This window comes from Candoia aspera, chromosome 4 (genome assembly GCF_035149785.1).
Source record: "Candoia aspera isolate rCanAsp1 chromosome 4, rCanAsp1.hap2, whole genome shotgun sequence".
NCBI classification, from domain to species: domain Eukaryota; kingdom Metazoa; phylum Chordata; class Lepidosauria; order Squamata; family Boidae; genus Candoia; species Candoia aspera.
Window position 1 is genome coordinate 71838649 of NC_086156.1, and position 115110 is coordinate 71953758.

The 115110-nt window shown below is 41.0% G+C and overlaps 2 protein-coding genes across 2 annotated transcripts; one reads left to right on the forward strand and one right to left on the reverse strand.

Moving 5' to 3' along the window:
• The first annotated feature begins 2454 nt into the window (after nt 1–2454).
• RND2 (Rho family GTPase 2) lies at nt 2455–34225 on the forward strand. The gene is made up of 5 exons (XM_063300477.1): nt 2455–2694; nt 3786–3873; nt 29451–29560; nt 31553–31687; nt 33482–34225. Exons 1-5 carry the CDS (start codon nt 2593–2595, stop codon nt 33728–33730), a joined length of 684 nt encoding a protein of 227 aa, XP_063156547.1. The 5' UTR covers nt 2455–2592; the 3' UTR covers nt 33731–34225.
• A 192-nt stretch (nt 34226–34417) lies between these two features.
• On the reverse strand, nt 34418–108585 carry BRCA1 (BRCA1 DNA repair associated). The gene is made up of 16 exons (XM_063300476.1): nt 108535–108585; nt 107445–107493; nt 104346–104473; nt 99415–102588; nt 96526–96614; nt 74059–74218; nt 69538–69683; nt 64326–64413; nt 62548–62625; nt 61287–61327; nt 59652–59735; nt 57907–57961; nt 56083–56156; nt 55404–55464; nt 54707–54810; nt 34418–34726 (listed from the first exon to the last, which is right to left on the reverse strand). Exons 3-16 carry the CDS (start codon nt 104470–104472, stop codon nt 34658–34660), a joined length of 4350 nt encoding a protein of 1449 aa, XP_063156546.1. The 5' UTR covers nt 104473; nt 107445–107493; nt 108535–108585; the 3' UTR covers nt 34418–34657.
• Between the last annotated feature and the right edge of the window lie 6525 nt (nt 108586–115110).

Below are 115110 nucleotides of genomic sequence, written 5' to 3' on the forward strand. Positions count from 1 at the left end.
CAACATGAAAAAAAGACAAATACTGTAAAATAAAAGTGCCTTTCTGTTTTGAGTATCGTCTTTGCAGCATCCCCTGAGTGTCAGTACCTTGAGAATAACATCTGTCATCTTGTAACAAATGCCCACACCAAGTCTGGAGCTAGAATAGAGAAATGAGTTATTTATAAAAATAATAAAGGCTGGATAGAAAATAAATAAAATTTAATAAACAAATAAAATAAATAAATAAACAGGGGGGAGGAAAACGCCAAGTCCTGGATCTGTGCTGGGGTATTAATTTCTCATTGATGGAAGTCTCTGCCACAGTAAGTTTGCCTTTAAGGTGTTAGAGGACTCTGCTGCAATGATCTAAAAGGTGGCTACCTCTCTGGGAACGGATGAGAAAAATTATTTTAAACCTTGTTAATGTTTAAGAGTGAGATGGGAAGTAATAAGCAATTTTTGGCTTCTGGGGGAGGAATGGCAGACTGAAGATGGCTCTGTGAAAGCAGAGCCAATCACCGCAGCAAAGACCAAGGAACCGGTGAGTAGACAGTCCCTGCAAGGAGACCACAGGACAGCAATCTCCCACGGGTGAGAGCACCAGGAGATGACAGGATTGGCCATCTTGCTCGCAACCGCAGTTGGCGACTTTTAAATGACACTAAGTTTGCTAACCTCACTTTTTAATCACTTTTGGAAATTGCTTATTAACTACTTTTAAGCTTTTAGAGACCTTCAGAACGACAAGTTTGAAAACTTTGCCTTCGATCCTGAATGAAAGAAAATTTTAATCATAAACAAAAAGATAAATAAGATTTTGATCTTAGAAAGTTATAAATGGAGCAACGGTCCAGATAAATTTGGAATATAGAAACACTTATACTAAGATTTTGGGATTAATTATAAAGAACAAATAGCTTCTCATGGGAAATAGATCTGTTCTGGTTTTTGCAAGATATAACAAAGATAAGTAATTTTATGATTTTAAAAACTGGATACTAGAGAGGACTAAAGATTCTAGGCAGAGGGGAAAAAACTCAGGCCTACCTTTTGTGATAATTAACTGGGACCTACAAAAAGATGCAAAATGTTGTAATACTGAAAATATTAAAGGAGACTTTTGAAGAATGGAGGCAGAAATTAATAGCCACAATATCGACAGTGTCAGTCATGATGTCTACCTCTATGGATAGACTACGTCCAAAAGATGTTATTGAAGAAATGGCAGATGAGGAACAGGTTTTATCTGACAAGATAGAGATGGCACCAAAAGTGGATTTACAAATGACAGGCCAAAAGAACAACCTGGAAAAGGATGTCTCACTGGATATACAAAAGAAACTGGCTGATGTTTTAAAAATCAAAAGGGAAATACAAGTGATATATCAAGAAAGTAATAATTTTTTCTTATTGAATTTACAAAGAGGCTTGTTAAAGACCTGAAGACCCGTGTGTGATGGGGCAAAGAAGAAATGAAGAGAAATCAAATCCTCCGACAATATTTGAATGAGCTAAAGATTTAAACTGTTAGAAGTTAAAGGAAGGACTAGAAAGTTGGTTTACTTCATCATGGTTAATACAAAATATGTTGTTACTACTGGCAACTCTCTTTGAATTTTCTGCTGCCACCAGGACTGAAAAAATGATGTTTGATGGATTTGCCTGTAGATAAGGGATGGGATGTGGGATGAAGAGATAATTGTTTGTAACCTTAGAGGGAGTGAACAGTCCTTAAATTTGTTTATTCTTGTTGTGATGAAGGTTGGAAGTCCATTCTTTACATATTTTTTCTCTTTATTATATTCTCATATTTCTCTTCTTTTTTCCCTTTTCCCTTGCACTTTTTACGTTCTTTCTCTTCTCTTTAAGTTTAGTTTGTATTAGATTTTACTATTATAATCAAAATTCATATATGCTATTTTTAGCAGGAAATTATTTCGAGTGTCCAATTCATTCCTGTAATATTTTGCCTCTTTGTTTGGATTTTTTTTTCCACGTGGGGTATTTTTAATGTGGAAAAGCTTGCAGGAATAAAATAGGGGAGATGCAAAAATACAGAACAGGCGAAACATAAAGAAAATAGTTATCCTTTCCGCCCTGGTCAAAAAAGTAGAGTATCCTTTCACTGCTCGTTGTGAAACGAGGAAAAAGACGGAAAAAATTCCCCCACTCAAATTATAAAACAATTTAAATGTAGATAAAAACAGCATCCAGAATCCTCATTAATCCTTCCGACGCGAAAATTACTCCTGAAGTTTGGGAGCGACGCTGGAACTCGCCCGGATTAACTGCGCAAACCTTGAAGCGACCCCTGCGGTCCGCGGAGCCTTTTTCTCCCAGCAGGTGGCAGAGCCGAAGAACGCCCCCTGGCGGCGGAGCCGATGAACGAACCGCTAGCCGCACCAGGACCGCGAGCGAGGGGGCCCGGGAGGGCGGAGCCGGGGGTGCGGCATAAGGAGCCGGAAAGCAGCGGCGGGGCGCTGGGAAGGCAGGACAGCGAGCGAGGGAGCGTCGAGCTGCGATGCTTTGGGGCCGGCCGGGCTAGCAGGCAGCGCGTTTTGTGCGGGTCGGTCGTCGGTCACTCACTCACCAGCGAGGGCGCCGGCCGTCATGGAGAACCAGCTGGCGCGCTGCAAGATCGTGGTGGTGGGCGACAGCCAGTGCGGCAAGACGGCGCTGCTGCACGTTTTCGCCAAGGACGCCTACCCCGAGGTAGGGCAGCCGGGGCAAGGCGGGAGGAGTGCAGGCGGCCCGGGGTGGGGGAACCGGAGGAGAGCTCGAGGGAGAGCGAGAGGAGCGGATGGGGGGACGCCCGAAAGGATGGGGCGGGGAGGGCTCGGTCCAAAGACACCGCGCTGCGGAGGTCACACTGTGGACCGGAGAAGTGGATTCGGAGGGAAGCGATGGAAGTGGGTGAGTGCGGCTGTCTGGGTGTGCGGCGGCGCGTGGAAAGTGCTATTGGCGCGCGGCTGCGGTGGGCACGGACCCTGGGTCCCGGCCGGGAGGTCCAGCGGTGGGGCTGAGCATAAGCGAGCCCAATGAGCGTGGACTACATTAGCGGGGACTGGCAAGCTGCGGGGTTGGAGCTCAGGAAGGAGGCAGAGGTTGAAGACCCGGTTTCAAGGTAGACTGTGGGATTGGGGAGCCAGGGCAAAAGGGAGAAGGGAAGTGGTGGGAGAAGTGTATGGACCCTGGGGCAGGAGGGAAGGTAGGGTCTGGGTGAGCTGCTTGGTGAAGGGGAGAGGTTCAAAAGGTGCTTTCTGGTGGAGGCAGGTGAAAGACAGGAACTAGGTCTGCTCAAGGAAAATCAGAAGGAAACTCTAGGGGTGGAAAGGGAGCATTAGATCATGCAGCAATGGAGATAATGTGAGGACTGGGGAAAAAAAACACCTTGGTCTCTTCAGGAAGCTCTGGAATCTGGTATCAGTTCCCAGCCCTTCTAGAGCACTGCCTGTAAGCAGTCGCTTTCATCCTTGGGTAACTCATGAGTAAGCAAACTGCTGCCTCCGGGTAGTTTGGATTACCGCTCCCATCAGCTTCATATTGCAAAGGAGTTAGCCCCGCACATCTGGAGGGCATGGTGTTGCTTACACCTGCATTTAGTCCTCCCAGCCAGGCCGGTTTGTGTCACGTCAAGAGTAGAGTAAGGGCTCCAGCATGGCTGCTTTTGAGAGGTGTTCCTGCCGAGGGGTCTCAAAAACAGGGTGAGGGAGTCTGATGGAAATACGCTCCCATTTCTGCCAGGGCTGCCTCTGATGCTCAATCATGCATTCTCTTCCCTCCTTCCTGTCCCTTCCCTGCAGAATTATGTCCCCACTGTATTTGAGAACTACACTGCCAGTTTTGAGATTGAGAAGCAGCGCATTGAACTTAACATGTGGGACACTTCAGGTAAGTGAGGAGTAAGGAGGGAGTTGCCTTTGGAAAGGCTAGGGTTTAAACTCCAGCTGTGGTGGCCATTAAAAGTTGGGGACCTGGAAAACAAGCGGGTTCTACCTGCCCAAATCTTTCTACCTTCCTTCCTTCCTTCCGGCCTTTCATTCAGAAGGTCAACATTCCCCACCACAACAACCCCGTGAGGTGGATTGGGTAGAGAGAGGGTGACTGGCTAAGGGTGGACTTGAATCTGGGTGCCCCCCCCCAGTGGCAGTCTCTGCACTATACTTCTTTACTATTATCTGTTTCTGATTATTTAAATATACGCATCGTCAGTTATAGGGCAGGAAGTAGGAGTGCAGAATGTTTCTGATTCATATATTACACCAAGCCTTATTTAACTGTAGCTTGTTGAAATAAACCAAAGTGGCTGGGCACACTAAGCCAAAACCAAACAAACTAGATTACGGCTTGGTGTGAATCTGGGCAAGGAATCTCAACATCCCCCCCAGCAGTAATATTGTTAAATAGATAATCACCACACTTGGAAACCATAAATAAAGCCTTGCTCCCTAGTTAAGGTTATTTGGTGAAGAAGACAGGTGCTTTGCATGTGTTACTCTCCTTCCTTATAGTTACAAACAAAGCACCAGTTCAACTTTGCCAGATGGTTTAATCTCTCCTTCTTAACTTCCAGTGCCACAACTGATTCACAGAGCTGCTTTTTCCCTCAGTCCCAGGCATTTTAATTGGCACTTTCACTGCTTTTTCCAGTCTTTTTCTTTTTTTGCATCAATAGTTCAGTTTTTCTCCACTTCAGGCATGTCTAGAAATCATGTTCTTGCTTCAGGAACTGCCCCCCCTATGCTCAGATGCATGAAAGGAAAGGCTTTTTGCATGGATGTTGAAAACACACTTTCTTATGACTTCACTTGTTTAAAGATTGGATTCTGGAGTTTAACTATGGTACACCATTCAGACCTTGTTCTGGTGGCTGGTTGGCAAGGGGAACACAGTGTATGTTTACACAGAGCTTACTTTTTCCACAACTGAGTCTTGATGTTAAAGAGAAGTTCCTACTTTGAATATGGCTTGTATATGAAATTGTTGTAATGTTTTTTTAAAGTTCTGCTTTAAAAGGGAGTTGTCAAAAAAAGTCAATGTGGCACCCACCATCTTTTTTCACACACACACACCCAAAAAACAGGATTTGAAATACACACCTGCACTTTCTACCAATTTTTGCTGGTTCTCCTTTTTCTCAATTTTACAAGGCTATTAGGAACAAGATTTGATTGAAGGATAGGGGGAGGGGGAGAATTTGCCAGTATGATTGTGTGCTTTTCCCTCACACCAGTGTTTCTCAACCTGGGCAACTTTAGTATGTGTGGGCTTCAACTCTGAATTCCCCAGCCAGCTATGCTCAGGAAGCTATGCTGGCTAGGGAATTCTGGAAGTTGAAGTCCACACATACTAAAGTTGCCAAGGTTGAGAAACACTGCCCCAGACAGAGTAATTTAAAAGCTGCCATAATAGTCCCAACCTCTCTTGGTGCCACTTTCTGCCAGCCTCTGATGATCAGGGCGATTGGAGAGAGGTTCAGGGTGAGGTCACAAAAGAAGACAGGGGAAAAGCCTCTCTGGATCCATGGGAGTCCTCACTCCTGTGGGGAGGCCCCGCATTTCTTGCCTGCAGAAAGGGAAGGCTTCCTTTTGCCACTGTTTCCGGAGCAGCTCCCTCAAGGCTGTTCTTAGGCTCCTTCTGGCTGCCTTTTCAGATACTGCTTTTTATTTTAAACACCCTTCCCTGCCAGGCTTTCTGCATGATTCCTCGTACGTCAGGAAAACCTTCCCTCCTTTGGCTCATGTTGCAAACAGCAGGTGTGGTGCTCTGATCACAATGAGGTGTGGGATAAATATTGCTGGGGGGCAGGTTAGCAGGGAGAAGGATAATCTGACTAGTCCGGGCTCCCTTGTTCTGTCTTGGCTCCGCTTTGCATTGATTAACTTTACAGCCTCATGATTGGCACGGCCAGGCCCTTCCCTTGGCACAGGGTCTCTCGCCAGCTTTGTTGGCTTGTGTGAAGGGCTCTGTTGTGTGTGGTGCAGCTGTGGCAAAATTGCTGGTGGCTTCTTGGGAGGCTGTAGAAAGCCTTTTCTGTCTGAGGAGTGAAAAGGATGTCTCTTCCTTTAGCTGTGGGCAAAGGAAGCAAGCAAACAATTCCCCTCCTGTGGGAGGCCAGAGCGGTACACAAAACGATAACAATGCTTCAGCATCTCCTAATGAACAGAAATGCAAGCATTGTCCAAAGCTGAGAAGCATTCAAGGCTAACAACGGGGCTCAGCTAGTGAGCTGCAGCCTCAGTTTTGGCAGCCTGGCAAAGTAAAAAGAGCCATCAGAGTGCTTAGTAATGATAGTGGATCCAGCTAGACTCGTCAGAGATTTGTGGAGGGTGGATCAGATGCATTTATTATCCAGGAAAGCTGACCATGGAAAGCTGTGCCTAGCAATAAGAGCTGGTTACCAGATGTTACAGATGAGTAAGAAGCAGGATGGTATCAGCCCTGTGTGCAAGAGTTACTGGAGCATCTGGCTGGCACGAAAAGCTGCTTGACCTCCTACAAAGGGCTTGTGCTGGTCCTGTGGTACTGGCAACTTGAACGCTGAGGTGCCCATGTGTAGGCACACCACCTATTCCTGTCACAAAGTGCTTTTGAATTGATCCTCCATTTAAGACACAGTTTGTCAACAGCCCAGAAGGGTCTGCTGAAAACAAAAGCAATGCTAAAATCATCCAGTGTCCCAGTCCTGCCTGGAGTTTTAAGCTGGAGGGTCTTCAGCTCTGGCCAAGCAGGATTGTTCTAATGTTCTTAATTTGTTTGGAGTAGATGGAAAGCCCCTGTGTTGTTCCTCCTTCCCTTTTGATAATCCTTTTGCAATAATTGACCAGGTACAGTTCTGACTTCAGAAACTACTGAGAACAGTACTGTAGAGGTTACTGCTGCTACTGGCTAACTCAGCCTTCCTGAACTTGGTGCTCTCCAGATGTGTTGGACATGATTTCCAACATGAGAATGATTGTCCAGTACTTCAGCAATGTTAAGAAATCCAGTGTTTGGATTTGTATTAGCCATTCCAATTCTTTACTGTTTTAGAAGGGTCTTGGATACATAACTGACTTCAAGGTCAAAAGAAATGTGACAGTAAATCCAGTATGATTTGCAGTCAGTTTTAAAGCTCTCCATACAAGTGGCCTTTTCCAGGAATGTTCTACATTTTCATTTCTAAATGAAATGTGCTGAGTCTATTGTCTACCTTACACTACAACTTTTTGTCTTGAATCTATCACCCCAGCTAATGGTGGAATTGGCTTCTCTTACTTGGCAAGGGAAAAATCAGAAGAAATCTGGTAGCACCTTTTCCAGCTAACACGTTTATTAAGAGGTATACGCTTTCATGAGCTGCAGCTCACTTCATCAGATGCATGGAGTGACTTGACTGATGTAGGATTTAAATTGGGGGGAGGTGATGATATTGATGATAAGGTATTTGTAATCTGTCTCACATGTAACCTGCATAAGCAACCTGTCTTCCCCTTCCCTGCATCATCCCAATTTAAATCCTACATGAGTCTAGCCACTCCTTGCATCTGATGAAGTGAGCTGCAGCTCATCATGCCTCTTAATAAAATGTGTTAGTCAGAAAAGGTGCTACCAGGCTCCTCCTGACTTCTGGCTGCCATTAACTAACATGGGTCTCCTCCCACAATGCAAGGCTTTCTGTTTGTACTCAATCTTTCACACAACGTTCCACATCTTCCTGATAATTGTAGTCAATCGTCTCAAGCTCACCTCCCTTCGTATGCTTAAGGAGATGGCATGGAAAAGCAGCTTCAGAGCAAAGCCTTGCATCACGGTTGGAGCTCTTCTTCTATAAAAACTTTGCTGTTCTGGTAAAGAAGTTTGAATAACCTCTGCCCTTCCTGGAAACGTGCTGCCCTGGCCCATGGCTTTTACATGACTATATTACAAGCTGAACTAGGAAACAATAACTTTTAGTAACTTCCTCCAGCTGCTTGTAGCTTTTAACCTCTAGGCTGGCTCTTTGGTGAAAGCATGTACTGTAGTTGTTTTTTCTTCCCTCTCACATCCCGATTCCATTAGATGAATCTTCCCAACTTAGTGTCCTCCAGAAGTGTTGGTCTTCCAGATGTGTTGGGCTGCCACACTCGTAACCTCCAGTCTGTGGAGCATGTTCTTTTTCCTGGAGCTTCTTCTCCATGAGGAATGTCCAGGTGCACTGCTGTTGGTTTTCTGTCAGTGCTTTCACAGCCATCTTTCTCTAGAAACATTGGTAAGCTGAAATTGTGGTACAACAAGGCATTTCACGATGGCTGCTGACTATACTGAATGTTGCTGCATAGATTTGCCACATCCAAATGCCTTTTGTACGCCACTCTAATTCTGCACTCCCACTAGCTTCTCTCTGTATCTCCAGCTATGTTTTTCTGACTCTGCAGGCTGGTCAGCTTAGATTTTAACTGCTGTGCAGTGAGGCTCAAGTGGGCTGCCTGTTTCTTATTTATGACCATGACCATCCCATATAATAACCTTTAGAATCTCATGTATCATACAGCTGTATGACTAAGAATCTGTCATGTATATGTACAGACAGTGAATACATAAAGATGCTTTGGCCTAAGGTGCTGCTTTAATATGTGGTGCTCTTGATCTGGAGGTTTTGCACCTTGAAATAAGCCTTGCCCACTCAACATACCCCCCCACACACACACACCTTCAGGCATTGCATCTTGCAAGATTCTCTAGCGTTCTCTCCAGATGAATGCTTTGGTTTTGTAAAATCACATTCAAGCACAAGGAAAGTCACATATGAACTAACAGAAAATTGCTGGGTGTGCAGGTCTTTGGATGGTGTGATTGGGATGCCAGGCATTTTCTTTCCATGCAAATGCACCATTCCAGGACTGATGCCTTCCTCCAGCTGCACCACTGCTACAGGCAACAGCTTCATCCACGAGGAAAAAGTTGCTGCTATCACAACATGCAATGCCTTTTACAGTATGTTGGAGTGGGGAGAAGCTGTCTAGGTAAATTTCCCACCTCTTCCTTCAAAACTGTCTGATCTACCATCCTGAAATGGCTGTGGCCCCCCATCCCCTACCTATGAGTGGAGTAACCAAGCAGAGGTGTAAGCATGTTACTCAAGGCCATGGAATATAAAGCTCATTTCATTTAGTTTTAAAAGGGACTCGCCTACCCACAGAATGTAAATGGATTATCCCAATGAAATGCTCTGGCCAGTGGGCAGCCAATGCCTGTGTAGGCTGGAGATTTGGGTGGGTGGAGGGTCCCAAATTGGAGCCAGCTGACCTGCATCTATTTCCTTCCCAAGTCAGTCAGTGTACTTCAGAGAGGTTCTCATCTGCCAGCCAACACAGATGACTATAAATGACAGCATTTTCAGAGGTGGAGCCTCAACTTGCAGAATCCTTCCCCTGCCCATCATTTTTCTCTCTACTCTCATCTTACAGAAACACAAGTTCATTTTATTATAAGTGGTCTTAGGTTGATTCAGTTGTACTATTATTATCTTTTCATTAACCTCTATTTTTAATAATTCATTCATTGAGCATTCCAAAGATTTTTAGGGCTTTAAACGCAGCCGAGGCATCCATTCAGGGATGAGGAGAAAAGGAAGTTGAGATAGCTGCAATGACTATGTGCTGGAAACCCTGCCAACTTTTTTATGTGTTTGTACATAAAGAAAAGGGTGGGGCTTCGTCTGCACAGCCACAGCCACCATCTTGACTTTTTTGACACCCCACCCCCTGAAGGGCACTCCTGATTGCAGCTCTGTTATTTCATATGCAAGCTGCTTTGGGGAATATTTGGGCTGAAAGTTGAAAGAAAGCATGATGAATGATGTTAGGTATGTTTCTCTTGGCCTCTGCAGAAATATATTGAGGATCTATATGCCCTTGAGTGTTGGTTGATTCCTGTGGGCCAGAGTGTTGAGCAACATCCATGGTTTACCTTTAACAAATGAATATTGATTCACCTTTTATCCTGTTGTGCTTTCTCATACTTGCTCCATGCATTAAAAAACTGGAGCTTGGGTGTCATAATAATTATATCCCCGATCATGTCCTTTAAATATTAATCTAGCTGCTGAAAGGGTACAGAGTTTAATACTTTTTTTGGCTTGAGCTAGGGTTATAGTGCCATCCATCTCATCTCCTGAAATATTCTCAAGCTGACTGTGGCTTAGAAAATGTGCACAACAGCCTCAGCAAATGGAAATGGTTCTTGACTGAGCTTAGTGCATGTTTCAATTGCTAATCTGATTTTGAAATAAAAAAGGAAAGTATAATATGATATGGTAGAAGTCTCTGGCCTGTTTGAGTGGTGGACCCATTTGGAATTTTGAGAATATGTTGTAAGTCCTCTAGCAAAAAGCTGGTGGGAGAATTTGACTCTGATTGCCATGTGGGACATAACTGGTTGCAAAGTACCGATTTAACCAATTCTATCTGCTGTTCCCTCTCCTGCTCCCCAATCAGTTGCTCCCTATTAATCCTGCTTTCTTTTGCCAGTTTTCTGGGCTATAGCACTCTATTGTTTTGATTTCCTAAGAGTTTTGGGGCCCAGAGTTATCCTTGGAAATAAAGGTAATGCTGTTAGCTGGCAGTCTGCTTTGCAGAATGCCAGCTTCCTATTTTTATAAATTAGGGGGCTTCTTATTTTTAAAAAGTATGCTTTCAAAAGAAGGGTGATCAGCACAGGGGGTGTCTTCAGGCACATTAAGCCACCTCCCAGTGCCATGTTGGGGACCCCAGTACCACAGGAAATAGTATTTGGTGATCTCCGGGGGTGGGGTATTATTTATGTTGACCCCAATGTTTTCTTCAGCATCCAAAACTGTTGGTTCCTTATCATTGATTTTTACCAGGAGCATTAAGAGTTTAAATGCATTGCATGAAATACGTCCTTTACCCAGGGTGAGTGCTGGTGAATATCAGAAAACTGTCTTCTGATCATGGAATAATATGATAACAAATAATTCAACATCTGTTTGGGGTTCAATTCATGCTAGAGGATCACCTCAGGAAATAAGAACCAACATCAGGTTAATCTACATTGAAAATATAAATGGGGCTACAAACAGAATGGTCCTGATAGAAACCCAGAGGGGCGGTTTGGATGGGAATCAAAACTAAATTGATTCTTCCCTCTACATCTCGACTGTGTGGACTTCAACTCCCAGAATTCTTCAGCTGGCATGTTAAGATATAAAGTGGTTTATTCTGTTGGTCTAAATGTAATATATGCATGAAGTTCGTGAATAATTTAAGTTTGAGCACTAAACCATTGTATGAAGCTTGGTTTCTTGTTGGCTGTTCCTGTGGCACATGTGATGAACAAATGAGGAAGCATAGTTTGTATGTGGTTTCATTGTTTATTCCTATCTTTAAGAAGGATGGGGCTCTAACAAGGAATTTTCCATTTAGGAGCGATTTTGCTCATATGCAAGAATAACTCTGGCTTGTTCAATAAACCATGGTTAAAACAAGTTGTGGTTTAGAGTGCAGGAAGCAAGCTTTTTCAGTCTGGGGGCCACAACTAAGGAATAGAATGGAAAGGGCAATGATGTGACATGGCCGGGGACATACCCTGTGAACAGGAGGGTCAGGATTTTCCAAAGTTTCTGGATTCCTTGAGGGGAGGGGGGAAAGAGGGCAGTGTTAAGTTTCATAATAGATTTACAAAATGTAATAAATGTACCTGTGCCAATTTTGATCTGTTCCCTACCTTAACACAATGGAGAACTCTGCCATCAAATTTTGGTGATGCAAAAATAGGAGCTTTGGAGGGCACCAAAAAAAAAAAATCCACCCAAAAACCAGCTGATGTATGCAGATCATCATGTGCGTATTCTGATTTACCGTGATGTGCAAACTCAACCAATGTAAAATAAACTAAAATTTAGCTACTACCCCAAGGAACTTACACAAATCTGGCAGCCAGATAGACTGGGAACAGGAAAGGCAGAGACTTAGAAGTGAGAAAATACAGTGGGACTTTGTTTCAAGCAAGGTTGGATTGGGAACAAATAGTTTAAGATAAAGATATAACAGAAATGAATTTTCAAGAAGGTTTTGTATGCTGGGGGTGGTAGGGACGAACTAGATTAGATACAAGGTTAAATGGATAGTTTCTATCTTCCTACGTCTTTTTAAACCAAATACATTATTTTTCATCCACCTGACTCCACTTACTTTGGTGTGGGTGGTGTTTCTAATGAGCAGCCACTAGGCACTCAGGGAATTGGTGTACCAGGAAAGGTTTTTTAATCTTTCCCTAAGGAAAATTGTCTCACTGCTTATTATTAGCCCTGGAAGGGGACTTAGCGGTGGTGATGGGAGCAGAGAATAACTTTTCCTGCAGAGTGGAAGTGATCCTGTTTCCTCATCCCCTTTCTGTGGGTCTTCTTAGAAGGGGAAAAAACAGGCACATTAAATGTGGTCAGGCCTGGAAAGTCTTAGTTTGGCCTAGAGAGGTGCACATCTGAGCTACTGGAGGTGGTTTTCTTTCTCTCAGGGGATAAAGAAGGTAAATGCTGTCTTTTATTTGAACCATTTGGTATAGGATTATGCAGACTTTCAAGTACCGTGGAACGTTTCCTCTGGCATGAATTGATAATGCTATTTCCTCTGCTCTCAGGTTTGTCTGTTTTTATCACTCTGGGGAGAGCACAGAGGAAAAGTGAGCTGATATTTGCATCTTTTCACAGGCTAATAGTTTGCATTCTGTTTGCAAAGAGGGCTGTGATGGTCACATTGGCCATATATCAGTACCATATCACTGGGCTGATACTGTGTGCCTGCCTGATCTATCTTCGGCTGTATTTGAAGCACTCAGCAAGCTGCTGACCGGGCAGGAGATTTAAAAGAAGCTGGACTCTGTTTTTCTTTGTGCCCTTCAGAGGTTGGTGAAAAATCCTAGGCAGAGGAAACAATTTATCAACCCCCCCCCCATTTTTTTTTCCTCTCCAGAGAATGTACAGTATGTGGCTGCTGAAGTTGTTTGGATAAGTTCGGTACTGATGGAAGGATACAAATTGAGGGGATGTGAAAGCAGAGGGGAAGAATGCTGCTTCTCTCAAAAGGAGCAGTGATTCCGAAAAAGATTTTGTTGGGATCTGGCCAAGAAAGGGAATATCCCAAAAACAAAGCAAATGTTCCAATGCCATTTTTCAGCCCGAACTCTAAACTGAGCACTTACTCTGAGTTAGTGAGTAAGTGAAGCAGGGCTAGAGGAGACTTATCTGGAGGTGTAGAATGTTATTTATTTATTGCAATGATTTATAGCCCACTTTTCAGGATAAGAATCCTCCCATCAGCTTACAGTCAATATAAAACTGTAAATAAAAATACAATAAATGTGTTACTCTCTCATTTCTCAAGACCAAAGCTATGTTTTAGAGATACTTGGCTTGAAGCTTGTCAGGTTGTAAAACCTTACTTTCAAGTATACAGTTTTATACTTCATATTTTAGAAATTAAGGGCTGCTCAGTAGAAAAACTAAAAGAAGTGCAGATTTTAAATGGTGGAATAAAATTGTTGGGAAATATTACAACAGTCTAATCTGTTTTGGGGGGTTGTGCGTGCAGCAGTGTGAAGGAGCCTAGTGGTGCATAGTGGTTTGTTTGACTGGATTTAGGGCCCCCCTGACTCCCAGATGGCTCTGAACAGTTTACATTTTAAAAGTAAGAAACAATACTATAAAGTGAAGAAAAAGAATATGTACGACCAGAGAAAACAAACCTAATGCATCAAACGAACCATAACAGAGGCTCGACCACCACCTTAGCTCCAGGCCTGGGAGCAAAGCCGGGTTTTCAAAGACCTTCTGAACAACTGCAGGGCGGGAACGGGAGCCGTACAGATCTTTGGGGGGAATGCTTTTCCAGAGGGCAGGCGCCATGACAGCGAACGTGTGCTTCTTAACTCCCAAAGATGACGTTGTTTGACTGAAGCATGTCCATATCTGCCACATCTTATTGGATGAGCAGACACCATGGGAGATAGGTGATATCTCAAATTACCAGGCCCTTTGCCATGAAAAGTTTTATAGATGGATTGCACCTGCAGTCTAAATGGTAACTTGTGCAGCTCACAAAGCAATGAAGTTACTTCGGCATTTTGTGGCTCGACCATCACTGTCAGCACTGCTGCATTCTGGACCAACCATAGATTCTGAGTGATCTTCAAGGGTAGCCCCATGTACAGCACATTGCAGTAGTCCATTCTGAGTTGACTAGGACATGAGTGATTGTCTGAAGGGCCTCTCACTCTAGGAATGGGCACAACTGGGACACTTGATGGACCTGTGCAAAGGCCCTCCTGGCTGTAGTTTCCACCTGTTCTTTGAGCAGGAGCTGTGAGTCCTGGATGATTCCCAGATTGCTTACCAGCTCAAATGAGGAACTGCAACCCCATTTAAGACTAAAGATGAAAAATTCCTAGATCCAGGGGGGCCAAATAACTGCAGCCACTCAGTCTTGCCAGGATTGAGCCTGAGTCTGTTCTTTCCCATCCAGACCTGAACAGCCTCCAGACACTGGATCAGGACATTGACAACATCACCTGGTGGCCTGGGGTTGAGATATACAATTGGGTATCATCTGCATACTGATGATTCTGGACCCCAAACCAATGGATGACCTCATTCAGCAGTTTCATGTAGGTATTAACGGAAAGGGGGAGAGCATCAAGCCCCACGGCATCCCACAAATGAGGGACTGTGGACACGACCTATCTCCTCATCAACATTGAATGGAATAGCCACAGAGGAAGGAGAATCACCACAATACAATGCCTGCCACCTTCACAGCTGGTACAGAAGGATACCATGGTTGATGGTATTGAAAGTCATTGAGAGATCAAGGAGCATAAGGAAGGATACACTACCCCCACCCACCCCCCGGCTCCACCAAAGATCATCAACAAGTGTAAACAGTGCTCAAAAAGGCCACCAGACAGCTATCAATGGATGTGATAAGGGTGGAGAAATAGCATTTTGCCGCCCTTATTGTCACAATGCAATAAGTGGGCTCTTATTCGTGTTGGATTGGATTTGCATGGGCCAGAAGCCTGCTTTCTGTGTTATTGGAACAGCACATCATGATGTCAGTCATTATTACTAAGTCTTTATGGTATCTTTTCTCCAGTGACTTGGGGCTACGTGCATAGGATCAGCTGAGACAGAGCTTCAGTGGTGAGGAATGATGTATATCTGTTTTTCCACTGCACCATGCAACTTCCTATGATTAAGGCCTTGAAAACTGGTTGGAGTTGAGCTCTTGACTTGGGGTGAAGAGGCTAAAGTGCTGCTTTTTCCTGAGAACCAGTAAAATGAGGAAGCACAAAGGAGTAGTGAGACCCTCCCTAGATACAGATCAATAGCTGTCTTTCCATTTTAAAAATTATTGGGCAAAGATGGTTTAATCTGAGTCTGTCTGCTTTAGATCCTATTTGTGGGGTGGGGGTTAATGCAATGCTTCAAACTCGGACTGTGTGAAATAGTAATAGAAGACTTCCTTAGAGAAGGTGCAGTGTTTTTTCTTCCTTGCCATCAAATAATCACACTCAACTATTACATGAGAAAGTGGAATTTTAGTTAGAATCATAGTTCCCAGGCAAGATCTGTCTCAGAAGAAATTAGGCACCAGCTAAAGCATCTTTATTTAGAAAGGCATCTTGGTTCCTTTAAAAAAACCTCCAAACATGGAGAAAAGCTTTGACACTGGAATTCTTCCTCACTGTACTGCCCTCTCTTGGGCCACAAGCATTTAGCTTACAGCATGGGAACCTGCAGCGTCTGATAAAAGATCCACCGAATTTAGGATGGGGAGGGCATCAAGAATGTTGAAGAATGCTGTGGAGATTAAGGAGCCACATAGGCATTTCTCGGGGAGGGAGAAGCCTGATCTTGCTTATTCTTCAGAGTGATGGCCTAGAGGCTGGCATTCTGAGAAGGAGAAATAGGAAAAAGCTGTACTGTTAACCAAAAAAAGTACAGAGTGCATGCCATTTGCTTGAATAAAAAAGGTGAAGGAAAAGAGTTGGACACCAGGCATGCACGTCCCACCTATTTCTTGATGCTTGTTCTATCTTTGACTTTGTCTCCTGCAGCTACAAGCTGATATGACGAATCAACTCTCAGTTCACTCCGTGGGAGCTAATCTTGCTAGCAGCAACCCTGTCTTGAGACAGGCTATAAAAACAAAGTGCAAGTGAACAGTGACAACATTTTGCAGCCAGATATGTTTCTGGGAGGATGACATTGACTTGGGGACCCACTTCTGGAAAATCTGCAGCCTAAAGCACTGTTGGCCTTGCAGAGCGTGCCCATACATTAGCAGGGGCTCTTCTTGGGTGTTTTGCTTTGGATATAAATGGGAGTCCTCTTGCATGTGAGGTTGCCATGACATCACTAGGGGAACCTCGGAAAGTTTCTGAAGCCCAACCAGCTGGCTGTGATTGATCCTGCTACAATGCATCTTCTGTGGAGTCTGTAGGCCTAGGTACTTACTCTGTTTCTTTTGTGATCTTTTTAGAGGGGAGGGAGGAAGTCTGCTAAAGTTGCCACCTCTGAACCAAGCTGGGCTTTATCCTGTCCTCAGCTGCCTTACTAGTAGATTCTGACAGGTGAAGTTTTCCATGGTTACATATCTATGCAGGGAAAAACTTGTCTGTTGATTTCTGTCTGTTGAACACCCTGGGCATTCAAAGAACTGCTTGGACTCCACCTTGTCTTGGAGACTTCACTTTTTTAAAGTAGAGGATTTTGGAGTGGGGAGGTAGGACCCTTAAAAAGAGCTTGATGTCTATGGCTCTCTGGAAGGCAGGCAGGCAGGCAGACAGGCAGGACACTTCTAAACACACATCTTCCTCACCTGCCTGCCAAGACACCTAGTGATAAAATTCTTGTTGAAATACGGGTAGAGAAGTAAAATTTTCTCCTCCCAGTCCTTAGCCTCCCCTTGGGTGCTCCTTTGCTAGTTGAAGGTTCCTTTCTGTAACTGTTCAGTCACTGCCTGATTCCTTGCAAATTTCTCTTTTTTTCACCATAATGCTAACAGGCAGTTTTCCAAGCGCTGCCTATTAACACTATGTAATCCTTTGCTTCCACAACTAGACTTAATGAAGCAGCAGATGTGAAATTTAGCCTCCTGGAAACTAGCTGTTTGAGAAATTAAATTTCTATTCTTTGGGCTACAAAGAAGATTTTGGAAAGTGGCTGGTGACAAGAGGGGCAGGGGACAGTGAGAAAGGTTAAACAGCCCAGGAGGAAGTGGAGGATACCACTCATTAAACTAGCAGATTAAATTATACCAAATATTTTCTTAATTCAAATTTTGCAATAAGGCTAGGGAGTGGGTTTTCGTGGTTCAGAACTTACTTGGTTTTGTTAGCATTAAATATATTGCAGCCTGCTTGAGAAACTAGAGAACCTTCTTTCCTGGTAAGTGCAACTTCTACCTGATGTTGAAGTGAAATTCTTCTGAACATGATACCTTAAAAGGATGAGATATGCCCTGCAAAGCCGCCTCTTAAGGGTACATCTATATTTAGTACATGTGCAAGGGCAACTGTAGGAGAGCATAAAAGAAGTCAGGATGGCCCATGCAACTGAAGCCCTGCCTTTTTTATGTGGGTGCCTTTGCATCCATGTAAAAAGGGGGTGGGCCTTCAGTCTTGGCTTTTTTATATCCCCCCCCAGTCCACCGTGGAAGCCCCTGTATGGGTACATGCCCAACATCCAGTAGGCCTATTTGGCAATTAAGGCCATGTTAAGATGGGTGCCATGATGGGTGTGGCCCATTCTATACCAGAAGGCAAACGAAGCACAAGCCACCCACACTTTTGTTTCCCACAAATCTTCTACAGGGGCCTAAATACACTGTTGGAAGTATAGGTTATATCTGAGACTGAGATTTTGTTTTTCAGTTGGCTGGCTTCTTATGCATGTTTTAAATGAAAATGATCTCCAAAAATAAATTAGTAGGTCAGAGCATGGCAGGTACCAAGGACTGTGTTGGCAGGCACATTATTGTCTTCTGTAACCATACTGGAGACCCAGGATATATGATTTAAACTGTCTGAAACTGAATGGGAGATGCACAGCCCTATTCCTTGTTTAATTGTAATGCTCAAGCATGTAAAAGAGGAATACATTTGGCCCTGAGTTTTCCAAAAACCAAGCATTGGTCCAGTTTTTTTAGATGAAAAGTTCTGTTTCTTATTTGCAGTTGCAGCTTGGCCAAATAAATGTTTCTCTTGAAGGGAACAATGTTCTGTTTATGAAGGGGTGTGATATAGCCTTGATCAAAACATGTATGTTGGAGAGCAGAGTATAAATACCAGTTGTTTTTATTTTCAGGACTGCTTATGCAGATTTGTGATTACTAACGAACTATGTTTAATATCGTGGAAATAACTGGGAATTAATCATTCAGATTTGATGAACTGTTAATATCCTATTTTTGGAGGACATTTTGACTGGTTCATTCTTCATACCACTTGATCAAACACATAACATTCTGGCTGGGATCTTGGTCAGAACAAAAGGTACAAGTGCCTTAGTGGGAAAAGGCTGAATAAAAATTATGGAGACGTTCAGAGTTCTTTGGTTCTTTAGAAATGTTGTAGTCTAGAAAATTTAATAAAGTTTGATTTTAAAAAGAAATGTTGCAGTCTCACTCAGAAAATCTAAGGATCCAATCGAAAGGAATATTTGTAGCTCAGGGTTGAACTGTGGAGTCCTTGGTGCCCTCTGAGCCTTGTTGTTTTCTTGCAGACGTTTCATTGCCAGACTAGGCAGCATCTTCAGTGCAAAGAGGGAGTGGGCCTTGCTCTCAGTTTATATGCTGTGCTTGCCCTGCTTGTGTTGGTAGGGGTGTTGTTCTCCCCTTGAGAGGTCTTTGGGCTGTTGTTTGCTGCTTGGTTGAAATCAATCAAAGAACTCCCAAGGAGAGAACAACACCCCTACCAACACAAGCTGGACAAGCCACAGTATATAAACAGAGAGCCAGGCCCACTCCCTCCTTGCACTGAAGATGTTGCCTAGTCTGGCAATGAAACCTCTGCAAGAAAACAACAAGGCTCAGAGGGCACCAAGGACTCCACAATCTAAGGATCCATTTCAAGACAGAACAACTTCCAAGCTTCCAGTGTCTTGGGGCGTTGTGATGGGCTTATTTATTTATTTATTTATTTATTCAGTCATTCAAATTTCTATCACTGCCCATCTCCCCCCAAAAAGGGGGACTCTGGGCGGTTTACAATAAAATTATCCTTTTAAAAGCATCAACATATAAAATTACAAAGTAAACAACCAAAATAATAAAATAATGAATATGAATATGAATATGAATATGAAATCCAAGTGGGAGAGATTACATTTGGTAGGGAGGACTCTACACCACCAGCCACCCCCATGAAGAGTTATTGCCCTTCCCACCCCAGGCGAGGCAACAGAACCAGGTCTTCAAACCCTTCCAGAAGGCCAGGAGCGAAGGAGCCTGCCTCACCTCCAGGGGCAGAATGTTCCAAAGGGCGGGCGCCACTGCAGAGAAGGCTCGCCTCCTGGACCCCACCAAGTGGAACTCCCTTACTGATGGGGTCCGTAGCATGCCCTCTCTGCGTGACCAGGTGGGACGGGTTGATGTTATGGGGATGAGACGGTCCCTCAGGTAGCCTGGCCCCATGCCGTGTAGGGCTTTAAAGGTCATAACCAACACCTTGAATTGGACCCGGAAGCAAACAGGCACCCAGTGTAGCAGCAGTGGTGTCACATTTGCTGATCTTGGGGCACTTATAACTGCCCACGCGGCTGCATTCTGGACCAGCTGAAGCTGGTCTTATTAGCTTTTCTGTTTCACAGTTGGTAAAAACTAGACCTGGTAGGAGGGAGGACTGATACTGTTTTTATTTTTGAATGGATTAATGGGGCTGCGTGGAGCAAAAACCAATATTAGATCATTCTAATTCTAACTCTCCACCCCTGCCAAATTTGTATTTTGTATGAAATTCCATTTTTAACACCCTCATCTTCAAAAGCGTTGCTATGGACCATTCGATGTAATTTGTGTATTCTCTTTTCTTGCTATTGCAGTGTGAAAAGAAGGGTCTTAAAAACAGTTTGTTTCTTGTAATCTGTTTTATGCAGCAGCATCCTTGTTCCTGTGGATGGTATATAGCAAAAACAGCAGTTGTTTCAGAAAGGTGCAAATTTTAAGAAATCCATTGTAGCTATGAAAGAATAAATTGGAGCAAATGATTATACAAATAACACAACTTTTATTGGATATCAGGAGAAACAGTAAGTCTTGGCATGGAAAAGATTATAATCTCAGCACCACCTACCATTAAAATAATGTTATTTTAAAACATTTATTATTATCTTTTAACTGAACATTCTGAGGGGGATGACCTCAGTTCTTACCCTATCCCATATTATTATTTTTTAAGATTATAATTCTTTGGGGGGAAAAATAGCCTCAGTTTGCTTTTTGGTGCAATTGGTTGCTATTGGAGAAAATACAAATAGGCTGAAAATACTGCTTTTAGCTTTATCCTGGTCACCTCCATGATCTCTGTACAATGAGGATTATAGGTCAAGCATAAAAAAAGTACCTCTGGGGTTGTATAGGTCAAGGGTATCACCCCAACTCTCATTTGCACTCCAGATTTTGAAACTGTTCCATCTGTCATGATTCCTGGCTTTGCCAAATATTTGGCTCCATCTGTTATGACATCTGGTTCCACCTGCCACTAGCTGCTGTCCCCACCAGTGCTGTTGGACACCTGCCATCACTGACTGGCCTCATCTGCAGCCAGTAGAGACCCATTTGAATAAAGCTTTATGGCTGTCTCTAAATACTGATCTTGGTGCAGGGCAGTGATTACATCTGAGTCTGAATACACAGGGCCTGCAAACTTTTGTGGAACTTTCTCTTTTTCTCTGAAGTCACTTGTTCCCTACTGTGCCCCAGTCTTCCTAACCATATCCTCACGAGCAGATTGCATTGGTGGAATTACACATGGTGAATTTACTAGACCTTTTAATTAGATTTTTCAGCCCTCCTTCACCTGATTGCTTCAGGGAGATCCAGACTGGCTGTATTTCTTAGATAATGGAGGATGCTTTCTCAGGCTTGTGGTGGGGATCAGGCCAAACTCTACTGACCACAGTTCTTTGGGAAAGCAGCCATGTCCATCCTTTTCATTCACTAATGGCTTTTCAGGGAGTTAAAAAAAAAACTTTAAAAACTTTAAAAGCCTCATGCATTTGCTTTGGCAGGATAATTGGTTCTTCCTTGTGTAGTTTTTTTTTCCCCCTGGGGGTGGGTTGAGTAGAAGATAGGCTGGTGTCCCTTCATTTGGGAATTGGGATTAAAGGTTTAGAGGGGCTGAAGAAGGACCTAGGTGACAGTAACCAAGTGGTGCAGTATAACAGAGTGGTTAAATTGCAGATGTTCATAAAGAAAGGGACTCAACTCCTTAAATTTGTTTTGGGGAGTATGTTTCTTCTCCTAAAAATTCAAAACAGTAAGAGTGCAACTGAATGTGTGCAGTGGACTTTGCTTTCAGGCTGAAGAGAAAAAAAACTTCAGAGGAGAGACTGTCCTCTTGCTGGGAAGCCAAAACCTGCATAGGCTCACATTAAGTTCTCACTCATGTTCATCTCAGCAATTGACATCACCTGCCCAACTTTATCTGACTTCAGAAGCTATGAAAGTTGGTCCTGGTTAATACCTGGATGGGAGATTAACAGGGAAGACCAGAGCTTTGGGCTTATCAAAAAACATTCTGGAAGAAGGCAGGGACAAAGCCCTTCCATGATGTCAGGAAAATTACACATCCATGTCCGTGAAATCACCCGGAATTGAGCTCAGCTTATACCGAGCTCATATGAAGTGGCTTAAAAAGAGGGGGGCATTCTCTGGATACTTGTCATCCAATCCCTTTTACCTCATTGACAGTACTTTGGTTCCATTTGGAACTGATCCATCCCCATCCCCAAAATCCATCAGGGCAGGACAGATAGAGTAGATCTCTTAATTGGCAGCTCCAGGGACTCTTCTGAAAGCCATACTCTGTTGGCAAATTACCATGTTACACTGAAAGGAGAACCCTTGGTGCTTTTAAGCAGCAGAACTGGAGGTAAGGTGTGGAACAAGCCCTGCTCTTTAAAACCCTTTAGGTGCTCAGAGACCTGAGGGTCAATCAGTATGTTGTCCTGATTTAGACCAGAGGTAGATACGTTTCTAGTAGCTGAAGATTCATTTAACAATTTTGGGGTTATCAAGGGCCATAGTGGGGAGAATGATGCTGCAAAATGGACAAGGCCATATAAAACATGTCTGTGAGATTGGGATTCTGTTGGGTTTTAGATTCCACTAAGCTTTTGTGTGTTTCTTGCTTCAAAATGCCAAAACCTTGTGCCATAAATGTTTAGCAGTTATAGCTAGCGAGGCCTCCTGGGGCCACAGGAAAGGGATTTGAGGCCCATCCATCTTTTAGGCCAGTGTTTCTCAATCTTGGCAACTTTAAGATGTGTGGACTTCAAATCCTAGGTTTCCCAGCCAGCAGGATTCTGGGAGTTGAAGTCCACACTTCTTAAAGTTGCCAAGGTTGAGAAACACTGTTTCTGATGAAGTTTTATATGGCTTTTGTCTTGAAGGGATCAAATCATGCTACAGCAGCTTAGTTTTCAGTCAGATCCAGCTTCTCAGTTTTGCTTTAATGGCTTCCCACTGCTATCAGGAGTTTTCCTTCATTTTCCATATTCTTTTGTTTAAAATTTCAGTTGAAGTCAATTTTGAAACTGCTGTAGGAAGAAAGTATGTGTGGCTGTTCTGGGTTAAGTTACCCTGTGGAAGACTGTTGGAGGCAGGGGACACAGTACTTTCCGAGTCCAACGGTCAGGTTTTCACACCAACATTTTCTGCATCTTGCAAAGGGTGTCTTAAGCTCACCCTTCCACAAAGAGGCTGCAGGACCAGCCCGCAGGCTTTTGGATCCCAACTTGTTTGTAACATTCCACAGGGATAAGGGAGACAAAAGAGGCCATGAAACAGGTATTGCTTTGCTGGTCCTATTTGTCTTGCTGTATTCTGCAAGAAGCAATTGGGACTGTCTTTTGGTAGCTGTTTTTATACTAAGTATCTAGCTGTGATTATTGGACCTGTTCTCAACAAGTTTGCATCAGCTACTTGTCCCTGTTACAGAATCTTGTATCCTTTCCCCATCCACACATTTCCAGAATTTAGGGATTAAAAATCAAACCATAGGCCTGGCTGTTTCTTGGGAGGCACTTCTGTGGTGATCCCATCTCTCTCGCCAGTGACCTCCTGAGATCAGGATTTATCTCTGTGGGCCTAATACTGCCAAGTAGCAGGTGAGTCTGAACAAATGGCTTTTTTTACTCTTTTTTTTATAACTTCAGTAAAATTTTAAAAAGAAAGATAAAAACTAACAAGAACTAATATTTAGAATGAAGAGAGAAGAAAAAGGAAGGAAATAAGAAAAGAACAAAGCTAAAAGTGCAGAAAAGAAAGAAAAAGAAATTATAATTACTTCCAATTTTCTTTTACAACAGTTATAAGTATAAATGTAAATTAACCTCTTACTCTATGGTTACAGCATTGCTTACATTTTTTCCATAATCTATTTTTTTTCTAATCATCAAAACCATCATAATTTCATTTTTTTCTGTTTCACGCAAAAAGTCAATAAGGGGTTTCCAATCAGCATTAAACTTAGACAATGTCTTTTCAACCCTTACTCTCTCTTCTCATTCCTTGCTCATCAGAGCTTGCATGGTGGGATGCAGGATGTGTTTTGGATTTTCTGGCACTATGGCTGCTTCAGGCTTTGGCATAGCTTGTTGCTGTGAAAGACCAAGAGGGCTGGTGGCATCCAGCTCTTCTGCCTGAGGAATGAGCTCAGAGTGTTGGGCTTCCTTTGCACACCTGCCATAAAGCACTGCTATACGTATTAGCTGAGGGAGGACAAACCCGTGTCAGCGTTGCAGATTTGCAACTTCGCACACAGAGAGACTACTTCATAACATTCCTTCACAAACTGTTAGAGCCAAGGATGAGCTGATAAGACACCTGGACTGGAAGGGGGAGATCAGGAGTGAGAAAGAGGTTGTTTGTCAGACAGGGAGGAGGGATGATGTCAGAGAGGAGGAATTTGAATGCTTTGGCGCCAAAACGTTATTCACAGCTTTGCAACTGTCCTGTGTGTAATCGGATTTTAATAAATGGATTCTTTAAGCTTCTAATGAACCTTCTGGAGAATTCCTTAAGTTAAGATCCTGGTACTGGGACCATCACAGAAAGCTCTGAATCACGAAAAAATGGCAACCTGCCCTGAGGACACTGTCTACCTGAGGAAGCAGTACCTTCTGCAAATACAGGGTCGTTGACCAATCTTGGGAAACTAACTGTACTGGATGAGTGGTAAGACGAAGAACTCATCTCGGTGGCTGGAGGTGTCTCCTCAGCAGGAGTGAGACTTTCCCAGTCACATATGACAGAGCACCCACTGATTACTCCAGAGATGGAGAAGACAGCCGGAGAGAGTAATGCTGGAGGTGTCCCTTTAGGAGGAAGGAGACTTTCCCAGAGGTACTCCAACGGAAACGAGGGCTTACAAAAACCGAGGGTGAGCAACACCACCCTGATGGATTTACTGGTAGATGAGCTGACATCCAAGGCAAGAGGATTGCCCACTGAGGGGCCCCACAACATCCGAGGCAAGAAACAACCGATGAGAAGAGACCTCCTAGAGAGACCTGAGCCTAGGGAGGACTTCAGTCATCCCATGGCAGAGCTGAGGAGTTTGGGAGCGTGACCCAAAACCCAATTCTCGGAAGTGGAGTATTGTCCAAACCCCTTGATGCAAGATTCGAGAGACAAATGGTCGTGTGAAATCAGGCATAGTGCAGACCCAGAGCCCAGCCAACATGTAACCATAGGCAGAGGATCTCTGGCCAAATCCAGTGAGAGAATCAGAAGAGTGGAGCGTGAGGTGTCAGCGATCAGGGATCGCATGTCTAGATTGCAAAATGCAGTCGAGGTGAGTCGACAGATGAGGCATATCGCAAGGGGGACTACCAGATGGGGCATCTCAAGGAGCCCGCAGGAAGAATATTTCTCTGATCGCCAGAGCACCACCTTGCTTGGACCCCAGCCCACATGTTACTTACCAGAGCTGGGACAGTGAGCTGGTGGTGGAGGCTTAGGAATATGGGATTTAAAAGTGAAGTTCGGGGGCAACCCAAGGGAGCTGGCTTGGTTCATGAACCAGGTTCGTGGATTCATGGATGAATGGGGAAGAGATTTCCCAAATGATGAGGCTAAGATCAGGTACATGACAGCCCATTTAGAAGAGAAAGAAGCTGACTGGGTGGTGGACCTATTTGAAGCAGAAGCTCCTGAGCTGGAGGACTTCGATGAATTTATGTTTGCACTGCGAAATCAATTTGAGGACCCTCTAATTGCAATTCAAGCCAGAACTCTCCGACAAGGGAACCGATCGCTATCAGAATATGCATCTGAGTTCAAGAAGTTAGTGAGCAAAATGACTGGCCAGAGTTGCTGAAAATTGAGTATTTTAGAGCTGGCTTGAAATCTGAAATTTTGGAGTGGTGTTTGGCACGCAACAAGCCAAACACACTGTGAGGATGGATTTGCCTGGCTGGTGAAGTGGAAGAAACCCGAACACAAATCAAGCTGCAGCAATGCAATTGAGAAGCACACCTCCACTGCTACAGCAAGCGCCAAGCGAAAAGAGACATGCCGAGCATGGGAAAGAGAAATGGAACGGTGTGCCCAAATTGGAACTTGTTTCAGATGCGGCAAAGAAGGTCATCACGTTGCTGGGTGTCCCTTATCCAACGCAGCCCTGCAATGGAAACCTTCCAGCAAAAAGCCCAAGTTATCAGCTAAAAAAGTACCTGGTGGCAGCTCCCTTGGTGCTGAGCTCATGCTGACAGAATTACCCGGGGTTGAAGAAAACTCGGCAGATGAAGAATTCCAGATGCAGGGAAACTGGAATTGCCTGTCCTGAATGGCGCCCAGGGACAGGCAGCGATAACTCAACGCAATGGGCGCCCCAATTTAATGGTGAGTGGACCATGCCCAAGCGTATTTGTGGGGACTAAAATCAAATCCTTTTGAACTGGCAGGGGTGCAGACCTAGTGGGACTTTTAGACTCTGGCTGTACTCGATGTTTAATGCACCCTGCAGTAGTAATGGGACTAAGACTGAGGGTTGGCAGGCTGAAAAACCTTGTAACTTTTACTCAGCTTGATGGGTCGGACATGCAGGGGGGTCCTGTGTAGTTCTACACTGAAACGGTGGAGATGAGGATTGGGACTCATAAAGAGTCTTTGAGATTCCCTGTGACCCCTATAGCACATCAGTCTATAATACTGGGGTTAGTGCAGCTGAAGCAAAGAAATCCCAAGATGGACTGGGCCACAGGGCAGTTGCAGTTCACAGATGAGGCGTACGGAGGTTGGCTGGAACCTAAGCCGTCCCCGGACTTAGAAACAATGGCTGGTGTGGCAGAAGTCCCGGAGCCCAACCTAGCCCCAGGGGAACCCCAGATCCCACTACAGTATAGAGACCTAGGGGCGGTATTTGGAGAAGCCAAATCTGATCAGCTTCCACCCCATTGAAAATCAGACTGTGCTATTGAATTGGAACCTTCCCAAACCAAAGATTTATTCTATGACTCTTAAAGAGAGAGCAGCCTCATGAGAGTTCGTTGACAAACATTTGAAGTGAGGTTTCATCCGACTCAATTCTCCTCTAGGCGCCCCTGTGTTCTTCCGCACCAAGAAAGATGGATCTTTGCAGCTATGTATGGACTATAGGGGTCTCAATGCTATTAGTACCTGTCATAAATACCCTCCCCCACTGATGAAAGACATGGTGCACTTGTCAAAAGGGAAGATTTTCACCAAGCTGGATTTACGGGAAGCCTACTTTTGGGTGCGCATAAGAGAGGGGGATGAATGGAAAACTGCTTTCAATTGCCCCTTAGGCGCTTTTGAGTACCTCGTGATGCCGTTCGGATTGGTGGGGGGGTGGTTCCGGGATGCTTCATGCAATTAATAAATGAAGTTCTCCATGATTTCCTATACAAAGGGGTGCTCGTGTATCTCAATGATATCTTAATCTATAGCGAAAACATGAAACAGAAACAATAGCCAGCTCCGAAACAATAAAAGATTGGATTGAGTCAGGGAGTAAATGGAAGCGGGCAGTTGAAATCCTTGGCTTAACGTTCATGACAGATTCTGTGATGAGAGCAAAACTAGCTCTACTATGAGCAACTCGTGACTGTTCCCCCAAACAGGAGATGACTTGGGATCTCCCTCTGTCCAACTTGTAATATCCAGTACGACTGACCTATATTCTCTTGGTGCTAACGGCAGTCAGGGATGCAGAGGGGGGTGGGATGGAGAAAAGTGAAATATGATTGTAACCCCAGAATATTCAGTAATATCAGGCATTACAAACGGTATTTTTGTTGATGTTCTGGTGTTGTTTTGTAAATCTTATTTAACCCTTGAGTCAACCTTCTGATTGGAAAGCAGGATGTAAACCATTAAAAAAAAAAAAACCTTGTGTTTAGTCCCAGGCTCAGTTCTGCAATATAATGCACGGTAAGGCGATTGAGAATATGACACAGACATTTCTTCACCACCCTGAGCGAAACTCAGTTGGTCCCTGTGTAGCTGAGACTGTACTGTACAGCAGAGTGTATATTTGTTTAGCAAGCTTAGGCCTCAGATTTCTTTCTTTAGAAGGAAGGGCTGATCACTGTTCATAGTGGAGGGGCCAGGAGACTCGACATGGGAAGCTAAGGAGCTGAATGGAAGAAGGCACTTCATGCCAAGGGAGGGGGCATCCGGTCTGCTCCACAAGAGGTTGCCTGCCAGCCTGCCTTCACTTGCATGCAAGTATCTTTCCCTTCGTCCCTTCTGGAATCACAACTCTGTTCATTTGGCCCAGATGAGAGCTGCAACAGTGCCGGATCATGACTCCATTGCTGTTTTCTGAGGCATTTTTTATTTACCTCAATTAAAAATGTTTACAGGTCAAAGCACTTAATGCTCCAGGCTGCATCTGAGAGGAATGTACACTGCATATTGTTGCTGGGTCCCATCTCAGTGGAATACATAATTGCAGTCAGTTAATTTATGGCCCCTGCCGTATGTGTTAGCACTCTGCTGTATGCTGAAGAGAAAGTGGTGAATCCGCTTTGGGCTATCTGCCCTCTGTTCTGAACAGACAGGCTGCTTTTTGCCTGTCATCCAGTCTATAGACAGTATAAATTACTTACATGGTACTTGGTATTTGCAGAGCATTTAAGAATGTTTGCTATCATTACCCTCACAACCCCATCAAACTGACTGTTCCCATTTTACAGAGACAAAATTGCTCTTATCTAAGCCCCTAGTAAGTTGATTGTAGAAAGGGAAATGAGAAGCTAAGCAGAAGTACAAAATAGTCTTGCAAAAATTAGGATTTGAGAGGCTTCCCCAGCTTCATTCCCAGCCGTAAGCCTGGTGGTTCTCAATGACAAGAAAAGCCAATCTGTGTAGTTTCCTTTGGTTCCTTCATATGCTCCTTAAGAATGTAGGCAGGAAGTGAAAAGGGCTACCTTTCATTCTGGTGGGTATGTAAAAATCTGACTTTTGCCTTATTTCTGGGGTGCTCTGGCAATCATGTGCTACCAACTAGACTGCTAATATTTTAAAGGGCTGGTGCTGCTAAGTGCTGCTGGAGCCAGTGTGGTGTGGTGGTTAAGGCACCAGGCTAGAAACTGGGAGACCATGAGTTCTAGTCCAGCCTTAGGCACAAAGCCAGCTGGGTGGCCCTGGGCCAGTCACTCTCTCTCAGCCCTAGGAAGGGGGCAATGGCAAACCACTTCTGAAAAACCTTGCCAAGAAAACTGCAAGCGCAGGCAAACTGGTCCAGGCAGTTCTCAGGAGTCAAAAACTGACTTGAAAGTGCACACGCACAAACTCATATACAGTGGTGCTAAGATTGCCAAGCGTTCATATTCCTGAATATGGAATTCTCAACTGCAAACTCCTGTGTTGATGCCTGGGACTCCGTGATGCCCATGAAGGTGATTTGTAGTTTTTTTTAAACCTGACTGAGGGAGCAGCCTGGAAGAAGAGAGAAACAGGCAAAGCTGAAGGTAAAATAAAATGAAAATTGGAAACAAGGGGAGAGAAGGGGGTGGGGAGGAAGGAAGGCAAGGGGGACCAGAATATGAATGAGTGTGAACAGGGATGGTGAGAGGGAGGGTGTGATACTTCTAATCCTGCCCTTGCATGTGACTCATGGAATTTTTAAGATGGGAATGTGATGCGCAGGCTGAAAAAACCTACCACCCTGTCCTCTGTACAATATACAAAGGCCACGTTGAGGCATATAATTAAGTTAAAATTTGTGTCTTTCTCATGCAGGCTCAACATACTATGACAATGTCCGCCCCCTTGCCTATCCAGATTCAGATGCTGTTCTCATCTGTTTTGACATTAGCCGTCCTGAAACTCTGGACAGTGTCCTTAAAAAGGTGAGCTTGCTGAAAGGTGCCACTGAAGTGGAATGGGATGATGTGATGGTAAAGCTAAGGAGGGCTTCTTTCACTTTTGGAAAATGGATTGGAAAATAGGTCTTCCTATTGCCTTGCAGAGCAGATGGGAACTCTGCTTCAAGATCACAATCGTATTGCTGAAGGCTTTGGTTTCTGGTAGAGCGTCCTTACAGAATTTGTGTTTTTGGCAGTGCTTAGGCTTTTTAAAGGCAACTCACAATCCATATGCTTTTTTGGTACGTGCTTGACCATTTGTAGCAAGTGTGATTCTTCAGAAGATGCGGATCCCAGGATGAAACAGGCCACTGCCTACAGAGCATTAATGTGCTCATGTCTGCTGCATGGCAGGGATCACAGGTCTGATTCTTGCTCTTGTCCTTTGCCTATTTGCTTGTGGGATATTCAGTGCCAGGATTGTCAAAGACCCCAACATGCTTAGCAAGACAGGAGATTTAGCCGCCTATTTTTTTCCCCATCTGCCACAATCCTGTTACTTAACTTTAGAAGTACTTACTTCGTTTAAAAAGGGAAAGAAAAATAATATGATGCTGGATTGTGAGCTTGCCTGGAAGTGATGCCTTTGGGCCTGGAACCCTCACCTGTAAATATATAGCTAGAATACATTCAGCAACTGGCATAGATTTCTAGAAATCTAAAGTGTGTTTTAAAATCTGTATGCTTTCTCAGTTTATTTCAGCAAATGATTTTTTTCATCATCTTTGGTGCCTACCTTGTTTGTCTGTGCTGCAGCCCTCCCAGAGGTTTTTATAGAAATGGTGGGGTTTTGATGCAGTGCTTGAAACAGATGGGAGTCTCTGTGGATTTCTCCACTGAATAAGCTCCTGTTTCCCCAATGCACATTTTGGATAGGAGAGATCTTCTGGCTCTGGGATGCCAAAAGCAGAGTTTAGCTTTTTTTATATATATATACTGAAACAAGATGGGAGATCTCCCGCAGCCTGAGATGCAAATTGGGATGTACAATTCCCGTAACTGTTGCCTACTGAATGCAAAATAGGAAGCAGCTTTCAATTTTCACAGAATTCTGGCTTCATACAGCTTGTAAGGCCAGAGGAGACAATAAGTTATTTGGAATTTTGAGTAAACAGTTTTATATAAACTTGATTTCTGTTGAGCTAGGGCTGACTGGAATTTCTAAAGTGACATAGATTTGAGACCAAGAAAGTGAATTCTGAAATCTGTAGAAATAATATAGCTAATAAGCTTTGTCTGTATTGGCTTATTTTCATGCTTTTTTCCTGTTTCTGTAAGTCAAGGGTAAACCTTTGAAGTTGCCACCTGGATCAGCTGAATTCTGCTTGACTCTGACTTCGATTCTGGAAGTTTTCTACACACTGAAGTGTTTGTTGCCTTAAAGGCATGAAGATAAAGCTGAAGCAGAGATTCTTAGGGTACTGAGTTATGTTGATCAGTACCAGAAGTTCTCTTCTTAAGTGATGGTTGTGTTGTGCATTACATGTAGTAAAAATAAGAAATTAACGTTTCTCAGAATATATGGAAATTGAGCTATCATCAGTGAGAAACCAACCATCATCAATTTATTTAACTCCATAAACTAATATTGCTATATACATTTTCCTCTTAAAACAAGGAAAAGGGAACGTGTCTTTACCTCAGACCTTGTAATCTGATTTTGGAAAGTATAGTCCTCCCTTTTGCACATATTGGCAACTTTTGTGTTCCCTGTGTCTGGAATGCTGGTTTCGTATACCAAATATACAGAATCTGGCATCATAGAAGTTGTTGCCATTTATCAGTTGCATTTTGTTGCGCCTTGTATCTTTAGGCTCAGGTTTCTAATCATTAGGGTCTCAGTTTTTTGAAAAATGGGTGTGGGATTAAAAAAAAAGTGTGATATGGTCATGGGGTGGGATAATTGAGTCAATGGTCTGGCCCAATTATATTAACCCATTTTTAATTTAATTCTCCTTTATATTCTTTCTTTTACAGTGGCAGGGAGAGACACAAGAATTCTGCCCTGGTGCCAAAGTGGTTTTGGTGGGCTGCAAACTGGACATGCGCACAGACTTGAACACTTTACGGGAACTCTCCAAACAGCGCCTTATCCCTGTTACACATGAGCAGGTGTTTATTTTGCCTTTAATCAAAGCCTGGATTAGCCTGGGTTAAGCTTCAACTTGCTGCCATGGGGGGAAGGAAGTGGGGTTCTCACAGTTGCAGAGAACTGACACACATCCCCCACCCGCCCACACATGGCAGCAACTTTGGGGCTTAACCTGGGCCAGTTGTGGCAGTAGCCATGGAAGTCTTCTGATGTGGTTGATCAGACTGGCCCAAGAAACAAGATCATTTTCTGGTGGTGACTCTGTCCTTATGGAACACCTTTCCATGAGAGGATGTATTGCTCAGCATTAATGTAATTTTCCCCTAGCTAAACAGTAATAATAATTTGGGCAGCCTAACCTTGCCTTCAAGACATGGATGATTATCTGATTTTAATTGATGCTGGGTTTTAGTCCATATTTTACATTTTACAGTTCTAACTTGCCATTTTATTTTGGCTTTTGATTTTTACTGCAGGGGTATTTTAATGCTTCCATTTTAATTGTGTGTCCCCACTTTTGCTTTGTTTTTTCTTTTCTTTTTAGTAAACTGTCTTGAGGGTCTCTTCTTCTAGAAGCACTATTAAATATATTAAGCCATAGTAAATAAGCCTTAGAATGAGGGGAAGTCCCTCAGCATGGAAACATGCAGGGTTGGGCCCCAGCACTGTCTTTCGAAGGGACCCGAGGTGCTGCACCTGATCCTCTCACATGCTTATTTTGCTAGAATTGATTGCAGTGGCCAAGATGCATCAGCCACAGGTATATGTAGAGAAAAAGAATGTGTCCTATTCTATCTTACTGATTTACATACATGTGTGCAGTGCAACAGCATCTGGAACAAACCATGCTAATGTCAACATGGGTGATTACATCGTTATGCAAATGCCACAATTATGTATTAGCATCATGACATCTGACACGGGCCACCTGACATTAGTTGTGACGTTTGCATGACATCATGCTCTCCTTGGGCCTCCCCGCAGATGGCCATGCATGTGTATGTTCTGTCTATTCTCTCCCTCTGCCTTTTATACATACGTGCAGAAGTGCTTCTCAGCAGAAAATAACTGCAGGGTAACCTAAAGGACTGAACCATTCTGTGACTGAAGCAAATGAGAGTGTGCAGGCTCAGAACTGCTAAGAGAAAGCACCCCTCCCAGCTGAGACAGCTTTAATTTTACATGAATTTCTTATTTGCCTGAGCTGGTATGTTCCCTGAGTTTCTCTTGATGCCTTTTAAAACTGTACTCCAATCTCCCTTGTCCTATGTGTGCAGAAGTTAAACCTAGATGAGCAAAGCCCTGTAACCAATGCAGAGGGGAAAGAGGACCACTACTACCACCCACCACCCTGATATGAGCTCAAACAGATGAAGTTCTTGGGCTGGAGGCTCCTTTGCTGCTAATTCCACCAGCGGAATCTTCTGCTCCGCATCCCAGTTGCGTTCCCAACCTTTCCACCAGGGAAAGCTGTGCTAGCTTGTTTTTACCTTCTTTCCCACCTTGGCATCCACAGATGCTAGTGTTTTTCACACCCCTCCCTCTTTTAGACACACTGCCTCTTGCTCCATTTTTAAGAAGACTCTCTTGTAGCCCCTCCTTCTAGGAAAAGTACTAAAATTAACTAATAGCTGCGATGTAAAAGAAACACATGGAGTAACAGTGTCTGGGGAGGTGATAGGTGCTTGTCAGAATGTGGGGGAGGAGATGGGAGGTGATTGCAATGTAATAAGCAATTACCAGACTGGGGGGAAGATAGCAAAAAGCTGTTGGTAAATTCTAGCATAATGCAACAATACGCTTTCCCCATCCAGGGCAGCATGCTGGCCCGGCAGTTGGGTGCTGTGGCGTATGTAGAATGCTCTTCCAAGGTGTCGGAGAACAGCGTGCGGGACGTTTTCCATGTGACCACACTGGCCTCAGTCAATCGAATTCACAAGCACCTCAAGCGCAGCAACTCAAAGCGAGGGCTGAAGCAGGTCACGCAGATGCCTGGACGGACAGACTTGTTGACTGACTCTGAGATCCGCAAAGACCGGGCCAAGAGCTGCTCGGTGATGTGAGAGTAGACACAACTGCAGAGGGGCTGAAGTATAGCACTGCCTGTCCATATCGCTTTGTGTAGTAACTGGGGATGTAAGGTCTCTGCACCGAGGGCCACATTCCCCAGGATGTAGGTCAGAGCAAACTAAGGCCTCTCTAGAAGCTGCTGAGTTGGGCAGGGAGGGATCTGCCTGAACCTGCAAATGCTCAGCATTATGTGAAAGCACCTAGATGGCCCAGTGTTGCACAAGACACAAAAATGCTCAGGTAGCAGACATCCTCCAAAGAAAGGAACACATCCCTGTGAGCAGCACTGGAGGCAACAATACTTCAAACCCTCTTAAGAGTTATTATTTTGGAGCTAGTTTCAAATGTGTAGGTGTCCAGGCAACCCAAGTGTCTGGCATTTTTGCAGCTGTGGTGTGTGGCAGTCAGACCATGCCTACAGCATATGTGCACGTGTATGTTTGTGCTCATGCTCGAGGACAGTCATGGAATAAAAGAGTTACAGAAGGGTCAGAAGAAACGGTGGTCATTTGAGATGAAAAAATGGATCAGTTGGGAAGGGGGGGCTGATAGTTTTGGGCAACTGAGTAGCTCCCAGGGCACTAGACGCTCTGAAGTAATTGACCAGGTCATTCCAGTACTTGGGGGATGCTGTGGAAGAGAGACCACCATCAGAGATGATTGCCATGAAAGTGGCTTGATTCTCTTTTGGAAAGTGATGGTTTTTATTATCTCTACCAAGGGTGAAAGCTGGAAAGCTCAAAAGTTGTGCCCACTGGAGCTTTTTTTTCAATAATAGCTGCTGTTTTCTTCACTTGTCTCATATGACACCTACAAGTCTTTTTTTGTCTCCTGAAAGCATGGGAGACCAAGTAGCCAGCCATGACCATGTCTGCATCATAAGCAAGGACCAGTTCTTCCTGATCCCCATTTCTGTTTCTTCATCTCCTTTCATGCAGAGATAGTACAGAAGGGTAGAGCTGAAGAAATGCTTTTTGCTCTTTTTCACCCTGAAAAGGAGAAGAAAAGGATAGTTGACAGATAGTATATTGCCTCTAACATTGTAAATCAAATATTGGGAATGCATTGCTGTTCCACCTTTTGATTTGGACTGCATTTCTTTGGGGAAGGGGTTGTAACTGCACAGGGATAACTTTACCTCAAGTTGTTGGCAGTGGAAGTCTCCTTATGTTGCTTTGGAACATCAAGAAACAAAACACAAGTATTAGGAGGTTTGGGAGTGGAGCCATAGGAGTTCCTTGGGGAAATGGGTTTGGGTGTGGCAGGTGGTGTCTGAGAGAGAGAACAAAATAAAGTATGCTAGTCTTCATTAAGGAGCCTGGCTGATCAGTTGGGCCAAACCAGTGAACAAAATAAGAGCTGCTGATTGTCATCCCAGAAGGAAAGAAATGGAGGGAGCTCAACACACCCCATAAGGTTGTAGTTGTGGGGGAAAACGGAACAGCCATGTATGCCACCTTGAGCTCCTTTACTATAAGGCAGGATAGAAATTTAATAAACGTTGCATGAAATAAATTGTCATGCAATTAGAGAGATTTATTATAGGGAGCTTGATCCTGTATCCTAATGTATCTACAGAGGCAGAGTTGGGGGTGAGGATGACCACTCTCTAGACTAATTGTCCTCTTGCTCAGTCAGAGACTGATAGCTTTCTGTACTACAGCTATCTTTGTTATTCTCTAGCTGGTCCTAAGGACTCTGGTAAAGCATGTGCATCTGAGGGCCTGATGCACCTGGAGCAGCAATTTTTAGACTGCTTTTGATTCCATGGGAGTGGGGAAAATTCAAGCTGCAGGCTTCCATAATTACTTCAATACTTTAATGCCGCCTAGGGTCCCAGGGTGATCCTAGTATGCCTGCAGATACCTTTCTGGATGCTCTGTGAACTCTTGGTTCCCCTTGAATCTAATTTTTAAAAGATTCTTGAATTAAAAATAAATGGCATGGAGCAAAATGGTAGCAGCTAGCATCATCTTTATTACCAAGAATGCTTTTGGGTCCCAAAGACATTCTTAAAAGATAAAATAATGATGGTGTATTATCTATTAAATTTAGATGCCACCAGATCATTCTAACTCATGGCAGCTTACAATAAAATAAAATACAATTAAAAACATCCAAAGGGAAAAACCCAAATATAATATCTATGCTAACAAAATAATAATTTAAAATTTTAATCCACAGCCCTCATAACAGCGGGGTCCCATACAACTAAAAAAATAAAACCAAGCACGCCAACAACAACAACAAAAACAAAAAAAGACAAAATGGATTCATGGGTGTCCGCAGGAATTTGCTGCTTTCATCAGTTCTGCTTTAGTCATTCTGCCCCACGTGCAGATGCCATTGGATAGATGGCTGCAACTTCGGTCTTTTTGGAGATGTAAATTGGAGTAGTAGATAGCATCCACTAGAACTGTAGGAGGTGGCAGCAAGCAAGACTGCCAGTTTACCTTCTAATATTTGGTATTTTGCAACTAGCCATGCCAACCATGGTAGCCATTTTGCAAAAGCACCAATAACATGCTCTCAAAATTTTAATAGTCCCATTAGCCGAAAAAAGGGCCCTCCCATCAAATATTATAAAACACTGGACTTCTTTTGAGCAAGTGAAGGACCATAAAGCTTTAGTGATACAGGTTCTTAAGGTGGACAAATGGGACATACATTTTGTATGAGTGCTGCTGCAAACAAACTGCCTATGGACTGGTTTCCAGATATGTTGGGGCCATGACCACCAGAATTTCCATGAATGGAATGGAATGGGATAGAATAGAGGCTGTGAATTCGGAATTACAATCGTAACCCAATCAGGTGAGGTGTTTCCTGTAGATCAGTGTTTTTCAAACATGGCAAACTTGGCAACATTAAGGTGTGTTGACTTCAACTCCCAGAATTCCCCATCCAGCATGGGGAATTCTGGGAGTTGAAATCCATACAGCATACAAGTTTGAAAAATACTGCTGTAGATCATCATTTGCACCTAGTCTCTTGTATTGCCTAGAACATGATTAAAAAAAGAAGGGCTTTTGAACCTTTCTCCTGATCTCCCATGAAATGAAAGGCTGCCCCACACATCTGGACTGAAGGCTCTAAAAATAAAAATAATAAAAATAATCAGAATTCTTGCATCTTCCTTGTGCTATGAACTGCTATGGATGACTTCCTCCATCTGGAATGGCAGGCTTGCTGCCACTGTTCCTCTGGCTAGGGGAATGATTCACATGCAGGGTTAACAGGGGCTGTCTGTGCTTCCTGTCTGCCAAAAAAAAAAAAAAGACCCAATTGTTTATATGCTGGGCTTGAATACAGCAGCTCCATTGTCCTGGCCTTATATGCCAAAGCTGAGCAGCAGCTGGTGTTCTGGCATTCCTCTTTTTTAAGGCTCTGTGTGGTTTGGGATTTTGACATAGGTTATCTCAGGTCACGGTGAACCACAGTACAAATGGGCAAAAATCTGCCCCCCCAGCAAGGTCTTTAACTGCCCGGATGAGTAGAGTCTGGGCGTGATGTCCTCTGACATGGAAACACTTCTCACTCAGTGAAGAAAAGGCTTTTGAGGGAAGAAACTGCAACATTCACATAAGGGACCTAACTACTGTGATGGGAAGGAAGGAGGGGTGAGATTTCCCCTCATGTAGCAGCAATGCCAGTTTTAATCCTAATTTAATAGGATAAAATCAGTTACCAAGTGTTGTAGTATGTGAGGAAGGAACAGGTAGAATAATTCTGTTGAGTTTAGCTATCCAGTCATTGTAATTTACCCTTTTAATATACAGACTGCCTTCCCTAACCCCCCGAAAAAGTCTTATTAAAGGTCAGTTCTTCACAGGATTGTTTTCCTCCTCTGACTGTAACTGTAACATAGTGTCCACTCTGAAGGGATTACAAGTTCGCCCGACCATGTTTGCTTCTCCGTTATTTGCTCCCTCCTTGTTTCCTAAGAAAAGCAAGATTCCCACCATTTTGGGAGAGCAGATTTTCAACAGCATCGGCTAACATTAGAGTTTAGGAACCTTTTTTTTCTTTTCTGCCACAGACTTCATTTTCCGAAGGAGGCAATGGTGGGTACGGTGAAGCCAAAGGCAAAGGTTGGCAGCCTCCCTTCCTGACCTGTAGCCTGGTGGAAAAGAAACCATCCTGCTCTTGCTGGAAGACTGAACTAATTGCTTACAAAGCACTGAAGGGAAGGACAAGGCCCACAGATGGCTCATGCCAGTCCTAAACAGTAACAGATGCCTCTGCGTATGGACGAGTGTCTGCAGGACTGAGTGATGGATGGGGGGGTGTGGAAATAGGGACCTCTCTTCCTTTCACCTGCCAGATCTTGAGTTGGGGTTGCATTTAGGACCCTGTGTCAATGGCAGCTGCCTGAGCTGTATAACAGGCCAGTTGTGAGATAAGAGTAAGCTGCTGTGATTTTTTCCCTGTGGTGATGACAGCCATCGTTATTTATTAACCCCATTCTTAACATAATACTGCAAATTTTACAATGTCTTCATCAGTCATTAATGGTATCCTCCTGGATGCAATACAACTTCATAAATCTGAAAATTAACTACTAATAGACCCCTGGTAGGAAAAAATGTATTGGAGGTTCTTTTTGATCTCATTTACCCCAAATCACCTTGCCTCTGCGTTTACAAAGGCTTCTTCAGGCAGGGCATGTGCAGCCTGTGAGACTGGACATCTTTGATCCTTCTCAGGATTGTGGGTGGTACACGACAGTCTCCAGAGGTTACCCTTAAGTATTTGACACTTCACATCAGAAAGCCGCCCTCTGTTTGGGATGCTACTACATCCTTGCCAGATGGTTTTCTGGCCTTAGTGGCAATAGGGAAGAAATGCTCAGGAGGTGGTAGGCTGTCTACTGCACTGCCAAACGGCTTTTGCCTTCATGAGGTTTCTTCTATCATTTAACTGAAATCTACTTCCTACAGTTCCTACCACTTGTTTCTAGTCCTACATTCCAGAAATTGTCTCCTTCTTTGTGGCAGCAGCCCTTCCAATGGTTGATTACCTCGTTTCCCCTTAACCAGTGCGTAGTGGTTCAGGTGCAGGGCTAGGAACAGGGTGGCCCAGGTTCTAGCCCACCCTCAGCCTTGGAAGCTCAATGGGTGACCTTGGGCCAGTTGCTCCTTCTCAGCCCAACCTACCTCACAGGGTGGTTGTTATGGGGAAAACAAGGAGAAGGCAGCAGTGTGTATGCTACCTTGGGCTCTTATAAAAAAGGAACAATATAAATCTAATAAAACAAAAGAATAAGTAGGCATGCTATCTCTTTCAGGCATTTCTCATATACTGTAAGCTTCCAGATCCCTCACCATCCCAAGTCGTTTCAGAACATTCCAGTTTGTCAGCATCTGCTTTAAAATCTAATGCCTTGAACTAGGCATAGATGTAGCCTGACTTAACCAATGCAGGCTAGTGGGGAACTGTAGCCTTATTTAGGAATGTCAGTATAAGGGAAAAGATGTGCAGCTTTGCTCCCAATCTATCTTCCATTCCCCCATTGAATAAAAGGATTTGGAATGAGCTGGAAATGGGTCTTTTCAGGATGCTCAATCAAAATTATTTTCACATTCATGCATACGTGAAGCTGTATAGGTTTCCCCTTCAACATGCAGAGGAGGTGCAGTTCTGGAGGTCAGCACCCGCCTTTGTGCAGCCTGTCCTTGTGTGGGGCCTTCTGCCCTGGGGAATGCATCCTGTCAAACACCTTCTAAGGGCACTTTCCACTCCCTCAAAACCATTTGATAATGATCTGCAAACATCTTCACAATTTCCTGTTCAGAAATACTAGCAAGGAGTGAAAAATCACATCCCAAGTTGCTGCAAGTGTGGCAACATAAAAATCCCTACTCCACACAAGAGAGAAATATTAAAAACCAAGGTAGCCTGGAGCTTTCTGAGCAGCTGGCCTACTGGAGAAGAAGGAAACTGAGAACTTGTCAGTTTCACTACAGAGTTACTTGCCTGGACTACTGATGAGGAAGCTGTCAAGCCAGCATTCCCCTTTCAGGACCTGCTAAAGTACTGAAGCTCAGGAGTTGGGAGGCTGGGGTAAGGCAAGAACCCCTCAGTGGGGAAATGGCCTACTCACAAACTTCACAACGCTCTAGTGTTTCCAGTTAAGAACGAGCTTCAGAGCAATTCCTCTTGTGCTGCAGCTGAGCAGGAAGTAAATTGACTCATCTGATGAAGGGGGGCACAGCCAATCCCAGGGCAGCCCAAACACCTCATCTGGCAATGCCTTAAGATTAAATTATCTTTTTTTAGTACAACTCATATTCAAGTATGTGATCAACCCCTACACTCTTCATAGATGTACCATTTCCAAAGCTGGCATCGCCCATTACATAGGCTTTTAATCTTTCAGTTTGAACCTAAGACTTTGCATTTATCTCTTGATTACCATCATGTTGAGGGGTTGCCTCAATATTTCAGCCTGTTGAGAATATTTTGAATATTTCCACTGCTTCTATGGAATTAGTTCCCCACTCCCCAGACAATAAGGTGCACTTTACTTTCCCATATAAGTAATTTATAAATGTCAGTGTTACTAAGTTTTAAAGATATTGTACCTGGATCACAGGGACTTAGGTTTAAATCTCAACATCACCACAGAACTCAGTGTGTAACTTCAAGCCAACTAATCTTTATCAGAACAACCTACCTCACAGGATTGATGTGGGGATAAAATTAAGAGAGACCCTCATATGTAGCACCTTGAATTCTCTGAACAGACAGGACATAAATTTTATAGCCAACTAAACCCCACAGGGCTTAGGACAGCTCCACGAGCCTCAAAACATCCTTCTAGGATGACATTAACAGCCATTAACAAACAGACTGAGCATTGGGCTTAGCTCTCCTTTTTAACATCTTGTTGATAAGGATATTATGGGAGATTTTGTTAGAACTGTTGGTGCTATAGCTCAGGACTCCATTTCTCCATTTTTAATATGGAGAAAAGAGTGAAAAGCTCTGAGCCAGAAAAACCTGCTTCCACTTCGGAAGCCAATAAACTTGTGTTCTAAAGAAAAGAAGAAGAGCTTAACATTCTTGTGAAAATGTATCTGCTACTCTACAGCCCTGCCCTTTCATGTCTGCTGTGGAAGGGTAGTTCCTTCAAGTGACATCAGAAGCTCCTGGGTTGAACCTGTTCAAGGAATAGAAAGCCTTGCATAGCACAAAGTATCAGAGTTGAAAGTTACTTCTCCTTGGTTGCCACCTGATACATTCCAGACCGTTCATCAGCCTGTTGTTGCTAGTCATTGTTGTGAGTTGTAAGAAGGAAATGATGTGGTTTAGTTCAGTTCTACAGCATACAATAGAGAAGTGCTTGAGGGTTAAGTTTGCAGCTTGGAAGCTGGAAGGTCCTGAAGGGCTGAGTAATTGGCTCCTTCGTTATGAGACAAGAATGTCCTTGATACCTATGATAGGTACATGGCAGCCTGTCCACTAAGTGCTACAAACAGAAAAATGGAACCCTCTCAAAATGCAGATAGAGCTGTCTTAGGATACTGTTTGTCTGTATTTATTTGATTTCTATCCCGCCTTTTGCTCAGGAGCTTGAGCATTTCTTCCTCCCATTTTTCCCCATAACAATGACCCTGTGAAGTAGGTTGGGCTGAAACTGACCAGCCCAAAGTCTCCCAGTGAAGTTCCAAAGCTTAGGGTGGGCTAGAATCTCCCTAGTGACAGTCCTACACTTTAACATTGGCTCTCATTCTTTTTTCATTGGTTTTTTTTTTGTGGTAGTAATTTCCTTTCTAGGTTTTACAGGAACACAGTTCCAATAATGCAAACACTTCAAAAGGTTTATATGAAGCACAATTTACAGTTATGGCAGAGATTGCTTATCTCTAAAAAATATTGCCTGTGAAATGTGCAGTCTGAGATTTTAACTAGTTAATTTAAACCAGCCTTGGAAAAATTAAAGATATCACCAGGAAAGGAAAAAATCCCTGTATTTTGATATTGCTGGGCCTCTCAGAAAGTATTGAATAAGTCTTCCCCAACCCGGCACCCTCTGGATGGAGTTGAAGTGTTAACTCCCAGAATCCTCAGCCAACAAGCTTATTCTAGAAAGTTCAAGACATTCATAAAGATGCTGAACAGAGATTTCTCATGCTGTCCCAGATCAGACCGAAGACCAAATGGAAACCCTTAACCTTAACCCTACTAATAAATATGACTTCTGAAAAGGTTAAAACTACAATTAACTAGACAGGTCAGCCCATAAATCCTTGCCTATATGTTTGACAAGCTATAGGTCCGATGAATATAAATCCAAGTCTTCTGGAATACACAAAACTGGGCGCAAGGACGTTTTGGAGACACAAAAAACACATATTTCTTTGGCATATGACCATAAATCAATAAGATAATACAAGGAAAGATCTCATGCTTCTCCCTGGGGCTAGAACATTTGGGTTGGATAAAAATAACACTTGAAGGTTGGCCTCTAATCAGACAAAATTAGGAAATGTAAATTCTCTTTACAAGTGATAAGAACACATCACTTTGATAAGAGTCAGTGAATGTTGGGAAGAGAATGTTGCTGAATCAAACATTTGTTCAATGAATGTACTCTCTGAAAGCACCCCAGAATGTGAGTGTTTCAGTAATGCCCAAACCAGGTACCTTACAGAAATACGTATTCTGCTATTGTGAAATTGTATCTCCCTCCCCTTACAATTACTACCATGCTAGGAATCGAGGCTTCAAACTTCCTGAATCTTAACTGAAGCTGTCCTATCTAAATAAAATATAGGTCAAGCTTCTATCAACATCTCTTTGCAGATGTCCCAAGTTTGAAGAGAACGATGGGTGCTTTCTTATGAAAGCTTGTATTCACTTTGGGAATAAAAGCCAGGTCAGTATAAAATATCATTTAATCCTGGGGAAGACACACAACTGTGAATCAGACTACTACTTCTTGCTGAGCAGTACATCTGGCTGGAATAACCAAAAATAGTTTCAGGAACGTAAAGAATTTGATTTAAGCCCCAGATAATCTATCCCCATCCGTGCTAGGCCAAATGATGCCAGTAGGCAAAGCTTGGGAAAGGAAACTGATCCAACCCGTCTTTCTTACTGCCCTTCTCTGCTAGATACTGAGGGGAGCAACTGCCTTCTATTTTGTCCTGCACATAAACAACAAGTTTGCAGTTGGGGACAGGATTTGGGAAGAGGCAAACCATCCCACAGGTTTGATACAGAGACTTGGAGGCTGTATTGTGGTGGGGAAGAATATGTTTGTGCTTCCCATCCTGTTAAAATGTAAGGACACGTGACTCCCAACTTGAATAGCGTATCCATATGAGCTTCCAACAACATGATTTAAGTTCCATGAGGGAAATCTCTATGCACAATGGAAGGATTATCGACACCTAAAACTTGAGACTATACTGTACATATTCCTGGTTGATAATTCACACTTTTACACTACAGGATTTAGTATTAGGATGAAAAACTTCCTGGATCAAGTGCCAGGCACACTTTGCTTCCGAGAAGCAAAGATACTGAGCAAGGTAACCAGGCATTCTTGCTGGCATAATTTCAAAACAGGGGAAGGGGAGGGGTAACAGCTGAACCTGACAGCTGTAGAAACCATCTGTATATTTTATAAACTGCCTCTGGAACCTGCCCAGTCAATCCTTCAATAGCATTTCTCTTGGCTTGTTTTGAGCTGAGCAGCCTAGCTTTTACTTATGTAAAGGTATTCACTGTGGAAGCCTGGTGTAATTTTGCATAGCTTGTTATTTTATGTAATATATCCTCCAGACTAGCTTCTTCTATTTCTCATTTTGATCTCTACATTCTGTTTCCTGGATGATCTGAGGCCAAAGTTGTGGTTCAATTTTTCTTTATTAACATAGTTTAGAAAAAAGAATGAGTGAAGTTAGGACTTTGCATGACCACCTAAGACTAGAAATATAGATTGCCAGTTTTTGTGTCAAGTGCACAATCCTCCTGAGCAGATTAATGAAAAAACAACCTGAACCATTTCCTTGTAAGGATATGCTGTCTACCTTTCTCTTATTTGTAGGCTTTTTCAGTCTCAAGACACTTTTATCTGACAAATTCAGAAATCATATCACCATGTCAGATGGGCTGAAATGAACCTCACCCTCCTTTGGCCTCCCTGCCAAAATGGTAGCAATGGGGATCATTTATCCCTGTCAGGGTTTCAGGGCTTAAGCCCCCAGAGCAAAACATAGGTATGAGTCAGGGCAATGGATGTTGGCTGAGAGTAAAAGGAAAAAGTTGCTGCAAACAATGTCTTGACAGCACAAAATGTTCTCATTTCCCCACTTATGCATATACAAACACAAATGAACACTCAGATGCTAAATTACCACACATAAAAATGCATTCAAATCTTACTGTATGAAAATACTGCAGATTATTTTTAAAATTTAGTGTAACAATTGCAGGCTGCTGTACAGGTAATCTGCAAATGAACAAATGCAGGCAAGCTTAATGGCAGCTTGGAAGTCATTTTCTAAAGACTTAAGTTCTGATCCTGCTTGCAGGTTATCTGGTTAATGGAAAGTGATGCTGCATATATTTGATCACTCTTGTTATACTTCACATGCACCAAAGTGGAAACCTTCAGTGCATGTGTGACCAGACGGCCAACCACAAAGGTGTCTGAGGAACTTCCCAGTGGGCTTGGGGGCAAATTAAATTTCTTACTGCCCTTCTCTGCTAGATACTGTGGGGAGCAACTGCCTTCCATTTTGTCCTGAGCATAAACAACAAGTTTGCAGTTGGGGACAGGATTTGGGAAGAGGCAAACCATCTCACAGGTTTGATGGGTCCCTGCAGTGTCTGCATAATACACACACCTATGATCAATGGAGCTATGATTAAATTAAACCATTTGTGTTTAATCTGCACAACACCCTGAATAATAAACTGATCACTGGGCTGGGTTATAAAATAAAATGTGACTGGCCAGTTTGTCATCAGTGGGCTGTACAAACATAACCAGTAGCAGGGAGCAGCAGCTGAGCTGGATTTTAGTCAGGGTCGCCTCTCAGCAGTAGCTGAAGATAGGGACCGAAATTAAGAGCATTTATATATGCTCAGTTTTGTTTTATTTTGAAATGATCATTTAAAAATGGCAGATAAGAGGATAAGGAAGATTCATGCGACTCTGGAAGCTCCGGTTGCTAATCCCTGATCTAAAGGAGGGTTGTTTCCCAGTGGAAGTCTACCTTAGTCGGCAGCAGGAATGGCCAGGTTTAAACCTCTTCCCACTCCACACACCCCAATTTTGTGCTGGAGTCTCAGTCCAGATCAGACCCTGCAGTTGTAACAAAGTGCAAACTCAGAGACTGGGTCTCCCTCTGCAGGCAACACAGAACCCAAGAAGAGCTTGGGTGGGGATGGGCAGTGAGGGTAGCGGGGTGGGAAGGAAGAAAAGACATTGGAGTCCTGCAAGGGCTATATCTATCTTCCCAAGATTTCCATACCAAATTTATAGATTTCTGAGTTTGCATGAATGGCAAAAAAGTTACAAAGAGGTCCTCTCTGTCCTGAACAGGATGGATCAGACCATCAGGCCATTGATTTGAATATAAAGCAGCTGTTCACCTACCAGATTTAGAGGCACTTTGACCAACCTTAGCTGCTTCTAAGCCTCCCTTCCACACATACAAGCTAACCATAAGAAAGTGAACATTTCCTTTTGCTTTGTGCTGGCAAAGTTGTAAGGGACTGGATAGAAGCTATCACTCTTCTCCTTCAGAGATACAAAAACGCACCTCTCGCACTGCCCTGTATTTCTGTGCTTTGAATGGGGGCATGATAGATAAAGCCAACAGACCTACCCCCAAAGCATCATTGTGGCTGTGCCACAGATTAAAAAAAATGGTGAGGTTACAGAAAGACTGACTCACCACCTCTCCCAGAACAGGAGTTAGAGGATTTAACTGCTGCAACTTTTTGAGTGGATGTGATTCAGTCAAGCTCAGCCCAGCCCTTCTGCAGTTGTTGGGACTAAGCTCACATGCATGCAGCCCCTCCCACCCCAGCATTGAGCAGACTTCTGTTGCTGAGCAAACGGTGACGTAATGTGGAACAAGCACAGCCAAGCGGGCCTTGCCTACAACGGCTGCCTGCATTGCGCTGTTTCCCAGCCCTCTCTGCTGCAAGCCAAAGGTTCTCCCAGGGAGGGGGCACACCAGCACATTTATTTAGTGTGCCAAGTTCATGAGCAGCTGTGGCTGAGAGCACAGGAAGACCCAAGCAGCACCTGCTTATAGGCACCTGGTGATTTCACTGTGATCTGCTTGGGTCTCCCCAGCATCCCACAGAACATTTTGCCTCATCATTTTGGAGCACAATATGCTTCAAGGGGCCTGGGCTACAGAATTTAATCTGGACTAGAGGCTTCCTGGGTAAGATGACTGCACTGGTACCCTTCTTCCCTATTCCAGTGACTGCAGGGCAGGATGGCTTACACATAAATACTGAAAGGAGGAGGCACAAAATACGCATTGATCCCCTTTCAGGTGCAAAAAAGGCAGACTTTAAAATGCTCAAGCTGGATCCCCACTACTGGGCTAACACAGTCTCCAGGACTGTGAGAAATAAAAAAATAAACTGTAGATAATTCCAACTGGCCAAGGATATGGCCTTATGATAGCTTTTGTATCATTCTTGACAGAGGTGAGATGGTATGAGAGAGACTTTCTCTGCATTTTCTGCTATTGACAGAAAATCTTTGAACATGGGATAAAAGTGTCTGTGTTTTTTATTTATTTATTTAAGTGGAAATGTCATTCTGACCTTGGCCCAGAAAAGCTTTCTGAGGGGTTTGCATCTAGGAATAATGTATGTTTTTATTTGTTCATTTATTTATTATTCAGATTCAATTACCGCCCATCTCCCCCAAAAGAGGGACTCCGAGCGGACTGTTTAATTTACATTAAACAAAAATGTTTAAATATTACACCCACAAAGCAAGCCTTATTCACTAGAGAGCAGGTTAATGCATCACCAGAATATGGGGAGAAACAGAGCAAAAGGATGGTTATTGTGAATACCTAACAACCATAGTCATGGATGGCCTCATTCTGTGGTTTTATATGAGACTAAGTAGTATTGGGGGGTGGGGGTGGGCAAACAGAGTCCTGCAGCACATCACATTGCATCTCCCATGCAAATTCCCTAGCATTACATTACAAGAATACAAATCTTTCAAGAGACCATCATTAATGGGACCAAGCACTATTGAGATCTCCAAGAGAATTAAGAGGATCATTCTCCCACATAGATTCTCCATCAAGCTGACCAGGGCTGTTCTAGGCTGAGCTCCAGCTTGAAATATATCCCAATATCCAAGACTGTCTAGACACAACAAGAACCATGCACACAGCACATGGCCAAGATAGGTATTTTCTGTATGATACATGTGCTGTCTATGAAGAATCTTAGAACTCGAATCTCTGGTATCTGATGAAAAAGGACCACAGACAACAAAGCTAGAAATATATTGGAAGCTCTGGAGAGCTACTCTCATTTGGGCTGCATCAAGGGCAAAACATCTTTTCAGGCCAAGGCTATACTTAGCTCCTGAGTGGGGCTAGGAAAAAAAACAGAGAGGCAAAAAAACTGGCAAGGGCAAGGACAAAACCTAAATTTAACATGAATGTACCTTTCAACAAAATTAAATACTGTGAACATGTGTGAGAGAGTATGTGTATCATAATATGTATATGTAATAATTCTTCCATTTAGTCACAATAATAATCATCACTGAATTGTCTCTAAAACAATTTCAAATATTAAATTAGGTACTTGTTAATGGAATTCAGAAGTAACATTGGTCTTCCCCTGTCCAGAACAAACATACCTTGTCCTGATGCTGGCCAACACCCAACTTTCAGATGAGCTGGCCTCAGCTAATGTTTTTGCAGGGCTAGATTTCCCCCTCCAGAAAAACACTATCTTGTCATCTTCAATGGATGGTTAAAAAACCCTTTCCCTCCTAGCATGATCCAGCCCATTGCAATTGTTTTTGTTTCAGGCCCTTCTGGCAGTTGGCAAAGAAATATATCACTGTGTTTTACATTCAGCAAGCAAAGGAGGAGGTGTCACAGGGTGGGGAAGTGAGCAATTGGTACACAAGGGAAGTTAAAGAAGCTCACTGGTATGCTATCAACCTTTTGCAAAATATAAAAGGAATTTCTCCCTAGCAACTCAGGTCTTCAAGAGTTTTTCAAAGGAACAGCCTCTTAACAGGCAGAAACCACAAGATGAAGCCTTACCACTGCTATACCTCCACGCCTGGTGGTGGTAGTGGTGTGGTCTGACTACTTGGTCCTGCTTATGGTGTAAGCTATTCAAGACCCAGACGCTACCTCTCCCACCCATCAAGAGCTATTCTAGGCTGCATCTCATAGAATTTGCATAAAGGGCCCAAAAATCTTTCACTGCTTTTGCACAAGAAGGGGGTGAGGAGGCAAAACTGTCCAAGTCCCAATTTGCAATCAGAATAGCAAGAGACCAAGTTAAAGCCAGAGGGTTTGGTGGCTCTCCTCAAAGCAGGAAATGGGCAACCTTTCAGTCAGAAGGGGCTGTATTTAGTAGTGTTAGCAGGAATTACAATTGCCAAGGGTACAGTAGATGTCGCTAAATAGATGGAGCCATATCATACACATGGGCAGGGCAAGGATTCTATTTTTCCTTTTGGCAGAGGGGCTTTAAAACAATTATTTTAAACTTTCAATGTGTATGCATTTCCACTTCAAAATGGCAAGAAACCAGAATTCAGCAGGACAGCTGCAAGAAGAAAATGAGAAGGATTCTAGGGTTGCATACGGCCACAGATTGCGGTTTATCCTGCAGTCATAGAAAATGGTTACTTCCATCAAATTCTAAAAAAAAAAAAAAACCCACCAGAAGGGCAACTGTAACCTAAATTCAAAAGTGGTATCATGCCACAGAACAAATCTGCATATATCAGGGAAAGGAAATCTTCAGCATGATAAAATCCCACGTTCTGCTTACTCTAAAAATTCTCTATGATCCATACCCTTATATTTTTTTTAGTTTACCATTGGACCTTACACTGATAGCCAAACTGACATTTGTAAGGTTTTTTTTCCCTCTTAAACTGTATGGATTCCCTACCCTCTTCTTCCAATTAAAATAAACTTTTTACGTTTGAACAAATTGTATCTTTTTCCATGTTAAATATGCAACATGGATTGGTATGCTATAACCTTGGAATCTCAATTTAAGAGCCAAAATCTCAGATGCAGGAATAGGCAACTTGGTGCTCCCAGGTTTTGGGTTTTTTTAAAATCAACTCTCCTGAGCCCTTGTCAGCATGACTGATAACAAGGAATTACAAGAATGGTCTTAACTGTGGATTATGCTGCCTATCTCTGCTCTAGTGATTCACCTGGCCATCATAAACTGTCTTTAATCTCCGTTTAAAGTTTTTGCTTGCCAATAAAAATGACAACAAAGATGAAGCTACACTGGTTTTCTTATGAATCTCTTGAAAGCACATAATCAATCCTCGCATTTACGATCGTCGCAGAGTCCTGCGGTCAGCATTCACGTGCTTTGCAACTGGCGTATGACAAGCAGATTCAATACAGAAGGCGGAAGTAACATTGTATGTTGTGGTGACATGATTTTTCTGCTTTGTGACCATGATTGAGTTGCCTGTTCCAGTTGTAGTTGCTATGCGAGGACTACCTGTAACACTATATCCAAGAGTAGCTTTGACCCCACTGCCATTTGAAAAGGTGGTTCAAATAGTTCTGATTGCCATTTGTCCTAAGAAAAAGTAAACACAATTGTTGGTGTTATGTAATAGGCTAATTTATGAGGGCTCAGGAATGTGTGTTCAGGTTTTACAGGATTCTGCATGATGAAGAGTTCTTTGTAAGTTGAACCTGAAGAACTTTCACACTTTCAAACATGCAAAGCAGGCCATAAGAACAAACATCCATCTGGGACGAGGTAGCAGAACACAGCTAAATAATATGATGTCAATAAAGCTATGAAGTTGAACTATTCAAAAGCAGCCACACCTTCCCAAATACTTGACTAAACTTGCTCCACCTGTGCTGAATAGAATATTGGTATAGCTGTAACCCTTTGGACACTTTAGCTCACTCTACTTCTCACTTATGCTGCCAAGGTAGGCTTGCTCAGGTAGTTGTCACGCATAAGCAGGATGCAGCTATTCCATTAACTGTTGCCAGTATTAATTGTATATGAACCATTCACTGGTGGTGGCTGGGCCCAAAAGAGACTTAATCCAAGTTGCATACCTGTGTAGTACAAAACAGACAATAGGAAACATAGATGTTCCCAATATCCAAAACAAATGTTTATATTATATTCTAGTCCCTTATCAGAAAAAAAAAGACTAGCCTTGTATTGAAACTGAATTGTATTTTCGTATGTTCCACAATATTTTGGGTAAAAATCTGCACAGCAAATTATGCCATCATTACTTAGCAGTTTTGTGGCTGATTTCAGGGGCTCCAGAGGTAAATAACAGGGATAAGAGTCATATATAGGTCCACAGGTTTCCAACTTCTGTTCCACTTTTATTCCCAGAAGCAGCCCGACAGATTTTTCTCATTATTTGTTCATATCAGTGAACAATCAGAGGTATGCTGACCCTCTGGACTCATCTATACCCAATCCAAATAGTTCTTAACTTCAAAATGTACATCCAATACTTTCAAAGGAGTTAATGTGCAAGTTAGGTTCTACTATGGGGATAGTCCTGGCTAGTAAGATAATTCAGACACTCAGTAGTGACCATTCCTGCATTCTACTGCTGAATTTCTCAGAAGACATAAGCTAGGATTCAAGTGTATTTGCAAGGTATATTCCTAAGGCTAAAATCTTTGCTTTCCCATTTGACATTTGTGAAATCAGTCTATGGTTTCTAAACTGCAAGAGAAAGAGGAGAGAAACTACACTGTACATTCTTAATGGCCAAATTCTATTTCAGAAATGTTTGGTGGCACTACTGCCATACCATACCAAGGTTGAGGACCAAACCGCAATTCACTGTAAGTCTTTTCAATAAGAGGTACATGAAAAATTGTTTTTTTGTAGCTTTTGTCTTTCTCTTTAAACTTAATAAAATTCATAATAAAAAAGATTCTTCCTGAGAATTCCAGATTTTCCAACTTGCCCTTCTCCAAGCTAATTTAACAGTCTCTGAAAAATGTGCCTACTATCAAGCAATGGAGAGAGACACTGGCTGGGCTACTCATAGGAGGTACTGTAATAGTCTCAGTAGAAAAGAAAATTGGTAAAAGAATAGGTTTAAGGCTAATAGGATGGTTTGATTGGCAGAGATTTTTTTTTTTTTGCAGGGGATCATAAACTATAAAGTATTAGCCCAGAGGGAAAATAAGCAATATAGTAGAGGAAAGGATGAAAATGGCAGCTATGAAGTTATCTTATGAGTCATCAGCAAGATAAAATATACCTCAAAACTCAGAGCTTTTGGCAGACCCTACAGAACAGAAGATACTTTCTCCACTTTCGAAGATTATTGGTTATTCCGTTGCTTATGGCCTGCAGGACTTTAAGTTGGAATTTAGCCTATTCAACAATTTGCAATAAAAGAGAAAAAAACAAGATCAAAGTACCAGAAGTCACCAAATACACAGCAGAAAAAAGGACCTGCACCAGGAATTCCATGCATCAAAGAACACGGATGGGTAGACAACTGGGGAGAAATTCTCACTTTGAAGAGCAGAAGAAAAAGTTGCATTTTTCTTTTCAAGCTGGTAAAAAGAGATATGACTGCATAGTAGAAAAGACAAACCCTAAATTACAAATGCCGTGCAAGAATCTTACAAGCTTTTGTTCTCCTTCACCATCTTGACTGCAGCTCTCTTTCCAATAGCTCTGCATCTATGTTCACCTTCCAAATGGAAAGATAATTCAGGGCAGTGCTTATGGGGGCATGTTGGCACTTCCCTCGTATTACCTGGTGTTTTGCAAGATAGCTATAATCTCCTGGAAGGCAGATAACAGAAGCCAAGGTGGACTTTGAAGATAAGAAACCTGTCAGTCAGAAGGCGAAGCTGAATTGATAGTAAAAAATGTGGCATAAACTCTTGGCAATAGATGGGGCAATTTTGATACAATCAGGCTATGGATTCCGCTGCTTGCTAATGAACACTCATTAGGCAGTCACTCATTATGTAGGCATGTAACATGCAGTGATGCATCTAGTTCTCATTCCCATAGAACAAGTACACAAACCCATCAATGAAAGTGCAATTTCACATTTATGAAATGGCCACTTTACCATCTCTCTGCCTTAATAGAAGACTTTGTGAACAATTTTATTTGCATTCTATAGTCTACTACAGAATACAGTCTAGGAATGGTGGTACAGTGAATAAGAGCTATTAATGTCCTTTAAATACAAGGATTCAAACTGAAGGAGCCTGTGGGGAAAGGTGAATTGAAAGAAACATTTAAGACATTTAAATCAGGTTTTTCACAGTACTAGCTTACAAATTCCCAGTCAGATGCTCAAACTCCACATACATACAGTACATCCAATCTTGTTGAATCCTACATTTGTTAAGGCTTTTACCTGATTAATTCATTTCACTGGACTTACTTCCAGGAAATTATACTTCAGTTGATCAGTTAATTTAGAATTTGCATATAGAAAAGCATGATAGTTTTAAAACATTGTTTTAAACTATGCTTTCATGTGCAATAACCTGTAAGAAGCACTCCTTGTGTGTGATATAGGTACAACTGCCTCAGGATGGTTTCAACCTCCTCTTAAGCAGCAGCCAACGTTTGGATATGGAGGCGAGAGGCGTCTGTTCAGTCAACACCACCTGCATCTCAGCAGAGAAGCAAAACCTCAACCCTGAGCTTGGGACTGGCACTATGGAAACAAAAAGCACAGAACAGCCCTTTGAGGGAAGCTTCCCACTAAAGATAAAATTCACACAAACCTAATTGTGAAAACATTTTTATTTACTTTGATACATTTCATGGTGGTAGTCTTCTGCCATGTATTGCCAGTCTTTTATTAGGTTTACATATATATGTTAATTATTATTTTTTAACTGCATTGTACAAAAACTATGTTCATTTTGTACACCACCTGCAGATGCATGGCATGACAAGCAATAGATAAATACCTTAAAGAGAATAAATACATAAATTAGAGATTGCTCCTGGGCTTGAAACTCCACTGAAGAAACCACAATCCACCAGGATGGACACTTCTCCACTTCCAAAAGCCTACTTATTAGTGCAGGTGGGCGACCAGTGAAAGCTGTAATCTCATTCAAGCTAAAAGATCATTACTGTTCAATCATGGAAGATGGTGTCTGGGAACAGTGGGATATAAAACGGTAACATTTGTTGCTGGGACTCTTGGTAATCAGTACTCTGATGCACAGCGCTGACTCTCTTGCTTCTCCTGAACGTCAGACCTATATTGGCTGGCTGCGCCTGCCTACAGATAACATACTTGACTGCCTTTCTCACTGACTCTGGTTCTCATCATTACCCTCTGCCTCCTGTGCTACTCACAGTGTTTGCAGCCTCAGGGCAAGACAAGGCATATTACCTGCTGTTATAAGCCCTTGCATTGAACACTGTATTCGCTTTTAAAAATTGGTTGCTAAATTAATCGCTGATACCTTTTAGTAAAAAAAAAATAGTCTTAACTCATGTCTTAAGCATTGCAGCCTTACTATATATATATATATATATATATATATATATATGAAATACATACTATACTTATAATAAAATGGTTTGACTTCCCTCCCTAAGTAATAGAAATATCACACTGGAATAGCTAATCGAGTAGAAAGAAGCCAAAAAGAGCAGGTTAAAAGCATCAGTGGCTCCCTGGGTTTAAAGTTAGGATCTCAGGTAAGCATCTCTGCTTGCAGAAAACAAATTACATTAATTAACAGAAAACTTGCCACATCCAGAGAATCTGAGAGACACAGAGAAAGAGAGTGTGCAATCTTATATAAACAGAATGTCAATAAGAAGTGAACATCAAAAGTAAAACATGTGCACACATGCACATGGAGTAAAATATGCTTGTGGAAAACCCAAGTTTACTATTGGAACAAACGAGAAACCAGTGAGGGAGTCCTTGCTGAGGACACTGATGCTATCTGCTTCCTCTGTGCCTACCCAGTTATTTTCCTGTAATGGGAGGACATGAGGACAAAGGAATGAAAGAGGACAACCTTCTCCCCTTTCAGCCTTTACCATCTGCTGTCATGCAAGCTGGAGAAGTGGGATTGTTACCATACTTTTTTCTTGAAGTTTCATTATTGTATAGAAAAACTATAGCATTTCAAGGACAACCATGCTCACTACAATTATATTGGTAATGATCAAGTTTGCTAGAAAGATAATGAATTTCTAATAGATTCCATTTCTGACTGGTTCATTGTCAAACACAAACATTTAATTTGGCACATGCCTCTTTATGACCCTAGGGTCCTTTGCAATGGTCTCCTGGGCCATCCCCAGTCTGGTTGTGCTTCTACATAGGATGCTACACCAATGATCCAGCATAACTGCCTCTTTGAACACTCTCCCATGAAACAAGCAGACAAACTGCTGCTATCCAGCTGAGTTAACTGGAACTCTTTGTTCTGTCTAACCCTTGCAGATGGTTACAAGACATCATGAAGAAAGAAAAAACTTTCCAAACAAGGCAGCAATGGGTTGGTAAATAATCTGCATCAACATAGAAGAACACATTATTTCTTGGCTCACTGCAATAAGTATGTTGAAAATTGACATTTAGTAGTTTAATTCTGCCTTTGGTGAGAAGCAGGGCTTTTTTAGGCCAACTGAAATATTTATTTTGCAAGTGATGTCATATTCTTTGTAAAAACAAATTCACTCCAAAGAGTGTTCAAGTATAATTCCAAGAACTAATCCCATCACACCTGTTGAATGATGTATTCATCGAATGGCTGGCACTGATAGCAAGCAACACTGTCCAGCACCCACTCACGTGAAACTACAGCAATGCTGCACTGCAGTGGGAGCTCTGCAAAACACCAGATAAGCAATGAGACATTTAATGCCTGTACTTTCTTCTTGAGAGTTCTTTCTTTAAACCATATTTGATGAATATCATTTCAAAATGCCTAAACGCAAAAATGGGAAATCATAAAGTTTTCCACTGTTGTAACAATCCTTTACAAGATAATGTGCATAGGTAAGAGGGAAGCTTTTTATTCATACACCTCAACTGTATTCTCTGATTTTCTTAATTGCCTCAGGAAAGCAGATATGGAAAACAGAAAGATGACAAACTCCCATTTGTATTACAGTCTGGGGAAACTAAGAAACCACAGGCATTTCCTCTAAGCAGTGCAGGGTAGAGGCAAACATTTCAAAGTTCCTCACTCAGTATCTTTCTCCAAGTAAGAGGCAGTAACATCTTTTACCAACTTCTTAGGGAAGAGGGGTTGATGGTAATGACTAGTCATGTCTAATGATTAAAGCCAACCAGCATTACTTCTTATTCCCCCAGATGTTTATCTGCTGCAATACTTTATTATACGAAGCCACAAGTCAATCAGATACTTTGTAAGGCCCCTTACGTCTTGGAAGTCACAGGCAGCATTATTATCTCACCTTGGCAGGTGCTCCCTTCCTTCCATGCATCAGGCTGAACAACTATCACAGCAGTGGAGTTCTAAATGATTAGAGGATAAAAGGCAGGAATGAAAAGGGAAGTGGCATATAGGATCAATGTATCTTTCCTGTATGCATTCATCTGTACTGTTAAGACATACTGTTCTTCAGCTTTGCTGCAGCACTCCAGCCAGATGGGGAGTCACTGAGGAAATAAAGATCTCATAGGCAAACAATTACTCTATGTGACAAAGGAACGGGGAGAAGGAACATATGACACTCGCGGGAAAGCCATGACAGAATATAAAGGTTACACACTGTGGTTTAAGAGAGGCCATACACTGATACATCATCACTCATTCACAAACATATTTTCTCTCAAAAACAAATGAGTATACAAGTCTTCTCAGATAGTGGGTGATATGTTGCAATCCCAGAGAGCTGCAGGCATCAGCAGAAGAGGGTGTTCTGCCCCCTAGCTCTATGTATATTTGCAATGCCTTGGGTAAGAAGATTTCTAGGAAATAACGCAGGGCAAGATAAGCCATTGATTTGATTCTATATCTAAGCAGATCCCATACAAGCTAAATTTACCAGCATTTTGAAAGAATAAGGGTGGAAAATGCTTATTATTGGTATCTTTCTTTCTCAATCTGGCCCATATAGTTAACAGACTTACTGTTGCATGTGCAAATAAGTGAGGTTGCTTCACAAGGGAGGCGCCACAAAGTTCTACAATCCACTCCAGTTGTTCTGAGAAATTCCCAAAGGATAAACAAACAAAACACATTATAATGGCAAAGCATTTTATCCCTCCTCCCCACCAAAAAGATGCTAAGCCCAAATTGATGACTACTGGCATCCCCTTACAAGAGAATCTGTTTGGGGAATTCTCCAGTTGAATATTCTGTATTTCTGAATTATGGAAAGTCAGAACTTAGCACTGGTCACAAATTAACCACCAAATGCAAACTTCTACCCATATGATTGTAAAGATAACTGTGGAAAGGTGTAGAAAGTGACAGCTCAGAAACAGAGGAAGTTAAGGAATAGTCCCAGAATGCTGGCATGAAGCTCAGAGATAGGCAAACTACAGGCCATGTGGGGTTCCCAATTCCTTTGGTGGTCTCATAAATCCAAAAATTTTGACAGAGAACTAACAAATAATACCAACATGACTCATGTTGGGGTTTGAAGAACAAATGACAAGAAAGTTTGTCATATAGTAAGCCTTAAGTACAGGCTTAAAACTTTTAGAAACATTTGGGAGTTGGGGGGCCAGAACCAAAAAAAGAGGAAAGAACACTAAGAATCCTGCTTCTCTCCACTGATACAGTTACGTCTTTATGTTTTCACCTTTGGCTGCCAATAATGCTAATAATACATAGATCATAGAATCATCAACTTGAAAGCTGCCATTTAGGAGATCTAGTCCAACCCCCTGTTCAGTGTAAGAATCCAAATTGAAGCCTCCCAAACAAATGGCTGTCAGCCTCCACTTTAATAGATCCAGTGAAGGAGAGCTCGCTACCTGTCTGGATAATTAATTCTAATATGGAGCTGCTTTCACTGTTAGGAAGCCGTTTCCTACTGATTAATCAGAATCCTCATTCTTATCACTTAAATCCATTATTCCATATCTTCCATTCTGGGGTGTTAGCACAAATCTTGACCTTCTATGTGACTTCACTCAGATACTTGAAAAATGCTATCATATCTTCCTTTAGTCATCTCTACTCAAACTAAACATTTCCAGTTCATTCCATCTATCTCCAGATAATTTAGTTTCTAGACCCCTTGATCTATCTTATCTTCTTTGAATCTTTTCCTGTTTCAATCCTACTTGAAGTGTGATGCCCAGAATGAGAAATAATATTGAGATGATATATTGAATTTTATTTCAATCTTTCGAGGTATTAGCTATCCTATATTTTGTGCCATTTGCAGATTTTCTAAGCATTCCCTCTACTTCTCATCCAAGTCATTAGTTATAAAAAAAAACTGAAGAGATAGCACTTAACCATGACAACATACAATCCTTGCAACTTGCATTTTAAGAAATCTTCATCAAGCAAGATGAAGGGTTCATCAAGCATGATAAGGGAAGGAGACAGATATTCAAACCACATCACAATTTGAGAAGGAATATGGGTATAGCTATCAACACAGCCAGAGTGATCATCTCTTTAATGATAATCAGGAACAGAATAAATTATGCAGAAATGGGCAAACATATGTACATTAATCTGCCTAAAACATTCAAGGTTCAGAAATGTTTCTGCAGCAGGACATAAATCTTGACCTTACTGAGGGGTAAATATCACTGAGTGAGCAAAGAATATTAGGCTATTAAAACCAGCTAGCTTTTTCTCAAAAGACTGGCTCATTTTATTGGTGACAGAGCAAACTCAGCTGTTTACACAACCAAAAAAGGGGAGCAAAGACCCCCTGAGACCAGTTAGATTCATTCTCTCAACTTACTTTAAGGATCCCGATTCCTTACCTGGAAGTATGTCAGTGAATGGCCCATAACAGCAAATCTCCAATCCTTGGAAAAGCTGGAAAGGAAAGCAAAGCAAATGTGTAAGCATGGTGTAGAATTAAACCTTGAAATAGGAACTCTGAAAATTCAATCTGTGTGAATTAAGTTACTGACCAGGCCAGAATGTGTCCAGCTAATTGGATTTGAGCAGAATAAAAACTACATTCAGGAACATCATCAATTGGCGATGGAATAAGTCAGCTGCAGAAGACTGACAATGAGACATTTAGGTAAGACTGGAGACAGATCTGATGTGAGGCTTTTGAGTCTGAACATTTTAGATTGCTAACTAGAAGAAAATTCAGTTAATCTGCCTCACCTTTAAAAAAATAATTATGTATTGAGTACATAAATGGCTGAGAAACAGGAACGTTGGGAAGTAAAAATCTTAAAGGCAGAGAAATTCATAGCTGAGAAAAGATAATCAAGCACAATACACATCTATATCCTCCAACTGATAGAAAACAATTAAGGCAATGGCACCGAAAAGAAGCTGAAGCAACTGCTGGTTAGTTTTAACCACTTTTAGCCAATGGAAGCTACTACTGTATATCTGATGTCTGTTGCAACGGCTTCATCAGTTTCACCTTTCCAGCTTTCTACCAAGCATGTAGCTTGGAATAGACTTTCCTACTGAGAATGAAGGTGAGAGGGAGTCAGGAAATATCTTTCTGGGCTATTAAATGGTTGGGGAAAACAAAGGAGCGGCTTAAACTGGTCGGTCTCCTCCTTCCTACCCACACACTATTCAGCATCCACCCCTGTGCAGGACCAAATGCAAGCCTCTGAATCCTTGGATTCTAAGAACAGCGGAGGCCGGTTCAACCATGAGAACAAAACAGCAGGACCCAAGCACTGCTGCCTCTGGAACACTCCTTGCACTAACTCCCAGTTATGATTCCCAATTATAATCTCCCTCCCTCCTTTCCTTTTTTGGGGAAAAGCTAGTTACGTTATTTTTGAATAAATTACCTTAATGCTCAGAATATAAATCACTTTTCAGAAAATGGAAATCATATCATATCCACCTCCATACTAATTTGTGGCAACAGCATTTTGCTTAAAGAAATCTGAATAACTCCATGGTATATGCTGAGAAATGCCAGTAGCATTAAGCGTTGCTGCAAAAATTATTCCAGTAGGCTGTGCTCTCTATCTGTACAATTTTATATCCAATGTTATTGCATTCTACATTTCTCCCCCTAAGCATCATCATGGTCAGAGGAATAATGAAAGTCCTTCTTAGGATGCTACTTTGTGAAAGCAGCCTTTTCTTCCAAGCAGGGAATGTTCATTTCCTGCGATGGCAAAGAAGAGGGGCACACTTTGGGGATAACTTTTGTTTTGTGGGGGTTATGGTTAAGACTGAGGGACGCGGTGGCGCTGCGGGTTAAACCGCTGAGCTGTCGATCGGAAGGTCGGCGGTTCGAAACCGCGCGGCGGGGTGAGCTCCCGTTGTTAATCCCAGCTCCTGCTCACCTAGCAGTTCGAAAACATGCAAATGTGAGTAGATCAATAGGTACCGCTTCGGCGGGAAGGTAACGGCGTTCCGAGTCGTCATGCTGGCCACATGACCCGGAAGTGTCTATGACAACGACGGCTCCAAGGCTTAGAAACGGAGATGAGCACCGCCCCCTAGAGTCGGACACGACTGGACTTTACGTCAAGGGAAACCTTTACCTTTACTATGGTTAAGACAGCCATACCTTTCCAACAGGTGATTCCCTTGCTCTTTTGGGCCCTTGATGGTTTCTCCCATTGATTACATCTCCTCTCACTTCAAAATCCTCCTGGAAAACAACACAAATGGAATCAGATGCCAGTGAATTTCTGGTTCTCAGCCATATCTTATATGGCTGAAACAGGAAAAGAATTACTGGAATGTAGAAGTCAAATATCCAGACGGAAGCAGCAGAAAGAATGGAGGACTGCAGCAACACAAGCTCTTATCCCATTTCTTATGTCATGAAATTTTATTGTAAAAAAGGATAATTAAATTATATTTAACTAGAAACCATTACCTAATTACAGTAAGTAAATACCCTTTAGTCATTTGAATATTCATGCATCTTCAGTGATAATGCAGCAATTTGATCAATGGCAGGATAGGATGGTGCTTGAACACACACAATTTTACCTACGACATGTTAAGTTATACTGAGCAGCCAAAAATTATAGCATAAAAAGCTCCGGTCAATTTGGGGAAAATCTATCAATTGTCTAATTTCTGTATCTTAATGAGAAAGGCTTCTCCTCTAGAGCTGGGAAGTCACAATATATTCTTCAACTTCTTTCTTCAACATAGCCCCAGGAGGACTCTGAACTGTTCTGAAGCTTGGTCAATCTACTCAAGTACAGAGATATGAAGGTTTGAGGAAAAAATGAAAAAAAAGTTGGGTGGAGGAGATAATGATATACACTTTTTAATTTTTCCTACTGCTTTCTCCTGTTTACAATGAGATCCAGAAAGGGACTGTAAGATGATTCAAAGTTATCCTAGCTGTCATTCAGAAAAACAGAGGCAAGACCGGATGTCAACACAGATATCATGTCATACTTCCTTTCTCTGCTAACATTGGTGAATCCAACTCAGCAGATCATGAATCTCTGCCACCAATCTAGATCACCTTCAAGTTAGTTGCCAAACCAGGAACCTCAGACAACAATGCCTAACTCTCAATATTTCTCCCTAATTCTGCAAAGGAGGACAAGAAATTCCCTCAGCAGTCTTAATCCCTTTGGTTCCTTGAGAGGATTAAGGGTCCTACTTGAAGTCCAGGAAGACACAGGCCCCAGCCAGCAATTCTGTGTAGCACCCCAGCAGTAAACCCAGCTAAGTGTCCATATCTTCTTCCATCCAACGAATCTGGTAATCCACCCAAACTGACCAAAAGTTTCTTTGTCACTTTGGGAAACAAGAACATTCATTCTGTGGTATATTTGTAAATTTCTGAATATGTTATTCCCATTGTATGCTGCCCCTTTCAGAAGCTTAGTTCCATTTTAGCATACCACAGGCAAAATGTCCTTAGCTGCAGTGCCTGAAGAAAAAGGGAAGAAGCCCCAGCTGAAGTTAGGATGTTGTCTTTCCAATCCTTAAAGAGTGGCCTTCCCCATTGTTAGTTGCTCTCCTCCCTTTGAGAGGCAATTCAGTTTTTCATTGTCTATTCTCTTCTTAGTCATCAGAATCCACTAAGCATTTAAAGGAACAGCAAATAAAGATGTAGTAGTCCTGATTCAATCTCCAACATCTTCCACCTTCCTCATTTAAGGATTCTGCAAGTATCACATTGGTTAACAAAACAAAAGTACCCATTCCCTCCCACAAACGTCAGACATACCTCTTTAAGAACTCTTCCTGCTTTGAGTGACTGTATAATCCCTAGGTCAATTGAGACAGAAATTATTATTATTATTATTATTATTATTATTATTATTATTATTATTTAAAGTAGCTCTTTTTACCATCTGTAACATTTATTTTTAAAGATGCAACAGAAAACTGCATCAAGTGTTGCAAAAGAATAAGTCCATATTTACATAATACTGCCTGCTGGCAGTATTACTATGCACTGCTAGAAACCTCAACTCCCTACTCCTTACAGATTTAAAATTCATTCTGTTCAAGAATTCCAGTGCTGAAGTAGTTTATGGTTAACTTCCAGAGATAATGCCAGTCCCTCTAAGAGCAACTGTAGGTAGAGTAATATATTAAAAGGTCACAGGAAAGAAGAAATGCCTATCTAGTGACCAGAAACAATCAAATAAAATAAAATAAACAGCACACCTATATGCTTGGTTTCCTTTTCTTATCACCCTTCTCTTGTCCCCATATTTCTAATAAAAACTGCCCACATTTTTAATCATATTCTAGGAAATTCTAAGAGGAAAACAGTATAACAGACATGAAAATGAAATAAATCTCCTTAATTTTTTTTAGTTTAGCTAAAAAGATCTGAAAGACTGGATGTATGCAAATTGGATTCGACCACAAAATTAGTTTGCTCTAAAATTTCCCATGGATTCCTGTTTGCCCACAATTTATACATGATCTAAAAAGCTCATGCAAGATTCTGTATAGTTTTGTATGTTTCACTCTGCCATGCAAAGAACAGTACATTAGTGGCATATACTTGGAATATCTACCAGCATCTTATCTAGTCTTGTTCATAGCAGCAAACACAGTCCTGAACTATCGTTGGTATCAATCAAGCTGTGAAACTCCCTGTCCTGGAAAATGTGAATGTCTCTCTTTGTATTCAGTGTTTGACATTTATTAAATATAAACTTTTCCTTTTGACTAGTTGACAGTCCATGGATTACACAACTGTCCAATATGGTATTTTTCCGCTGCTGCCTCTATCTTCCTATGAGGTTTCATATTGTTTTATTGGATGTATCTTGATGAAATGTTTGTTTCTTGTTTGGCTTAAGGCAAAATGCCAGGATATAAATGCATAGCTAACTTAAAATAATTTATAATGATATGAACTTTTACAAATAAGGCCTATGCCTGAACACTGAACTAAAATATGCAGTGCACCGGAAGGTGAGTGTGCAGGGAGACAGGGAGGAGGTTTTTCACCGAATGCTCACACTTACATTGGTAGCTCAACACCCATTTCTGTGCAGCGATACCTATAAAGTACTTCAGGGTTCTTTCACAGACCAGATCCTCATCTGAAGATTAAGGAGAAAAAAATCACTTAGTGTTCAATATTAAAAGGATAAAGACCATTGACTGTTTTTTAAATGTTATTTCCTTTAAAGCAGGTCTTCACACAATATCAGAAACTTCTTTCAAAAATTTCCCCACTTTCAAAAGCAGCTTGTTGAGTTACAGGGACTGCAGCATTACTGATTTATTTTAACAATTACTTACCTCCCTTTAAAATGATATTTTTCATAGCAACTGCCAATATAACAGTTTAAGACAATATTTAAAAGAAAACAGAGATTGCAAACTGTATCTTAAAGCACACACTACAAAAAAGCTCAGCCTCCGTATGCAAGTGGGTACAGTACAGTCTTTTTAATGACAGGTAAAAGAACGACAGTTCTGACAGTGCCAGAACTTCAGTTCTGACTGAACTGACAGTGCAAAGACAGGTAAACAGTCCTTCAAACAAAGGTCAGTGGCTCTTTTGGTGCCCCTGAGCCTGCAAAACTACAAAATAGATTTTACAGATTACAGACTCTCCAAATCAAGTAAGAGAAATAACAGCTGACACCTTACAAGATTTCTGTGTTATAGTGTATGCGCTCTTATTAGATCTTGGAGTAACATTACAAAAATCATGTGTGATTTGGTGAACCCATCACTCTTTTTAAAGGTTTTTCTTTTCCTTTTTGACACCTGCATCTTTCATATAATAGCTTTGCAGCCTGAAAAAAATAGATACTATTTACAATCACATTAAATCGGTTCAAGTCCCATTTCCATTCTGACACTTAAAAGTGGGAAAGAAATAGACTCTTCCAGGAATTCTGGTTGATCCATTACCACACTTTTCCTCACTTCAATATTTATTGGATTGTAAATCTCAGATTTCCCAACCTATATAGGAGCTATAGTCCAATACTTCTGGAAAACATCAGGTTGGCCAAAGCTGCATTATCTCTCAGTTGTGATACAACCAATCTAAATACTGTATTGGCTCATAAAATTCTTATAAAAAAACAAATACTATATTGGTTCAAGGGAAGCTGACACAGTACCCTGAACAATTCAGATAAGTAGCAGTACATGTATTTCTTTATGAGGATAATTTGTTTTGCTTCTGGATGTTTGTCTATTTACCTAATGGTTTCTCATACTGTATCTTGTTAACTTTCCTAGCTGATTTGTAGCCTTAAGATATTTGCATTCTACATATAGAATCAAACACTGAATCACATTTTACTGTGTTCTGCTGTTACAATGTTGGAACTGAAAAACAAAAATCACAGTTTTGCACAGGAGTGTGAAACAGGAAATGGAATTAAAAAAACAGGAAATGTATGCATTTTAATTCAAGACTTCCAAGCACCACTACAAATAATTACAAGACTTGTTAAGAGGTATCTTCCCTAATATTCTTTGTCCCAAAGCAGCCAACCAAATGCTTCTGGGAGGAATATGAGCAGTATACAATACAATAAGCATTTTGTGTTAATGACCATATCCAATATTTAACAACTAGAAAGACCACTTCTGAACATGAAGGCTCAATGAGCTACCATGTGTAATAGCTGTTGGCAGACCTTCATGAAAGAATCTAAAAGAGGCAAGACTATCCATTATTAATATCAAACTCAGATCTCACAACCCTAAAGACGTATCTACATGCCCAATCATGAAGGAAAAACAGATAGCAGGTTCATTTCTGTTTCTAACTTACTTGTTTTCATTATTACATGAGTTGTTTCTTCTGTAGTTTTATTAGACCAAGAGCTCTTGGTTTTCTTGGCAAATCTATGTACCAGTCGCTAGAAGCAAAGAAAGATTGAATTAGAAATAATTGGTTTTATAAGTACATCAGGGATTGCTGGCTTCTCAACTGAGTATTTCATTTATTAGAAAAATGTGCATCTCACTTTTTCCATATATTAACTATCTTAGTCTGGCAATATGATTATGAACTATAAAAAAACATGACAGAACATATAAAATCCAAGATTAACATGGCACAAAGAATTAAGAAGCTACCAGTCACATAGCAACAGAATGCCATCAGAGAGGAACCAATGAGTAGATTCATATAGGAGAAATAAATCTCTTTAGCTCTCCTGTTCCCAAATTGTAATGGTCATAATCAAGACTCTGAATTGGGAACAGAGAAAGATCTGGACCCAGTTCAGTAATTGCAACAAAATGAGTAACCTGATGCCAATAACTGGAGCTGGTCAGGAATTTAGCTGCCATGTTCTGAACTGGCAGGCGTTTATCCATGCTTTTCAAAATCCATTCAATGTACGGTGTACAGTAATCCAAAGATGAGATAATTAAGGTATTTGCATAGCCAGCTACACAGTCTTTAGAAACAGGTACAACTAGCAGATGAGCCTAACTAGGCACAAGTGAGCCAGAGTTGCCACCGGGAATAGAGGTCAAGGCCAAATCTAGGAGCACCTCCAGTCTGTGACTTAGTTTGGTGACAGAGAAGACAAATCAAGACAGGTTGATTGGCTGTCCTATTGGCTAAAACCATCTGTCTTCTTTCAATTAACCTTCTACTTGTTCAGTTCCATCCAGATTACACTACATGTACCTCCTAACTGATGGGATGTACAGTAGGTAACTGTTGCTTTGCAAGGTAATCTTTAGAAATACTAACTTGCATAAAATAAGTATGCTTGGGATAAAACTGGACTTTGGTTGCATTTTTGGCATACTCACCAAAATGTGCAAAAATAACTGATATTGGGTCCTTACCACTAGACGCATGTGGCATAGATTACAGCTACTGTATATACCCTGACCTAGTCTACTCTTTATTTTATTAAAAAGTGTTATATGAAATCCTTAGTTGACCAAAGCCATGAAGACTGTAAACATTCATTGGCCTATGTACTGATAACAATAACATAGGCACGGTTGTGACATGCAATATAAGAACAGTACAGTCAGAGTTCTCTTACAGCAACTCAAACTGGAAACAGTTTTCCAAACAATAAGTCTCTCATAATTCTGATTAGCGGCAATTTATTAGAAAGAGGGTTATGTTACAAAACAAGTACTCCACTTTCAAATGAAAAACCTATATATGGGTAATTTAAGGCAAGAGGTTTGTCTCATTTGTAAAGATGGGGAATTCTATACCTGTTGATTGCTTTGCAAATGGCTACTACACGTCTTATCAGTGTGAGAACCAGCTCTCACCAGTATATGGTAAAGAGAGTAAATGAAACAAAAAATGAAATTAAAAAAAAAGATATGTTGTGTGCTTCTCTTAAAGGGAAAGGTTGTAATTAGATTTGGACAATGATCTGATCTTGCGGTATAGAGTTGGTGAAGTAAAGAGGAAGGCTTAATTAGGAATGAATATTACAAAGCATTAAAGAAATTTGTGAGGTTACACCAATGGGAAGCTGAAAAAGGGTGTTTGATAGAATGAAAAAAAAAACCTAGAAGAAAATAGAAGAACAATGTGCTCACCATCCAGGGTTATGTATTTAAGAAAATAATCATAATATATTAAACTTGTATGCCACCCAACTCTCAATGACTCTGGGTGGCTCACAACAATCAAATAATAAAATCAATAAAACTTTAAAAAGATTAAAAGATGGCAAGCATGATGAAGTGAGGGGTCTCACTCTCTGTCACTGAAAGCCTAGGTGAAGAGCTAGGTTTCACTGCTCTTCTAATACAACAGCAGAGTGAGGGCCATCAGGATTTGGGGGGAACCTCATTCCATAGCAGTGTTACAGAGAAGGCACACTTCTTGGATCCTAAGAGATGACATTGTTTAACTGAAGGAAACCAGAGCATGCCAACCCTGCAGGATCGAATCAGCTGGGCAGGCATTATGGGAGACAGGCCATCCCTCAAGCAACCAGGCCTTGTGCCATGTAGGGCTTTCTTGGGAACAACCAGCACCTTGAATCACACCCAGAAGCAAACTGGCAACCAGTGCAGCTCATGAAGCAGAGGTGTTACATGGGCATACCAAGGCATGCCCATTACTGCTCATACCGCTGCATTCTGGACCAGCGGCTATATGAATGGGTGGCTGTATGAATTTTCTAATTAAATGAATAAAAGAGAAACATATTATGTACATAGAGAAAAAAGAATAATTACAAAAAATACAGTCAAAGACACCAAGGAATGCTTAAGACTAAAAGAGACCGAGAAAATATTGCTAGAAATAAAATACTGCTTTGGAAGTGAGTGAAAAGCACTAAACAAGGAACCTTTAGCGGAGTAAGTGGAATTAAGAATGAAAGTGATTAACTTATTTGGGATGAAACTGAAGATTTTTATACAAATGACAGTGATATGTCAAACATTGAATTGAAATGCTATAAATGATAGCGTCAAAGAAAAAATGACGCACGTGTAACAAAAATGGGAAGAATACACTAGAAATCTGGCACAAAAAGACACTGGAACCCACTCAGTGTTCAGCAGTGTTGGGCTTCAGGGTTTAGTGACCATGGTCTAGAGGACAGATTTCCTGACATTTCACTGGCAACTGGCATTTCACACCCGCCCTTTGGAACATCTTGGCCCCGGAGTTGAGACAGGTTTCCTCGCTCTCAGACTTCCGGAAGAAACTTAAGACCTGGTTCTGCCGCCTTGCTTGGGAGGGGGAGAGTGATAGCTCCACCTTGGGATGGCTGGCGCCATAGTACCACTTAGTGATTGTGTTCCATCTCCACTTGGATTTTACATTTGTTTTTATGTATATTTTATATGTGGCTATGTTTTTAATGCTATTTATTGTAAACCGCCCAGAGTCCCCCACTGGGGGAGATGGGTGGTGATATAAATTTAATAAACAAACAAACAAACTGTGGCTGGCATTGTCAGAGGTAAAGTGGTCTGCTACTCAGTCCACAGGCAACTGAACAGGGACTGACTGGGATCCTGTCTTTATAGCCAACATTGCCCAACAGATACTGGCTGTGAAAGCCTACACAAGTATACTGCTCCGTGTTCAATTCTGACTGGTCAAGTTCAGCCGAAGTGTCTGAGGCATAGCCCTGTGGGTTTACCTCAGAGGAGTTTGAGCCTGTGATTCCTGATGTTAACAGGTCCCTTAGACTGCAAGTTGGCCATCTGTTTATTGGATACATGTTCCCTCCTAGACAGCCTTATCAATATGGTTGGGTTCATGTTGGCCTCTTTGAGAGGAGGAGTGCTTTTTCCAGCCTTAAAGGAGGCAGCAGTGTGCCCCCTTCTCAAGCAGGTATCACTGGATCCAACAGTTCTGGATAATTTCCATCTAGTCTCCAACCTTACCTTTTAAAGGAAGGTTGTTGAAAAAGTGGTTTGGACGGCAGGCCCAGAGAATCCTGGAGGAAATGGATTATCTGGACCCATTGCAGTCAGATTTCAGACTGGGGCACAGTATGGAGACAGCAATGATCATGCTTGTTGATGACCTCTGGTGGAGTCGGGATAGGGGTAGTGCCTCCATCCTGGTTCTCCTTGATCTGTCAGCAGTTTTCAGTACTATCAATCATGGTATCCTTCTGGACTGAATATAGAGATTGGGAGTAGGGAGCACCATGTAACAGTGGGTTTTCTTTCTCTGTGGTTGGTTTCAGTCAGTGTTTAAGGGGGGTAGAGTTTGAGCCCGTGGCCCCTCACTTCCAGGGTGCCTCAGGGCTCTACATTTTTACCCCTTCTGTTTAACATCTACATGAAACTGTTGTGTGAGGTCATCCACCAGTTCAGGGTCCAATATCATCAATATGCTGATGATACCCAACTACACTTCTCAACCCAGCCCATCTGTCCTAACAGTCAGGAATCACGCTGAGACGAGGAGTAGATCTCTAGTGTTTATTACTGCTACATAAGACCGAAAATCCTAACAAACTGAAGAAGCGTGGGAAAACCCAGACAGATAAACCCCAAAAGTTAAGGCGGGTCTGATCTGTCTCTCTTTGAATGGCTGCTTAATTCCTCAGTACTACGCATGCGTTTTCCCCCCTGGATAGGGGCCCCCTCCTGCTCGCCATCAGTACTCATGACACCACCCAAGCAAAGTTGTTGTCTTGTCCCAGTATCTGAAGATTGTGCAGGTCTGGATGGGGAGGAACAGATTCAGGAACAATCCTAACAAGACCAAATGGCTGTGGGAATTTAGCCCCCCAACTCTGGGAACTCTCCATATTTAGTCTTGGGTGGAATAGCACTTCCCCATTCAAGACTGGTGTGCAATCTGGGGGTCTTCTCGGATTCACACCCCTGCTCAAAGAGCAGGTGGCAGCTGTGGCCACGGCTTTTGCAGAGATTCACCTAGTGTACCAGTCTGCCATTCTTGGATTAAGAGGCCTTCCAGACAGTTACTTACATCTTAGTCATGTCACAAATGGACTATGGCAATGCATTCTACACAGAACTGCTGTTATAGACCACTTGGAAGCTATAGCTGGTCTAAAATGAGGTGGCACAGGAAGTAATGGGTATGACTTGGTATGCATAGGACCTGATTACCAGAGGGCCTGCCTACCTCCAATAGTTTCTGCCTGTCCTGCAAGATCAGGCACAGTGGCTACACTCCACATTCCTTCCATTAAACAATGTCATCTACTGAGACCCAAAAAGTGTCCCTTTTTTGTTGTAGTGCCTGCCCGCTCAAACAGCATCCCTCCAAAGATTTGTATGGCTGATACTCAAAAAGTTGCTGAAAACTTGGTTGTTCCCCCCAAGCCTTGTTTTAGGATGGGTGTCAAGTCCTTTTAGAACTTTAAGTACTTGGACTTTTTGGATACGTATGATATCTGCTTTTATTGTTGTACTGCTTTCTGCTTTGTACAATGTAGCTATGAAAGCAGGTTTATCTTTAAGAGAATGTTTCTTGCAAAATCTTAAAGCTCAGAGAAGTTTATTCCTGCTGCTGTGAAGAGGCTACAAGCATATCAGAGTATGCTTACCAATTCACTCTGGTTTAGACCAGATGCCACCAGAGACATTTTTCCCCCCCTGGTCAGAAGTGGGCTCTTTCTATTCCTTTTCCTTGTGCTATAGTAGGCGGTACGTGCCAAGGGAGAGATTGATTTTTCCTGTACGGTGTACGTTCCTGGAAGAGAAGATAAAAAATTTACCTTGCTAATATAGTCAATGGCATCTTTTATATTTGGCAACAATTATAAAATTACTTCTTAACAAAATAAAACATTTAACATAAAATTAGCTATGGATCTTTGTTAGTCCCAGTAACATCCATTATAAAGGGAGATTTTCCAAGGACATCTTCTGTTTCTTTGTCCAAGCTATGCAGACTTGTCACTAAATCTTATAAAGGCACAGGCAAGGATAGATACTGAGAGGTTTCTTAATGCTGAAAGTGAGGCAATAAAATCCTGCATAAAGATATACTAGACTTCCAGGCCATAAACCATCCTTCCCTATGTAATATTCCCTGATGTTTGCAAGTACAGCTGCAACATTCCTAACTGTTGGCCATGGTACCTGGGGCTACTTGAGGTTGCATCCAAAACGCCTTGAAGCAACAAACTAGAAAAAGCTACAGCTCTGTTAGTATCTCATCAGCATCTAAAGGAGTGATGGCTGCAAGTAAGGGTTGCAAAGGGCAAAACCATTTTAAGAGTCAGGTCTTGCATTAAGTTATATGGGAGTTGCTAGAATATCTCAAATGAAACAGCAAAGATCTGTCTTTAATTGATTTTAGCCAGTCCTGTGAAGAATCTCACTGAGGCAAACTGTCATGCGCTGCCTGCCTCTGAATAAGACTCAGACACTGGTTCGTGGATCAGGCTCTGATTTATTCACAGCGCAGTTACAGCGTCGGAAGAAAAAAGCTGAGAGTGACAGGAGCGCGCCGGTGCGGGGTTTAAATACCCCGCGCCGGTCAGCGCCCCCTCACTCGCGGTCACGTCACCCCCCTTTGTCCAATACATTGCCCTGCCGGTGGGTGAGGGGTTCCGGGGTCGCCCATCATCAGGTTTTCTATTCCTCTGGTGATTGCTGTCAGCTGGGCGATCTCCGATGTATTGGCGCTGATGGCTTGGGTGTGCTCCGTGATCCGTTTAGTTATTGTTTGTTGGCCGTTAGTCGTTGTGGGTTGATGGCTACTTATCTTGAGCCCCTTCACCTATTTCCTTGCTATTGTCATGTGTGCCATTGCGCTGATGACTTCAGCTCAACGGCACTCATGACACAAACTGATCATGGCATATAAGAAAAGATGAGGCTGTTTAAAAGGTAGAAGCAATTCAGTGAATTAGGATCCCAATGCTGTTCAGTAAATTGGACCAAGGAAAAGGATTTTTTAATGATGTTGGCTGGGAGCTTGATAGGAATTTTTCATCAGGACCTGCCTTAATTAAATTGGTCAACTCTGTAGCTCAGTGATAGAGGCAAGGGACACTTTAAACAGATTTTGAGTCTAAACCAATCTCCCTACTTAAAACAAGATATTCTACTTTATGGTGAAATCTATTGCATACCTACTATTTTCCAAGTTTGAAAATCTATTTATGAAATGTCTTGCATAAACCAACATTTCAGTGATGTGACTTTTAGACAATAGCCTTGAAGTGACATCAGTTTTTAAATTGAATTTCAAAATTGTGCGGATTTATTGTGAAACATTATCCTTAAAAGTTCCGTACTTGGTTTTGATTCTGAGGGGAACCTCTATCTTTTAATCCTGTAGTCTGTTAGGCAGGCAGCTTAATATATGACCTACACAATACTCAAATTATACTTCAGATTCTCAATCATGTTTTAAAAGCAGAAGATGTCAAGTGATGCACATGGCAGGATTAATGATAAAACGGAAGAAGTAACATGGAAAGAACAGAAAGACCTGTGGCAATGTTCTCTTTACTATTTTGAATGCTTCTTATTTATTCTGCCTCCGAACAGCCTTAACGTATTTCCTCTCCCCAGAAAGTAATTAGAAAGAAGCAAAAGAGTTTTTTAAATAGCCAAGAGAACAAGCTGTAATTTGTAATCAAGCTATCAATATATGTAATCTGTTGAAGCTTTTATGAGATGACCCAAAATACTTTATTCTGATCTGAAAGACCAAACAAGGGCTGTGTTAATTAAGTTGTCCTCAGTCTGTTCCCAAATACAGAGGAAACTAATTAATTGATTTCACTGATTTAATACTCAGACCTGTTATTTATAGTAATCTAAGGAACTGGCTTTGATTGGATTTGGGAATGCTACAAAAACATTCATCTGTAAGGTTGTTCCAGCAAAAATAATGTATTTTTTTCACAGCAAATAAGATTCTGGATACAATTGGCTTCAAAATCCAGAAAAACTTACTTCAGACTGACTTTATGGGAGGTGGTAATAAATGGACTTGTACATAAACAGCACACAAGAAAAGCCCACAGATTCTTGAGAGCCATCTCCAAAACTTCAAGCCAGTTTTGCAATTTATGATAAATAATATGGTTCTGTTCATAAAGTATATATTGTATAGAGAATTATAAAGCACTTTGGCTTATTCAGGAACAAGCAGCATTCTAATACACACTCCCAATTAGTTCTCCCCAACCTAGTCACTACAGCTAAGAAATGCAAACAGGTCTACTTACAGTTTGTTTAACATTGTATAAGAATCAGGAATGCTGGCTTTTTTCTCCAAATTAAACAATAATTAGTAAGTAAAGTAATTTCTGATTTATCTCCCTAGACTCTAGAGTAAAATCTCTGGGCCTTCCTTTGATCTCCAGAGAACCAGAAACAGACTCATGAGAAACCAGATAGTTCCGTTCCCATTACATTACATACTTAACTGGGTAAGTGGGAGGATTAATGGGTAATGGAAATATCAATGGCCCTAATATCAAAGTGTTAGATTTAGTGCAAACCAGATCTAGTCTTGTACAAGCTTAAATTAATTCCATCTAGTCAGCCATGCCATTGAATTGCTGATTGGGAGTGAATGGGGATGGGGATTACAAACTCTTATCTTTCCCAAGATTGAGATTAAATTCAATTTTTATCATTCCAAAAGTTGACTGCAAAACAGAGCATCTCTACATAGTCCACCTCTATGGCTGTTTTGCTTTTCACCAGTACCATTCCCCTTCTAGAGGCTACAGGGGTGGGGTGGGGTGGGGTGGGGATGACAAATAAACAGAGGTGGGTAAGAGATAGGCAAGAACCCTCCTCCAGAAATAATCGGTACTGATTCCAATACAATTTGGCAATCAAACAGAACCTTCTGGAAGAATTCAGCTGTCCTAATAATTCTGATCCATCTTGTTTATTTGGAATGGTTCTTTTCTAACTCCTGGAAGCAGCTTTATTGTTCTTACTGATATTTTACATCTGGTTCTCATTGCAGCATCCTAGAGAGCCTCGAAACTGGCAGAGATTTGTGCTCTGCTCACCTGAACCATCCTTCAGTGGAAGGCTCTTAATTATGTCTATTAGCCATAGTTTTCCTGCTTCAATAAAATGTCAAAAGATATAAGCATCTGGGATATCACTATTGCAATGTATTGTTGCTCCATAAAAGATAATTGGCTTTTCTGTTTATGTGATAACTAAGCTGATCTTCTCTGTGCAGAAGCACAGTTCAAAAGAATTGCAAAAAAAAATCCTTGATCAAGTTCATTACTTGGAGTAGCTTTCATAAGACCAAACCGGTTTATTTCCCTCATCTAGCTAATACGCCATCACAACAATGCAATAATAGAAATCCATTTTAAAACCACTGCCATGGCAACAGAACTCAGACTAAATATCCATAAACTCCACTGTAACAAAACAAAATTAACTCTATAATTCATCAGTGGCAATCTATACCATGGTATTATAGTGCACAGAAAGCATATGTTTAGAATTAAAGGGTACAGATAACACTGCCAGAAGGCAGTAAATAGAGGGCACCCAGAATGGATTGTTCCTCCCAGCTTGAGTCATTTCCTGGTGGATGCCTGATACCTACTCAGTGTATAGATTAATTTCCCTGTCCCAGTAAGTATTTTGTACCAGGAAAGCAAGATACTAAACCCAGAAAATAACTGAGGATTTAATATTTTTCTGTACTTCAATAATGTATGTATTTTAACCTAAAAAAAAAAACCCTTCCTAGTATTTTTCCCATGGGTGCAGGATCTGCTTTTCAGATCAACCAAATGTGGATCCACTGGTTACGACAGGAATTGACCAACCAACATGTTGCCTGAGCCTGATGTCAGGGGCTGAGAGAGAGTGACTGGCCCAAGCCGGCTTTCATGCCTAAGGTGGGACTAGAACTCATAGTTTCCTGGTTTCGAGCCTGGAGCCTTAACCACTAGACCAAACTGGCTCTCTGTTTTATATAAAATCACAACAGAATATTCTGCAATAAAAAAACATACGTAAGTTATTTTTTGTTACTGTTCTATAGGTAGGAAGAGATTTCTAAATTCTCAGGAAGACTTTTTTGAAGAAAAAGCAATTTTAGAGCACTGCCAACTCACCCTTTCTTGCTCTTGTCTGTTCTCTGTTGAAATCAGTTTCCTCCCCTTCCAGTGGCCATCCTTCAGGGCCAGGACACTGGCTTCCCTGTTCGAGGACAGCTTCAATGATAGCCATCTTCTGTTGCAATTTCTTTAAGTTATTTTGCATAGCATCCCTTTGCTGCAAACAGAAAAGAAAGGAACCAGGCCTGCCATAACTTCCCATTCTTCAATAAACAGAGAATAAAGCATTCAGAAACGAGACAGATGGTTACAAAGGAGATCTTATTAATTATGGTGCTTTCCCTGGGAGGTTTGTATGGCACCTATATAGTCTTTTATTGTATCTCATTAGTTAATGTTAACAACTCTAGGGATTTTGAGTTAATGGCAGTATACAAGTGGCATAAATAAATAAAAGGGTAATGCCTATCACTCAGCCCCCAAACTAAGGCAATTCTAATCAAGTCTGATTAATATTCCCATGTGGAAAAGATCTTATGTAACAGAGGAAAACAAAGAACATGATAAACTAGCAAGTCTAGCCATGATTCTGGCTGACAATACTGAACTATCAAAATCAATATCAAGAAGGGAGATGAGTTGCTTAGCTCAGAAAACCATTTTCAGGACTCAAATTCTGATTTAAAACTTAAAGGTCAGAGAATCTTCCAGCCTGCCTTAAATTGCAAAATAACCATACCCACGTGTTCTGTGGAGGAACGACTCAAAATAAGATCAATGTTTCCTTTTTGTTTGGTCAAAGACAATATTTTTCATTGTAATTTAAAAAAAAATACCAAGAAAACAATGAGCAAAAAACAATTTTATAAAATGGTAATATACACTTCATCCAACAGGTAACCTAATTAAATTCTATTACCACAGCAAACAAAAGAAAACAAAAAGACAAATAAAACCTTAAGAATTAACATATTGATATAAATCATCTAAATATATCACACACATATATAATAACAACCCTATACCTTCTATAAGGACTCATGGACCCATTTTATAACTCCCTATTTGATAAAATACCCAGGAAATTCTGATCTTTTTTATGTACGGTTGTTGCTATCTGATCAGTATGATTCAGTTTCTTTGAACATAGCTAAATTTTATTATACTGTCTGTAAAATTAGGCAGATTTTGATTGCCCACTGATGATCCCACCATTAATATCATGATTTGTTTCATTTCATGTTAATGCATTTTTATTTGTATTTGTACAAATTTGTATTTTATTTGTAATTCTGGTCTGTGACTGTAATAAAATACTGATTGAATAACAATATGCCAAATTACACATTTGTCTGTTCTTATAAAACATTATGGAACCTGTGCCAAAGGAAAATCATTTTTTGATTAATATCTTGATAAGAAAAAAATTGCCTTTTCAAAAACTGTTAAGTTACACATTTCTTGAATCCAATCATTACCATCATCATGTAAATCAAACAACAAAAAAAGGAAGAACCAAGAAAAGGGAAATGAATACTTATAAATACATAAAATAAATTTTACACTAGAGTGAAGGTGGTGAAAATATGTTTATTAAAATATATATTTTAAAAGGAAAAAAAAAAGGAAAAAGGAAATAGCATTCCAGTAGCTCCCCTCTCTTCCCCCTCTTCTTTCCCCACCAATGCTAATTGCTATTTAAATATTTTTATATTATGCTTCGGACATCTGTGATTATTGCTAATTTTTACTTGGATATTTTTAATTATTAAAAAAACATATTCTAAATATTTTAACTTGTCTTGCTGTGTAATATGTTGGGTATAAAGGAAACATTCCTACTTGAATTTGGTTAGACTTCTGCTGTGAATATTACAGTGTCAATGTTTCCACTGCTGCATATTCTCTAATTTTTTTTAATTAATCAAATTTATCACCACCCATCTCCCAAAAGGGACTCTGGGCGGTTTACAATAAAAGAATTTTAGTCTCCCAATCTTGTATTGTCAGAAATATTTCTCTTTTCCAATGTTGTGGCAGATTGATTCTTGCCTCTATCAGCATTATCTTAATAAATTGCTATGCTTTGCATTTATATTCTCTGGGATCACACCTAATAAAAGTATTTGGGATTTTAATTCAAATTTTATTTTCAGAATTTTCTGGATGTTTTGGTGTATTTCTTTCTAGTACTTTTGAGTCTTTTTGCAAAACCACCACATATTGTAACATGTTCCTTCTTTGTGGTGGCCTTTCCAACATTTACTGTTGTATGATTTATCCACCTTGGCAATCATTGACAGAATTATATACCATCTGTAGAACATTTTGCACCATGGAAGTTTTAAGCTTTCTCACCTTTCAAGATCTTGTTTTACTTCTTCCATTTATATGCTGTAATTGTTCTGAAATATATCTTTATGTTTGGTAAATTTTAGGCTCAATATGTTTACAAATTTCCTTTGCCAATTTTGTGCCTGGAATATAATTCCTTAATATTTTTTGCAAGTTCTTCTGTTATTTCTAATCATTTATGTTCTTTTTCTCTATTGCTGTTATCATCCTTCTTTATTTCTCTTTCTAATTTGATATCCCATAGGTTACCTTGGTTTGTTTGCATTTTCAAAATGATTTTGTTTGACATATTTTGCTTAGGGAGTTGGGGGTGGGTGGCACAGCTTTCTGCTGGTTCACCTCCTTCCTCCAGGGCTGGTCCCAATCGGTGGTGATAGGAAGTGAGAGATCTGGCCCGCAGCCCCTTTGTGCAGTGCCACAGGGTTCAGTACTCTCCCTGCTCCTTTTTAACATCTACATAAAACCACTGGGTGAGTTCATCCATCACCATGGGATGAGGTATCATCAATATGAAGATGATACCCAACTATACATCTCCATCCCGGGTGATGTAAGTGATGCTGTGACTACCCTCTCTCGGTGCCCAGAGGCTATAGGGGTCTGGATGGGGCACAGGCTTCAGCTGAACCCTGGTAAGACGGAGGGGCTGTGGGCTCCTCTGTATCCAGGAACTTACCATCTTTGGTTCTGGATGGGGCTGCACTGCCCCAGACAGACCCGGTGCAGAATTTGGGGGTCCTCCTGGACTCACGACTCCTGCTCGAACAGTAGGTGGCAGTCATGGCCAGGAGGGCCTTTGCTCAACTTCATGTTGTGCGCCAGTTACACCCCTTCTTGGATCGAGAGGCCCTCCGGTCAGTTACTCATATGTTACTACGGGGAACACCATTGCTTTAACTATGCGGACCTTTGTTGTCAGTGTGATGTCTCTGCTCTTAACTATTTTATCAAGATTTGTCATTGCTCTTCTCCCAAGGATTAAGCGTCTTCTGATTTCCTGACTGCAGTCAGCATCTGCAGTAATCTTTGCACCTAGAAATACAAAGTCTTTCACTGCTTCTACATTTTCTCCCTCTATTTGCCAGTTATCAATCAATCTGGTTGCCATAATCTTGGTTTTTTTGAGGTTTAGCTGCAAGCCAGCTTTTGCACTTTCTTCTTTCACCTTCATCATAAGGCTCCTCAGTTCCTCTTCACTTTCAGCCATCAAAGTGGTATCATCTGCATATCTGAGATTGTTAATGTTTCTTCCAGCGATTTTAACTCCAGCCTTGGATTCCTCAAGCCCAGCTTGTTGCATGATGTGTTCTGTGTACAGTTGAATAGGTAGGGTGAGAGTATACAGCCCTGCCGTACTCCTTTCCCAATCATAAACCAGTCCGTTGTTCCGTGGTCTTTTCTTACTGTTGCTACTTGGTCGTTATACAGATTCTTCAGGAGGCAGACAAGATGACTTGGTATCCCCATACCACTAAGAACTTGCCACAATTTGTTATGGTCCACACAGTCAAAGGCTTTAAAACAGAAATAGATGTTTTTCTGAAACTCCCTGGCTTTTTCCATTATCCAGCGGATATTGGCAATTTGGTCCCTAGTTCCTCTGCCTTTTCTAAACCCAGCTTGTACATCTGGCAATTCTCGCTCCATGAATTGCTGAAGTCTACCTTGCAGGATCTTGAGCATTACCTTACTGGTATGTGAAACGAGTGCCACTGTTCGATAGTTTGAACTTTTCGATAGTTTGAACATTTCCCATATAGACTATTGCAATGTGCTGTACATGGGGCTACCCTTGAAGAGTATCCAGAAGCTAGGGCTGGTTCAGAATCAGCCACACGAGCAGTCTTGGGTGCCCCAGGGATGGTACACATAACACCTTTGCTGCAGGAGCTTCATTGGGTGCCAGTTTGTTTTCGGGTCCAATTCAAGGTGTTGGTTATCACCTTTAAAGCCCTACATGGCATGGGTCCAGGTTACCTGAGGGACCGTCTCATCCCCATTACATTAACCTGTCCCACCCAGCCAGGTAGAGAAGGCATGTTATGGACCCTGTCTATGAGATATTGTTGATCGGTGGGGCCCAAGCAGTAAGCCTTCTCTGCCCTGGCCTCTGCCCTGTGGAACACTCTTCCCCCAGAGGTGAGGCAGGCCCCCTCTCTCCTGGCCTTCTGGAAAGGGTTAAAGACCTGGCTCTGCCATCTCGCTTGGGGCAGGAAGAGGGGTAGTCAATCCTGGGGGTGGCTAGCGCCTTAATGTGTTTCCTGTGTACTTATGAATTTAAATCAGAACTTTTAATATTGCCATCCTGGACGTTATTTGTCATGTTCTCATTTCAATGTGCTGTTAACATTGTAACGTTTCACATGTCCCTTTCTGTTCCGTGTTCCTTCACCCGGGGTTTTTCCGTTCCTTCACCCTCTGTTGTTTTGAGGGCTTGGAATGTGTGTTTGGGTTTGCGCTCCTGTTCAAGGTTACTTTCCCAGGCGCGTCTAACGGCTTCTAGCACCTGGGAGGGGGAGCGCCCTGACGAGGGATGGGGCGGAACTGCTTACAGGCAAGGCTTTTAAGTTTGTATTTGGCGCGCTTTTGCTCATTCTCAGCTTTCTCTGTATTTGCATACTATTCCTTTAATAAATCAGTTATCTTTAAGCCCGAGCTTGTGAGACTGAGTATTTGGGATTAGGCAATCGTTACATAAAGCTGAGAATCATTTTATCCCTTTTCCGCTAGCCCCATCCAATCGTTGGATAAGAGGGAACGCTAGCGATGACAGAACCGCAGCTTCGCGCAAGTGAGGGAAGCGAAGAGGAGCGGGAGGCGGCCAGAAGCCGGCCAGCGCTAACCTCAAGAGCGCAAAGAGCAGCACGTCGGGAGTTGCGAGATATCCAATTAGATGAGCTGCTGATATCCATGCAAGAGAGTCTCAGGAGTGAACATAGAACTGTTATGGAAAGAGCAACGGGGAGGGGGTCTCCACAATTGTCCTGGGAGCCCGAAGTCCCCTTGTCACCGAGGGTGGTGGTAACCAACCAACCCCCGGAGGAGCCGGTCACTCCAGCCCGTATGAGGGCATTAGAGGATAAAATGGATTTAATAGTGACGATCCTCAAGGATCTACCCAGAGAGGCAGAGCCCACCCCGGAGGATTGGGAGGAAGAGCCGTCACAGTACCCCAGGCACAGTACCATATTAACCCGGGGGAGAAGCAAGACTCGATCAACCCGTCAAGGGGGGGAGCGAGAGGCAAGACCTCCTAGGGATCGACCACCCATGGGGGCTCGGCGTACGCTGACATTCGCGGCACCGCCACAGCCAGCTGAGCCGGCAAGAACCTTCCCACCATTTGGAGTGAAATTCGATGGGGATCCCACAACGCTCTCCTTCTTTATCACTAATGCCAAGCATTATATAGAAGATTGGGGTCGGAACTTTCGGTCAGAACATGGCAAGATCAATTTCATTGCCAACAAACTGAGAGGAAGGGCAGCGGATTGGTATGTGCAACTATGCCAGGCTGAGGCAACTGAGTTAGAGGACTTCGATGACTTTTTGTGGGCACTTAAACAGCATTTCGAAGACCCCCTAGCTCAAGAAACAGCTAAAAATGACCTGCGGAAACTCTACCAAGGGTCCCTCTCAGTTGCCAAATATGCGTTGGAATTTAAAGCTTTGGCAGGAAAAGTGGAAGACTGGTCTGAGCCAACAATAATTGAATTGTTCAAACAGGGGCTAGAACACGAAATCCTTCGATGGGCACTAGGAAGAGATGATCCCAAAACGCTATATGGGTGGATTCAGTTGGCGGGCAGCGCAGAAAATGCCCTACAAACCTATGCCCATACCAAAGAGCTTAGACAAACGCGTCTGGCTAGAGGAGCGCGCACATCTGGACTTGCCAGCCGCCCCAAACCGAAAACCTGGGAAGAGGAGAGGGAGCGACGGTTCTCCAAGGGTCAGTGCCTCAGGTGTGGGAAAGAAGGGCATCGAGCCACGTCGTGCCCGAGACGCCGTCCAGAGGAACGACAGACGAAACCTACGGTAAAGTCGCCTGCTCCTGCTCCACCGCGAAAACTGAAAGCAGCCGTCGCGGAACTGGACCCCCCAGAACTACCCTTCGGCGAAGAGGAAGAAGAGTTGCAATTCGAGCAGCCGGCGGGAAAAGCCTACCACCTGCCCTGAAGGGCGCCCTAGGGCAGGTGGAAGAAACCGGGCGTAACCACGATTCGGTGAGTGGAAATTTCCCCACACTGACTGTTAAAGTTAAACTGAGCTCAAAAACCAAAACTGTGGAAGTGTGGGCCATGCTAGATTCGGGTTGCTCCCGTTCCCTGATGCACCCTGATGTCGTAGCGGCTCTGGAACTGCCCACGTTCCCTTTGCCAAGACCTATGATTTTCACCCAATTGGATGGAACTATGGCGGGAGGGAAAGCAGTCAATCATTCCACGGGACTGGTCGCCTTGCAGATGGGCTCCCATCAGGAAAAGCTGCCATTTGTGGTAGCTCCAGTGGGGGGTCCTCTGGTAATCTTGGGGATGCCTTGGTTTGTGCAACAAAACCCTTTTATCAACTGGCTGCATAGAACTGTGACGTTTGCAGATGGATTTTACAAAGTACCCGAAAAGGACCTACTGGAGGACATGGAGGGTGGAGGGGTAGCGTATACTACTGTGCAAACGCTTCAACCTCTTGAGGGACTACCCAATCAGTATCAGGATTTTGCTGAAGTATTTGGGGAAAAGGAAGCGGATCGCTTGCCACCCCACCGAAAAACGGACTGTGCCATTGAGTTTTTACCAAACGTAAAATTGCCTCACCCAAAAATATACCCCATGTCTCCCAAAGAGCTTACTACGCTAAGGGAGTTCATTGACAAAAACCTGGCTAGGGGTTTCATTGAGCCGGCAAATTCCCCGGTAGGAGCTCCTGTCCTATTCAGGCCAAAAAAGGATGGGTCATTAAGACTTTGTACCGATTTCCGCGGGCTCAATGCGGTCTCAATATTAAATAAATATCCTTTGCCCCTGATCAAAGATATGTTATCACATCTGGCCAGAGGCAAAATCTTCTCAAAACTGGATTTGAGAGAAGCTTATTTTCGTATTCGCATAAGGGAAGGGGATGAGTGGAAAACAGCATTTAACTGTCCCCTTGGGGCTTTCCAATACAAAGTCTTACCATTTGGCTTGTCCGGAGCACCTGGGGTTTTTATGCAATTAATCAATGAGGTCTTGCATGACCACCTATTTAAGGGGGTACTGGTATATTTGGATGATGTATTGATTTATACTGAAACCATGTCAGAACATATCCACTTGGTGCGTCAGGTATTGGCTAAATTGAAAAAAGCAGAGTTGTACGCAAAACTGTCAAAATGTGCATTTCATCAGTCACAAATTGATTACCTAGGCTATCGAATTTCAGCGCAGGGCATTGAAATGGACCCTGCAAAAGTAGAGGCTATTGTGGCATGGGAGCCTCCCCGTACCAGGAGACAATTACAAAGTTTCCTTGGATTCTCTAATTTCTATCGGGCATTCGCCCAAAATTTTGCAGAAATCGCCCTCCCCCTTACTGAACTGTTAAAAACTAAAGGACAGGGGGATACGCGACGTTCCAAGAACCCAGGCGCGCTCCTTAAATGGACTCCAGCCTGTCAGCAAGCGTTCGAAACGCTCAAACAAATCTTTACCACAGAACCAATTTTACAGCATCCAAACCCCTCTAAACCCTTCGTTGTACAAGTCGATGCTTCTGACTTCTCCATAGGAGCAATTTTGTTACAATCTGACCAATCCGGTGCTTTAAAACCCTGTGCCTACCTCTCTCGCAAATTCACTGAAACAGAGAGAAGATGGCACGTTTGGGAAAAAGAGGCTTTTGCTGTAAAAACGGCTTTAGAAACATGGCGACACCTATTGGAAGGCACTTCAAACCCTTTTGAAGTCTGGACTGACCATAAAAACCTGGAAGCTCTAAGCACCAGTCGAAAACTCAGTCCCAAACAGCTGCGCTGGGCTGAGTTTTTCAGCCGTTTCGACTTCACCCTTAAATTTATACCAGGCAAGAAAAACTTTTTAGCTGATGCACTCTCGCGCAGACCCCAAGATGCTGGCCCAGGGCCAACGGTCCAAGGCACCGTCTGGACCGACAAACAATTAAGTTTGGCAGCAGTGACGCGCAGCCAGACCCGAGCGCAATCAACGCAGCCTCCAGCCGCTCTGCCTTCCAGCCGCTCGCCGCCCTCGTCAATTCCCTCCGATTTGCAACAACAGTTGCTTTCCCACCTTAAAACAGATACTTGGTTACAAACCAATAGACACATTTTAACTTTCACCGACGATCTTGCCTGGCGCAACGATCGCCTTTATGTACCCGATGCTATGCGAAAAACCATACTCCAGCGCTGCCACGATGACAAGCTGGCTGGACATTTTGGCTACGTAAAAACTTTGCACCTTGTTCGCCGGCAATTCTGGTGGCCAACTTTGCTCAAAGACCTGAAGGCATATGTGACTGCGTGCCCTGTATGTGCTGCGATAAAGCGCAAACCAGGCAAACCCCAAGGTCTCCTTCAACCCGTTGCCACCCCATCTGTCCCTTGGCAGGACATTTCCATGGACTTCATCGTTGATCTACCCCCTAGTCAACGCAAAACTGTCATTTGGGTGGTTAAAGACTTTTTCTCCAAACAAGCCCACTTTATCCCATGCGCGTCTATCCCCACCGCACAACAGCTGGCACGCCTCTTCCTCACCCACGTGTACCGCCTCCACGGTATCCCCGCCCGTTTGGTGAGTGACAGAGGCACACAATTTACGTCACAATTTTGGCGGGCATTTTTGAAACTTTTGGGTACAAAACAATCACTTTCCACCGCCTGGCATCCGGAAACGGACGAATCTACAGAGGCGGTTAATTCCACACTGGAACAGTACCTCAGGGCGTTTGTTAACTACCAACAGGACAATTGGGTCGACTTACTCCCATTTGCTGAGGTCGCTTACAACAATGCCGTTCATCAAACCACTGGTCAAGTTCCTTTTAAAAGAGTTTTTGGACGTGAGTTTGTTCCTATTCCTGAACTTCCTCATCCTCAACCGCTACCAGCCTCCCTTACTGACTGGGCGGACTCTCTAAAGGACTCATGGTCTAATATTCAACTGGCTCTCCTCCATGCCCACACTACCTATAAACGCCATGCCGATGCAAAGCGTTCCCTGGAACCATCCTATGCTGTCGGGGATAAAGTCTACTTATCCACTAAGTTTATCAAGTCCCCACAGCCCTCTAAGAAACTTGGCCCTAAATTTGTCGGACCTTTTCCAATTATTGCTCAACTCAACCCTGTGACGTTTAAACTTGATTTGCCTCACAACCTTAAACGTTTACATCCTGTTTTTCATTGTAGTTTACTCAAACCCTGCCTGTCGTCGGACCGATGGCATCCGCAGCCCATTCCACCACCTCCCCTCATGATCGACAACCAGCAACACTTCGAGGTGACATCCATCCTCGACTCCCGACGCCAGCGCTCCACTTTACAATACCTCGTCCGCTGGAAACATTTCCCTCATCCTGAATGGGTTGCTGCTCCGGACGTGCTTTCCCCTCGTCTCGTAGCCCAATTCCACTCTGCCTACCCTGACAAACCTGCTCCATAATTTTTTTTTGGAGGGGCAATATGTCATGTTCTCATTTCAATGTGCTGTTAACATTGTAACGTTTCACATGTCCCTTTCTGTTCCGTGTTCCTTCACCCGGGGTTTTTCCGTTCCTTCACCCTCTGTTGTTTTGAGGGCTTGGAATGTGTGTTTGGGTTTGCGCTCCTGTTCAAGGTTACTTTCCCAGGCGCGTCTAACGGCTTCTAGCACCTGGGAGGGGGAGCGCCCTGACGAGGGATGGGGCGGAACTGCTTACAGGCAAGGCTTTTAAGTTTGTATTTGGCGCGCTTTTGCTCATTCTCAGCTTTCTCTGTATTTGCATACTATTCCTTTAATAAATCAGTTATCTTTAAGCCCGAGCTTGTGAGACTGAGTATTTGGGATTAGGCAATCATTACATTATTTTACATTTAAGATATTTTGTTTTAATTGTATTTTAATCTCTTTCTAGCTTTACTGTAAACTGCCCAGAGTCCCTCTTATGAGGGAGATGGGTGGTGACAAAATTTGATAAACAAATAAAATGCTTTATCTTCTTTTGGAGTTCTGCCATTTCCAATATATCTAGTTGTTGTTTAACTCTATTTAATTATGTCAGTGCTTGTCAACCTGGACTGGATTTATGAATCTGTTCTAATTCCTTTATTCTCTCTTCTGATTGTGATTTTCATCTATTATGTTTTTCTGATTTGCTGCAAGCCTTATTAAGATTCTTCTCATATAAGCTTTGTCTCCCATATAGTTACCTGTGACATCCCCAGAGTTGTATTTATTTTAAAAAAAGCATTTTAATTCTTCCTTGTATTTCTGCAATATGCTTTCTTGAAGTAACAGTGTATCATTCATCTTCTATCTGAAAGGCAATTTTTTCCCTGGAATCAAGATATTAGAATTGGTATGTACTCCGTGTATATCATTGAGCAAATCTACACTTCTTGGATAGATGGTGTGAGAGACTTCAGAGATCTAGCACATATCAATTCTTGAGTACATTTGGTGTCTTGCTGTAAAAAAAAAAATCTTTCTTTGGGATTTTTTTTTAATCTCCAAGCATTGGTCAAAGCCAATACACCCATGTACTGAAAAACCTTTCAAAAGGAGCTGTCTCCTTTTCCCCCTTGGAATGATTTTTCTAAGCTTGGATCTAGCACTCCATTCATGTTTCCTATGATAATTATTTCCTCCCCTGCAATTCCTGTTAACACCTGGAAGAATCTTTCATAGAATTGTTCCTTATCTGTGCTTGGAGTGTAAGTAGATGCGTTAGAATCTTATCTTCTTTTCTGAATTTCTGAATTCCAGGTTTAAAATTCTTCCTTCTTTATCTTTTGATTGTTCTAGTGCTTCCTAGGATTTAAAATAAATTACTATTCAATTTTTCTTTGTCTTATCCATTGCTGAAGGTCTACCCTAGTTTTGTTTCAGTAAATTGGCATAGTTTTGTTTTATATGTGTTTCTTGCAGACATACAGTATTGGCTTTAAATGTTTTGAGTTTATTAAAAATTGGATTTCGTTGAGTCCATTTGTATTTAGTAAGATCAATCTTGTCTTGTCCATTTTTCGTTGTTCGGTCCCTGAGTCCATGTTGATTCCTGGAGTCTGCCTGGATTAGTTCCTGCAGTTTTCTTAGCAAGATTTTGGAAGTAGTTTACCACTGCCTTCTTCCTAGGGCTAAGAGAGCATGACTCGCCCAAGGTCACCTGCCTTTGTGCCTAAGGCAGGACTAGGACTCATGGTCTCCCAGTTTCTAGCCTGTTCTAACCACTACACCAAACTGGCTCTCCTTGTCCATTTTAGTTTAACTTGGTAGCTATACCAAGTTTCCCCTCTTCCTCATCTCCAGCATACTTCTCAGCACCAGGAAGTTCTTTGTCCATTAAGTTCTGAGCAGTTAAATTTTCATACAAGGAGGAGGCCTCTTTATTTATTCTGATGGATGGCTTTTTTCATTTCCAAAAAGACTTCCAGATTTTTCTATCTGTAGCTGATTTACTTAAGTCTTAGTACAACTTTAGTTGTAATCCAAAGCATGAAGATGGTTTTGACTGTATAATCCAAAACAACAACAATCCAATGGTCTTCCAACAGCACACACATCGCCACTGTAACTGAGACCATCCACCTTGCTGCTGGTCTCCTCTTTCCTTCCACCTTTCCCAGCATTAGAGCCTTCTCTAAGGAGCTAGGTCTTAATGTGTCCAAAGTAGGATCATTTGAACCTGGTCATTTGTGCCTTGAGTGAGGTCTCTGGGTTGATTTGTTCAATGATCCATGTGTTTGTTTTCCTGGCTATCCACAGTATTCTCAGGAATTGGACCAACACCAAAGTTCAGAAGCATCAATACCCTAACTATTCTGCTTCTTTGTAAGTCATAATTGTCAGTAATTTCAACTTTAAGTATATTTTTAAATTTATTATATTGATATGACGTCCATTTCATTTCAGAAGCAGACTCCAACAGAAATGATAGTATCTTAGACATCTTTGAGGCAGCTAAGGAATCTGGCCCATACTGAGCAATCAAAACATGCTTGAGTTTATTATACTGCCACATATTAGGCAAAGAAAATTTTATCTAAAGTCATTAAAATTCCTTAAAATACTCATTACAAAATAAGAGATTTACAGTAACCATTCCAGCCTTTGTCCATACTTTCCAATATTTACCTGGAATTTATACTTACCACCTATTTTTAAAATGTAATTCTCCATAAAGTTAAGTATTCATGAGATTCAGCATCAAAATCCAATCTACAACTCAGTAGGGCCCAAATATATCTAGCTGCTTACAAACCAGGACAAGTAATTGATCCAAGTAATTGTCAAGATCTTAAAGGAATCCCACAGGAAGTAAATTAATTTCTTCCTAATTAATCTTATGGCCTGTGTATTTTCCAAATTGTTGAACCACCTATATCAAGTTAGGCAATGAGGTAGAATAATTATCCAATATTGCCAAAATAGTATCAACGAATAAAAATTATTAGAATCTGCCAGCATAATCCATGAATACCACGAACTTGCCAAACTCTAATTGCCAATGGCTCCAAAATTAAGTAAAACAGCAGTGGAGAAAGTGGACAACCCTAAAATGCCACACTGTATTTCAACTGGTCTAGAAAATAATCAGTTTGTTATTATTCTTGTTGTTGGTTGCAAATAAAAATTGCAATCCATTTAATAAAAGAAGGTGGGAATTCATACCACAGATTATTTGCTTTAGAAAATAGTACTTAAAAGTACTTTTAAATTTGAAATATTTTAATAGATAAATTGTCAGGGGATATATATTTTTACTTTCATTTTATAATTTTTTACCCTATAAATTCTAATGTTTTAGGCTCACCCCATAAGGTAACAAATGTATTAATATAGTAATGGCAGAGTGAATGCTGTATCATTATGTGATATATTTTGTTAGTTTGTAGTTTATTATTGTATTCCTTGATTGTACTTTTTTTTTCTTTTAAATCTTGCTGGTCATTGACCGAATAAATAAATATATATCTATCTTTAGAAAATTAATCTGAACTGTGTTGAAAGCTTTTTCAGCATCCAAAGAAATTAATAGAGCATAATCCAATCTATTTTGAGCTGTACCCAGAATACTATTAATAAATGTAAAATTATCTAATGCTTATCTACTTTTAATAAATCCAGACTGAGATGGATGAATTATGTATTGTAATACTCTCTGCAATTGCCTAGCCAACAAAACAGTTAATAGTTTAATATCTACATTAATTAATTAAATGGGTCTATAACTTGCACAGAATTTAGAACCTTCATCTGTTTTTAAAATCAGTGTTATAGAAGTCTAATAAAAAGATAAATTTTCTGAATTTAAATGATTCATTACAGACTTTAACACCATTGGGGCCAAGAAATCTCTAAAAGATTTATACCAATCAACAGGAAAGCCATCTAGGTCAAGGATTTTCCTGTTTTTCATCAATGGAATTATTTGTAGTATCTCTTGTGGCTTCAAAGGAGCTTTCAAAATACCTATACAATCCTGTGATAATGGTTGAATATCAAAAAATCACCCATTTGCTGGTGATCTGCCATATCATCAAGTTTATATAATTGCTTATAGAATTGAAGAAAAAGTAAATTAATAGATTTGGGGTCTGTAATTCCCAGTCCATCATTTGTTGAAATTGAAATTGAAATTTCAGAGATTATATTTTTTGCATTAATGGTTTTAAACAATGTGCTAATAATTTTACCTACTTTTTCACCAGATTTCCAGTATGTGAACTTGAATCTCTTCAACGAGAATTTAACCAGAGGAGAATAAAAGTTACCCATCTGTAATTTAGTTAACATAAATGCATTATAAGTCTGCATTTATTGCATATGCCAGTAAATATTCTTTAACTAAATTTTCTATGTGTCAAGGAAGTATTAAAATACCATTTACCATTAACTATCTTGACAGCTTTGAAATGAAATGTTAATGTAACTGAAGCAGGATGAGATCACAATAGGGTTAACTCTTGAATCTGAAGCATTATCAAATAAAAGAGATTTTTTAAAAACAAAATCCAACCTAAAACAAGTTCTGTGAGCATAGGAAATAAAGGGATACTCCCTTTTTGTAGTGCAGTGTAACCACTGAATAGCCTTCAAGTTAAATTCATGCATAGAAGTTTGCATTACTTTCCAATTTAAATTATAAACACAGTTGAGGAGGAATATTTCTATCCAATCTTCTATCCAGGATTTTGTTATGGGTTTTCTGTCAACAATTAAATAATCAAAAGACTGCCCTCTGGAACAGTATTGCCTCAGAGATCCGTGCTGCTTCCACCCTAATGATGTTCTGAAAGGCAGCGAAAACCTGTCTATTCTTGCAGGCCTTAGGGTAAATTGATGGGTGAGCCCCTGCAAGGTTTTTTTTTCCTGCTGTTTTTTTTTTGTTCTGTATGGTTTTCAAGATGCATAATATCTGTTCCTTTGTTTTATTGTCCTGGCTTTTATTATGTAAAGTGCCCAGAGTTGGTTAGAATGGGCCATTCTTTATAATTATGTAAATAAATAAACCATATTTATGAATGTACAGTATTAAATAAATAATAACCTCAGTAGAATTAACACTATTATCAGTAATACACTGTATGAAAAACCCATCAAGCCAATTTAAGAAAAAACACATTTTTCTTCATGTAAAATTTGTAGGTACTGTAAAAAGGTACCAACTTTGTCCCTATTTGAAACAAATGTTTATGCTAAACAAGTTTACACATGCCTTTAACATTCAACTTAATAACCTGAGCATTAAAGTGTAATCAAAATAAATCCATTAAAGTGTAATCAGAATAAATCCAAGAAATACAAACCATACTGAAAGCTTAATGGCACATAGACATAAAAACCCAGCTACCCCATTCTAGCTGATATACTTAGGGGACTAAGAAAATGGCTAAATATTAAAAACACAAAAAATAAAAGTATAGACAAAAAAACACAAGACATGAACAATGAAAGTGACTTTCATAGGAAACTTATTCACTGCCTACTCCCCTCCCTCCTTTTCTAATTTCATTAAGGAAACAAGTGCCAAAATTATTGTTAAAATTGAACACTAAAAAGGAAGAATAAAAATACAAATAAAAACAAGTGTATATAAGCTCCATCTTATTTTCACCACAAAATAATAGCTGCAAAAGCGGTTAACTATAACCATCAAAATCATAGCCCTGTAACTTTCCGAAAAGAAAAAAGAAAAACTCATACTACCCAGCAATCAAAACAAAATATCAAAAGGAAATTACCACCAAGGAAATTATATAATTAGAGTAAGAGTTGAACTGAAACGCATTAAAGAAAAAGAAAAAATGCATTAGAGGAAAAGCAGCAGACAACAATGTAGCAGATAACATCTGTCCGCCATTTTTGTTAAAAAAAAAGAAAAAAGAAAGAAAAAATATATAGTATCATAGTTCTTAAGCAAGGACAACTGTGACAGAGGAAGATATTATTATTTTGATTTGTATGGTCACCCATCTCATCTATTGACTCTGGGCAGCTCACAGAGGAGTAGGTGTAGGAGCCAGCCTCTGTCCACCAATCAGAAAAAGGATTATTACCTCATAGTTGCTATGCAAAGAGAACAGGAACTGGAAAAAGAAGCCACTTCTTTGGGGAAAGCGCATGTGCGTGTGTGTGTGCATGCGTCCGCACACACAAATGCCCCATTTAAAAATGGCAAGAATAATTTATTGAGCAGCAGGAAATTCTAAAGTTTCATCAGGGACTGTAAATCACTTGATCTGGCCAAAAATTGAAAGGCAAAAAAAAAAAAAAAAAGCAGGGAACAAAAACCAAATAGGATTCTCTTTAGCCAAAGTACTTGTGGGACCAAACTATTTTCTTAAAGAAACCACAGATTATCTATCTGGAAAATTCATGCCTTCTCTGTGACAGTGCCTGCCTGGTGGTACCTCATCCCTCGGGAGATCTGGATGACCCCAACTCTGTTAACTTTTCATAAAGCATTGAAGACCTGGCTGTTCCCCCAGATGTTTCAGCCAGGAAGCTAGGCTGGAATTGTTGTTTGCGACCTTGATTAGGTATCTAAATGTTAGATTGTTTACGTTTATTGTTTTTAACTTTGTATGCTGCCCAGAATCATTATCATGAGATGGCTGAACTCAGTCTGGAATAGTTGCCCCACATAGCAGGTCATTCACCTAAAGAAGCCATACCTAAACCCTCCATATGTTCTGGCCCTCAAATCCCAGAATTCCAAGAAATATAACCAAAAGCTGGAAAGTGACTTCCATCACATTTGCAGGACATCAGGTTAGAGACCAGCCAAAGGATTATTTGTTTTGTTTTTACAACTGTAATAGTTTGGAAATTCCTCTCTACATCTGTAGTGCTGATAATAGACTCCTCTCTTTGTGATAGTCCAAACTATATTCCAGCTATCTATCAAAAGGTCTGTGGAGGCTAGAATGGAAGATGCCAAGAGTATAGGCATAGTCCAGTTTTGCAAACCTTTTTACCATTGCTCATCGTAGTCATTTAAGTTTAGATTTTCTTTTCATCAGGAAAAGGTGGATAGAAACAGGAAAACAAAAAAGAGTGTTTTTGAAGTTTGAAATAAAAAATAAAACACAAACAAAGCTTCAATTAAGTCCCAGAGCTTGCAAGACCAGAACTGAGACAAGGTTTTCCACTTGAAAGAATCAAACAAGTTTCATAAAAGCAACCTTGCCTCCTGAAAGTAAGAGGTACACACCACAAAAGAACACACTATTGTAGTGAAAGAGGTAGTGAGTTTGTAGCAAGAAGCCTTTTTGTAGTATCTAGGAATCTAATAAAGTACTAAATCTAATAAACCTGATCAATAAAACTGTCAGAAAGGCAACACATCCACACATATATACATAAACACAGATAAAGTATTTTGAAAAGGTACATAAAATGATTTTATAAAAACATAAAATTGAAAGGGATTTTGGAGGTCACCTTCAAACACGTTCTCAGTGCACAATCTGCAGTGCCATATTCCAGCAGATGACCACTCTCTCCTAAACATTTTCAGTGAAGAGTTCACTACTTCCTATGATAGATTGTTCCCCTGTTAAACAGTTTGTCCCGTTAGGGAATTTTTCCTCAAATAATCTTTGCTGCAATTTCCACTTATTGATTCTAGTCTTGCACTCTGGAGCAACAGAAAACACAAACTTTTCTTCTAGTTAACCTGCCCTTATGGCAGGACAGAAAGGGTTATTCTCCTTTCCTTGAGAAAGCAGGGTAATTGTCATAGGAATTGACTATAGCTAGAGAAGAAAGAAGCACTAACAATAAATATGTCAGATCCCAGGACAAAAACAGATGAACACTGCATCACAAGATAGAAAAAAGATATTCATTTGCCTGGGGAACCATGTAAATACAAACAACAAAATGTGAGTGTCCAGCCCATCTCTGGTGAACAGGATAGTTGATAGCAAGACCAGCTTTTTTTTCTCAGTCACTGGAGAAGTAGATCTAACAGCAAAGTGACAGCACCTCTTTAAGGGTTGCATCTGATGATGAAATTTATCAATCCTTGGATATTTAACAAATGTGGAACAGCTTGTCCTAATAGCAAACCTGCACACTTCCTGCTTTTTGATTATGTGCCATTTAGTAATTGTCAACTCTTAGATAGACCATATAGTTAGATTATCTCCATAATGATCTGTCCCTAACTTGTCCTTTCAGGTCTTCTAACGGTGGATTCATCACCACTGTAATTGAGTCCATCCGCCTTGCTGCTGGTTGTCCTCATCTTCTGATTCCTTCCACCTTTCCCAGCATTAGAGCCTTCTCCATTTGTTTGTTTTCCTGGCTGTCCATGGTATTCTCAGGCATCTTCTCCAACCTCAAAGTTCAAAAACATCAATACTCTTCCTATCCTGCTTCTTCAAAGTCCAACTTTAGCTTCCATAGAGTGTCACAGGGAATACCATGGCTTGCACTATTCTGATCTTTGTAGATATAGACACATCACAGCATCCAAGTATCTTCTCCAAGGCCTTCATAGAGTGCTAGTCCATGGCGTGTTTCTTGACTGCTTGTTCCTTTGTTGTTTACGGTTGATCCTAAAAGGCAGAAGCTATCCACCACTTTAATATCTTCATTGTCATTTCTAAGGCTGGTTGTTCTACCTGTTGTTATTAGTCTGGGGTTTATTATATATTTAATTTTAGTCCCATTTTTTTCACTGTACTCCCTGACTTTTATTACTAGAGCTTGCAGATCCTTTGCATTTTCAGGTATCAGAGTAGTGTCATCAGCACAGCACAGATTATTGAAATTTCTTCCTCTAACTTTAAAACCACACTCATCTTTCAATCCAACTTCCCTTAATATATATTAAGTATATACTGTAGGTTGAATAAATGAGGGCAGAGTACACAGTCTTGTCACATTCTTTTGCCAACCTGGAGCCAGTCTGTTTCACCATGTTCTGTGGCTTTCTCATGAGTACAATGAGATGTTCTGGGGTTCCCATTCTTCTGAGCAAGTTCCACAGCTTGATGTAATTGGCACAATTTAACTCCTTTCTATAATTAATGAAGCACATATTGACTTCTTTTTGGCATTCTTTGGCTTTCTTGATTATCAGCAATAAAAACTTCCAGCTATGAAACCTGTTTTCACTTCTTGTAATTCCCATCCATATTAAATGTTTGCAAAGTTGTATGTCACATTATCTAATCCAAATACAGTACTGGTAACCTGTACCCCGCATGACATATGCTTCCCTAGGCACCTTAATACAGTATTGGCAAAATGGCTGTTCTTTTGTCAATCTGACTTTTTATTGTTATTTAACATTGAGAATGGGAGAGGTCTCCTAGAAGTGACTGCCATCCTTAAACACCCCCATTGCAATTTTTTGGCTGATTTCAGGCATATTTTCAGAGTTTTAAGGGTAAGAATAGGAGCCAGAGGCCTCTGGGAAGCAAACTGATCCCATCTCCACTCAGCTTCATTTCTTTACTATTGCAGTCAAAAACCAAAATTGGTAAAATTGCTAAATCTATGAGACACAGTAAATATATTAATAATAAGAAGTCATCTTAATATAGATCCTACAGGTAATATAACAATATATAGAGATACTAAATGAGATTACATCATCACTCTGATAGTAGGTATTTAAGACAGAACGAATATGAATGCCTGGAAATTTAACTATTAATGAGAATATATATTGTGTGCAGATGTCCTTACAAAAACAGAATATAAGAAAAAATGAACTATGGTTTCCATAGGATGCATCCTGCATGAAAAAAGTCAGACTTCATATGGGATTTTCCTATATCTCTCTTCAAGTCTATTGGTAACCTATTAAAGGATGCTAATGGCATAGCTCTCCTATTCTGACATTTTAATCTGACTTAAATATCTAACAATCTCAGACCACTGTGGGGAGGGGAGGGGGCTAACTATGGGAATAAAAGTGAAAGGCTCCTATTCCATTCACACCCGTAACTCCACCAAAACAAAAAATAGAATAGGGTGTCCCCCTGCAGCTCCCCAGGAAGCTGGGAGGCTAATTTCCAGCTCCAGCCTCTCAAATGTTGCTACCCCTGCTCTAACTCACCAAACAGTGCCAGAAGAGTACTATAGTGCCAAAAGGGTAAGATACAATAATCAGAAAGTTATTTCCTAAGATTTGTAGAATAATTAATTGACTTTGGGACTGAACTGATCAGGGTGGAGCACCAATCTACCCAGCATGAAGTCTACAGAGATTCTTCTGCATTAACAGATCTCCCCCACTCATCTGACCAAGCTAAGCATCAGGCAACTCCACGATAAGTGAACACTCATCTCTGAGAGCTAGAATCAAAGCAATCAGTAAAATGCTATCAAAATTGTATTCAGATATTGCAGGAAAGGATATAGAATACATCTGACTCAAGGAGTCATGGGAGTATCTTTTGCTTTGTTCTCCTGAAAGTGAAAACAGAACCTCAGCATTGCTGAAGTCTGTAAGTTTGTAAACAGCTAGAAAAGATTGTGAAGCATTGTGGAATGGAAAGATCACCTGAGACAGATATTGATCTGATATTGGCAGATACTAACAACAGATTTGCCTTACTCATATCATTAGAAATGTGGCCTCCTGCTAAGGGCCTGAGACCAAGATCCCACCCTTGGTGATTGATATGCGCTTTCATGTTGCTTGCTGGTCACAGCTGGTTTTAGCAGTGGTCCCAGCTTGCAGACTGGGAGGGCGTGGAGGGGGCAGGGAAGAACCACTGTGATGTAAAAGGTCTAGTGAGATGAAAGAAAGATCCCTACCATAGTCCTAACTGTGAAATGAACTAGATGACTTTTTGTTGTCTTCCTTCCTATGTACCAGGAGAAGGCCTTCTTTTTCTCTTTATTTTCCATCAACATTAGGGTGAGAAAATTGTCAAACAGCTTCTTCCCAAGAAAATGCTCGTCTAAGAAATTCACTTTGGATTGCTGACCAGTGACCCAATGCTTCACCACAGCAATCCATACTTTATTACTGTAGATTGTTTTATCGGAGTCCTAGCTGAAAATTACCAACCAATTGTTGGTGAGCCTGCAAATAACTCAGCCAAAAGAGCAAAAGTATTGATGCCCTTCCAAACGGTTTACGTATACTTCAGGAGCAGATTGTGTGCACACGACACCAAAACTCTGGCCTTTCTATAACTGATTTCCTTTGCTGTTATCATCAGAGTTGTAATCTCACCTACACCCCAAACAGCACCATCTACAAAGTTTCCTTGGGTAGAGAACAGAGCTTACAGTATGTGTGGGGGAAGCTTTGGTCTCAACTGGCTCCTACTCTTTGTTGAACAACTTAGCAAAAAAAAAAAGTGTAAATGGAGCTACTGGTTCAGAAGGCCTCTCCTTCAGGACAATCTGTGATCCCTTGCTTCTACTCTCCTGGGGAGGGGATTGTCTGACATCTTTTAGAGACCCTCTAGTATTCCAATAGCATTTTATTTCTGCCTCCTGCTAAATACTGAACTGTGTAGCAAACCCATGTCACTCCAACATCCCAGCTGCAGTATGGTTTTCCATGGCCAGAATAGAAGGGGAATGATGGGAGATGATGGAGCCTCTTGACATAGGTAATCTAAGCACTTTTAATTATGCCTGGGGAAAATGATGGGCTCCTCTGCAACATGCTTCCTGCCTAACAGCACAGTCTGAACTAAGCCACAAACTTTTTGCTATATTTTAAAGTTCATTCAAGTTTTGGGCTCTGCTCCTAGCTCTCACTGGCATAATAGGGACAAGGAAATTAGTACACAGAGGTAAAATGCTGCTTCATTGCTGTGAAGCAGTGTCAACAGCTGAACATAGCAGGATACCTGAGCACAGACCTGGAACAGTCGGTGCTTGCCAAGAATGATGTCCCTCAATGGGTCTTAAAGCCATCTTACAGCAGCAAAGGAAACAACACAAGATAGGTCTTAATATACAGAGAGAAGAGGAGCAGAAACAACTTCCTTGGGCAATGAGGCTATTATGGGCCCCTGGTGAGCCTATGTCACCCTCCCCACCTACTTCTGACTAATTGTGAGAACAGGACATCTTTATTAAGGTCACCAGCCAGAATAAATGAGAGTGTTGAAGAACTGCTTAAGAAGAACTTAGAAGAACTGCTAAGAAAAAAAAAAGGCTGAGCCAAAAGTGAAAGGATCTCCTTTCACAGATCAGACTGAGTTTATTCTCTATCTTCTCCATGGGAATATTTCATATATTTGAATGTCACTGTCATGTCCCTTTCTTAACCACTTTTTAACAGACTAAACATATCCAGCCCTTTGTACTATCACCCAAATGAATGTTCAAACTTTTCATCATCCTAGCTAACCTTCCTCAAATCACTCACAGTCACCGCAACCTCCTCCATATACAGTAGCTCCTTTCTCATCTAATCTTGTGTTGCAGTTCACATGCATTAGTTCTTCACAGTTATGTTTGCAAGCATACAATCTCATACCTGTGTGGTGAGAATTTCACTCTGGGAGAATAGACCTAATGAATCTTCCAGCTGGGTTGCTTCACTGGCATAGGACATCATTTCTTCACCTTCCAAAAACAAAAATGTTTCAGAGAATAAGAGACAGCAAACAATTCTTAAGTAGAGTGGGAAGCTTATTGAAAGAACAAGAAAACATGGGGCAGTTAAGAAACTGCAGAACTCCAGCTTTTCTGCAGCATCTGAACAGATGGATAAGCAGTGAAATATCCTATGTGACAGGGCAGCTATTTAGGTACTGAGGTTATTCAGTGTTAGGCAAGCAAGGAAGAAATGAAATGAAAATATCTGAGAAGTTGAGCAAAACCTCCAAAGTAGCAAAGTCCCTCTATGCTGTTTACATAGCATCTATATCTTTGTTTGTGAGTGGCTTCAACCTATAAGGGTTTGATTTTATTAAAGACATTTCAAGTCTAATTTAGAAAGACTGATTCAGCAGAGACCCAGATAGCCAATTCTTCCCAGATTTAACATGAGTTGATTCACACCTTGTGCTAAGCTATAACATGATGCATCTTTGACTTAGTATGTGAACAGCAATGGATTACTGTTGTCACTTTTAAAATTCTTCTAACGTAGCCAGTATGGCATTAGGGTTTGGTCATGACCCTGCTGCTATTGGGTTGCACTTGGATGGGATAATTCAACAGGGAAGTTGAAATGCTGGGGCAAAGTAATAGTAACTAAGCATTTAACTCAGAATTGAAAAGTTATTATAGACTGTTCTGCTGATTCTCTTGCAGAGAAAAAGATGGAGACAACTGCTCTCAGTTGTATGTCTAGCAAAATTACTGTTAAAATCTTTGCTAGGAGGAAGTCAAAGCTGAATTGCTGGAAGTTGGGCAGCATATAAATTTATTAAATAAATAAATGATGGTTGGAGTTCATTTGCTAGGTTGTGGTATTCATTTATACACTTTTGCATTCTGGTGATACTGAGTTTCGGAGTGCACTTAAATGCAAGTTTTGCTGGTTTTTCAAACCTGAAGCAATAATGATTTCTTTCCTTTTTAGCTGTATTGTAACATTTATTATTAAAGCAATAGTAAAGCTGCAGCCCTTTTTCAGTAGTCATAAAACACAAATAGTAACACAGGCTGTTGTTTTTTGAGTCTTATATCTGTGAACCTGATGCTTGTACATATGTAGTAAGTAAAGATGGGTAGCAGTCCATGCAGAACGCTACCCGCCACCCAAAGTCAAAATTGACCGAGACAGTTTTCTTTTTTAAATTGTTTCTTAAAATCCTCATTAGCATATTTACTGCCAGCTGGTTGGCAGGGAGCAACAACATGGATTACTTGTCCATCTACTCTCTAGCCCTAGAGTGAAAAGCCTTAGAGTGAAATGAAGCAAGAGGCTTATTCTGAATTTTCATTATTTTCTATGGCTGGAACACTTGAAATGTTTCAAATTTTATTCCAGCAGAACACATCCAACTGAGAGTGTTCCAGTGAAATATTTCAGTGGGGCTGCTTTCTTCTGACCTTGAAGCAAAGCACATTTCCATTTTGTCTATGTCTGTACTAAAAAGAGTCAGTTAACTTCTGAAATGCAGAATGCAAACAGGCATTAAAACAGGATTCTTCATGGGCATTTAAAAAGGATAAAAGCGCGCAGCCAAATGAAATACTTCAATGGAGAGACATATTTTAATTCAGGGATTCTCCAACTAATGGCCCCAAGGTGGCATAAGCAACTTCCAGGTTGGGAACTCAATTTTTTTTTAAAACAAAATTGCTTCAGGTAATCAAGCTTGGATGTTTGAGTATTACTAAGCTTACAAATTCCGGCTGCTTCCTTTTCTTAACAGAAGCATAAGAGTTCTATGAACCATCAAAAATATTGTAAGTTACTATTATGTATTTGTCACAGAACATTATTTTGAAATGAAGTTTTAATTCTTTCATAAATGTTTATAAAATGTAATGTCAAAATAAATCATCATCATCATCATCATCGAGAGCCAGAGATTAAAGCATCAGGCTAGAAACTGGGAAACTGAGTTCTAGTCCCACCTTGGCACAAAGCCAGCTGGGTGACCCTGGGCCAGTCACTCTCTCTCAGCCCTAGGAAGCAGGCAATGGCAAAACTACTTCTGAAAAACCTTGCCAAGAAAACTACAGGGGCCCATCCAGGCAGTTGCCAGGAGTCAATACTGACTTGAAGGCATCATCATCATTTTACCTGACAGTGTAGTAAAGGAAAACAACCAAAATAAAAATTCAGATTAAAATTAGAATTAAGCAAAAGGTATGAATTACAGTGAAGACTATTTCAGCATTTGACAATCTCTTTAGGAATTTCAACTGACATGCCAGCTAATAGAAAGGTTATGTTCAAAATGAGTACATCATTACATCTGCAACATCCTATTTCTGAGAGACAGTATTTTTACAATAATTGATAGAAAGAGCAAATACTGATTAAAAATGAATATGGAATAAGAAATGAGATTTGCTCAACCCAGATTTCAGTAATTATGCAAAAGTTTAAAAATTTAATCCTTCCAGTTAAAAAAATGGTTTAAACTTGTTTTTTTTAATTTTATAAAGTTGCACAGTATCATCGTTTTATGTAAATAACATCTAATTAATAAAAGTAATATATTTATTTCTTGCCCCACCCTCCCTTGATTTATTTGGTGGGCAAAACAAAGTTGTGTATTATTTTAGGGGATCATGATCTTGTAGAGTTTGAGAATCCCTGGGTTAATTCATAAAAAATAGCAGGAGAAATACTTTTTTTTTCTCATTGGAGCTAGAAGCAAAAGTACAAATATTCAAAGCTGCAGATGGGTACTTAAAAATAAAGCAATTCCAGCTAATATTTGCAATTGCAGTTTTGTACCTAAATTGGATTCTGAATGTGCATGTTCTTCTTGCCCATATTTCAGTTGTCCAGTATCTTGAGGGACTTTATCACTGTGTGAAATGTCTCTTTTATTCCCACTGAGACTGGGCAAATTCTCTCTGGAATTAGAGACTGGGATTAAATCCCTTGAATTACAAAGCCTGCCAGAGTATGCAGATACATTTGATTGGGAGGAAAACAAATTCACAGAGCACTCTGATTCCTGGCTTTGGCAGATGTCCTCCTCTTTGTGTTTGAGACAACTTCTGCTGCTGCTCTTTGATGCCAGCATCTCTGCTGGTGTCTCCTTCTCTTTCACCGACTGTGATAGTGTGCTTTGCATATTGATTAGTGCCTGAAAGCAAGGCAGTTTTTCATCTTCACTGGAATCCTCCTCTTCTGAGGACGGCAGCTTCTGTAGCAACTTCCGGCGAGTCAAAACAAAGTCCTGACTCTTCAACATGAGACTGCATTTGTTTCTGCTATCCAGGTCTCTCCCACTAGTGGCTTGCTTGTCTATTTTAGCAGGCATGGCTGAGATGTTGTTCATATCCCAAAGGTTTGGTGAACCCTCTTTATTTTTGGTGGGTGGGTCCAGCAAGTTGTCTGGTGTCTCTGACAACAGTTCAAAGTGATGGTGCTCCTCCTCAGTACAAAATTCTAAATTCGGTCGGGGAATCAAGCTCTTAACCCCACCAGTGCTAGAAATATCAACAGCTTCTCCTGTGTCACTGTTCAGTTGCTTTTCTTCCATGAGGCTCTTTTTATTTTCAGCATGGATGAATCCAGGTAATAGTGGCAGACAAGTTAAAGAATGTTGCTGCATTAATTCTGTCTGAGGACTCAGTTCCAATCTTTTATTTTCAGTACCTTCGGATTCTGCTTCTTGAAATCGGACTGAACTAGAACTTCTCCCATTAACATGGCTGAAACTTGTATCATGCAAATTGCTGTTTTCACAGACATTTAGACTTCCATTGCTATCATCTGGACTTTCAGTTTCTCTCTCTAACCCCAGAGATAGTTTTTCTTCACCTATTGATTTTTTACTTTCTGGTTGACATCCACCTTCTCCATTTCTGACAACTGATTGCACAGGTATGGATAGACAATCAGAAAATGGAGCTTGAGAGGCAAACTGGAGATACTCAGCTCTATTCTTTTGTTCAGATGAGGTACAAGATTTTGGTGTTTGGATAGAGATACTTTTATTCACCTCACAGGAAACAGCATCACATTTCTCTTCATGTATTCCATCTTTATCATTCTTTACTTCTTCAGGGCTCAGCTCTTGCAAATATGTAATATCCACAGCCAATTCCTTTACTGGACTTGGATGTAGTAAGAATGACTGGCGTTTGCAGCAGCCAAATATATTCCGCATGAAGCCTGTATCTAGTTCACTATCATCAGTTTCTGGATTCAATTCCCAAGTCCCTATAGCTTTACTATTGGTTCCAGGGGACTTACAGCTATCTGTGCAAATCCCATCACCCTGTATTATTTGCGAACACACTGCATGTTTCTCAGGTTGACCCACAACTACAAACTGCTCATCCTTGGAAGCTGCTTGTTCTACCTCTCCAGGATGAAACTGCAAGAGTGAGCTTCTGCCTTGGGAGTCTGCATTGTGGCTGTCTGTAGTCTGTTCTGTATTCAGAATATCTTTTACAATTCCAATCACAAGAGGAGAGTTTTCATGGTTAGCATAAGCCATATCTGCATCACACTGGTACAGCTTATCAATCATGCTGGCATCTGACCCAAACTTTGCCTTCTGCAGATTGTCCTGAGGCACACAGGAGTCATCTTCTGCTACAGAGGAAGATGGCATCCTTCCTAAAAAAGAAAAGGGTCGTTTCTGCTCTCTCTCATCCACATTTCTTTTTTTCTTGGTTGGCTCACTCTGTCTCCTGGCTTCTCCTGTGCGCAACTGAAGCCTCCTGCTCCACCTGACTTGCATCTGGCCTGGACTCACTTCTCTCAGCTCCTTACTATCTAGGTCTGTGTTGGTCTCCTCAGACAGAATAGGGCTTCTATTCCTCAACATCTGCAATTTCCCAAGTGGTTTGATTAATTCTTTACTTCTCTTGTTCAAATAATTACTTTTGTTCTTCATACTTGTAAGGTTTAATTCTGGCAATGGGTGGCATTCACTTTGAGCTTGTTTACCTTCATCTGCTTTCAACATGGACACTCCTTCCTCAACACAGAGCGTTACTGAAAAATCAGCTTCCATTTGATCTGCTGGGGATTTATCAACAATAGCAAAGGCTTGGTCACTATTTTCCAAAACAGGATCTTCTTTTTCCCCAACTGATTCCTTATTGCTTGCTTTCACATTCTGTCTCTTGTTGAAGTCCTTGGGTGTAACATCTGATGTTGCCTTTCTCTTTCGTGTGAATATCTTTCTCATGGATGTATTACAGGAATGTGTGTTCAAAGCAGTGATTTCCTCTGCTTGGATCTGGATTGTTCCATTGTCATTTCTAGTGGGGGTTACTTTGCGTTCCCTCTTATATGTTCGTCCAAATATTTTGTCAACAATTTTAGAGGCAGCTAGTTTGGACAAAGGCCTTTCATCTCCACCCATCTTTGTGAATTCCCCTTGATTTTCCATCTGTTCTGTCTTCTGGGAGATACAAGAGTCAGCATCTGACAAACCTGGATCTGCATCCTGATCAAGCTCTTCACTGCAAACATCCAGCAGAGAACTAGAAGAAAGGATCTCCTTGCTTTTAGAAAACCACTCATTGACTTTCTTGATGCTCTGCATCAGTTTCTTCCCAGATCTTTCACTCAGAGGGCTGTCAGACATAGTCTGGGATTGTTGCTGCTGTTCCTTATTTTCACTTGCAACTGGTGTACTTCCAGCAGACTGGACAATGGCAGTTTTTTCTGCACAATGATCTGTCTGTTCATTTGTAGTCATCTTCATGGTTTCACCAGCCAACTGTACTTGTGCCATCCTGCATAATGAGGAAGAAGTATGATTCTGTATGTAACTAAAACCATGTTGCATGTTAGGTTGTTCCATGCAGGAATCTGGAAAAGGTATATCCTGTTTCTTCTTGACAGTCATATTTTCCTCAACAATTTCCAAGTTTTCAGTGACAGTTGGGGTATCATCTGTGCTTCCTAGTTTTCTTTCTTCTAAGTCTCCACATATATCTAAAAAAAGATAACATTTTGTCAACAAATTAGAGGCAGCTTACGTGAGGCATTTATCACTCATATTCCATTGCATCCTTCCCTGATTCCAAGAACTCCATTCATAGTCCTGCTATCCTGACCCTACTTTCAGCTTCTCAAAAGAGAAGCCGTTTATTTGACAAGGAAGCAGCTCTAAAATCACTCTCCTAAGAATATACTGTATGTATTGGCAACTCCAGAGTAGTTAATACACCAGTAGCAAGCCTTTGGCTGAGCAAGCCTCTGTCCTTCAGTTTTTGCCAAACTGAAATATTAGCATGCATCCTTAAGTTTGCTCACAAGTCAATAAATCCAATTAAGAAATTCTTAAGAAACATTTACAGAGCAGTTTTGCACATATATGAATGATTTCAACTGAAAAAAGCAGTATCCAAGTGGAAATGTAGGCTTAATACCATACACACATACACACCACCTCTGTTGGCAGAGTGCTAGAAAGCATTTGGCCCAGGAGAGATCAGAAAAGTCACATACCAGGCATTTCTATAAAAACAAATTTATTTACAGAAAGCACAAAAACATATTTACAGGCTTCTGCATTCTCACAGGCTCTCAGAGAGGAGAGAGATCTCCCTCAGCTGCATACTCTCTACATGCCTAAAGAGAAGGAAACTGAAACTAAAACAAGTCCAGGCAAGGTTCCTCCCCCTCAGTGCAACTATTAACACCTGAAAAGAGGAAAATTAAATTCAACCTCTTCACCCGGCCAAAATCATTAGTTACCACAGTAACCTTAATCTGTAGCAGAAAACAATATTCCAAACAACCTCTTGCTTTAAAAAGTTGTCCATAAATATAAAGCTAGAGAACCTTTTTGTTAAACACCTAGAAATAAAACAAGGTTCAGGTAGGGTTTTCAAGAGAGCAATTTTATTTAGTACTATATAGAATTTTGCAGAGACCTCAAGCCCTACACCGAGGGCCAGATCTAAAGCTTCTGAAATAAATCATTCCAGGAGGCAGTCCATTCTGACTTGGTCCTTAGATCAAAAGGAAGTAAAAAGACAAAAAAGAAAATGCATCCTTTCATTATCTAGCATGGAAACCATCTAAATAAAATGGTTTTGCTTGTTCATTTTTTAGGAGGGAATTTACAGAAATATTAGACTGTTACAAAGCAATGATATGTATCAAAAGCACAGATATCGGTGTACAGTAGTTATATTTGTAAAAAACTGAATTTTAAACAAAAGTGCTCATAAATTTTGTTCTGGAAAAAACGAAGTAGAACAAATAATAAAACCAAGTTTTATGCTGGATGCTAGGATTGAGAGTGACAAATGATAAGTCTGATCACAAAGGTGACTCTAATTTGAAGGCAGATTTATTGAATCTAAATCCAATATTACTATTCCATCTCCTCTCTGTCATGGTGCTCTATGCTCCATGTTAAGTTTCTTTTCCTTCTTTTTTGGGAGGCTTGGCTATTGCCATGCTGCCATTTGCAGTATCTCAGAGCATTGGAACAATAATTCTGGACTGATCTGTGATACATGGAGTTAAGAAGGGAAATAACTAGCGAAGTTTGCTCTACAATGTCAGGAATAAACTGATTTGCATGCCCAAGGTCAAACCCTGCATACTGCTTTTGCATATCATAAAAAATTATTGTGACCTAGAAAAATGCAACTCAGCTAACTATTGTGAATTATTTGGACCCCTGCATTTAGTATCCCACCAATAAACCAATACCATCTGGAGAGAAACACTCTTACCTAGGATATTTAAGGATGCTCCATTTTTAGCACTTGGCTCAGGATGCTCTATATAACAAGGGCTTTGGCTTTGATTCACAGTACAGCCTTCATCAACTTGAGACAGGGAAGTACTTCCAAAATCCATACTGTAGAAAAGAAGAATGAACAAAAATGCTAGAGAATTAAAGGTCTGACAAATTCTTAAATTTATATTCAACCATGAGTCCTATGTAAAAAACTAAACAAAACCAGGTAAGATATAGGTATAGCACTTCCATATATTGTAGCTAGGGAAAGAGGACCCCACAAAGTCTTATTTGGCAGCAAGTTCTATCAGCCTACCTCTCTGAAAATGTCTTCCTCTCTCCTCCTTCAGTTCAGAGAAATGAAGTAACGTAACGTAACGGACATAAAATCTGTTTCTACTGTATACCATTTCACACACTCTCATTCTTTCATGTTGTTTCAGAAAGATCAGAAGTGAAAAATGAAAAGGTAAATGATATCTCCCAAGTGACCAGAGGATACCAGCTGGACTTCTGTAGCCAATAATATCCAAATTACTTACTTCGGGTTTTCTTTTGAAAGGAGAGTACATTCACATGAAATGAAACTGTGTGCCTGCTTTTGCAAGATGGAGCATAAAAACAGAAAAATTGAGCCAAAGTTTGGAAGGTTCAGGGTTTCAAGTAAGCCAAGTATAGCTGTTTAACTGCACAATTGCACAGGAAATATTTTAACAATTCCTTGCATGGCATCAAAAACAGTGGCAAAAACAATATCTCTCTTAAAATGCTTCAGTGAGAAAGGAGAAGAGCAATGGTCACACTCATTACAAAGCAGCAACTCATTTTCTAACCCAAATCCCATAACAGAAGCTATTGTAGTAAATATGAGCTGTGCAACACCGGATCTGTTCTCTGTTCCCATGCCATGGAAGCAGCAAGTCACCCTTAAATAAACAACTGGAGTAAAACGTATTGAGCTACCAAAAAGCCCACTTCTTGACCTCCTAGCCTTAGATAACCTTACTGTTTAGAGCAAATCGACATGACAAATGAAGTATTTGCAACTACTGTCTGACCTCTATTTCTTGTTCTACGTTCATATCTTTGGCCACAATTTGTGAGTGCCTCCCATCTGCACTTTGGTTGCTTGCTTCCTCCTTCTTTCTTTAATTCTGTCTCTTCCACAACATTCTATTATCTTGAATCCCTCCTTCAATCAAGTACTAGTTTCTGGACCTCATGCTCCCTTCACCCTCTTTTTTTTTTTCAACTGTGTCCAGGCCATTTCTCTACTTATCTTCCCAGCCCAGCAAATATTGATCGCTAGTGATAATTTGATCAGAATTTAGAATATAGTGGGAAAACCCTGAAAATGGGAAAAATTTGTGCACTCTTTCTCTTTACTTGCAGTCTAAATTCTCCAAAAGCAGAGTTAGATCCAACCAGATTAACAAACCTGAGACCAACCAAAACACTCATACACAAGAGCAGTCTCTGCAAGACCAAAGCAATCACCATGTGACTCAATAAAAGAGATGTAGGGACAGCTACTATATATCTGCCTACCATATGGATGGGAAAAAAGGTGGTTATCTTCCCCCATTTTTTCCTTGAGAGGAAATATTTTGCTGAGATAGGTATCTGTTACACAAAAATATGATGCCTCTCAAAGGGAATGTGCATGGCTTTATATGTACTTTTACAATGATAGATTTTGTTGCCTGATATTTGCTATTCAAATTCAGAAAGACACTACTAAAATCTCAAGAGGTTTATAATTTTGAACATTTTACCCATGTGTATTTTATGTATGCCTCATCTCTGTTCAAAGATGCTACTATCTTTGAACATTTGTTATCCCTCAGTTCAACTAAGAAAGAATGGTTACCACTATCCATAACAAGAGAAAGCAGATAAAAAACAGTACTTGAAAAAAATAATGCAAAAATATTGTCGGAGCAATTTCCAACAGAATTATATGTAGAAGATACATAAAATGCTATGATCTAAGAACTCTAATGAAGTCAGAAATGTCATCAGAAATGTCGAATGACTGGAATTACTGAAGTCCTGGTGGAAAAGACAGATATATTTCATCTTGCTTTCCATTCAGAAAAAATAGGCTATGGAGAAATTGCGAATACATGTCTTTTCAACACATGTTCTTCCCAAATCTATACTTACTTTTTATTTGGTTATTTAATAATAATTTAATAATATTAATATATATTAATCATATCGCTCAAGGAGGTTTACAAAGAATAGTAACATTAAAAAAAAATACATAGCCAGCCTCATCTACATCTCAGCTAAAATCCAACTATCAGTGGGCAGGAAATATAATCTAGGTTGACCCTCCCCCCAAAACCATAAAATCCCATCAAAAACCAAAAACCAACCCAAACTCCAAAACAAAAATGGCAGCCCAGATTACCAACAGCATTGAAATGCATTTTAAAAGAACTGTTTTCATGTCCATGCAAAGCCCCAATAGGGTAGGGGCTGATCAAACATCATGGAGTCAGCTCTTTTAAAGCACTGGGATTGCCACCAAGGTCTGCCTTAATATAAAAAAATATTTCATGCTTTAACATAAAGCATTATTTCAAATGCAGTGAACATTTACTATATAGCCTATTTGTAAATTTTACAGATAAATACTGTGCTGGTAAGTTGTATCCAGATTTAGTCAAGCTTAGCATAGATCCAATATTCCTCACTGAGATCAGCAGTCAGTGTCCTCTATGTTGAAGCAAACTTCCTAAGCAATATAACTATATTGTTGTCTCCTTCCTTTCCACATTTTTGTAAAGATCCTAGACAGGAGAAATGGAAGAGCAAGGCTTAACAAACTCTACACACTCAGGAGAAGTCCCTGCCGCACAAAAAAAGCCACTGCCTCTTCTTCAGAAAACGTGTTTTCATGATATAGACAAGCTAGAACATTATTTGATATGAGATTTTTTCATCCTCTCTCACATGCTACCACAGTCACTGATCCAGCAAGCCCACAGCAATAATATTAAGGCACCCCATGCAGTGTTTAAGAGCATTTCTGACATCCCAAAATATGCAGAAGAAACAATAACTGCAACAAACATCAACTTACCATCTGACTGTATTCCCCTTCTGAAAGACATCTTCAGATGAGTCTGATCCTTAAATGAGGAAGATTTGCAATTAGAACACTTCACCGAAAGAAGATTTAAAAAACTGTGTGGACACTTAAATAAAGCAGACCACAGCCACCTTTTTCAAAGGCTAATGTTTTCTGTCAAATACCCAAGTTAAATCCAAGTTGATCGAATCAGAAATTATGATCAAAAACATCATTTAAATCAAAGCTATCTGCTGGAACATGAACAGAGCACGTATAGGGACCAGAAAAGGTCAATTTGGATAGGATATGGACTACAGCAACCTTCTTCAACCTGTTCTCCAAATGATTTGGGACTATAACCCCTGTATTCCCAATGATCATGGGAGTTGGAATCTCAACATATGAGAGGAATAGTTGGTGGTAATGCTGGACTAGGGAAACCAGCAGACAATTTCACCGAGAAGAGAGCCAGTTCAGTCTAGTGGTTAAGGTTCTGAGCTAGAAACCAGGAGTCTTTGTTCTAGTCCTGCCTTAGCCATGAAAGCCGGCTGGGTGACCTTGGGCCAGTCACCTTCTCTCAGCCCGACTTGGTGCAATGTAGACTAGCCTCCTTGTGGTGCACCCCGGGCAACGTGACTTGTCACGGCTAAATAGTCTACACATCTGGCTGCTGGACCTCACAAGGATTTCCCAGCAAGAAAAGCAGCATGAACACCAAACTGCTATGCCATACGATTAAAAAGACAAAAAACAGAGAAGATTAAGGGATAGGCAAATAGAAGAGGTAACAGACCCTCATAATTAAGTAAGAGAGAAAGCAAGTAGAACTGGTGCCTTGTAACGGCTATCACACTGGGCCTAGACACAGCAAACAAGAAAAAATCCCAATTCAACCATATCTTCCTAGTAGCTTTGGCCAGTTGGAACACTAATAACGTTCCTATTAGCATTAATTGTGACACCAAATATTATATTAGAAAAAAGGAGGAGGAAATGAAACAGAAAGATTTAAGAAGATAAAAGACAATGATGCTTTAAAATTAGACTATACAGATAAAAGCATTTTTACATTACTACCACTGCTTACTAAGCTCCTTACCAATTTCAAATACCACAGTTTTACTAGAATTTTTTTTTTTCCTGAGGGAGCATCTTGTTTCAGTTCCACTGTACTGTGGCAAGATGGAGCCATCGCCCTGCCAAGAAAACAAAACATTATTGAAGGCAAATTGTTCATTTAAGACTCTGTATTGTCCTACCTGATTCTTTAGTACAGGATTTTTTTTTAAAAAAACATTTTTTTGTTATTTGCAGAACTTCTCAATTTTTCTATGGCAAAATGAAGAGAAGTTTCACAGGCCTCCAAAAATAGTTTGACCTAGAGGAAAAAAACAGCAAGTATGGGGAGCACTGTAACTTGAAAGAAAAAAGCCAAGCATCAATATCCATGGTCCTTTGTTCTTTGATATAGTATTCAGTCTGCTTAATCATTGCTATTTTCCTATCTGCCCTAAGTCTGTTGCCTGTTTAGAGTCATGTACTTTTCACAGAAAATTTTCCATTTCATAAATTCATTAGTAACAATAAGTAGATCCCAGCGACAACACTAAGCAACCTTGGCAGTTTCATGCTTGGACTTCATGTTCTTGGAGATAATTAGTCAACTGTAGAATGTATAGAAATATGTAAGAGAATATGTGTATATCATTTATCTATGAAATAAAGATGACAAACATATAAAAACGTATTATGTTTTTATAATTTTTAATCATTTTTATTGTTTTTAATTATTTTTGTTGTCATGTTTTTAGTTATTTTGTTGTATTGTTTTGTTTTTGACTTTGTGCACTGCTCAGAATCACATAAGATGGGCAGCTTTATAAATTTACCAAATAAATAAATAAAATAGACATTAGAATAGTTCATCAGGAAATATTCTGTACTGCACAGCTTTTGATTGTGCAAATTACGTTAATTTTATATCTATTTAATGCTGTCTTACCTTTCTAAACATAAAACCTCAATACAAAAATCATATTTCTTTGGGATCTTAAACTTCGTTAATATAGCAGCAATCTTCAGTAGCATTTTTTTTAAATTTAATGTAAACCCCTGGTTATTTACAAACAAATATTGTACATTATATAGCATTATTTAAGCTACATTTAATGAGCTTTAATTTTTTTTCTGAAATATTTCAGGCCCAACATTTCTATACTATAGACAATGAATGTAGGTATTTATTTAAAGCTTCATTAAATTCAAATAAAATAAACCTGTTAAATAATTATAGCATCGGGACATTTTCTGTTGCAAATTGAAAATACTTGAATGAAAATTCTTATATACAAACTAGCTTTGATCTGCACTCCAAAGAAAGTCATCATACGTAAAACCTAATCAGCATTAGAAAAATTCTAATTTAAAACTTTCTGGAAGACCCATAACCCTGATTTGAGTGGGATTATGTCAGCCTTCCCAGGTAGATCAGACAGGAAACACGACCAGAACATCTAATTCTACTTTATTGTAAGGCTACATTAACAGAATCTTGCAAGTCTGATAGTACAAATCTCCTACTGTCTCTTTTACAGCCTGAGAAATTAGGGAAGTTCCTTTCTGAGTTTCTTTCTCTTCCTACTATACAGCTGCAGCCTATTATAGCAAAAATGGGGAGCCAATTTTGACCCCAAATGTGAATTAGCCTGAGACAAGAGGAATCAGCCCGTGGGTCAACCCACCCACACACATGCAGTTCCTGATGCTTTTGCCTGGAGCCACACTAAATTTGCCATTTCTCCTCTCTTTGCTTTGAAATTGGGCTTTAAATAGCCACTACTGACATCGGTAAGGATTTTAAAGTCCTTCACCAAGGAAAAACTCGTCTCCAAGAATTGTTAGCAGGCAGTGAAACCCAGAGAAGAAGCTGTGACAGACAATGGGCCCACAGTAAACCATCAATGGGAATGAGCATTACTTAAGGGAAAAATTGTACTTAGAAGTCAGATCAGTAGACAGAAGAAGGCGGAACAGGAAAAAGAACAGGAAAATAAACCGATTGTTTATTTACAACATTATTACACCACCACCCAGGGATTTTGGTTTTCCAGTTTCTTGAAGGTCACTGCAAGGTCAAGGCTATCGGTACTTAACAGTCCAATAGTTTATTGTATAGAGTCCCTTTTTATAAGTACTCATTGAAGCTTTCCTGGTACACAGAGTCCTCACAGCAGTAATTTCAATGACAAATGTGTTTCAGTTTTGATATTCCAAAGGAATAAGCACAGCTTTCATTCAGACACTTCTAAAATGAAGCTATGCTAATATCTTGGCACTTTCCCACAATCTGTTCAACTCAAGCGATGACTTCTAAAATGAAAATAAAAGTTAACCAATAATTTAACAATTGGGAGGGCAGTATCACACATCAATGTGTAGGAAAAATAAAGGAAAAATGCTATTACCGAGTCACTATTTCTCTTTTCTTCTTTCTTCATGCATTTCCATCTGTCTCTATAACCCTTACTGTTAACAATCAGTTGTTCCTTCCATGGGGATGAAGCAGAAACAGTTTCTATCACTTTCTGGGGGTAACACAGATCATCTGAAACTGAGAGAAACAGGGAAAAGCAAATCTCAGTTTCACTCTGCAACATAATGGTGGTAGTTATGTAAAAGATTTTACACCTTATGGTGGGATTTTAAAAAGACCTTGATTTATACAACCTACTAAACACAATTTTATAGGAGCAAAAAGTTCCCACCATTTAAAATTCACGGCTAAGAAACTGGGCTGCCTCAAGCTCTTGTCCACCCTTCCCCGTGAATCAAGAAAAAACACCGTTCTACTGCTATTAACGGTATTTAGACAGTGACCTTGGTTATAGGAATGAGAATAAAGAGGCTTTGATCTCAACTCTCAGGGACCCTGATGCAAGCAGATGTGCACATGTATGTATGTATATACACACACAACACATGTATTCAGATTCAGAGTTTAAATTTAGAATATCTCATTACTATAAATAGTTTTGCAATTGGATCTGTGTAGATGGAATTGTGGAACCTGAGTGTTTTGTCTGAAATTTAATAGGGCCGGGTAAAGGACATTTGTCTGTTCACCTGCAAATATACAGTCTTGGCAACCGCTCATTACTGCACGTGCCCTAAAACTCTGAAACATTTCTCCTCTAAACCTTGTCAAAATGCTTATTCTACTTTTTTTGAAAGTCAGTGTTCTGAACCTGAAGAATCTGCAACAGGATGAACCACATCTAATTCAGAGAAGTCACTTAAATCACTGGACCACTTCCAAATCAGCCAGATCAGCACATTTCACAGGAGGAACAGAATGTTAAATTTTGCACATTCTATTAAAAAGCACAAGGGATAGTCTTGAGAAACCTCCATGGCACTTGTGCAGAGTGGTAACTAGCCCAGCACCATCTTCTGAGATCAGCATTCCAGGTAGAAGCAGATCCACTATAATGTAGTTTCTTCACCTCCTAACTCAGAAGGGCACTATAATCAAAAGCTATTGAGACCTCCCGAAGAACTATGGGGCTGCTCCTCCCACCAATTTCTGTTACAAAACTAGACCTGAAGCCAGATTTAAATAGACATGGAAGAACAGTTTCATAACAGAAACTGTAAGTCCCAGGTGATGATTAACCACACCCACCATGGAAATAGTACTAACCAGCCTACAAATGTTTATATTTTCTGGATGCAGGTTAGGTTTCTTATGAGTGGCCTGATAATGGCTTCTTTTCATAGGTCTGGAATTGCCCCTTCTCTCAAGGACGAACTCACAACTTTCTGGGCTGAGCTGGGTATCTTCCACATATTAAGTGGAATGAAGATATAAAAGTATGCTCATACATCTTTGGTCTCATTTGCTATGAGTATTCCTCCACCCACAGTCTAGTTTTCAACCCACTTGCTTCACGGACCCCAGCTCTGAATTATTCCAAGGGACCACACAGGTTTTTCAGAAAGGGAGAGAACAGATAGGTTCACAGGATCAACAGGCCATTCTATATTCAGAAAATGACCAAGACATCGTGCAAGGGGGCAATAATAATTTTTAAAAAGCTTTGCACGAAGCCAGAAAAAGCATGTCCCTTCACTCAAAGGTGCCCCTTTGTGCAAATTGCGAGTGGCTTCTCCAGGAACTGGCTTTGTTTGAGGGGATGTGCTAATTATAATGATAAAAGATGTGGGGGGGGGCTTTGAGTGAAGGGATGTGCTTTGCTAACTTCACGCAAAGTTTTTTCTTTTTCGGGGGGTGGTGGTTTGACATGCCAGCAGAGTCAGGTTAGGCATTTTCCGAATTTCTGACACACTGAGCCCAAAAGGTTCGCCATCACTGCTCTAGCAGATCCTTTATGTGATAGAGATTCATCTCTGTGGACCATCTCCTTGTTAACTGCCACTGGCACCAAGACTATAGTACTAAGTCAAAGCCTGTTTATTTGCTAGGCATTTTAAATTTGTTGATTGAATTGTGTGCAGCTTTCTATTTTAAAATTGTTGAGTTTTTACTATTGTGCTCTGGTGCACTAAAAACTAAACTGCACATGGAATAGTACCATGCAAACATTCTGATGATTCTTCAGACTTAAATTCAGGGAGGGAGGCTTTTAGCAGTGGTAAACAACATGAATTCCTATTTGCAGAATGCAAGTTACATTTATCATACCAATACTCTAAACATATTTCTAAAATATTAGAGAACCTAAAAGACATACTCATTCTTAGTTGAGAAATGCTTCCACCAATGGGTTGTGTCTTCAGAAGTCATCCAGGCCCAAACTTCATTCAATCAAAAAAAAGCAAGCTCCAGAGCTTGAAAACAACCCATTCTCTCTCTTTATTCGATCATGGTCTTTGAACCATGGAAGGACACTACTGAATATATTAGAGCAGGAGTGGGCCAATCTAATGCTTTCTGGATGTTTCAGAATTTAGCATTCATCAGCATAGCCAGCATAGCCAATAGCAAGAGTCTGTAGGATCAGCTGCCCAAAACCTCAGAATAGCACTAGGTACATTACCTGTTTCAGAGACTGAAACAAGGTGGAAGAGGATGGAAACTTTATAGGTGATATTATTTAGAACTTTAAATCAACATCTGGAAATCAAGCTTTAAAACAGAAAAATCAGTGATGGAATTCAGCATCACAAAAAAATTAGTTAAAGAAGCCTTCTATGACGTTCATGGTAAGACACAATACCTACACTTTAGCCCAGTATCGTGCTCGAAAGCATGGATGGTTTCTAGAACCCCTTTGATTACTTCCTTAAAACGGACATCTTCCCTTAGACTTCTGAAACAAGCCAACAAACGCATAGTTAAGAGGATGAATTCCACATTTTCTCAGTAGTTTCTTAAGCATATGCATTATGGAGTTTTTAAGAAGTAGAATGACAAGAAAAAAGGCTTCTAAGGAGCTAATTTCTAAAATGTCTTTTGTCTCATTAAAGAGTTCCTCATTTTAGAATAAACTAACAAGCAGTATGTTTTGAACATGCCTTTTTATTTACTTTTACACCCTCTCCTCTTTTAGCGACCTCAGTTAGTTACCATTTGCAAATAGGATGGTGATAAATGATAATAAAAAAAAGATTTCCAATCAGTTTGTGCATTTATGACCAAATTTCGTGTGCCTGACAACAACGCATGCCGGAGCAAGAGTAACAATGGCATAGCTCTGAGAGAATTTTATCTGAATGAGACAGCAGCAACCAGTGATCTTCGCAGGTCTCTCTCTGTCATGTGTTCACTTAGTGACCATTTCGCTTAACGTCCTTATCTATTTATTTGGGAAATGTCAACCTCAGTTCCTAGCAAAAATTCTCCAGCTCATTGTGCATCTGTGTATGATCTCCTGCAGGACAGCAGTCTGGTTAGTTGGAACAGAACACAGTCACAAACAAGGAGTTGGTGTATTTTATGTTTTAGCATGAACAGCAGATGGTTCATGCTGATGGTTCTTTGAAGGATCAGTAATGAGTTACCTAGGAACAGGTGATGTGTGATCACCCAAATGTTGAAATCCAACTTCCAGAATCTCTAGCCTATATGGCAAATGGTGAGAGATAATGCAGTTCAATGTCTGGAGTGCCACATACTGCTCATGATTAGCAAAATCAGTTTTAGCACTTAGACACATTGTCTACTTCATTAGCCCCTTTTGCCTGTTTCATCTACCAGATTTTGTTTCCTGGAATATGGGAAAAGATTTGTATACAGCAGCTATCTATACACTGTGATAACTTGTTCTGCAAGCTTTAAATATTTGCAACCATATTACATACATGCCCCCAACCACACAGATCTGTGTTAGCACTTGAACGGTGAGCGCCCCAGTCTTTCTGAGGCTGCACCACACTCAGTCCAGAATTTTATCCATTGGTCTCCTCACAAGTGGAATATATTTTGTGCCAGAAGGAATTCACCTTTTAGTCACTTTGGCATTGCAAAGTGGACACTGTGTTACTCCTTTCTTCTGTCTAAGCAGTTTAAAAACACAGAACCTAGAAAAGAAGAAAAACAGCATGTTTAGGGTCTCACTGAAATTCTGACTTTTCCCAAAAAGGTCACCCTGGGAAAAATTACTAATCTTCCTCCTGGCCTATTCTTATATTTGTGCATATAAACTGCTTTCCTTTT

What these genes read in the sequence shown, in the direction of transcription:
- RND2 (XM_063300477.1), top strand. Translation starts at nt 2,593, where the DNA reads ATGGAGAACCAGCTGGCGCGCTGCAAGATCGTGGTGGTGGGCGACAGC. An exon ending in TAACATGTGGGACACTTCAG is followed by an intron (nt 3,874 to 29,450) that starts GTAAGTGAGGAG and finishes TTTCTCATGCAG; the next exon opens with GCTCAACATACTATGACAAT. An exon ending in TCCCTGTTACACATGAGCAG is followed by an intron (nt 31,688 to 33,481) that starts GTGTTTATTTTG and finishes TTCCCCATCCAG; the next exon opens with GGCAGCATGCTGGCCCGGCA.
- BRCA1 (XM_063300476.1), bottom strand. Translation starts at nt 104,472, where the DNA reads ATGGATTTTGGAAGTACTTCCCTGTCTCAAGTTGATGAAGGCTGTACT. An exon ending in TCATGTAATAATGAAAACAA is followed by an intron (nt 62,626 to 64,325) that starts GTAAGTTAGAAA and finishes CTTAATCTTCAG; the next exon opens with ATGAGGATCTGGTCTGTGAA. An exon ending in ATGGGTGTTGAGCTACCAAT is followed by an intron (nt 61,328 to 62,547) that starts GTAAGTGTGAGC and finishes CAATTGACCTAG; the next exon opens with GGATTATACAGTCACTCAAA.